General features: G+C 38.0%; 4 protein-coding genes, 2 long non-coding RNA genes and 1 pseudogene across 42 annotated transcripts; 3 read left to right on the forward strand and 4 right to left on the reverse strand.

Moving 5' to 3' along the window:
- Positions 1 to 3981: 3981 nt before the first annotated feature.
- Positions 3982 to 5515, forward strand: LOC113291689. Its single transcript, XM_026541190.1, has 3 exons — positions 3982 to 4416; positions 4583 to 4906; positions 5054 to 5515. Exons 1-3 carry the CDS (start codon positions 3982 to 3984, stop codon positions 5513 to 5515), a joined length of 1221 nt encoding a protein of 406 aa, XP_026396975.1.
- Positions 5516 to 29110: 23595 nt separating this feature from the next.
- LOC113289838 lies at positions 29111 to 37951 on the reverse strand. 34 transcript variants are annotated; one of them, XM_026539257.1, is made up of 14 exons: positions 37760 to 37951; positions 36309 to 36386; positions 35581 to 36019; positions 34857 to 34967; positions 34313 to 34436; positions 33327 to 33795; positions 32336 to 33077; positions 32195 to 32237; positions 32039 to 32101; positions 31820 to 31895; positions 31085 to 31173; positions 30257 to 30888; positions 29745 to 29866; positions 29111 to 29533 (listed from the first exon to the last, which is right to left on the reverse strand). In XM_026539257.1, exons 6-9 carry the CDS (start codon positions 33669 to 33671, stop codon positions 32047 to 32049), a joined length of 1185 nt encoding a protein of 394 aa, XP_026395042.1. In that variant the 5' UTR covers positions 33672 to 33795; positions 34313 to 34436; positions 34857 to 34967; positions 35581 to 36019; positions 36309 to 36386; positions 37760 to 37951; the 3' UTR covers positions 29111 to 29533; positions 29745 to 29866; positions 30257 to 30888; positions 31085 to 31173; positions 31820 to 31895; positions 32039 to 32046. The 34 variants fall into 34 exon arrangements, with proteins under 34 accessions (XP_026395042.1, XP_026395041.1, XP_026395046.1 ...); XM_026539256.1 differs by having other exon boundaries at positions 32035 to 32101; XM_026539261.1 differs by having other exon boundaries at positions 32035 to 32101; positions 32195 to 32264.
- A 19821-nt stretch (positions 37952 to 57772) lies between these two features.
- On the reverse strand, positions 57773 to 59236 carry LOC113291690. The gene has a single exon (XM_026541191.1). It carries the CDS (start codon positions 59234 to 59236, stop codon positions 57773 to 57775), a length of 1464 nt encoding a protein of 487 aa, XP_026396976.1.
- Positions 59237 to 61372: 2136 nt separating this feature from the next.
- LOC113289842 lies at positions 61373 to 64814 on the reverse strand. Of its 3 annotated transcripts, none has more exons than XR_003331142.1 (7): positions 64566 to 64814; positions 63213 to 64149; positions 62891 to 63058; positions 62706 to 62801; positions 62497 to 62616; positions 62228 to 62377; positions 61373 to 61995 (listed from the first exon to the last, which is right to left on the reverse strand). It is a non-coding gene; the product is annotated as an uncharacterized LOC113289842 (long non-coding RNA). The 3 variants fall into 3 exon arrangements; XR_003331143.1 differs by having other exon boundaries at positions 61374 to 61995; positions 62231 to 62377; XR_003331141.1 differs by lacking the exon at positions 61373 to 61995 and having other exon boundaries at positions 62002 to 62377.
- Positions 64815 to 66677: 1863 nt separating this feature from the next.
- On the forward strand, positions 66678 to 67112 carry LOC113291691 (high mobility group nucleosome-binding domain-containing protein 5-like). The gene has a single exon (XM_026541192.1). It carries the CDS (start codon positions 66678 to 66680, stop codon positions 67110 to 67112), a length of 435 nt encoding a protein of 144 aa, XP_026396977.1.
- Positions 67113 to 89664: 22552 nt separating this feature from the next.
- LOC113292155 lies at positions 89665 to 89764 on the reverse strand (annotated as a pseudogene).
- Positions 89765 to 110816: 21052 nt separating this feature from the next.
- LOC113289843 lies at positions 110817 to 113317 on the forward strand. 2 transcript variants are annotated; one of them, XR_003331145.1, is made up of 5 exons: positions 110822 to 110932; positions 111346 to 111420; positions 111802 to 112016; positions 112672 to 112804; positions 112976 to 113317. It is a non-coding gene; the product is annotated as an uncharacterized LOC113289843 (long non-coding RNA). The 2 variants fall into 2 exon arrangements; XR_003331144.1 differs by having other exon boundaries at positions 110817 to 111420; positions 112976 to 113295.
- Positions 113318 to 144179: the final 30862 nt, after the last annotated feature.

Raw genomic sequence — 144179 nt, forward strand, 5'->3', positions numbered from 1 at the left:
TTTCTTTCTTCAAGTAAGAGTCTAAATACCATCGATTTCCCCGTTGTAGTTAATATTTCTTCTACCTAGTCTGCCCAGTTTTTCCGCAAAAAAAAAAAAAAAAAGATTCTTTAAGAGGTTTTTTCCCCCGTAAATTTTGCTTATCATAAACATTATGGTAGCAGTTTCTTGTAGAGTATGGATGGAAATCAAAAAATGATATGAATAAGTAAGAGTATGCAACGATCATGCTGCATGCATCTCTTAAACCCCTGCATAAAGGGAATTATAGTTTTTTCTTAATTTATAATCGTCTAGATCATTTCGATAAAGGTATAAATTGGGTCAGGCTGAGCATCCTGTCCCGTTTCCAAATACAGTCCAGGCCAGACGGATCTCATAAATAGCTACCTAAAAAGTTCGCCAGACCAGGTAAAACCACTTATTTTGAGGAATTAATCCTTTCGTAACCTATTTTATTAACCAGGCCAGGCAGGCCAAATAGGCGACGAGATTTTTATGCTTTTAAAATTCTATAATAACTGATTTCATTCCCGTTTGGAATTTAAAGATTGAATGAACTATATTTTAAAACAATCTTCTGAATGAAAATGGAAATAAAAATAATAAATATATTTTAATCCAAAACATAATATAATCACATGACAATTTACTCCCAAGAAAAAATAATTTTCTTAGGAAAATTCAAATGAATACATGACCACGTTGTTTGACAGGTAGCAGGCCAAGCTATTAAATTTTATAAAATCCCGACCCCGCTCTCTTAAGCTAACCATACCAAGATATTAAATTTTATAAAACTCCGAGCCCGTCCACTTAAACTAACCAGACCAGGTCAGACAACCTATCGCGGGTTATAACAGGATTTTGGATCATACATGTATAGGAAGGATCTGGTGAGGATAGTATTTTCGGGTATCATCTACATCCCTACATTCGGATACAAAATTTTCTCTTAGAACTCCAAACAAATCGAACACGCACCGGATACGTTGTCATTTTTATGTATCATTCTTGGCTCTAGCCTCCCTAAAATTCTTATACTCCCTAAATAGTCTATATTTTTCGAAATATTTGCTCTTTAATCCTTTAATTTATTGCATTTAGCCCTCCTATTTATAGAATTATTATATATGGATGCACCCATTTTATATATTTTTTAGCCCTGCCTTGCCACTTCTTGACCTTTTTTTTTTTGATAAGTCAAAAATTGTATTAATAGATAAAAAGTTTACAAGAAATAGTTTACAAGAAAAGAGGTCACAACAACCCCAAAAACTTGAAAACTATTTGAATATATAATAAGCAACATTTGGATATTGAACTGAAATTAGAAAAGGAGGTCTTCCATCGTAGTGCATTCCAACCTCATTATCAAGATAGCATCCTCTCTTAGCCATTGTATCGGCAGCTAATTTAGCTTCTCTATAGGTATGAATAAATCTGATTAAATCATAACTTCTACAAACATCTATCCACCTTTGTCTTGAAAACCAAGGTAAATTAGAATTTTTTAAAGTCTCCACCACACTATAAGAATCTGAACGAATGCATACATTCTGTATTCCCCATCTTGACGCCCATTCCAGCCGCACAATAATACCATATAATTCAGCTAAATAATTTGTTGTAACTCCCAAACCAATAGACATAGCCCCAATGACATTGCAAGAGTAGTCTCGCGCTACCACCCCTGCACCAGCTCTACCAGGATTTCCCCTTGCCGCACCATCACAACAAAGTTGAATTTCATCAAGTTCTGGAGGATGCCAAAAACATTCCACCGGATGATGCATTTTCACCTTCCTATGACGCACCCTGAAGTAGTCCAAAAGAACAATGTCTTATGAAGTATTCTTCATGTAGCTTTTAAGACGCCCTGAATAATCCTGAATAAGCTTCAAAACACGTTTAAAAAAATGCTCCAGTTCGGCTTCAAATGTTCAAACACTCCCTTATTCCTCAACGCCCGGAGTTCAGATTTTATCACCAAATTTGCAATGAGCCATAGATAACGCACCATTTGGCTTCTTCATTTAGATGCCTTAACTGAAAGCACAAGATTCACGTTAGATTGCAAATTAAAAATCCCGAAAATCCAATTCCAGGCTCTAGCTGCAGTCATACATCACATGATCCAGCGTCTCTTCATCATTCCCGCATATGCTACATTTGCTGGTTAGTTGAATTTTAAACCTTTCGTTAAGAAGATCATAAGTAGCACAAGCACGCCTGATAAATTTCCAGTTCTGAGCATCCAGAACTGGGTGCACCTCTTTTCTCCAGATTTAAGACATCCCCTCCAGAATTGGATACTTTTGCCGGATAAGTTCTTTAGTTGAACTGACGCTAAAATCACCTTTGAAGTCAGGCATCCAAAACCTGCTATCCTTCCCTCCAGTCGGTGTTTGCAATTGATTGACATCAACTCCAGCAGCAGCCAAGCGCTCCAAATGAATACCAGGAAAAACCCAATGATCACCGCTCCAAAAATCTCCAAGCATAATGGTTCTATCCAGGGTTTGGTCATTGAGAATTTATGCAAGACACACATCAGTACACCAAATATCATAATAAAGAGCAGTGTTCCTACCATCTCCTAAAAGAAATCTAGTGTTATTCTCCACAAGCTGATACACCCATCGAATGCCTGGCAAAACAGTGGATTTAACTCCATAATTCTTGATGCAACCATTTTTTCCAAAGAACTTTGGTCTAAGAAAACCCGCCCATTTCTTTTTAGAATTACGAATTTTCCACCACAACTTCATAATAAGTGCCTTGTTCATTGTAGCCATGCGAGTTAAGATTAAGCCCCTCTCCTTAAAAGGGCAACAGACTTTATCAAACGCCACCACCACAACACGACTAATATTAGAATCACCCGACCAAATAAAGTTCTGAATTTCCCTTTCACATTGTAAAATGAATTTTCGAGGCCATTTGTGGACTGCCATGTTGTAAATAGAGTAGCTAGCTATAACATATTTAAGAAGAACGATACGGTCATGAAAAGAAAGTAATCTCCCTTTCCATCCAGCAAGTTAGGCTTTAATTCTCTCAATCACATTACAAATGTGATGATATCTCACCGTGCTAGGCATGATTTGAATCCCCAAGTAACGATCAGGAAACGTGGCCACACTCATTCCCAAGAAATCAGCAAGGTAAGTTCTCTTACTCAAAGAGCCTCCTCCATAATAAATATTGCTTTTTTGCCGACAAACGGTCTGACCTGAAGCAGCTTGATATTTACCCAAAAAATCTATCAGGTTATGCACACTTTTAAGATTTCCTTTGCAAAAAATCATAATATCACTACTGCTGCTTTAACCATATAGTCACCACCCTTGCCAAATAAGAAATCTCTAATTTGGAGCACCTTGATCGTCTCACATTAACGGATTGGCCAAAATAACAAACTAACAACTTCACTATTGCACAAACTAACGGGAGGTTTAGTGTCCAATTCAAACGCGCAACTTATGTTATTATCACATCAATAATCGGTTTACTTTAGGAGTATGTTGGATAGATTACCAGGAACATCACTGTAACACACTTTTTCCTATAATAGGAACCTTAATATATTTTCATGAACTCCTTATATACACAATTATAATATGATATCAATGAATCCCGCCAATGGCTAAGGGTCAATGACTAGCTGATGGGGAAAGGAATTCTCATTTTTTTCATAAGAATGCATCTTACAATCAATGAATGAACTCTATCCACTATTTGCTCATTGATGGTACCATGTGTCATGACAAGGATTTGATAAATGAAGAAGCTAAGAATTTTTCCATGAATTTGTTCACTGAAGATGTTAGAATTAGGCCAAGTTTTGATGGTTTGGAGATTCCTTCTTTGAGTGTGCAACATGCCATCTTATTAGAAAAACCATTTGAAGTGGAAGAAGTAAAGAAAGTAATATGAGGTTTTGGTACTAACAAGTCTCCTGGACCTGATGGATTCACAATGGAGTTCTTTAAAGCTGTCTGGGACATTATTAAAGAAGATTTAATGTTAGTCATTAAGGAGTTTGAGCATTCTGGTACATTAGATTGGAGACTGAATTGTACCAACATCATTTTAATTCCCAAGTGTGAGGGTGATGTTAACATGAATGATTTCAGGCCTATAAGCCTAGTTGGAGGTGTTTACAAAATCATCATTAAATTGTTGGCAGATAGATTAAAAGTAGTGCTACCTACTATAATTTCTGATTTTCAAGGAGCATTTGTAGATAATAGGCAAATCACAGATGGCAATCTTATTACTTCTGAGATTATTGATTCAAGAGAGAGAGATAATAATCCAGGTTTGGTTGTGAAGGTTGACTTCCAGAAGGCTTTTGACAGCATTAATTGGGGGTGTTTGGATTATGCTTTATCAAGATTTGGTTTTGGAACTGTGTGGAGGAGATGAATCAAATGGGTGGTGCATGAAACTAGATTCTCAATGACTATAAATTGCAAGGCTTCACCTTTATTCAGAAGTGGAAAGGGGGTTAAGCAGGGAGATCCTATTTCCCCTTTTTTGTTCATTATTGTTGTGTAAGTTATCTTTATTGATCAAGAAAGCTGCCACTTTGGATTTAATCTCTGGTTTCAGGCCTGCTCATGATGCTGCTGCTGTGAATCATTTACAGTTTGCAGATGATCTTATTTTCTTCTTAGAGGATAAGGTGGAACAGATTGTTAATTTGAAGAATATTTTGTTAGCTTTTGAGCTAATTTCAGGTATGAAGGTGAATTTCAAAAAAAGTGCAATTGTTGCGGTGGGTCCTGCTCAGTCTGCAGCTGATAGTGCTATCAGTTTTGGGTGTCAGCTTGCTGCTTTTCCTATGAAGTATCTTGGTATACCCTTGGGAAGTAAATCCAAATCAGTGGGAGTATGGGAGGTAATCTTATAAAGATTCCAGAAAAAGCTCAGTTCATGGCAAAGAAAATACTTATCAAAAGGTGGTAGGTTAATGCTGATTCAAAGTGTGCTTTCAAGCTTACCAGTTTATTATGTATCTTTGTTTCAATTGTCTGTTTCTGTGGAGAAAAAGATGGATAAGATAATGAGATATTTCTTGTGGGGATCTTCAAACAAGAAAACTAAAAAGAGTTGGGTTGGTTGGAGGAATGTAAATCTACCAAAAGAGGGAGGTGGTGTTGGTATTAAAAAGTTAAGACTGATGAACAAAGCATTACATGCTAAATGGGTTTGGAGATATGGAGTTGAAGATAAGGCTCTTTGGAGGAATATAATGAATCAGAAGTTTGGAGGTAATCCTAAAGCTTTTTTTCCAAACTCAACTACAAATGTAGTTGGAAAAAGATTATGGACTAGAATTCTAAAGAGTAGTTCTCATGTTTTAAACAGTACTGCTTTACATATTAATAGTGGTGACAAATGCTTGTTTTGGAAGGATCAGTGGGCAAATGGTTATTCTTTGAAAAACTTATTTCCCGCTCTTTACAAAATCAGCAGATCAAAAGATGCTACTCTACAAGATTTATAAGCAGGTGAGGCTGGTTGGAATCTGAATTTTTGCAGGGCATTAAAGGACAATGAGATTGATGAGGTGGCTTAGTTAATTCCCATTCTTCCTAACTTAAACCTTGACAGTGGAGAAGATCAATGAAGTTGGCAGTTGGGAGATAATTTTTCTGTGGAAAATTGTTATAAATCTCTTGAAGTTGATGGCCTTATATCCTTCCCTACAGAAGTTTATGGAATCCAAAAATTCCACAGAAGGTAGTATTTTTTGTTTGGTGCCTATGCTATGAAGCTGCTCCTACAGCAGATCAATTGAGGGGTTCTATTGGGGTGAATGGTTGCTTGTTGTGTAAAAAGGATGCAGAGTCTAATCATCATTTATTTCTTCATTGTCAAACTGCAAGATCATCCTGGTTGTACTTCTTAAAAGGATACAATCTTCAATGGGTTTTCCAACAGTCTTTAAGGCAAACCATGTGGGAATGGAATAGAAGCAAATGCGCTAATCTGTCAAGGAGGGGAAATTATGGGATTTAATTCCCTTTGCAATCTGGTGGGCTATTTGGATTGAAAGGAACAATACAGTGTTCAATGGAAAGTACAAAACACTGGAAGAAATCATTGACAGTGTCAAACTTTTTATGTATAATTGGTCTGTGGGAACTAACTTGTTTCAGGGTATCACTCTTGATTTAGTCTTGAGTAATTGGGATGCTGCTTTAGGACCATTGTAAAATAACAGCTCTACTATAAGTGAGCTTGTACTCTTTTTTCTTGTCCAGTGCACCATCCCTTAATGGTGTAAATGGGTTTTTTAATCTACTGCCCTTTTTGAGTCAAAAAAAAAAATCCCGCCAATGGGAATGCATAAAATTATCAATGAAAAATCAAAGACGTAGACCCTACGGTAAAAGAAAACCAATGTCCACACCTCAACCGTGAGTCAACATATTCGGATTTTGAGGGGATCATATTGCACAAAGAACAAAATGGATGAGCTCTTTTCATATTTTTTCTTATTATAATTTGTTTTATCATGTGTTACAACGACACGTAGGGTTGTCAACGGCACTTAACGTAACGGATATTGGCTCTGCCGCTGCCGTTGCTATTAAAATTAGCGGATATCCGATATCCGTTAAGTTCCGACGGAAATATGAAATTCAAAACCATTACCGTTACATTGTACTTACCAGATAACGAATATTTTCCGGTACCATCCGGTATGTCACAGGACAAACACAAAACAGGTTTAAAACACAGAACAATTACACATAACAACTTTTATGTCCAAGAAAACAAGTTCTAAATCCATGCCACACAAAAAGAGCATACAGATGTTCATGTTCTAAACCAAATTACATGTTCAGAATCTTCAAATGTTCTGGAAAAAGAAAAAAACCATGTTTTTGCAAAAGAAAAGACAAAGGATTAACGGAACTCCATCTCCATTTGTTGCAGCAACTGCAAATGCATTCCTTTATCTCCAGATTCTCCACTGACAACTGCATTTGCAAATGAATTCCTCCTTACTCCTTAGTTCTGAACTTATGCATTTGGAAAGGAAAATCAAAAGTGTTAGACAGTTAAGCAATTTAAGCTGGCAATGTCAGTGCAATAAGCCAATAAATATAAAATCAAATAAAAGATTAAGATGTAAGGAAACTTACCAGTAACACAACTATCACTGTCACTGAGAGTGAGATCTGGCTGCAATCACCCAAACATAGCAATGCTTCAACAAGGTCTGGAGCTAATGAACTCCTGTGAGATGTGAGAACCCTGCCACCAATACTGAACATAGATTCTGATGCTACACTTGTTACTGGAACTGCCAATACATGTCTTGCAATCCTTGAGAGAGTTGGGTACTTAGGAGCATGATTCTTCCACCAACTTAAGATATCAAACCTCATTTCTTCAGTGGCTGTGCCTTTAGGAATAACTGGTTCTGCTAAGTATGTCTCCAATTCTGACTTCTCAACCTCAAACATATTATTTTCCATAATAAAATCATCATAACCAAATCATATGATGTTGTTGTACCTGCAGAGATCTCAATTCTAGCTGAATGCATTCCAGTATCAAAATAATTTGGAGATGTAGTGTTGGTTTCATAAGCACAGAAAAGAGCATTGAGTTCAAGATCAAATATGTGATAGTGACTTTGATAGTTTTCCACACCATATACTCTCTTCATAACAAACTCCACCCATTTAGCCTTGTACCTAGGATCTAAAACAACCCCAATGCCCATCAAAGTGTTACTTTCTTTCCAGTAGCCATTAAATTTCATCCTCATATTCTTGGCCATGTATTTGATATACTCATGCTCACTTGATTCCCAGATCTTAATGCACCTATTAACTTCTTGCACCCCATTATAATACAAATTTGTTGTGGGATACTTAATCCCAGCAAATTTGGTTGAAATGACATCAAATAATTCCAAACATTCACTTATATGTACTCCTTGTTGCCACTCCTTAGAAGTTGGTAGTATCTTGAATTCATTGTCCAAATCAGCTATCCTAACAAAAGCTTGTCTCAAAAAAATTGCATCCTTTAGCATCTTAAAGGTGGAGTTCCACCTGGTATCCACATCTAAACCCACAAACCTTGAAGCAGGAAGCTTAACTTGGGCAATAGCACATTCAAATCTCTCTTTTCTAGCCTGACTTGACTTGACATATTTTACACACTCATTCCACACCCTACAATCAAGTGAAATGCATGATTACTACACCTCATTTGGAACATATCCCCATTAAGAACTAAACAATCTTTACTATCAAGCCATTCTTCAGATTTTTCATCATAACATTGTTGGAGCTAGCATTGTCAGCAGCTACAACAAAAAGCTTATTGTCTATGTTCCAATCTAGACATACTGATCTCACTATAGATGCTAGAACTTCTCCAGAATATGGTGATGACACTAAAGTATATCCTAGTATTTTCTTAATCAATTTCCACTCATCATCTATGTAATGCATTGTCACACAGCAATAACCATCCTTTGTATGCTTACATGACCACATATCTGTTTTTAAACTACACTTAGATGTAATTGTGTCAAATTGTTCTTTTAATTGCAGTTTGAACTCAATTCTTAGTGTTAGAGCATTGCTCGGAAGAACTCGCATGTGTTGTTATCTCAAGCATGTTTGTCAATGTTAGTGATCAAAACTATAAGTCTTGATTTCTAGTCTATTATAGCTAAGGTCTCGGACTAGGATAGAAAGTGTAGTTGAGCTCAAGAACTCCATGGAAATCATCATATAAGACGAAGAACTACTCAAGGAACTAGTGTAAATTCATCGACTAAAAGGTATATGGAGACTTGAACTTATCTATCACTCAAAAGTCTATTTATCTCCTATATTGAGACAAGAGTAGTTTTGCTATATAGACTTTGATTATACACATTTGGTATTTCGATCCGAGTTTATCTCGTGTATCTATTTCTCGAATTATGTGTTGGTAAGCTTTCGCTTTAGCCAAATTCATCTTTACCTAGTGACGAAAGTCATGTTATGTTTCAATCACTTTGAAAATTGCTCTGACGAAAAATGGTTTGTGAATAACAACTATATAACGTCGTCTGAGAATGTTTCAATGATTGAAATGAGAGTTTAGATTATATAACCATTGGCGGATATAAGCATTGTTGTGGTAACACATATATGTATAATAGTCCTTATTCCTTGAACCGAAGTTTGCGAACTTTGTTGATCAAGAGAACCGGAATAGTGGCTTGAGCTAAGTCCACGAACTGGCGGAAGTTCTCGACCCGAGAAAATCTGCTGGAGTTTGTGAACTCTTTCCGGGAACTTAAGTCCGCGATCCCAGTCTGCGAACTTAAGTTGGTTATATCTAAAAACGATTGTTCTTGAACTCATGTTTATATAAACTAAGGAATGATTTTGCAAACCGTGGCTATAAAGTTCACGAACCGATTCGAGTGAATCAAATCGTTTTTGCTTCGATTGTGTCTTGTGTAGTTACATAAGATCTAAGCAATTGAACAACTCTCAAACTATTTCATTTGAGTCATTTGAACTATTTATGGTGAAAAAGAATATGGTTGATATGAAATTTCTCATATGGCTAACCATTTGGTTAACTTTTGTTGATCCAACAAATGTACAAGTTTGGGTACGGTCACAAAAACCTAAAACGTGCATTTCATTTGTGTGTAACAAGCTAAGTTTTTGATCCAACGACGGTTGAAAGATATTAGTTTGAATCTAATCAGGTTTTCATCTAACGATGAATATTGAATGCTTTGTTACCAAGCTAACATTGATTGTAAACCCCGATTTGAAATACTATATAAGGGAGAACTCTAGCAACTGGGAAACCTAATCCCCACACTTAACGTGTGATACTAGTTGTGCTAATCTAAAGTCGATTTTCCTTCAACCTTTGGTTTCTTCTTCTAAACCAGGTTAACGAATTAAAGATTTCATTGGGATTGTGAAGCCAGACCGATACTACTTTCTCGAATTTGTGTGATCTAATCTTGCCATCTTCTATTGTACGAGTCCAATTGAAAGAATTGGCTTGAGATTATATCTCTTATATGGAAAGATAAAAAGTAATCACAAACATCTTCGTCTCATCGTTTGTGATTCCATAATATCTTATTTCGCCGCGTCGATTAAGATTATTGTGAGGTGATTGATAATACTAGGCTGTTCTTCGGGAATATAAGTCCAGGTTATAAATTGGTTCATGTTCACCTTGATTTATCAAAAGACGGAATAAAAATCGTAGATATATTCGTGGGAGACGAATTTATCTATTATCGTGGACTTTTCTGTGTGATACAAATTTGTTTATTAAAGTCTTCAACTTTGGGTTGTAGCAACTCTTAGTTGTGGGTGATATCATCTAAGGGAATCAAGTGCGTATTATCATGTTGGGATCAGAGACGTAGGAGCATAACTGTACCTTGGATAAGTGTGAGATTGATTGGGGTTCAACTACAGTCCAGATCGAAGTTAGTTTGGAGTTGGCTAGTGTCTCTGGCGGCTTAATACAGTGTGTGTTCAATCTGGACTAGGTCCCGGTGTTTTTCTGCATTTACGATTTCCTCGTTAACAAAATTCTGGTGTCTGTGTTATTTCTATTCCGCATTATATTTTGTTATATAATTGAAATATCACAGGTTGTGCGTTGTTCAATCAATTAGAATATCCGACCTTTTAGTTGTTGATTTAAATTGATTGACACTTGGATATTGGTCTTTGGTACCATCCAAGTTATCTCTCTAGTATTTGATAAAGACTCGCATATTTCTATTTGCTTGAGTATATATCAAATCGAGAGATTGAGATATAAACTCTTTGATATACTTTTTTATCTAGATTGAGTCTTACTGTCTAGTTGATTCCCTAGAAATTATATTGGAGTTTGTCCATATAGATTGCTAAGTGAAATATTGGGTGTGGTTGTTGTACCTCCGCTTTTTCAATTGGTATCAGAGCACTCTAAACCTAATAAGTTTGTGTTTGTTTGTTTCTTAAAAATTATCCCATGGGAAATTTCTTTGGAAAACTTGCTCTTGGCATCTGTAACGCACGCCAGAAGTCCTTAAAAATTTCTCAAGGATTATTATGGTTAAAACCTCCGGGTTCACATGATAATCTCATTTCATCTAAAAAGGAAAATTTAGATGATGAGAATCAATATAAAGGAAAAAATAAAAAGAAGGAAATATTAAGGAAACGTTTGTCACGCTCAAGGATATGGACCCTCACTAGATTCACTCTTGATCTCTTTGAGGAATACTGTCGTAATGGATCAATTTGACAAAGATCTATTCATAGCGTTTGAAGGCGTTTTTAAATTCTTAGAAAAACTTCTGTTAAGCCTAAGAATCAATCCGAAAAAGGTTTTGTACATGTTAAACCATGGAATAATATTGTACATCCTGGGAATCGGAAGAATCTTCCTTCTAGCCAGATCAAACAAAGGATAGACAGCTCTAACTGCCCTGATTATCATCATTACATTGATTACATCCCGGGAACTGTTCACACATATCAACCTAAAATGTTGCATAAGAATTCCTCTGCACATTATGCCTCTTGGTAACAAGCCTGGCACTACCCCGTTTGTATATATCTTGGAATGAGGCAAGAAATGGTTTGAGTTGTGTACAGTTTTTTTATTCTCTTTTAGAGTATCAAATAAAGCTTTCTATTGCACCCATCGTCTATCATAAATTGTGTTGTCACGGGATGCATAACCTTTGATGTGCAAAAATCTAAGAAAACCCAACTTTCCTTTTGTGGGTCGCGGTTCACAAACGGGTCCGAGCCCATTAATGATCTTATAAAGAGAAGTTCGCGCACCCTCTTCTTCATCCTGTCAGTCCGCGTACGTGAACCTCTAGGTTTTTTGTGCTTCCTCCATTGAAGTTTCTTTGGAGAAATTAAAAGAAAGGGTGTTCAACATTCACTCCAAGTTAGTAAGTTCCTCTTGTTCCTTTCAATTTCTTAGATCTAATTATGAAGTCTAAGGGACCAAAAAGAAGTTCCAAAAGCTCAAATACCTCTAGCATGGATTTACCTTGTGACCAAAATTCTCTTAGGATTAGGTTTGTAGATGATTCTTGTGCTAGAATTTTTGAAAAGATTTCATCTAAAGGTTTTATCCTAGTAAAGAAATTGGATCTATCTAGTGGGCATGAAGAGGATTTAGTTTGCTTCAAAAAATTCAATCTTGGAAACATCTTTGATGGTCTTGGTCAAGGATTTGATTCTCTCACAAGAATTTTCTATGCCAACATTCATGATGTTGATCTTAATAATATGGAATGATTTCTTGTTGATAGAGAATTAATTTCGAAGATTACCAACATTCCGTTGGGAAACGTGCGTCTTCCTAGACCAAGTGATGAATGACCATCATGAGATGATATCTCTCTTGGGCTTTGCGATAAGTGATGTGATTTTTAATTGTCGTTGTAGTAAATAGGATTCGAACTCTAAGATTTGTGAAGACTAAATTTAAAGGTTTAACAAAATAATAAAAGAGAGCTACTGGGACTAGGATTCCACCGAATTCATGTCATAAGGCTCAATTATTCATTCTCAACAATTATCGCTCAATAAAAATAACATCGACTCTTATTTTGCCAAAGTAGATTCTCAAAATATTAGTTCTAAATCGTAAGCATGGGACATCAAACATTTAAGCAAGCATGACCCATCAAATAAAATAATAACTAATTAATTCAAATCATAATTCTATTTTAAATAGTGCAAAAGTCATATAGAAATAAAATAAATTTACCCATCTATGAAATTCGGCTTCCTCCGTCATCCCAGTGTTGGGGTTTAGCTCATTAGGTTGGAAACACGCTCAAAAATATAATTCATAGCTCAAAAGGTGTTTTTACTGAAGAAGAGTAATAATATAGTGAATCTGCAACGCTGTATTGGCGTTACAGAGTCACTGTTACAATAAATTGTTGCAAATTCAAAACAAGCGTGCCAAACTGACTGTTACGAGTACTGTTAATAAACGACAGTTCTCTGCGACTGTCTGTAGGCGTCAAATGTTCTTCTTCTTCTTCTTCTCTGCAGCAGCAGAGAAATCTGCTCTGCAACCCTCTGTTCTTCTCCCCAACTCTCGATGCCCATCTATGACTCCAGTAAACTCATTATATAGTCTCAGCAGCACCCAATATCTCTTGTTCAATGCGCAAATATTCTCTCTTTACTCCATTATTCTCCACGGGAATATTTTCCATTATTATCACGCGATTCTGAGTTGTTTGATTCATCCCAAAACCCCCCATTAGATAGCCGCAAATATTAAAAGAATATCCTTCGTAACTTCCTATTATAACTCAGAGAATCAAATCACTTAAACCCGAAAATATCTTCTTTTGACTTCTCTGCCACATCATGGAGATTTTATTCTCCTTCCCTTTTCTGTTACGTGTATATGAGCTGTTGAACTATCTTCAGGATAATAACAAATCAAAACAGAATATCTTCTTTCCATTTCCTTCCATATAACTCCCAAATATAACAGAACACCCGAGTTATTCTCTCTTCCCTGTCTAACGATAATCAACAGATTTCCTCCCTTTTTAACGTGAAACAATCAATTACCAACCCTGTTTTGACCTAACAGGGAGATAAGAATCCAAAATCGAGAGAATATCTGACCAAAACTCGTGGAAATCAATTCCAGAAATGTATGCAGCTTAACACCATTTTCCCGCCAAAAATAATTACTTAAACTGTGAAGAAGAAGGTGTCCCCTATCCAGAGTAGGGTTGCCTATAACAGTGGGGTTCTTGGGGTGCAAATAGAAGTTGGAGTGCCCCTTAGAAATGAGGTGTCCCTTAGTAATTAAGGTGCCCCTTAACCAACAGTGAGAGTCCGCTTAACAAATGCCCTCCGGGGGTGCATTTAACAACTTTTCGAGCTGATTCTTCTAAAAATGTTTATTGCCAAAAAAAACACCTACACACAAGTTTAATAGTGATAAAATGAGTTCCAGCTAATGTATTTATGAGTGAAAATGTGTCACACTTGCGTGTTCATCAATAAGAAGGTGACTTGGAATCAAGGAAAGTTTCCTACTAATGATCTTAATATTTCTTTAATGACTTTTGGAAAACTTGGTATCTCCAAGTTGTGTCCCTCCACAATTGAGAATTTTTGGTGGATTCATGAGTTTACGGAATTGATATATTTCCTTGAATCGGGTGTTCAAAGTCTCGATATTTGTGGTTTTATCATTTTTCAAATGAATTCGATGACTTCACCCATCAAGATGTTAGGTTACCCTTGCTTGATTGGTAAAATTTTACGTGATCGTGGTTTTGATTCAATTGGCAACTCTCTTGGGGTTCCCAAACCGGTTCGTCCCTGTACTTCAGACGCATAAGGAAGAATGTGTGCAAAAGACAAAGAGATGCTTCCCTTAACAATTGTGACCCTACCACCTTGAATCTTCCTCAAAAAATTCACAAGGGTATGTGTAAGGTCAATTCAAGGATGGAGTGTGTCCAAGAACAATTGTCATTAGTTGCAACGAAGTTTCCCGAGCTCAAGGAAGAATTGAACACAATCCAAGCATATTGGAGTATCTCCGATGAAGAAGAGAATGAGTAAATGGTGTTTTTGTTTGCCTAGTAAATCTTCTATTTTATTGTTTCTTTTAGAAGAGTAACTATAGTTTGGAATAGCCATTATTGTGATTACACATAGCTATGTCCAACGTTTTCATCTTCATGTTTTTAGATTTATTGGTTTAAATTCTAAATTAGTTTGGAAAATGATTTTTGCAGTATTAATCTTTATGGTTTTATATACTGCAATTCTTATGGGATATGTATGTTTACGTAAGTCGATATGCATGTATTGATAAAAGAATGAATAGACTTTTGACAAATACAAAAGTTAAGCCTATAATGTCATTATTTGATGGAAGATAGGATGAACTTTTGTTTACAAGGATTATGTCTGTTGTATGTCATTGTGCAAATGGTGATGGAAAATAGAATGAGTCATTGCTTATTCCACGGTATTAGGTCGATCTCCGATCCACAATTTTTGTGCATATACTGTGTTGTTCCATAAGGTGTATTATATTGAGCACTATCGACTGAGTTGATTATTTTATTATGATTAGCTTAGTTGTTGCTCCGTGAGGTACTTTATGTCGAGCATTTTCAACTAAATTAATCATCTTGTTTGGTTATTTAGTTGTTGCTCCGTAAGTTTTCTTATGTCGAGCATGACCAATTAAATTGATTACTTTTGTGATTAGTTTTGTTGTGTATTCCGATTAGATTAATTATGGATTCTCTTGTGATTAATCTAATTGAGTATTTTTTGAGGCTCCGTAAGTTCACTTATGTTGAGCATTTCTGATTAAATTAATCATGGGTTCTCTTGTGGTTAATTTAATTGAGTTTTTTGATCCAAATTCATACTTGTATGTGATTTGTTATGTCCAAAGAAATCCTTCTTTTCTTTTGAAATTAAGGTCGCTCTTTTTGTTCTTTCGGGAATGACATATAATGGGGGAGAGTTCTTAATTGAACTTGTGCTTAATTGCCAAATCTTTGTGGGGAGTGCGGCTGTGGAATATTATAGGGGTTATCTTGTATCTTTAAACTCCTTGATGAATGCATTTAGATTTGGCTTTATGATTGCATCTAAACAAGATGATATATGCTTACTTTTGGTCATGAAACATCTCTTTCGGAAATTTCATTAGGATTCCGTTCTTGTACCTTTGCCAATTTTATTGAAAAAAAGGGGGAGAGAATTATATGTAGTTTACACTACAAATACATATGGTTTTCGTATCATTATGTAAAGGGGAGTGGTTTCCATATGAGATGGAGTATTGACTAAGGGGGAGTGACACATGTCACCATAGTATTGTTGTTGAAGTTGTGATACAATTGAACTTTGACGTTGTTAATACCGGAATTCTCGTTGGGTTCTACCCGTCCTAGTATACCAAAATGACCTCACTTTTCTTAGAATAGTATGTGAGAGTGTTTTCCTTTCCATTATACATTGTCCTCCCTTATATAGACTTTCCAAAAGCCCCTTCTTTTTATGACATCTTGCCATGTGTCCTAAACCCCCTTAATTACTACTAATGCCATCCTTTTTTCTAATATGACCTCCTTCTTCCTTGTTAATTCCTTCATTATCCCTTCCATCTCATGGACACTCCATTGGTCGACTTTGTCCCTAGTCCCCATGTTCCATGTGTAGCCTTTCCCTTCTTTGGGGCACCCTAGCCTGGTTAAAGGGGATTATTTTTCATGTATCAACATTAATCCTCTGACTATGAGGTTAGTCGTAAGATAACCTTATAGTCATTATCCATCTCTCCACCATTTTCATGTTAGTGGGCGACGTTATAACTTCTCCTTACACGACCATTCTTAACTTTTATTGATTAGCGTGCTTACTGGTATAACTGCCACCTTTGCGCCTCCAAGCTCCCTATAAATAGGGGTTCTATTTTACCTTCCTCATTTCACTTATTTTACTACTTACCTCTTTCTTCAGACATTACACTCGCGGCTACGCCATGTCTAGCAGTTCTTCCAACGACGACTCTGCGAGCGGGTCCGACGAATCCGAGGAGACAATGAGTAATGGCCAACAAGAGAACGAGTATTCAGGAGAACAAGAAATTCTCCTATCTTCTCCCGCTGATGGAAAAGCTTACACACTCGCGAAATTTGTCGGGACTCCTCAACTAAAACGTGCGCTGAAGCTAAAGGAATATCGTGGGAATAGACGCGTGATACCCTTGAATGATAACCTCATCCCTCGTCTCCTGAATCCTCCGGTATTGCCTTATCCGAATGATCCAGGATGGCTCATGTATCCGGAGTCGGAAAGTACAGCTACCTTTCCGTTAAAAAGAGTTCCTCGCGTGGCTATCCATCGCGGTGACTACGAGCTTCCGGATATCGACACTCGTTCTGTATCAAAGACTACTTCGATTTGGCCACATTGGGCGGATTATATCCGCGCTAATCCCGATCACGAGGCCAAACTTCGCCAAGCTAAAATAAATGAGGCCATAAATTCTTCTCTTCAGCGGGAAGTGGAGAGGTGTACGCGCGACGCAACGTGACTCTTTTGTCGCTGCACTCCTCCCATTCATACTCTCCTTACATCCTGGGGGGAGGCCACTGTGGTTTTGGAGGACGTCGTCGCGCTTACTGGCTTACCTTTTCACGGATCACATTCTTACGATGAGGCGGCCGTTTATGAAGCGCTGACTCCAGACGACCGAAGTTTATGGGGTTATTTGTTAGATTGTAAGGATGCTTCTCGAGTCGAATTGGTGCGGAAGGACAAGGCACCAACCCAAAAAGGGAAGACAAAGAAAGTTGTTACCACATGAGGTATGACTATCAGTACCAGTAAATCAGGCTCGTCGTCTGCTGCCAAAGGGAAAGCTGTTGAGAGTAAGAAAAGAAAGACTCCCTCGGTTCCTCCCTCAGGAAAGCGTCTACTTAACAGTTCGCTCCGTTCTTACGAGTCAATTCATGGCCCCAACACTCTAGTCGCTGCCTTTGATTCCGAGTGGATCACCAAGGATCACAAACGCGCGATTTTTCCCCTTTTGCTTCGAATCTGGCCCCCACGATTAGTAGATGGAAAGGTGTTGCCCCCGGAGCGTAAAGAATCCAATCCCCGAGCGGAACTGGCCGCCTTCATTCTTCTTTGGCTTTGTCGCGATGTGTTCGAATATAGCCCCCAGGAGACCATAAAGAATGAATTGATCCCGATGGAGGTGTTTTTGTCCCGCGGGGTTTCCTTCCCTCTCGCTCCCATGTTCCTGGGGGGTTTTCACCGGTACTTAGACTTGTCTTGCCAGGATCTCCAAATGGTTGGCTCCGCACACAAGATCGAGACTTTCATCCCTGCCAGTTTCATGCTCGCGTGGTCTTGGGAACATATTCTCCCATATGCTCTCGATCCTCATAAGTTAGAGGTCCTCCGCGAAGAAGAAGTCAAGCGAGATGACGGTTCGGTGGAAAGGGTTCCAGTCGTATATAGCTATCCTCGTATGGCTCTTTGGCGCAAGAAGGGGAAGGTACCCAAAGGTGACATAGCGCAGTTCTTGGACGTGGCCAAGGATTTTAAATCATTTCCTTACCATGATGGTCGGTCTGGTCCAGCTCACTATGAATTTACTTCGCCTTTTGACGCGGACCTGGATTCGACCTAGTTTCTGTCCGAATTGGATTTTGATTCGGTGATGGCGGTGTTGCATGGATATCTTCCTGGTTTCCATGCTAGTAAATTCATAGCCATGTCTTACAATCCCGACCGTACAGCTCGTCAAGTTGGTTTTGATCAGGGGGTTCCTCGTAGGTTCCCACCTCCAGAGAGTACTGATACTTCAGATATCATAGCTAGTTTCAACCACTATGTCTTCAAAGAGCCAGTGCGCCTGGATGATAGGGGAATTTACTTCTCGTTCAAACATCCCCTTCAAGATCGACCCTCCGGAGTTACTGAGGGTGCTCATGATTGTCAGCTTTTGATACGGTGCCGGGCTTTGAACTTTCCGCTACGGGAGCCAGTTCCCTCCAAAGAGTTGTCTTACGAGGATCTTAAAGCATTGCATGCGTCGGGAAGGATTAAACTTTATGATGCCGTGGCAATGGCGCATCGTCTTCCTCCAGGTACCAAACGCCGCTCCTTGGAACCTGTCCTGACTTCTTGGGATCCTCCGGAGGGCTGTGATCCTATTCGTCCGAGGAAAGAGACGAAATTTTCGAGCCGAAAGCCTCCTCGTCTGAATGTATCCAAACCATCTTCGAGTCCTCTGGAAACTCAGGTATTGATGGATCATTTCGTTCTTACTTAGCGTGTAGTTTTCTTTTGTCTCTCTCTCCTCTCTCTCTCTCTCTCTTTTGAAACCGACTCAGGCGTTGATGGGCCATCGGCTCGACCATGTTCCCAGGATGCGCCGCTTTCTACTCGCGTGGGGTGGAAGGCCCCTTCATATATGATAGAAAAGTATTTGAACATGCCTGAGCATGAATGGACCGAGAAGAGTCTTGCCAAGAAGGCCAAGCGTGAAACGGCCAAATTTTTAGATCCTCCTCTGCGCCCTTGTTCTTCTGCTAACGTTTCCCCTTTACAATATGGGAAGCCTTTGCACAGGAGCGCGTCACAGCCCCCTCAGGACATCGTTAGAAGTCCCGCTCCTTCTTTTGATTATCAATTGCATAACCTGGGGATCAGCTTGTCCGAGGGTGGTGGATGGGTTTCGTCACGTCTTAAAGTGATATCTGTCTGCCCTCCTCGGGGGTAGACTGTTCGTGCTCGAGGTGAGATCCATGTGTCTGCTAATGTTGTTTTGGAGTCGATGAGCCCATATGGATCTAACCGATCAGTGGTTGGTGGGTCCTCATCCCACGTGGCGGTTCCCACTGGTGGTTTCCAAGGTGACCAAATTACTCTGTCCTGTATCCATGAATGTTTCTACCTCTTTCCTCTCCTTGTTTTGCTATAAATCATCGAGTTTTACTCATTATGTTTCTCACTTTTTGGATTTTCAGGCACACCTGGCGGTTCAGGCTCGTCATCTGGCTCTTCGGCGTCTCACGACAAAGATATTGATACCGCTCAACACCGAGTCGTGTCTAAGGTTAGAGGAGAGGGCTAAAGATTTTTACTTTTTTTTTTATGAACCCACGTGTTTATTAATAACTGGCTCTATTATCATACTATGGCTAGTAATCGGAAAGGAGGGAGCAAACCCGAGGCCCCTGGAATTGATGTCGGCCGACGCGTAGTCGTCAGCAGTGATATTGGATCCAAGCGCCCTCGTAAAGATGAAAGTGGATTTCAGGCGAATGTGCAGCCACCCGATGTCCAAGCAGAAGTCCCTCATGCCGATACAGGTGTGGAGCTTCAATTACCCATGGTGGTGGAGGCCGCTGCGGCTGGGGTCGACCCTACCACTCATATTTTGGTTTATGGGTTCTGGGTTCCGTCCACTTTTGCCGCTGCGTACAAAGATATTGTCTAGCGCACTTGTGGCCATATGATCAGGGTCGGGCTATTGGATATGAGGACGCTGTGCTACATGAACAAAAATATGTTGGAGGTCTCCTACGAGCTTACTAAAGTGGGAGATGGTCCTATTCCTGCAACAACGATTAGTGGCTGGGAAGCGTCCGTGCATGCAGCCACCAACTTGAAGTTTCCGATAGGTTGGCTGGAGGCGTTGCTAGTGCAAGTAAAGAATCATAAAGACCCCCGCGTTCAACTTACCACACGGGTAACCAAGCTCGAGGGAGAATTGGAGAAGTGTTCTGGGTGAGCAAGCAGAGGAAAGAGGCACTGGACCAGCTTCTTATCCAGGTGGGAATGGCGAGCGTTGAGTTACTCCGTGCGGAGGCTGCAGAGAAAGGCGCCCGCGATTCTCTCGAGCAGGCGCAACAGGATCTATCCTCCCTTCAATCAATCTGATCACTTCCTACCTTTTTTTTATCTTATATAAACAATTTCATCTTTTCCGGTCAACCTAGTTTGATCCGAGTTTGTGTTATTCTCTCTCTTTTCTTTCTTCTCTCTCCTTTTTTTATTGATTTATGATGCTTTTTTAAGTTGATGGTGGTTGGATCTTATGATTGTGCATGCTTCTTTTCTGTTATGTTGTTTGTTGTTTTGAGAATTTCGAGCCATAACTGGTTGTCGTCTGTCTATTTCTGAGCGGGTTTTTCCTCGCTCGCACGGGTGTGCTTTAGCCCTTGCATCGGTTTCCGCGTTATTCGATATTTTGATATTCCTGGTGAATTAAGGTGCTTGCTTCTTCTGGGGAGGTAGGTAGATGTTGTCGGTTTCTTGGGTAGTGATCGTGGGCAAGACGCGCACAGTATATCGTGATCAAGAGAAAATGCTAGCTGCTGCTCGCAAATCAAAGGTTCCCAATGAGATAAAGATGTTCGTTGAATTGGCTGGTAAGGTCGATTATGCCTTAGCTACTGTTTTTGATCAGCGTGAGGGAGCGCTCCTAACGGTGAAGTCCATAGGTGCAGGCTTCGCACGTTACTACCAGATGAATGAGTGACGGATGACTTTGGCCTTGTACTCTGGTATCTATTATATAAGGTGTATTTCACTTCGATGGGAGCTGGGAGGGTGGTGTGTGTGTGTTAAATGCGCCTATCCTTCCCTCTATTTTTCTTTGAGCGAGGTGTATGTGTTGAACGCGCCTACTTCCCCCCTATATTTTTCTTCAACAGGGCACTGGGAGGCCGCGATGTATGTGTTTGAACGCGCATGCTTCCCCTTATTTTCCTCAACAGGGAACTGGAAGGGCGGTGCGTGTGTATTTGACGCGCCTATTCAGCCTTTGTTTTTCCTCAAAAGGGGACTGAGACGGCGAGGTGTATGTGTTGAACGCGCCTACTCCCCCTGATTTCGTGGATCAGCTTGCGGTGTGGGTGGGCGGGGCATGATATGAATGTGCTTACTATTTTTCCTCCCCCTTGTCCACTGGTCGCGTCGTTATTTCTCAGTTGAGAAGGCGTGATTGGCGTTCATACTATCTTTCATAAATCAATCTGACGCGGTTGGCGTTCCTGCAAGTTTTTAGTCAATTGGGCGCTATCTGCCTCGTGCTTTAGTAAAATTTCCAGTCTATCGGGTGCCATTGGCGTTCCCACAACTTTAACAAATCGATCAAACGTAATTAACGTTCCGCAATCTTTTGTTAATCGATCGGGTGCCATCGGCTTTCCCGTAACCTTTTGTCAATCGTTCGGACGTCATTAACGTTCCGCGACCTTTTGTCAGTCGATCGGGCGCCATCGGCTTTCCCGCAACCTTTTGTCAGTCGATCGGACGTCATTAACGTTCCACAACCTTTTTTCAGACGATCGGCCGTCATTAACGTTCCACAACCTTTTGTCAGTCGATCGGACGTCATTAATGTTCCGCAACCTTTTTTCAGTCGATCGGACGTCATTAACGTTCCGCAACCTTTTTTCAGTCGATCAGACGTCATTAACATTCCGCGACCTTTTGTCGGCCGATCAGACGTCATTAACGTTCCGCGAACTTTCTTTTTGTCAACTTAGAGAGATTTTTGTTGCAATTGTTTATAAGGGAAAGACATTAAAAATTATTATTATTATTATTTTACCCGTTGTTTGCTATCGCGCTTTTACATTTATATCATCGGTTTCCTCCATTCTTAGTGACGCGGGAAAGGGCTCGCTCGATCATTTGTCTTGCGGCCTCGAGCCCTCCAGACTCGTGTTTTCTTTCAAATATGTTTCTTATCGCGAGACATTCCACTGTCGGATGTCCCATTCTCCTATGATAGTGGCAATACCCTACAAACGTCCTTGTTAATTTTATTGACATCCACCACCGTCGGTGGTAACTGAACCTCACCCTCGGCTACCCATTGGTTGCGGAGCCGAACAATATGTTCTCTTCCATATGGTAATAGAGGAGGGGATGATCTTGGATCCCTTCTAATCCATATGTTTATCCTTTGGGTGAGGTACCCTCCTTGTTGTCGGCTTCCGCTTCCCTCTTTGTTATTAGACTTGTAGGGGATTAAGGATGTGGTACTTACAGTATGAGACCAGCTAACATCTGTGGGTAACTCTCCTACGCAGTCAGCGATTCTTTCAGCAGATTCCTCCAGTTCGACGAAGGTTTGAAATCTAAAGTTGATCAGACTCCCTTTGAAGGACTCAATCATTCCTTGTACACATATTTCTACGACTGCTTATTCACTAATGTCTTCATGACAGTCTAGTACCATCCGTCGAAACCTTGCTACATATATCCCTATTTCTTCACATGTTCTTTGTTCGCTTCTGCTCAGGTCTATGGACGTAACTTTCCGCTTGGATGAATAGAATTTTCCCATAAACATCGAGTACATAATGGGCCAAGAATCTACGCTTTCTTCCTTTAAGTTATCGTACCAAGTAAAGGTTGTTCCTGCCAGTGATTTGGGTAATTCCCTCAAACACAGTTTCTCGTTGGAGATTCTATCGTTCATGTCCGAGAGGAAACGGCTGATATGTTCTCGCGCATTTCCCTGTCCATCATAAGTCTTAAACTTGGGAGAAACATAGCCCTAGGGGTACTGATATTCCCGGATACTTGAAGGATATGGGTTGTTTGTTTGCTGGTGCTTATCTTGTTTCGTGATATGATACCTATGCTCCAGGTACTCCGCCATTTCCTCTTGTGTGATTATTGCAGCCTTGATATTCTGATGTTTTTCCGCTTCGGTTGCTTCCCTAGGGGCGCTTTGGCCTGCAATCACAGCTTGTGCTATCCATTCCTCCAATGCCTGTCTCTTTTGCAATCTCTCTTCTAATTATTTTTGAATGTTTTGCATGCCCGGGGTCACAGGTTTGGATTGTCGAATCATTTGTACATCTTCCTTGCCCGTAGTGTGTTGGTGAGCGTCTTCAGATCGCTTTTCTGCGCTCTGATGCGGTGTTTCCTCCTGCTATCCTCTTCCTCTATGATGACTTCGTCGAGGTCAACAGGGCAGTTAGCTGATTAATTTCCTGCCGCGTCAGGATTAATGTTATTCGGTTGCATCATGGTGGACTAGGTACGAGCCTCCGGGTGTGGTAGCCAAATGTTAATACCGGAATTCTCCTTGGGTTCTACCCGTCCTAGTGTACCAAGATGACCTTAGTTTTCTTAGAATAGTATGAGAGAGAGTTGTCCTTTCCATTGTACCTTGTCCTCCCTTATATAGACTTTCCAAAAGCCCCTTCTTTTTATGACATCTTGCCATGTGTCCTAAACCCCCTTAATTACTATTGATGCCACCCTTTTTCTAATATAACCTCCTTCTTCCTTGTTAATTCCTTCATTATCCCTTTCATCTCATGGATACTTCACCGGTGGACTTTGGCCCTAGTCCCCAAGTCCTCGTGTTCCATGTGTAGCCTTTCCCTTCTTTGGGGCACCCTAGCCTGGTTAAAGGGGAGTTATTTTTCATGTATCAACAAACGCTGTGTAATGATACTATGACACTGTATAACAATGTTTGAGAACTCTTGTTTTCTCGTTGTTATAGCTACGGATTTTCAACAACGATGATGTTCAACTTAACAACCTTTGGGATCATTGGAGTACTTGGAAGTGACGAAGATTTCGAGTAATGTTGAAGATTAGACATGTGGAATAGGAGCTACAAAAGTTAATTCATTTATTTTTTGTATTCCATATGTATTGATAGTTTTTCCACTAAAAATGACAAATGGGGAGATTGTTAGAGCATTTCTTGGTCGAACTCGCATGCGTTGTTATCTCAAGCATGTTTGTCAATGTTAGTGATCAAAACTATAAATCTTGATTTCTAGTCTACTATAGCTAAGGTCTCGGACTAGGATAGAAAGTGTAGTTGAGCTCAAGAACTCTATGGAAATCATCATACAAGACGAAGAAATACTCAAGGAACTGGTGGAACTTCGTCGACTAAAAGGTATGTGGAGACTTGAACTTATCTATCACTCAAAAGTCTATTTATCTCCTATCTTGAGACAAAAGTCATTTTGCTATATCGACTTTGATTATACACATTTGGTATTTTGAGCCGAGTTTATCTCTTCTATCTGTTTCTCGAAATATGTGTTGGTAAGCTTCCACTTTAGCCAAATTCATCTTTACTTAGTGACGAAAGTCATGTTATGTTTCAATCACTTTGAAAATTGCTCTGACGAAAAATGGTTTGTGAATAACAACTATATAACATCCTCTGAGAATGTTTCAATGATTGAAATGAGAGTTTAGATTATATAACCATTGGCGGATATAAGCATTGTTGTGGTAACACATATATGTATAAGTCCTTATTCCTTGAACCGAAGTTTGCGAATTTTGTTGATAAGGAGAACCGGAATAGTGGCGTGAGCTAAGTCCACGAACTGGCGGAAGTTCTCGACCCGAGAAAATCTGCTGGAGTTTGTGAACTATTTCCGGGAACTTAAGTCTGCGAACCCAGTCTGCGAACTTGATTTGGTTATATATAAATATGATTGTTCTTGAACTCATGTTTATATAAACTAAGGAATGCTTTTGCAAACCGTGACTATAAAGTTCATGAACCGATTCGAGTGAATCAAATCGTTTTTGCTTCGATTGTGTCTTGTGTAATTACATAAGATCTAAGCAATTGAACAACTCTCTAACTAGTTCATTTGAGTCATTTGAACTAGCTATGGTGAAGAAGAATATGGTTGATATGAAATTGCTCATATGGCTAACCATTTGGTTAACTATTGTTGAACGAACAAATGTACAAGTTTGGGTACGGTTACACAAACCTAAAACGTGCATTTCATTTGTGTGTAACAGGCTAAGTTTTCGATTCAACGGAGGTTGAAAGATATTAGCTTGAATCTAATCAGGTTTTCATCTAACGATGAATATTGAATGCTTTGTTACCAAGCTAACATTGATTCCAAACCCTGATTTGAAAGACTATATAAGGGAGAACTCTAGCAACTGGGAAACCTAATCCTCACACTTTACGTGTGATACTAGTTGTGCTAAGCTAGAGTCGATTCTGCTTTAACCTTTGTTTTTTTCTTCTAAATCAGGTTAACAACTTAAAGACTCCATTGGGATTTTGAAGCCATACCGATACTACTTTCTCGTAGCTGTGTGATCTGATATTGCCATTTTCTATCGTACAAGTTCAATTGAAAGAATTGGCTTGAGATTATATCTCCGATAGGGCAAGATAAAAAGTAATCACAAACATCTTCGTCTCATCGTTTGTGATTCCACATTATCTTCTTTCGTCGCGTCGATTAAGATTATTGTGGGATGATTGATAATACTAGGATGTTCTTCGGGAATGTAAGTCTGGGTTATCAATTGGTTAATGTTCACCTTGATTTATCAAAAGACGGAACAAAACTCGTACGTATATTCGTGAGAGACGGATTTATCTATTACCGTAGACTTTTCTGTGTGATACAGATTTTTTTATTAAAGTCTTCGACTTTGGGTCGTAGCAACTCTTAGTTGTGGGTGAGATCAGCTAAGGGAATCAAGTGCGTAGTTACCTGCTGGGATCAGAGACGTAGGAGCATAACTGTACCTTTGATCAGTGTGAGATTGATTGGGGTTCAACTACAGTCCAGATCGAAGTTAGTTTGGAGTAGGCTAGTGTCTCTAGCGTCTTAATACAGTGTGTGTTCAATCTGAACTAGGCCCCGGGTTTTTCTGCATTTGTGGTTTCCTCGTTAACAAAATTCTGGTGTCTGTGTTATTTCTGTTCCGCATTATATTTTGTTATGTAATTGAAATATCACAGGTTGTCCGTTGTTCAATCAATTAGAATATCCGACCTTTTAGTTGTTGATTTAAATTGATTGACACTTGGATATTGGTCTTTGGTACCATCCAAGTTATTTCTCTAGTATTTGATAACGACTCGCAGATTTCTATTTGCTTGAGTATATTTCAAAACGAGAGATTGAGATATAAACTCTTTGATATACTTTTTATCAAGATTGAGTCTGACTGTCTAGTTGATTCTCTAGAAAGTATACTAGAGTTTGTCCATGCAGATTGTTAAGTGAAATATTGGGTGTGGTTGTTGTACCCCCGCTTTTTCACTTAGTTTCATGATATCTTCCCTAACTGTATTCCTAGTTTAAAGCTTAGCAACAGGATTTAAAGACTTCACAAACTCAACAAAATATGGATGCTCAACTATAGTGATTGGATAACCATACTTAGCAATCATCTTGGAAACAAGTATCCTAGTAGCCTCAGGATCATACTTCCAATTAGCTAACTTAGTTTGTGCGTTACCTGTTTTGATTGTAGTAATCTTTCTTTTTCCTTTCTTGTTCTCGGGCTTTTCTTTGCAGGTTTTAGCATGGTAATGCAAGCGGCTAGTTCCTTGGTTACTGGGTGCAGCCATTCTCCTCTTACAATGTTTGCATTCATCTATAAGTATCCCAATCTCCTTACCTTTTACCATCTTCTTTCCAATTAACCTTTCAAAATCATTCCATGCATCAGACCTTACTGCACGTAATTTTTTCTTTTCTCCAGCTATAATTGGACACTTTGATTCTCTTCGTGTCCAACTTGCGGGGGGTTAGAATATATCGAGGTGATCAAGCTCAAGATGAAGTCAAAGATCAAGATGAAGTGACCAAGACTCAACTCATATGTCAAAGGTCAAAATGAGTAATTGAGACTCAAGCTACTAGAAGATCGACGGAGATCAAGCAATACAGAAGATTGAAGGAGATCGAGCTAAGTTTACATGAATGAAAGATTTTGTGTAATTTAGCTTGTATTCTATATAGGAAAATAACTAATTATTTTCCTGTATTTTCTATATTCTAGTTAATTAAAATATGTTATAGTTAATTAAGATATTTTCTCAAGAATAAGATAATATCTTAATTAATTAATTCTTTATATATTCACTCCATAAATAAAGAGTGTCATTGTAATTGTAAATCATCCCAGTGACATCAAAACTGGTGATCAATAATATTTCAACCTTCGGGGTTTTGTTCGTGGACGTTGGTCGAGTTGACCGAACCACGTTAAATCTTTGTCTCATGTCCTGATTTCTCTTTGATTCATGATCCCTCGATACTCATAATTTATTAGGGTGCACTTCAACTTCTCCTTTACCGTGCACAACTGGGACACTGTTTTTGGTTGATTTTTTAGTTTTCTCTCTTGTCTACCTTTGCTAGGCTTTCTATATTCTTCCTTTTTCTAATAAAAATCTTTCTTCTCATCAAAAAAAAACATCAAAAAATAAAATAAAAAATTATTGATCAATTAAAGAATAGGTAACCCAAACCATGTTTGGCCATAAGCATAAAGAGAAGAACAGATCTTCACAAAGGCAATATGATGAGATACAATACAGCATGCATGTTGAACATAGTTATTGGACAATCCAAATTCCAAGAGCGCAAATATACAGTACCGGTTATACATAACTATGCAAGCGCAACTTTGGAAATTTGATTTTTGTACCCACATCTTTGATTTCTATCAAGTTACAATTAACGGTGGATTCACAGGAAACCTTGCTTAAATTCCAACTAAATACTGAAATCAATTACAGCACCATACAACACAATGCAGGGTCAATTAGCAAGTATGCTCAACATTGACAAAACAAAATTAGTGTTGTATTGAGGACAAACTAAATATCAAGATACATATTTAAAAGGAGAATTTCAAGAGCACTACCTCATACGGAGGCTTCCTGGTGCTAATGTACCTCATACGGAGGCTGCCTGGTGCTAATGTATAGCATTAAGCTCGCTAACAATAAAAATCACGCGATATTTAACAATGATTTCACCTTCTCACAAAGTTGCATTCTTAAGTTGATATCACCAAAATCTCGATCAAAAAGTTGCATTCTTAACATCTAGATGTAACATTATCGAAGGTCTGAAGTTAGTTACGACTTTAGTAGAAAACAAAGTTTGTTTGTAAAATAGAACAACCTATGAGTTACCCTATTTTCCGGTACACAAATAACTACATACTAGCCCGTGCTACGTACCGGGTATTTTTCTTTTTTAAATTTGATGTGTGCGTGACGAAGTCCCTCCCCGTGGCGATGAATTTTTGATTTAGTGTGTACACGGCTTTGCCCCGCCTCATGGCGATGTATTTTTTATTTTATCGTCTATTTCTAGTATGAAAAAGATGGTTAAAATGGAAGTTTGAAGATATCAGAGTATTACATTAAACATTAGCTAAGTTCACTGCATTACCTGTTTTGGTTAATTTATTCACAATCTTTACAACCGTAATGTACAGATAAGAGTTAAAAATTGTGCAAGGAGATTATAACAAATGAGTTTGCAGATAGCACACATCAGTGCTGATATTTTTACTAATGACACTATTCTGCAAACCACCAGCGGACATTTATTGGCTTTTCTTTCACTTTGCTCAAAACACCATTCTGCACACCACTTAGCAGATCATTCACTCGGAGGGCTATTAGTTGTTTTGGTTGTTGGCTCTTCTTTCTCGTCCTGATGGTGGGTCCATGACATAAGCCTAGCCTATATTCTGTCACATCGTTTTTTTTTTAAACAAAGAAGCAACCATATATTAAACAGAAATATTTCTTACATCATGACTTATGTAAGGAATTAACATTGCTGGTGGGAGTAACCACCATTCTCCACATAAATTGTACTTACGAGCTGCCTTAGCTATTGCATCTGCAACCTTATTACAAGCTCTGTACACAAAGGAACAAGACCACACAGGATTAATGTTACATATATCTACACATTTTCTCAGTAAAGGCAAACTTTGCCAATGACAAAGAGTAGTTTGCTGATGTAAGAAAGAACAGATTGCAAGATTGTCAGTCTCATAAACAACATGAGGCCAACCATTTGTTGATGCCAGTTGCATAGCGTCCAACATAGCCCAGGCTTCTGCTTGTTGGACATTGCTAGCTCTCCTTAATGCTCCCCTTCCCATGACATATGCTCCTGCAGAGTTCCGAATTATAATTCCAATACCAGCCAATAGGGAACTAGAATTGTAAGAAGCATCATCCAATTATGATGTAAGACATTATAAATGTGAGGATGATTATAATTAGAAGGAGGGCTGCCTAAATGATGTTGTGCAATGTATGCGTTAACTTGATAGACGACAGAGTTATGATTTGGGGTGATGTTGCTAAAAACAACTCTGCACCTGAGTTTCCAAATGAGATGAATAATGCACATGGCTAAGTGAATAATCTGAGGAGTCTTCTGGATGTTGAAGAAGGAATCTTTTAACTGCCAAGTCTAAATCCAAGATAAGACAGTAGAGTGCTGCAAAATAGAGAGAAACTGGTGAGGGAAATAATACTTCCATATTTCCTTAGAGAACGGGCAATGAAGCAACATATGATCCAGGTCTTCTATCTGATTTAAATTGCAAAGCACACAGTTAGAATCAGCATTATGCATATGATTAAAGATTCTTGCTTTAACTGGAACAACATTGTGGATTACTTTCCATAGAAAAATTTAAAACTTGTAAAACTTCCAGAAAGTTAACCAAAACTGTTGAGATAATCCCATAGAGTTGTCTTTCACTAAATCCTTGTCACAAAGCATTTTTTAAGTTGAGGCTGTTGTAAAAATACCAAAACTTGTAAAAGGCCATATTAATTTATCCTCTTGATCTAACTGAATAGGAATAGTTAATATGGAGTTCACCTGATCAAGTGTAAAAAGTTGATGATGAAACGGCACATTCCATTGCTCAATATTGGTGTCAATAAGCTCAGAAACCCGCTGATAGTTGCAAGTATTTAGATCACTCCAATCTTGTAATGTAGAACTCAAAGAAGGAATCCAGTTAGAGGTCCAGATGTTAATACTTGAACCATTACCTATTTGCCATTTAGCATTTTTCAATACAATCTCTAGCCAAATACAGATACTCTGCCATATCCAATTCGAATTAGAATTTTCAGGTGGTGGAAAAAATTGCAAGTCATTATGAGGAAAATGTTCGCTTTTCAACAATTTCGCCCACAAAGCATCTTGGTTGTGTAATAATTGCCAGGCCAGTTTTGCAAGAAATACTAAGTTTTGTAATTACTTAAATTTTTAAGGCCTAATCCACCAAATCTTTTAGGTAAACATACCTTACTCCAAGAGATGAACTTTTGAGAATGAGGATTGCTGTAATTGTTCCACCAATAATTCCGCTGAATTCTGTCCATTTGTTGGATGGTAGCTTCAGGTAATTTGAATACCTGCATCTGGTAAATGCCCATGGTGCTGAGAACAGAATTCACTTGCGTAGTTCTTCCAGCTTGATTAACAATTTTACTTTGCCAACCCTGCAACTTATTATACATGTTATCAGTTATACCTTGACAGTTCTTATGTCTAGATCTGTGCAGCTTAAGAGGTATACCCCAAATATTTGTCTCCTAGTCCCATAACTTTCATACCAAGAATACTAGTTATACAAGACTTATGAGCATTAGAAGTATGTTTACCAAAAAACAAAGTTGATTTCTGCATATTTATAACCTGGTCTGAAGCTTGCCCAAAAATGTGAAGCAAATGTTAAAGATCTCTCATCTGAGAAGAATCAGCTTGAAAAAATAACAAACAGTCATCTGCAAAAAACAGATGATTGAATGAAGGACAGTGACGATTAATTTTAATTCCTAAAAGATGACCAGAATCAATATTAAGCTCCAGAAGACGAGAGAAAGCTTCCATGATGAAAAGAAACAAATATGGAGACTGTGGGTCTCCTTGACGAATACCCCGAATCGGAGAAAAAGTCGAAGAAGGACTGCCATTAATCAGAATAGAGATATTTGAAGTAGAAATGCATTGCTCAATTAAAGTAATCCAGTCAGCATGAAAACCCAGTTGGCGAAAAATAGAAAGCAAGAACGACCATTCTATCCTGTCGAAAGCTTTCGACATATCTAACTTTAATCCAACTAAAGCCTTGTGAATCTTCTTAGTTTTCATATTATGCAATATCTCATGAGAAATAATAATTTTGTCATGGATATGTCTTCCAGAGACAAAAGCAGTTTGAGTAGGGGATATAAGGTCAGGGAGAAGAGGTTTAAATCGGTTAACCAAAAATTTTGAAATAATTTTATAGCTAACATTACATAGACTGATTGGTCTATAATCAGCTGGGGTTTTCAGGTTTTGAATTTTAGGAACTAGTACTTGATAGGTATGATTGATGGCTTTAAGCATATGTTTATGAGTGAAAAAGTGTTGAACCATGGAAATTACCTCTGAGCCGACAATATCCCAGCATTGTTGATAAAAAGCCGCTTGAAACCCATCATTACCCGGAGAAGCTCAAGGCCTGATTTGAAACACAACATCTTTAATTTCTTGAGCATCAAGAATCTGGATAAGACTGTTGTTCTGAATTTATGAAATAGAAGGTGTAAAATGCTGCAGAATCTCATTATTAATCTGAGGTTTAGAAGAAGTAGAGATACTTGCAAAATGATTCAAAAAGATAGCTTCAATATCACTTCTGTTGTCATACCGAATTCCCAAAGGACCCTGAATAGCATTAATATTTGATCTTTTTTTTATTATAATTAGCTAATGAATGGAAATAAGATGTGTTTCTATCAGCCTCAATAAATTTATCACCTGCTTTTTGCATGAAGAACTCCTTCTGAATTGAAAGCCATTGCTGCAAGGATGAACTTAACCGTTTAACCTGAGGATGAGAAGAAGGCAAATTATTGTCATAGCAACGTTGAATATGATTTTGAATGTTTTGAAGATTACTTTCGATGTTGCCAAAGGACATTCTCTTCCACAATTGCAGCTGAGTTCTAGTAAGTTTTAGCTTACTAGAAAACTGAAAGGATGGAGACCCCGAATATTGTTGATGCCAACTTCGAGAAATAGCATCAGTACATGAATCCAGTTGAAACCAACACTTGTAGAGCTTAAAAGGAGAACTTTTACTATCAGTAGGAACCGTATGGAGCAAAATTGGGCAGTGATCCGAAGCAATAGGAATTAAGTGTTGAAGACGAGCAGTTGTATAATGATTGATCCATTGACTATTCACTAAATCCCTATCTAGACGAGCAGAGACATGTTCATCTCCACTACGATGATTCGACCAAGTAATGTCAGCTCCTGAGTAACCTAAGTCAATGAGACCTAATTGTTGAACATAATTCCTAACATGTCTAGCATGATGAGGATGAGTGACTCTTGAACTATGGGTTTCTGAATCATGCATATTGAAATTTAAATCCCCCCAAAGAATCCAAGGAAGATCAAAATATGAATGCATATCAATCAAATACTGCCACTGATTAGAATTCTCTATAGCCTCATGAGCACCATACATAAAAGTTATCAAAAAATCCACATTATTATCATGGGCATGGACAATAGCATGTATAGAGTCAGAGGTTGTGTGCATGATTTCAATGTCTACTCCATTTTTCCAGGCAAGAGAGATACCACCAGAAAGACCCAAAGAAGGATCAAACCAATAGTTAGGGTACCTAGTCTGAGAGAGATAAAATTTCATGTTATTACTTTGAGCTTTGGTTTCAGATACGAAAAAAATATCCGGGTCATTGTTTGTCAAGCAAAAACGAAGATAGTCAAGGGTATGGGGATTACCTATACCCAGACAATTTCAGGCAAGAATTTTCATGGAAAGAAAAAAAGAGCAGCGAGGAAGAAAATGACAAATATAAAATAAAAGAAAAAATAGGCTAAAAATGAACAAACAAGGATAAGTTTTGACAATCACCTGTTGCCATGCATCGGTATGATTCTGAGCATCGTAAGCTTTAGCTGAAGCAATGTCCCATACATTAACCATGCTTGAAGTAGAGTTATCATCTTCAACAGAGGCAGTATCATCAGCTTGAGTAGTAACAATATTATCATTCAAATCAGCAGCCGGAGAATGAGGTGCATACGTTATAACCAAATTGGGAGTGCTTCTAAATCTTTTCTTAACACCACTAGTACTAGCACCATCACCAGTCAGGGTAGAAGACGGTCTCAAAGAAGAAGCTGGCTGGTCTTGATTGTTGTATGAAGAATAAGCACCGGCATCAGAATCTGTAGCCGAGAAGATTGAAATACGCATTCCATCAAAAGGTCGAGGTTGTTCTTGTTCAATGGAAAGCGTAATCTGTTACGCCTCTGAGATCCATGTTGTAAAAACAGTTGCGCTTCTTCCTGGGGATTTCGTTGAGGAGGCAAAATTGGCTCTGCAAAACCAAACCCATGAACAGTGTCTTCCATTTCATGTTGAATATGAGTCATATCATAACAATCGATTTCTCCATGATTAGGAACCTTACATTCAGGACAAAGGCGATACGACCGTTTCTCATAAAAAAAACCTATCCATCTAGTAACACCAGCAGCATTAGCAATAGTAATACCAGTAATCAGAGGAGTATTAAAATTTATGAAAACAAGAGCTCTATACTTAGATGAGGTAGGAGGATTTACACTATCAGGCTCAACTACTCTTATTTCTCCAACAATATTACCAAACATTCTTAAAATATCAGCATAGGTGAACTAAGGCAGAAGATATTTATATTCCAACCAGAAAGGAGAGATCGTAAAGTCTAGAAGATGATAATCCATAGTGGGATTCCAATCCTTTAAAACAATCAGATGGCCATCAAAATTCCAGGCACCACCAAATAAAATTGTATCTTTGTCTCCAGATAGTCTAAATTTGATAACAAAGATATTTGGTTCTAAAGAACGCACCTGAACAAACCATTGATGGTGTCTTCTGAGATGAGGCCAAATAAATTTCGCTGCACGTTCTGCATCCTGCCAAGACATAATTCCCGGAGCATAAAGCTTACCAGCAAGACTAAACTGCCAATCCCTAACACCAGCTAAGATAGCAGTATTAGAATGCATAATCACCCTTCTTCTAACAGGTTCTTCACTAATCGAAACATTTTCCATTTGTTGCGCAATATTATTCATTGCAGGACGAGCCATAGTAGTGAAGAAATAGAAGTTAAAATTAGAACAAAAAAGGGAATGAAGAAAAAAGATGGGTATGATGTGGTTTTTATAAGTAGAAACTGTAGGAGGTGTCAAGATGTAAAGTAGATAAGTATGGGTGATAGAATTTATAAATTGAGAAACAAGATAAAAAAGTTACAGGGATCAAAGTTGTTGTTAGACTATGGATAGCATCAGAAGCAGTTTTCGATAAAGGCAATTTGAGAAACCCAAAATACTGAATCCCAATCAGATAACTATGGATATAAGAGATAATGATGAACAACTTACACACCATTGTAAAAAAAACGCCAACTTTGATACTGCCAACTGTATAGAAACCCAGATGAATGATGGGACATTTCTGCAACACCCATGCGTGCAACAGGTAAAGGAAGAAATTAATCTGCCATTAAAGAAAAAACAAATCAGGTAGAACCAGAAATTGACATATAGAGAAGAAAAATAAGAGATGGAAAATTAAGGCATCAAAAACCAAGAGAATCTGACAATAAATTGAAAAAGAAAGAAAAATTAATACACAGGAAGATTGAGATAAAACTTAAAAACTAAAGATTGAGAAGAGTTAAGACAGATCGGATAAAAATTAAGAAAGAGAAAATTGGGTTGACTAATTTTGACTAGGGATTTGACTTTCACTTGACCATATCTCCCAGAAAGGAAAAAGAAACTCCGAATTTTCCACATTGTTTTACTTCAACCTGAAATTATGTGGAGTAATGAGAAAGCAAAAGTAAGTCTAGGTAGTTTGTCACTTGGAAAAGAGTAGTTCTCCACGCACTACGCTTACTTAGTTCGCTACCCTGACAATAGACTGAACTATATAAAAATATACAGATACTGACAAAGCAAAACAGAAAGTATAATGACTTTAAAAACTGCTATTTACTTGAGTTGTTTTCTACAGTATGAAAGGTTGCGCACAACTCAATTGACCCGGATGATAGGTCGGACAATGAACAACTTAAAATCCTAATATCAGTTAAATCAGAAATTACTTTTGAGTTCCAAAACAACGAGGATACACGTGAACACAAAATGGTGTATATGCATGTCTCCCGATGATAGGTCGGACAATGAAGCCTGTGTGCCATGCCATTGCTCCATGAAAAATACTTTAAGCAAGAAGTGTGCAACATGCATTGTCTGCTGGGGCATTGATAGGAACGTCGTGGATCATATAATTAAGTAGGACCTGTAAGACAATTCAAATCCTGTAGAAAGAAACTGAGGCTGGAAATCTCCACGCCAATCAATATACTTGAGATTTATGACCAACTTATCTTATTTTTCTTTGGTTATCCTTGAAGGATAAAAAATCAAGTAGAATCAGCCTTTGCATATTTAGAGTTCGCTCAACATTTGAGTCTAAGAACCATACTCACAGAAAAGCACATGGCAGCATAAAAGTAAGTCTAGGTAGTGATATTTGATTTTCTGCAAAATCCAAAGTGAAATTAAGGGTCATACAATATTCAACTTATCAATTTGGAAATCGGAATTAAATACTAACTGAAAGATAATCATCTAGCATAGATTTCAAAAGTGTGACTAACATCTTGGAGTAACCCATATAATTAAACATACAGTTTGTCACTTGGAAAAAAGTAGTTCTCCACGCACTACGCTTGCTTAGTTCGCTACGAAGCAAAAAAGAAAGTATAATGACTTTAAAAACTGCTATTTACAGTAGAAAAGGTTGCGCACAACTCGTAAAATGACATACCAAGAGTTATAGGTGCCTTCATAAAGATAGCCTCGTAGTACGAGGAAGATCTCGGAACAGTGTGGAGTAACTTCATACCTGCATCAATTATTAAATAATAAGAACTTATTAGATAAGTAGTTGATCATCCATACTAAAACCAAGCATAAGCCCGCCAAAAAATGATCCCCACAAAAGTCTTTTCACAACACTGTCTAAAATCATTGCCTCTTATAATAGGTTATGATAGATATAAAAAGATTAGTGTGTTAAACAACACTATTTTCGTTTTAAGGAACTTGAACAGGTGACACGGATCGTTTTAAGGATAACTTGTCCAAGTAATAATATGTTAAGCACGTGATTATGATAGGGAGTAAGAGGTGACGGAACAAAAAAATGAGTGTCATCTCACCATAGACATCTGAGGTTTTAAGAAGTTTACAGGAATCAAGCTTTTGCATACAAATGAAGGTTCTTAAAACCATGAATAAAACATCCCAAGCCTCTAATCTACCCATTCTGTTTACCTCTTCTATTTCGATGTTTACTATTAAGAGAGTTACTGTGGAAGCTGGTGAAATAAAATCCAAGTAAAATCATCAACAGCACAATTTGGCATATATATGTACTGAAGTCACTTAGTAAGAATGAAATTACCAAAAGAAAAGTTCTGATTTTGCAAATTTTTGCAAATTTGTACATTCCATATCAACAATTACAAAATTTGAATGGTACACCTCCAGGCACAACCATACGAACTTATGACTGATGCTGACTCCAAAAAAAAAAAGGAGTGTTCTACTGTCTACCATCGTCCTTAGTAGAATTTTTTTTTGAAGAAACCTAAATCCAAACCTCAGAAAGTAAAACCTTAAAAAACAATGAACTGAAATGATATAAGATGCACAAAACAACAAAAGCAGTGTAATCCAGTATAGATTGCAACCCAACGTTGATGATTTTTGATCCTAAACAAACTGGTTAACTAAGAAATTGATAAACGCACACACAACTTAGTTTGCGTTTTCGTCGCATGAAAATAAGATGTCCTAACAGTAAAATATATGGCGATAACTAGCTAGATGTAAACGAAACTGTGATGAGTTCAGGCGAGATGCAACATGGCAATGAAGAAAAAAGCAGTTCTCTGGTCTATGTTGTCTCCCTTTACCACAAAAACCCATCATGAATTCAGCCATAGCATTCACATCAAATAAACCAAACCTCACATAATCAAAAGAAAAATAAAACAAATAAATTTCAGTACGTAATCGTATTGTTGCACATCGGAGAAACGATAAGGAAAATCGAAGAAAAAGAAACACAGACAAAAATAAAATCTTTTTGAGTTTATGTTGATCAAAGGATATCATGATTTATGCGAAAACTCTGTAATTGAATAATTTTACTTTATGAATTGCATATATAAACAAAAGCGATTTCCTTTCCAACACAATTTCCATACTTACACCATAACGCAATTTCCTTAATTAAAATCTGAATCACCAATTAAGCGATTTCCTTTCCAATATGATTTCCATACTTATACCATATCACAATTTCCTTAATCAAGTGATCTCCTTTGTGACATGATTTCCTTAATTAAATGGAAACAAAGAGCTTTACGTTTTTGTTTTTTTTTAACGATATCTCAAAGATATCACAACACTTTGATTCACTTTGACTTTACACTTTGACGTGGTAAATAAGGATGACTGGATACTAAAACTCGTGAAGCAAAATTACTCCCTCCAGCACTTGACTCCAAAGTTATTTTTAGATAAGCATATTATTAAACCACACCGTACTACTGGATTTTTTACTCATCCAACTCCAAATAAAATTTCAAACAACTACTAAAAAATTAAAAATAAGAAATCAAATTTTGTTGTTAAGAAACTAAAGTCATCACAAAACTACCTGATTACCCATCAACTTGTCGGAGACAAATGAGTATTTAATAAAAATGATTTTGGCTTTGGTGTGGTTTGATCTAATGACCTAAAAGTAACTGTAATGGTGCGATCAAAACCAAAGACCAAAAAAAAAAACGATCAAATTTGAGTTTAGTCCGTGGTGTTACATTAGGGTGGAAGAGTAAATTTGGTCGAGCACACATAATGTTCGTTTGGTGAAAAATATACATCAGGATCACTTTATACATCCGCCCCATCAGCCATCAGGATCACTTTATACATGCGCCTCACTGAGACGTAACTTATATGTACGCCTCACTACACGGACGGAAGATATACGTCCGCTTCAACTCTAGCATAACTTAAAAGCTCTCCTATTAACAAACGTACATTATACGTTCGCTCGACTATATTTGGTTTTGATCTTGGTCCCAGACTAATTTGGTTTTGGTCCAGCTTTTACCCTTTAGTCCGTCCCATTGTGTCTCGTTTCTGGACCATATTTATGGGTTTGATCGTCCACTGTGGTTGCTCTAAGGGTTTAAGGATACTCACTCATTTTTGAGTGAGTGAAATGAAACCTTTAGTCCCGCATTGTCGAAAACTAAAGAGGTGCTCCACTATATAACCATATTCTTATGGGTATATTGTAAAACAATGTGGGTGGAGCGGGTAGGGCAAAAAATACATGTTTCGACCCATGCATATGCGCGCATACCATACATCAAGTTCCTCTTCTACTCGGATTTATTTTTGGCGAGTTTTCTTTAGGAAATTAATTCCAAAAATATTTTTAAGAGTTTTATTTATGGGTAAATTCCTTTTACGTGTTTTACTTGTTTTTGAAGAAAACCAAAACCTAACTTGATTTCCAAGCATCCCTTCCAATAAATACAACTCGAAATTCTGTTTTCAAAAATATACAAGAAGCGACCATCTTTCTGTCTTCTTTTCTTCATCTTCTTTCTTTTGTTTGTGCGGCGTTTTACTTCCATCCCCGTTGCTGAGTTCAAGAATGGGTAACTTGCGTTGTGCTAACTCAAGTTATACCGGGCAGTCTTATCCTGGACACATCTTCGCTGTGACGGGTTTCGCATTACTCATCTCGAGTATACCCGCGAACTAATGTGTTAAGGACAACTTGTTGAACCTGTGATTCTGCCATCATTAAGTAGTTTCGGTAGAGTTGTTTCGATTCAGTTTTATATATCTAACGTGTTGTTATTTGTTGCAAGATCCCAAAAATCTTAACACATTAGTATTCCTTGCAACTATGTCAACAATGGAAACAAAGATCAACATTGAAAGACCACAGAAGTTAACGGAAAGGATTTCAAGAGATGAAAATCCAAGATGTTGTTTTTCCTGAGCAATCATGATTTGGACGCAGTACTGCAGGGTCCTCTTGATGTTTTGATGAATAAAGAGGATAATACTGATGATGTTAAAGTGTATTATACAAGGGGTGACTATATGGGTAAAAATAATATCATGAATGGTTTGGAAGATGAGATGTATGATTTTTACAATGCTAAAGATAACTTGACTGCTTATGATTTGTGGACTTCGTTAGAAGCAAAGTATCAAGCTGAGACTGCAGGAAGCAAGAAATTTCTGGTAGCAAAGTTTATGGAGTTCAAGATGACGAATGATAAGTCTGTTGTTGATCAATTCCTCGAACTTCAGCAAATCATTAACGAGATTCTCGCTGAAGGTATGGTCATTGGTGAGACTTCCAAGTGTCTGCGGTGATTTAGAAGTTACCATCTTCTTGGTCGGAGTACAAGAAAAAGCTGAGACATGACATGGGGGAGATCAACACGGTTGAATTGGGAAAGAAGATTCAAGTGGAAGAGATGTTGTGCACCAAAGATAAGAACGTGTCATCTGCAAGGGACATGGATAACAAGGCTCATATGTCTGAACACAAGCCATCCAAAGCTGGAAAAGGTGACAAAAATAATTGCAACTCGAAGCATGGACCTAACGGGAAATGTACGTTTCGTAAACCAGAAACTAGCATTATTAAAATTAAGGGTCCTTGTTAGGTGTGTGGAAATACTGGTCATATGGAAGTTCACTGTAGACAACGTAAGGATAAGAAGAATAATGCTAACTTGGTTGAGAAGAGCAAAGACGAGTTTTCTGTTGTGGTGTCTGAAGTTAATTTGGTGACCAATGTGATGGATTGGTGGGTAGACTCTGGAGCTACCAAGCATGTTTGTGGGAACATAGACATGTTTACCTCCTACCAGAGGGTAGGGGAAGGCGACAAACTCTATATGGGTAACTCATCTGCATCAGAGGTTGCAGGAAAAGGAAAGGTCGGTCTGAAGCTCACATCTGGAAAGACTCTCACATTGAATGAATTTCTTCATGTTCCAGACATCTGCAAAAATCTTGTTTCTTCTTTTGTTTTAGATGATAAGGGTTTTAAAGTTACAATTGAGTCTGGAAAACTTATAGTAACTAAGGACAATGATTATGTGGGTAAGGGTTATAAGACTTGGGGTCTATATAAACTTAATCTAACCTATCCTGAATTGAAATTGAATGATTCTTCGGCTTACATGTGTGTGTCATTGAACGTTTGGCATGGTAGACTTGGTCATGTAAATTATAAATCAATGCATAAATTGGCTAGCGTAGGCTGCATATCCAAATTCACTTTAGATAAAAATCATAAGTGTGAGATTTGTGTAGAATCTAAGCATGTTAAGAAATCATTCAATAAGAATTTCCAGAGAAACTCTAAACCCTTAGACTTAATCTACTCAGACCTAGTTGATATGAAGTCAGTTCAAACAAGAGGTAGTAAGAAATGGTTTATTACTTTTATAGATGAATGTACGAGGTACTTCCATGTTTACTTACTTAGAGGGAAGGACGATGCCTTTAAAGCCTTTAAGATATATAAACGTGAAGATAATTGAATACTACCATTAAAACTATTAAGTCTTATCATGGTGGTGAGTATGAAATTCCTGTAGGAGATTTCTGCGAAGAACATGGCATAATACATGAGACCACAACCCCTTATTCACCTCAATCCAATGGTGTAACTGAAAGTAAGAACCGTACCCTTAAGGACATGATGAATTCCATGTTGATTAGTTCAGGATTACCTTCGAACTTGTGGGGGGGAGGCTATTCTCTCATCCAATTACATCCTGAACAGAGTACCCTTTAAAGGATCAGATAAAACTGTATATGAGTTATGGAAAGGTAGACAACCATCTTATGATTACTTCAAAGTGTAGGGTTGCTTAGCAAAGGTGGGAATCCCTCCTCCTAAGAAAAATAAGATAGGACCCAAAACCGTTGATTGTGTTTATATAGGCTATCCTGAGCATAGTAGTGCTTATAGGTTTATGGTTGTGAGTTCTGAATTTTCTGACATAGGGTTGAATACTATTATGGAGTTTAGGGATGCTTAGTTTTTTTGAGAATGTTTTTCCTTTAAAACGTGGCTCTCGTAAGAGATGTATTGATGATACCCTGGACGTGCCTTCAACTAGCCATTCATTACCTTTAGAGGAAGATGAACCAGAAGTAGAACCTAGAAGAGGTAAAAGGTCTAAAACTAAGAAAACTGATCCTGGTTGCATTACATACCTAGCCGAGTCTGATCCTCAGACTTATAGAGAAGCCATGACTTGTCTTGAAGCTCCATGGTGGAAAGAAGCTTCCATTAGTGAAATGGATTCCATTCGAGAAAACGGTACTTTTGAACTTGTAGATTTACCTCCAGGGTCTAAGGCCATAGGTTGTAAATTTATTTTCAAAAGAAAACGTAAGATAGATGAAATTGTTGAAAAATACAAGGCTAGGTTGGTAGCTAAAGGCTACAGAAAAATAGAAGGTATAGATTTCTTCGAAACCTATTCGCCAGTGAGTAGAATTAGCTCCATTAGGATGTTAATTGCTATAGCTTCCGTCCATAATCTAGAGATACATCAAATGGATGTAAAGACAACATTTCTTAATGGTGAGTTAGATGAATAAATTTATATGAAACAACTTGAGGGCTTTGTAGTAAAAGGTTGTGAAAAGAAAGTTTGTAAACCGATTAAATCTTTGTATGGGTTGAAACAAGCACCTAAACAGTGGCATGAGAAATTTGACTATGTGATGATTTCTAGTGGTTTTAAAATTAATGAATCTGATAAGTGTGTTTATACTAAACTTTTCAAGGATGCATGTGTGATTGTATGCTTGTATGTTGATGAAATGCTTATACTAGGTACAAACATGGATGTTATTAATTCCACTAATAAATTGTTGAATGAGAACTTTGACATGAAAGACTTAGGACCATCTGATGTCATATTAGGGATGAAGATTAGAAAAACTTCTAATGGCTATAGTCTGAGTCAATCTCATTATGTTGAATCAATACTTAAGAAATATAATCAGTTTGACTGTCAACCTGCTTGTACTCAGTATGATTCTTCTTGTCATCTCAAGAAGAACAAGGGTGTAGAAGTTAACCAACTTGAATACTCGAGATTCAGATGAAGTATGATGTATTTGATGAATTGTACGAGACCAGAAATTGCTTATGATGTGAGTAGGTTAAGCAGGTATACTTGTAATCCAGGGCAGATGCATTGGGATGCACTTATTAGAGTGTTGAGGTACTTAAAGTTCACAATGACCTTTTGTTTGAATTAGGAAGGATACCCTGCCATCCTTGAGGGATTTTGCGATGCAAACTGGATAGCAGACTCAGAGGATTCTAAGTATATGAGTGGACATGTATTCACTCAGCAGGTGCGTCTGTATCTTGGAAGAGTTCCAAACAGACATGTATAGCTCGTTCCGCTATGGAGTCGAAGTTTATTGCGTTAGATAAAGCAGGAGAGGAGGCCGAATAGCTAAGAAACTTTTTAGAAGATATTCCTCTCTGGCATAGGCCTGTGCCAGCTATATCTATACATTGTGACAACAGATTTGCAATAGGTAAAGCTAAGAATAGCTTCTACAATGGAAAGTCTATTTATATGCGTAGAATACATGATTCTTTGAAAATACTAATCTCAGCTGGCGTTATTTCCATAGATTGGACAAGGTCCAGGGAGAATATCGTGGACCCTTTGACGAAAGGTCTGTCCAAGGAGATAGTAAAGCATCGAGGGGGATGGGGCTTAGGCTCAATAATTAAACTTGTCATGAAGGATACTCAACCTTGCTGATTGGAGATTCCAAGATCAAGGTTTCGAATGAGACAACTAATTTATGGTAAGTAAAGGTAAACACTATCAGAGAATTTCATTCTCTGTCCCTTCCCTATGGTGTTGATGTGATAGTGTGACTGCATGTGGAGGATGACTTTTAAATAAGTCTTAATGAGTTCCATACTTTCAATTTATGATTGAAGTGGGGTGTAGCAGTAAACATTCTTGATGGAACTCACCTATATGAATGTGGAAGTGGGGCCGCTTCCTATCAGAGTTGAGCCGATTCTCTAGAGCATTCTGAGAAACAGGATATGTTCGGGGCCAAATTGGACAAAACGGTACGAACTTAGCAATGCCAGGTGAATATCATGTGTGGTTGTTGTAGTGAATACCCCAAATGCTATCAGTTCAAGACTAGGTTCACTGTTTAGCAAGTAGTTCCGGTAACTTCTCACTAAGTAAGGTTTCAAGACCTCATGGACACCTTTGCCTAAATGGTATTTTCCTTACTCTGATTTTTTCGTTTTCCGAGATTTCATTCATGTGGGGGATTGTTGGAGAAAAATGAGTATTTAATAAAAATGATTTTTTTCTTGGTGTGGTTTGATCTAGTGACTTAAGGGTCTAAGGATACTCACTCATTTTTGAGTGAATGAAATGAAACCTTTAGTCCCACATTGTCGAAAACTAAAGAGGTGCTCCACTATATAACCATATTCTTATGGATATATTGTAAAACAATGTGGGTGGAGCGGGTCGGGAGAAAAATATATGTTTCGACCCATGCATATGCGCGTATACCATACACCAAGTTCCCCTTCTACTCGGATTTATTTTTGGCGAGTTTTCTTTAGGAAATTAATTCCAAAAATATTTTTAAGAGTTTTATTTATGGGTAAATTCCTTTTACGTGTTTTACTTATTTTTGAAGAAAACCAAAACCTAACTTGATTTCCAAGCATCTATTCCTATAAATACAACTCGAAATTATGTTTTCAAAAATATACAAGAAGCGACCATCTTTCTGTCTTCTTTTCTTCATCTTCTTTCTTTTGTTTTTGCGGCGTTTTACTTCCATCCGTGTTGCTGAGTTCAAGAGTGGGTAACTTGCGTTGTGCTCACTCAAGTTATATCGGGCAGTCTTATCCTGGACACATCTTCTCTGTGAGGGGTTTAGCATTACTCATCTCGAGTATACCCGCGAACTAATGTGTTAAGGACAACTTGTTGAACCTATGATTCTGCCCTCATTAAGTAGTTTCCGTAGAGTTGTTCCGATTCAGTTTTATATATTTAACGTGTTGTTATTTGTTGCAAGATCCCAACATACCTAAGTCAAAATTAAAAATCTGAAAAACGAAATGATGAACATGTTTTGGATAAAAGAGCTTACTGTCCGTGACAGGGTGCAATGCAAAGCTAGTGCTTTCCTGGCCATCTTCCCATCTGGTTCATTCATTATGCTGAACTCCATGCATCCCCACTACCATCAATACATATTAGTCAAAGAAAAATGACAACAGGATTGGGATATTGTAAAAATAGAGAAACCGTCTTAATCATAGCAATAGAGAGATTAAAAAAGAATCCCGCATTAAAGCATGTTGTTCATGCATATTAGTTTCAAACAAAATTGCAAGGAAATTAACAGGATTAGAATGCTAATTGTACGGCCATTTACTTTCCATGTCTTGAACACCATATTCTACAAATATGAGGAAAATTTGAACAGTGGATTAAGAAACCATACCTGAAACTCATAATCTTCCTAATTTTAATAAATGAGGAAGTCACTAATAAATCTCTTTTAAGATCAACAACCTTCAATATATTTTGGGAGTGAGAAATGGATGAGGTTTGTTGATACCTGCAAAATATGTAACCAAACAAATGAGTATCCAAGTTAGTACAAAAATCAATTTACCCATACCAAATGATATTGTTTCATATATAAGCATATATAATGTTGATCTCATCTTTCCTCCACTGCCTCCGTGGTAAAAAGATGCTTAATTTTATGCCCACATATCTGAACAACAACACAACCTTAAACTATAAACTCAAATTCCACAAGAAAATGACGGAGACTAACTTTATTTCATACGATCCTTATTTGTCACCTAATAACACGATAAGATTTTTAAGGCGATCTAAAGTCTGATGTAAGCACATATGTTTAGAACTCTCAGACTCTAAAGACTTGGCAGCTACTCTTAGACACTAAAGAGTAAACAAATAAACGCCGACTAAATCCAGCTACATGTGCCATCTATCCCTTGGTGTCGCATTTGTTAACTTGAAACTTAAACACAGGCCGATGCGTCAACTAATACTTCAACACAGTCTGATGTGTCAACTAATACCATAGTGTCTCGTACTAACTATCACGTACAAAGAAGTTTCCACAGAACAAAAACCAAAGCAATACAGATCAATAGGTGTTCTCAGTGCAAAATAAAAACCCTTTGTTCCGAAGTTAAGTAACAAATTCATTGTAGAAAACTAAACTGATAGCAGCCGGGATATCAAATCTAAGAAATGTCAATAAAATGGAAACTATTATAAATAAAATGTGAATTACCTATTGATAGGCATGGAATCTAACACCCCTTCTTATTTAAAAAAACACAATTTATGATTTAGGGGAAGGCTTAAAGGAATAGTTCTAGACAACATATTTTCTGGCACGTACCTGCAACCATCAGAATTAAGAACTAACTTAAACCTCAGAACTTAAAATCATCCAAGCCAATATTTTTCAATCGTGACAAATGCAAAGAACCCGGATATTTATATATTTGCAATACTTTTACATCTGAGAACTTAAAATTCTTCCGATTTTCGTAGCTTCGTGAAATAAGAAGGCGTGTCCTCTATCAAGAGGTTGTTTTCAACATGGCTACAAAATTGATTTACCTTCTGATTTAGTTCCATTTGAAATTAAACAACAAAAATACTAAAACATTGGCTTTACATGACCCTTCAATTACATGCAGTAAAATCGGGTGTTGGGCGTGTATTTTTTTTATTTTTTTTATGACACTTTCCACGGGCTAATCCCAAAAACAAAAAAACTAAGCAGAAACAAAGCAAAATCAAAACAAAAAAATCACTAAAACTAGTTTCTCATCTTCTTCCTCCTCTGATAGACTTGTTGCAACTTAGCAGCTTCAAGGATTTCTCTGAAATCTGTGGTGAACTCATCCCGACGAATTTCAACCCAGGGACTCCCCAGATAAAGCCCAACTAGATGATCATCTGCCCTATTGGTTTCTTTGTAACAGAAACGAACTCTCCACTTAACACAACTTTCCTTTAGTCGTTTAACTCTCCTCCAAATTTGCATAGCATTACAAGGTGGCTCTGACTTCTGATTGGTAAGAAAATTATAAACAGTCATAGAATCAATAGCAAGGTGCACTTTTAACTGATTTTTCTTAATAGAAAGCTTTAACCTCGGTTCAACTCCCTGTAACTCATAAGAAAGAATAGAAATAATTGGACTTTCACCGCTGGCAGCACCAATAACATCAACTGTATGGTCTCTAATTATAGCTCCAAAACCTCCTGCAGAATCAGATTTAACTCCATCTGTAACATAACTTCATCTGCTTCAGGGTACAACTAAGTGCAGGAAATAAACTCAAGAAGGACAAATATACAGTCTACATTCCATCTCAGCATGAATCTTCTGGCAGTAGGGTTGTCAGCCTCCTCTTGAGTAGAAGCCATCAGCTTAAATCTTACATCTTGGATAATTAGAGTACTGACTTGATCTTAGGAGCCATACAAAGCCCTGAACACTCTATTATTCTTTTGTTTCCAAATGTGATAGACAAAACTATTCAAAGCTATTTTTTTAATCTTAGTAATATAACTGTTACCAGTAAACTGAAGAGAACACCATCTTATCTCATCATCCCAATTAGCTGCTTGATCTTTAATAATTCTCATCTTCAGAAGAAGACCACTCCATATACCAGCAGAAAAGATGCAATCATGAAATAGGTGGTTTTCAGTTTCCTCAACATGACCACAGAGAATGCATGAAGCATCAGTAATGACACCCCACTGGAAAGCTACTTCTAGTTTTTAATCTGCTATGCAGAGCAAGCCAAGTCATAAATGAATGTCTAGGAATATGATTCTTAAACCAAACAAGATTATTCCAAAAAGGGGTAGGGAGATGATCTGATATAGCAATATAAGTAGCTTTTATAGAAAACTGACAGGTGGTGCTAGGTTTCCAGTAGATTTGATCCTTCTCCATTGGATTGAATTCACACAGGGAAATCTGTTTAATCACTTCTTGAACTTCCTCTTCCATAAAGTCAGGGAATGACCAATGACCATTTGAAATAAAATCTGCCACTTTAGACTCATCATTAGCACCCAAAGTTGATAAAACATTTGAATCCATCCAATCAATAAGTCTCCCTTTAGAATGTCAATTCTCAAATAAGAAGTTAGTATCAGCTCCATCATCTAGAAGAACTCTTATATGATTTTTGGACAATTCTCTATGTTCTAAAATTCTTCTCCAACACCAGGAGGAGTCTTGAGGAATGGGCATAGTCCAAAAATCTTTTCTTTTAATTAGATTACTCTTACCCCAGTTAGTCCAAATAGTTTCCTTACCAGATACAAGATCCCAAATATGTCTTAGATTAGCTGCTATATTGGTGTTTTGAAGATCTTTAATCCCTAATCCTCCTTCATCATAAGAATGACAAATATGGCTCCAACCTATAAGATTATAGCTTTTCCTTAACTCTGGTCCAGCCCAGAAGAATCTTTTAAACTTAGTATTTAACTCTTTAAGAACTCTCTTTGGCAGAACAAAAAAAGAAAACCAAAAGAATAACATACCACTTAACACAACTTTGATAAGCAGATCTCTCCCAGGATAAGCAAGAGAAATTGACTTCCATGAATAGATTCTCTCATCCACCCTTTCAAGAAGAGTCATATTGTAACGCCCCCAAAGCTAGCAGCTGACTAATCCAAGAGATTAATTAAATACAGAGGCACTAAGAATCTAAATCATATACTTAAGCATTCAATAAGAAATCTGTTACAAAACTTAACCCATAAACTATCCCCACTTTAAAATATATATACAGAACTTCTTTCAAATGATACATATACAATAGTCATTTGGTTTAAAAATAGAACATATGACATAGTAAACATAACTGAAGTCAACCAACTAACGGACTCAACTCTTCGAAGCTTTCGCTACACAACTCTGATCTGTCTCTGAAACTGAAAGTGGGAATGGGTGAACACATCATCCCTAGAAGGGGTTCCCAGCAGGAATAACATTTAACTTCAAGTAATCATGGCAAGATTTGGAAAACAATAATGTTTTCCCAAACATTAAAAAAGTGACCAAGTCACTGAAATAAACAAAGATGTATATAGACAAACTCCTTCTTCAAACAATGTATAATATTCGTGCTAACCACACTCAATATCTATTGATATCACCAAGACCATGATGACCCACTCTAAGCAATAAAAGCTGAATTCATGTAGGTATAAATGTGAAGGAGCGTATTCTATATACCACAAGTGGAAATTCTCATTTCCCATAACAATTCATATTGACAACAAAACATTACAAGTCCTTTCCAAACCATGGAAAGATTAACATAAACAACAGAATTATCGTAATGCAATTTAAACAAAGCATGGAATGCACAACTAGACAATGCATGAATTTGATAAACATAAATAATTGTAAAAGAAAACATCAATGGTTACAAAAGAGTCAAATGTATTCCCACCTCTTTGGATGACAAGCCACGCCTACCTCGAGATCCACGATCCACTGGTTCGTCCTTTGAATCGATCGTTGTTAATATCGACTAATTGTTAATCACACAAGAAGTCTAAGAATCTAGACAAAAGTCACACAATAATTATACAAGTCTTTATAATTATTCAAGGCCCATTTAAGGTTCTACATCTTTTATTTATCTATCTTTAGCATAGCTAAGGTTTAATAATTGATTTGGATAGGTTCTATAGTCCATTAGATAAGTCTTGTGAACATCTATAACTTTGTAGAAGAATCCAAAGGTTAATTCAGACCACAAGAGGTCCAAAAAGTCTAATTAAGAAAACTGGCCCTAAGCCCAATCCACTACTCCGGCCCATTAATCTAAGGCCTGGTCCAAATGGGTCTATTAACGGTCACTGACGATCAAATGGGACAACTAACAGTCAACATCAAGATAAAGTACAGGGTCAAATAGTCAAAATCTAAATCGGTCAATTGGGTCGACTCAGGTCAGGACAAGGTAACTCGGTGAGTCAAAACCGATTCAATTCAGTCAGAGCATCGAGTCAGCTAAACTAACTCAGTCAGACATCTAGCAAGCCTAAATCTCAAGAATAAGAGTTCATTCAGTTTCACGAAGTCAGATTCTATCCAAATTGATCATTACATAAATATCAACTCTAACAGAAATCAAGAATTCAATACACAACTGGAATTTAAGCTTTACCTGCAAATGCAGTGCTAAGCCATACTCTTCATACATACATAATTCATCAGATGCAGCAACTTTGTAGACTACTTCAGCTAAACTCTATTCAACACTATCACTTCTATCATACATCACTGACAGAACTAACCTATACAGCTGCACAATAAGACAATGCCACTTGCAGTTCCGATTACATAAACCTCCACCCCAAACATCTAATTCTCAACCTCCAATATTCTCATTTCAGTTTCGCCACCATTACCATTCAACCATTCAACATTTGTTAAATCAACAACCCCAACAGAATCTCAACTCCACCTCCATCTCAATCCATACAATTTATTAACGAACACAACTTCATTATCATTAATCCACTAACACAAACAGCACTATGACTATCTGCAATGTCAACTGGAACTTTACCAATAACTTCTTGTAATTTATCACAGCTAAGGCCACAACCTCAACATCATTCCATACCCATCTTGTCTTGTATCTCCTTGCAGCTTCAACATCACAGACAATACTAACACCATTAACAGTTCCACTTAACTCACACCAAAACAATCTGCATCCACACCACTAACTTTTACATTTCAAACATATATTCCTCAACTGTAATACAATGCATATACCTACTCTATAATCTACAATTCTATTACAGATTCACAAAATCACTTCAATCTTAACTCCATAAACACCATACACCAAAAATCAAACAAGAATAGTCTTACAAGAACAGTTACCTCGAATGATTTCCTTTACAGCAACTGAAAACAATTCCTTCTCTGCTTCTATCAACTTAGAACACCATCTCAATCCACCACGACCACATCAACAGTTCGAACGTCATCATCTCTTATGAGACTGAATTTGTCTTCTCGAATCAATACCGCTACATCAGATCGACTAACCCGTCTCTAGTTTCTTCTTAATCACCACCTAACTCGATTTCCAATTCAATTTACAGAAAACCCTAACTCATAAATTGGGGAAGAACATGAGGAACCCTAAATGTTAAATTCAATCCATCTTCACTGCTAACACAAATCTACTTCAATCAATATTCTAATTCACGTGAAACCCATCTCTAATCACTTCTTTAGATCTTCAATTTCATCTTCTCATCCTCTTCTGCAATTCTCATGAAACCCTAATTATCTTCAATATCGAATTCAAACTCAAAACCTCACTACAACTTCAATTAAATAACATCCCATATGTTCATTACCCTTCATCAACACTATATCAATATCAAATCCACACAAATCCTAACTTCAGAAACCCTATCTTCATCAATTCATCGACATCACAGCTTCAGAACATCGACTAACATCAACACCACCATCGAACCTTCTTTAGTGATAAACTAATGACACCGTCGATCGATTCTCTCAAATCTATTCCTCAGAATCGCCGGAGGAGGAAACAGAAGAAGAGAAGAGAAGGAGAGAAGAAAGAAGAAAGAATGAAGAATGAAGAGTAAAGAAGAAAAGAGGAGAGATCGAGTTTATCTTCTCGATCCGGTCTAGATAAGACCAAAGGAAGTTTATGGAACACCTGTTGAATTGATAAGGGAAGTCCCAGTCTGTCTAATGGCAAAAAGACTTTTTTGCGCTTCTCACTAATCTGATGATTCATTCTTCTTCTGATATCCGAATGACACGTTCGAGTAGTCCATTTCACCTAACTTTTCGAGACCTATCCAACGGCACTAGTTTCGTATTATAATCGTTGTTAGATTAATTTCTAATAATTAGAATTATATTACCTAATCGAGTTATTAGCGGCTAATTCGCCTCTTGACTAGTCTAATAGCGTTGACGAGCTTGAGGGTCTTTACATATACAATCCATGTAAGAAAGCTTGGTAGATAAAAGCGGAACTCCAAGGTACCTAACTGGAAGCTCTCACACTGAACAATTCAATATTTGAATAATTTGCTGCAAGATGTCATCAGGTACAGCAGAACAGTACAAAGATGTTTTCTGGTTGTTAACCTATAGTCATGTGCAATCACTAAATTCATCCAAAGCTATCTTGAGGCTAGAAGATGCAGCAGTAGAACCTTTGAAGAAAAATAGAACATCATCAGCAAAACAAAGATGGGTCAACTTTGTTAATTTACACCTTGGATGAAAGCCACAATTTTGAATTTGAACTTGAACTTGATGAAGTAGAGTTGTACTCATAATTTCCATAGCTAAATAGGGAAACCTTGCCTCAAACCTCTCTTGGCCCCAAAAAATTCATAAGGAGATCCATTAATTAAAATAGAAAATTTAGCAGTTTTGATACAAAAGGAAATCCAATGAATGAAAACTTCAGGAAAACCAAGTTGTTGTAGCATGAAAATAATAGCTCCCATTTGACTGTATCATAAGCCTTCCTTAAATCAATTTTAAGGGGGCATCTAGGGGTACCTTTGGATCTATGATAGTTTCTTACCAGTTCATGAGCCACCATAATATTATCTTGAATAGATCTCTCTGAGATAAAAGCTGACTGGTTTTGACTAATAATTCCTCCCAAAATTTTCTTCATTCTCAGAGATAAGATCTTAGTAATACACTTATAGATGACATTACAACAAGAAATTGGTCTGAAATCAGAAATAGTTGAAGGATTTTTCTTTTTAGCAATCAAAGTAATGAAAGTACAGTTAATTTCTTTTAACAATTTAGATTTATGGAAAAAAATTATGTACTGCAGCAACAAATTCATCACCCACAATGGCCCAACTTGTTTTAATGAAGTGGCTTGAGAAACATCAGGGCCAGGAGCCTTACTAGATCAAATAGAATGCAAAGCAGCTACAACCTCTTCTCTAATCACTGGTTTTACATCATCTTGCTGAATACAACATCAATTCTAAGTCTAGATAAAGAAATAAAGTTATCCTCTTCATTAATATCACTTCCAAACAAATCAGAATAATAAGTTATACATTCCTTAGCAATGTCCTTATCCTCTTCTAACTTCAAATTCCCACTATTACAAAGAGATAAGATGTTATTCTTTGATCTTCTAACTTTAAGAGAGTTACAAAAAAAAAAAAAGAATTAGAATCACCCAAGTCCAGCCGTTTAATCCTAGACTGTTGTTTAACAGCAGATTCTTCATATTTAGCTAGCTTAACATGTTCAGCAACATATTTCTTTCTCTTCTAGCCAGATTAGAATCTAAAGGATGAGTTTGAAGCAAAAGTTGGACAGTATCAATTTTATCTTTAGCTTCAAGCACTTGTTCAGACATGTTCTTAAATCTTGCTTTCTTCCACTGAATAATAACATGCTTGACATTTTTTAATTTTGTAACAAAAACTATCATTGGGTTACCCCTAACATTTATATTCCATGCACCTCTCACCACATTCATAAAATCTTTTTCTTCAGATAGAAAGTTATAGAATCTAAAAGGAGGAGGGTCATGCTTTCTTTGATCAAAGATAGAAACAACACAAGGAGAATGGTATTAAATACCTGGTAGCAAGAAATCAGCTTTAGATAACTGAAATTATTGGATCCACTGCAAATTGACCATACCCCTGTCCAAATTTGGTCTAACGACTGCACCATCTAGCTGACAATTAGCCCAAGTATAGAAGCAACCAGAGAACTGAAGGTCAAATATCTTTGAGAGCTGAACACATCTTGGGAAATCTTGATAATGAATAGGCATAACAGGAGAGCCACCCAATTTATCAGAAGGATAAAGTAAGGAGTTAAAATCACCCAACAGGATCCAAGGCCTAGTATTTATTGAAGCAAAATCTATAATTGAATCCCAAAGAGAGTTTCTGGTAATATAATAATTGTCCCCATACACAAAGGTAACAACAAGAGTTATCATATGAGAGAAAATCACTTCCAAGAAAATAGCCTGAGGAGAAGAACTAAGTAAAGTGACTTGAAGCAATCTAGGATCCCAAGCAATCCAGATTCTACCAAAATTATTACTACTATCATTATCTAAATAACTCCAATAGGGGTTAATGTTATTCCTAATTCTCAATTTATTATAGGGGTGCACATGGGTTTCCATAATACCAATCATGGATAATTTATTCTTCTTTATTAAATTTTTAACTTCTAACTGCTTAAGAGGATCATTTAGACCTCTGATGTTCCAACCTTCAATGTTGAACATCATATAATATTTGTAGGGAGAGTGATAAAACCTCTAGCAGATTTCTTTAAATATGCAATCTTTGGTAAAAGAGTACTAGCAGGCTGGGAAGAAGTACCTTTCTTTTGGAAATGAGCCCTTGAGCCTGACCCAGAACTTATTGATGACTGTTCTTTGGACTTCATTTGAGCTTCTTGCAATAAGGCTTGAAAATTTTCTTTATTGTTTGCAGGTGCCAACTCAGAAGAATTATCCATACACTGATCCAGAATCATGAAAGAATTAGAGTTTAATTGATTCTCATTGCTAACTTCAACTACTTCCACCTCCTGCAACACTGTATCAATAGAAACAACTTCACTAGGAGTAGTAACAGGATTAACCACTTCATGATTTCCCTTTCTTGATTTTGAAATCCATCCTTCTTCATCCACTGAAGTAACAATCTTCGTAGGAACCCATTTTTGAACCAAATTCTGCACAGGTTTCTCTTGCTTAGGACAATGAGAGAGGACATGACCAAAAACCGCACATTATGTACCCTTTGGAGGTTTCCAAGAGTACTCCACCTTAATTTCAACAATATCCTTTCTCCAAGAGTAAAAAGTAAATGAATCTAGAAATTCACACTCTACATTCACTTCTACACAAATTCTGGCATAACTCATTCTTGTTTTGTTTAAAATTTGAGTATCCATCATAAGAGGTTTACCCAAAAAAACTTGCAATCATACTCAATCCATTATTGTTCCACATGAATAATGGGATATTTCGAAAATTGATCCACACAGGGAGAGACCTCAACTCAGCAATTTCTTGCTCAACCTTCATAGACCAAGGCTTGACTATAAACAATCGATTAGATATAGACATTGCTCCCAATTCTAAAGCCTTAATTCTATCCTCAGGAAATTAAAAACCAAAAATAAACATACTCTCCCCATGGAGAGTCATTTGAATATTATCTTTGGGTTTCCAGGAACGATGAACAACATTACGAACCCAATTGAAAGGTAACCTTCTTCCTACAAAAGCACCAATAACCTTGTCTTCACATTGACGAATAACCTCTTCAAATACCTCATAAGGAATGTCCATGGTTTTCTTTCCACCAACTACTGGATACGAATAAAACTCCATATCTACTGAAGACGTTTCTTCCTTCTTCTTATCAAACAAAGATAACCAGCTTCCTCGAGATGTTACTGAACCAGATGACGGAAAAGTTTCAAATCCAGGAGGAATAACTGGATCTACACCACCAGAAAAATTCAAAGCAGGAATACCCTCCATGAGAGGATCCTCTAGCGGTTTGGAGGAAGCTACTAGAGGTGGAATCACCTAGAAGATGATGGCATCTCACCAGAGGAGACGCAGAAACCCTAACCCAATCGCCTGGAAATCGTCTTTGACTAAAGTCAGCGCTCGACGACCCTCCAATTAAAAAGTCAATATCTTTGTTTTAGGGTGTTGGACGTGTAACTTAAAACATATTATAATCTTACAACTAAACTAATTCTTGCAACTTTGTTGAGCTTCCACCGAACACTCCTTGTCGATTCAATAAAACAGTTAAAACAACAGTACCTCGTAAAGTTGATTTGATGCACAAAGATCGCTTACAACTAACATTAATCTCCGTAATCTCTGTAACAAACATAAAAATAAAGTTGAATTGATTATTTCCTTCCTCAATTTTTTCTTGGATCAACTTTACATGATCCTTTCCCACCATTGCATCATCTGAGTCCCCATATGTGAAAAAACAATTAGTCGAATGGAATAACAACTTAAGCACTCCACCCTATGGACGGAAGTAAACACTCCACCCTATGGCCAGAAGAACGATTTAGCTTACATAATGAAAAAGTCAAAAACTCAACAATGATGCTGAAGAGGAAAAATAAAACAGCTTTCAAACCAAACGATTAAATTAGAAAATTGATAATCGCAGCCACAAAAGCATACCAACATCTCAACTAAAGATTATGTAATGTCAGGAAACACACACGACTATAAACAATGCAAGATCAACTTAATAGGATGTCGTCCCTTATATTTTAAACAATGTAACGACCCAGCAGTATACACGACTAATTTAATTGAACACTAAATAATCATCTTCACTCCTTATAAACGTGCACATAACAGTTGTCAAAGTTCACAGACCCAAAAAAAAAAAAAAACACCAGCTTAACTGCTTGAGAGAAAAAATTAGTCCAGGACTGTCTAGGGGTTGCAATATTTGATGACGGGAGAGAAAGCAATTGAAACAAACACTCAAATAAAACAAAAGAAAAAAAAACACCGGTAACAAAACAAATGTGGTAACAATGGCAATACAAACTATCATGAAAACAAACAAATAGCAGAATTCCTAGGATGCAAATTAAGAACTTGTAACTGTATCATGAAAGCTAATCTCAAAAATCAATTCCAAAAATTTTCGTAAGAGTAAAGCACTACTCACATCCTGGATAATAAGATGAAACTCAAGACTCCATATATATGTCCATTTTTTTGCTTTCAAATTTCACAGCCTCCTGAACTGTGTTATCCGGTTTGAGATTTCTGCGAAACGATAATATAGTCTGAATCCTGGTGTACAAATACAGATTCAATTTTAAATCAAAAAAGGAATACAGTGGAGTAGTAGACATTCAAATCAAAAAAGGAATACAATGGAGCAGCAGACAAACCTTGAAGTTGCATGTGACCGTAACTGAAGTTACAAACCTAGCTAGTAGCCTTGTATTGTTTTTGTACCCTCGTAGCTTGATCATCGAGATATTCCTTCGGATCTTTCTCTAAAATAGACATAAGGTTATTTTTATTTTATTTTGAAGCGTGAAATATATAAAATAGGCATAAAATGTAAATAAATCAACCGTGTTTTCTAATTTAGACACCCGAATACCCGATCTTTGAGCACAAAGAAAACTACCATAAAATAGAGAGCGAGAGCACCTACGTATTTCCCACGTAAAAATCTTATTTCCGTTCTTAAAATTCACGAAAATCTTCTATTTTCTTCTATTTTTTTTGAAGATATTTTCGTTTTAAGAATATATGGACTTTTTCCTTTTCCCAAAGATTTTCCGTAATTAAAAAATGTTACTAGTATCTTTTCGTTTTTCTTTTGCCTAATCCGAAGGTCCAGATTTTATTAAAATAATGTAAACACGGTATAAGAATTATGCAAGCTATCGCTCGATTTGGAGCATCAGATCGAATCAATTCCATTAAAAATTAACGGTCACGAAATACAAGGGACTAACTTTGATTTTGGCCAATTAGGAGCGAGGGTCCCGTTGACCGAACAATGGGAGGGGAGGTTAGTGCAACTCTCGACGTGGTGTGAGAAATGTGATTGGGTGTTCAGGTTATTGATTGATTGATAAAACGTAAGAAAAGGAAATAACTACGCTCCCAGTAGCACGGATTTCTTACTAGAGCATACACGAAACCTCTCGTATCTATATATCGAAGAAGAAAAATAATATCTGCAATTCCATATTTTACTTGCACAAGCTTTACAAAGCATAAAAACTCTGCCAGAAAAGAATTTTCTTTCCCAGGAGAGAAATTCACTTACCAGGCAAGAGGATCATATATTAAGACTCTAGGGAGTATGTGGTAATTAAAAAAGAACAAATAGCACAGGTTTCGTACAAGTAAATATCTATTACTATATTGTATGTGCTTGTAAGGGAATGTATGCAAGTCTAAGTTGTACACTGACATGTATAAATGTCAGGTCAGTGTTACACTCCTTGAGCTTCCAAAAGTGCATTAAAATCCTCTCTGGCCTTTCGTAGGCGAGGTGTGATGCAGGTAGATGGTGCATTGTTAGACGACGACGTAGAAAACCTAACATGGCGAGTAGATGGTGATTCTTGAGAGAGCCGTGGTTGATCTCGTCTGGACGAACTGTTCTTTAACACCCCCTTGATTTCTCTTTCGAAAACGAAGGCAGTGTTAACTGGTCCATCTGCATCGTTGGCGGAATTTCTTATCAACTCTAACGGAAGATCGAAATAATGTGAAGAATCTGCTTCATCTCGATCATCATTTATCATACCAGCTGATGACCAAGACCCACACTCAAATTTCTCCAAAGAAACCGTTCTTGATATAATAACATGTTGTTTTGGTGCTACCGGCGCCTGCTGGGCTTGAACAGGCTGAACTTCTTCAGCTCCTTGCCCTTGATGAGAATAATCTTCCTCGTCCTGTTTTCTTGGTCTAACTTGCTTTCCCTTACCAAATCCTGGCAAGTACAAGCACGACAATGAACCACATTTAAACTCGTCATCGCCGTATCGGTATTTTCCTGATGCAGCTTTACCTTTCTTGCTTCTAATTCTTCTAATCGTTTTGATTACATCATCTTCTTCAAATTCTTCATAATAATCTGCCATATTACTATTAGTGTCATCATCTTCGAGATAGGACTGTTGCTCGTTTCTATGTTCATTCACTTTCTTAGACCAAATATCAAAATCGACGGATGGTGCAGACCTTCTACCTTCACCTAAAGACTTGCTTCTAGCTATATAAGAGCCACTATCATCAGTTGCAGCAAACGGAGAAACAGCAGCTGAACGTTGGCGTCCTAAATAGTTGATCGCAGGTGGAAGAGGAGGAGGCGGCGGTAGGTGGTTTTGGCTGTTTCTCCATTTTTTGATGTTCTTCATTAGAGAAGGCGGGCCACATAGAGGTGACGATGACGGAGAACTTGGAAGACTACAACTCAAAAATCTGTTAATTGATTTGGACGGAGATATTGCTGGAGGAGGTACTGGTGGTGGATACTTGCAATTTGCAGAATCTATTCGACTGACAGCAACTGGAGAAGCTGGTGGTTTCATCATGGATGGATTAAGACTAACAAGAGCGTCAGCATCTGGAGGTTTAACAAAAGATAAATTACGAGTAACAACATATTCTCCTCCTCTTCCAGTAGTCGACAGCAGGGATTGTTTGATAGAAATGGGATCAACAGATATTTCTTTGTCAGCCACGGATCGACGTGGACTGATATTTTGATGATCAATGTTGTTAAACAAAGGGTTTAGATGTTTGGTAGATGCTGAACGTAAACAATCAATGCTAATGCATAAATCTTCTTCCTCGTCATCTACAAATTCGAATAGTAACCCTCCATCTTCAGTACAAGGATTCATCATCGATGGTTCTTTGGCACTGGCAGTTGCCACTAGAGACATCTTTCCGATGATCGAGAGTTATGAAATAGTAATAGCTAGCTGTGAAAAGAAGCAGCTAGCTGAAGGTGTATATATTGAAACAAGAAGAAGAAACGTAATATTTAGAGGACGTGGGTGCCATGATTTATTCTTAGTGTTGTCCATGATCTCTATTTCTTCTTCTATCTTTGTTGTAAATCTTAAAAATAAGCAAAGAAGTGTGTTCTTCTTGTCCTGGAGGGAGAAATTTTTTGATGTGGGCAGTTTTGCCACTTGTCATGTTTAATTAACTGACTTTAGTTAGTTATTTTTTTTAAGCAAGGGTACTCTAGGAATTCATAACCAATTAAGCGGGATCAGAAAAATTAAGATCCAAAAAGTATCAATTTTATTCGGCTGGTATTGTAGGATTTGTTACGATCAACTGAAGAACAGCAAGAGCTCCAGTAGTTTATGCATAAGAGGACCATGATAATAACTCATAGATTTCTTAAGATTTGCATTCCCTACAGCTACACCGGGACGACGACACATGCCATTAAAAACGTAAGTGATTTTTATATTACAGACGCTATTGTTTCTTTCATTATCCTATTTTGAGTTTACAGTTTGCATTCTGCTATTAGGGTTACTGATGATCAGATTTTGGATGAACATGAGGTTTTTGATATCGGGTTTGTTTCTTATAGTCGCGTATTATTTTTGGTTTGTGATCAAAATCCGTAAGAAGGTTCGAAATTTGATTTTTCGAACTTGAAATTGTGGAGTAGAAATCACAAACGCATTTGATTTTTAAGAAAAAAGTTCAAAATTGATTTGAGTTTTTAGAAGAATCAGATAAATACGGAAACAAGATTAAGATTGCATATTTATTTCCCTAATCAGATAATTACGAGATGCTACATTTCCTTGAACACCCTTGTTCTATAAAGATTAATTAGTTAAGTAACTTAATGACAAATGGTTGTTTTTTATTGGTCCCATGACCCCATCCAAAAATGCCCCATCAAAAATTTTCTCTCTTGGAGGCGCTTTAGTTTTTTTTTAATACCAGAAGTGAAAACATATGTCAGGGGCGCTTAACCCAAGAGTCCCTTAAACACCGGGGCTTAACCCAATTGGTCAGGAGTCTGATTCTCAAATAGGAAGTCAGCAGTTCGGGTCTCCGCTCAAACTTAAATTATACTAACTTTAACATGAATTTAAGAGGACCGAATTTACTCAGTGGGAAATAAACCGGTGGCTAAGCTGCCAGGGACAGGACGGACCTGCCTAGCAAAAAAAAAACAAGAAAAAAAAATGTCATCACTACAAACGTGACCCCAAGACCGAACTACTGAATCGGTTAAAATGATACAATTTCACAATTATGTGAGTTTGTGATTTGTTTTCAACAGGGTCACTTAAAATCGAGTTGCGCGGTCCATCGATTTCCTCTCGAAGCTTCACACACCACATCCGACCACCATGTCATTGTTTTATCTTTTTAGAAACTTAGAATACAGAATCACATATATGTTTTACTCGTGCTCGCACGGCCCTAAAGAGCTCAAGAGTTTACTTGTTTCCAATATTCTTTTCAACAAGAGTGGACTTGCTGTTCTATTTAGTAGTTAGTTGGAAGCAACCAAGTGGGAGAAAATCCTCACAGTATTTTAATGGGTTAATCTGATCTGTGTCCCCAATTCTCTCCAACAGACACGACTCTAGGCAAGTACAAGGAAAGGTTGAACTCATCAAAATAAAAATGACATGATTCATCATCCCATCCCATCCCATCCCTAGTAGTTGGATATTTTAAAAAAGTTGTTGTAAAAGTGCTGAAAGAAACTTGTAAAGAATAAAATAATACCATATGATCGCTACCACGGTGGAACGACCGATCGAAAAAATTGATGCAAATCTAAATTTTATACTCACAATTTAGTTCCGTCATTATGGCACGAAGTCGGACTCGTAAATTTTGTAAAGCGGAATTGTAAAGCAAAGATATCATATTTCTTTGTAAAGAAATTTCTAAAATTGTATACGGTTGAAAAGTTAAATTGAATTTAGTTGAAAACTGTTCAGAGATGTAGAATACAATTCTGGCGGAAACTTAACTGAAAATGTGACTCGAAAAGTATACATCCCTTTGCGATTCTTCAAATAATTGGTACCCACTCTATGATTCAATGAAACTTTAAGTTCCACACTTCAATCTCCGACACCCGGTATACACAACTGCTTAGCAGGTGTTTGACAGAATTCCTGAACCAGTCATGTAGTAAAACTGGATCCTAAACACAACTCCATCCCTGCGTACTATTCCTGACAAACGCAATCTAATTCTACCGAAATAGGATTCACATCAAAAGAAATCAATCATCAGAAGTAAACTATAGATCATTGTTAACTTGACTGACATTGCACGAGTAACGAAGAAAATCTGCATTGTGATATCATTCTCACAAAGTGCAGCACGAAACTTGAAGTTCTAACCATATGGAAATTCTCTAATTATAGGTGTAGAATGTTAGAAACTTTCGGCAACAAGCAAATGTAACTAACATGAAAGCTACAGACGCGTATTAGAAATGCATTTGAAATTTGTAAACAATGAGAGTAATCTTTAATCTTCACACTGAAAAATGACACCAACTAACATCAATCCCTCATTAACAAAGAAGCAATGAATTTTAACTGAACCTGTTATTTGCAATGGAATTTATGTGGTAGTCGAGTGCATGAGCAAATACTCTTCGACATCTAGGAACAAGGTTTGTTTCCTGGCCAACAATCTGCTCAAAAACAAAGAAACCAAGGCAATGTTTGAAAACAACATTCAAGCTGTATTTCTCTAACAAAAAGAGGAATGAGATTGAAGATTTAAAAAACAAATCAATCTTGAATTCCTCCTGAGAATTTAGGGAATTTCATGACTTGAAAAAACTAGAGTAAATGTGTAATGGATTATCTAATAGACTATAGTTTTGTCACTTAATACAAACAAAATATTGGGCAGATTACAACTACCACTGGTAAATGTAAAGAAGGAATTCCTCCAGGTGGAAATACAAAGTCAGATCCAGCTCCAATTTTTCCAGGAATTCCTCCATTTGATTTTGCCCCTGAAGTGTCTAAGTTCACCTCAGCTACGTTCTTTATCTTCTTTTCTTGAACCTAACTCCAAAACCATAAGAGCTTAAAATTAGTGCCATGTTCCACAGCTTCCAATAATCTAAAGCAACACCGCACAAGACCAAAATGTCCAAATATATATATATATATAGCTCAAGCACCTTCCAATATTTCACTGTTTTGTCATTTGTTGAAAGAAGGAAAAGAGCACCATTGGATGTTTGACACCACCGTACTTTATTGATTTTCTCATATATTTCCAAACTTTTCAAGTAATCAAACTGGCAGAAAGAAGAAGAAAGATTTCAGTATAAAACAGACCATCGCTGCAGTTATCCACAAACAATATCAAAATCCATGTCTTTAGTACCTCAAGCTCATGACTCTGAAACTCAGTCTTGTAACGGGATTTTGGATGCCTGGCGATGGAATAATCCGTTTTTTCCAGCTCCTTGCGGAAGGTAAACTGCATAGAGGAATTTTCACTTAAGCTCATCAAGCAGCAATCATGAACATAAGAAACCAAGCAAGTGACAGGATATAATACACACTTACATCTTTCCCATCTGTTTTCTCAAACAAAACCACTTGTCCTCCTCGATCACCAGTTACAAGGTAAACTGCATAGAGCAAGTGACAGGATTTAATACACACTTACATCTTTCCCATCTGTTTTCTCAAACAAAACCACTTGTCCTCCTCGATCACCAGTTACAAGGTAAACTGCATAGAGGAAGGTGTTTTCTATTTACATATACTCGACAAGACACATAAAATCTGAATTATCAAAAGTCAAATTGCCAACTTATAATGAATTCAATGTTCAATATCCTAGTGGTTCTCAATTTTGTGTCACAAACAAGCAAATTATGCATACCTTAACTTCCTGGTAGAGCTTCTTTTCCCATGCCAAGAGTCGCTCCAATGTGGAAAAGTGACTCTTCGGACCTTGTTCCGCAAGCACGCTTGTATCCAATTGATACTTAATCTCCAAAGGAGGTTTTGATGTGAAACCCCAATCAATCTTAACCGAAATAAATTTAATTTTCATTCAAAAACAAAACTACTAACTTGCTCTTCAATTGGCAGAAACTCCGGTCCTACTGGGCACGGCTGATTTCAAGCAGATCTGAGACAGGCTCACCAGTAACAACAGCTTTCTCAAAATACTCTTTGATACAAGCAGCAATTTCAGCAAGATCTTTATGTATTACCATAAGCAGCAATTTCAGCAAGATAAAACTGTAATTCAACAAAACCCATCTCCATCCTCTTCTTGTTGGTTTCAAGTTTCAACACAGAAATATCAAATTTAGGGACCCTAGGTCTCAATTTCATTAAAGCCACCATGATGGATTGAGCTCCTCTAACAAATGAACCCACCATGGATATCTTTCAATCTCTCTCGCTCACACAGCAAATTGAGAAATGAATATGAAAAAGTAGGAGCTAAATAGACACCCTTTTTATGCACCATGCTGCACAATAATGATTGTTATCCATGCCAGGGTATGGGTGTTGTCAACTTGTGAGTTTATGTGGATGCTTCATAAACACAGAAATGGTCCATAAAAAGTAGTGCTCAAAAATGTGTGCCATGCGATGGGAGGAGGATATGGATATCAATGATTTAAGCTAGAAACCGTTTTGCTCTGACATCATGATCTGCTTGGAGTTTAGCTACAGGGAATTGCAAGTTACTAAGCTGTAACCATTTTTGCTGTTTTGTCTTCTTTTTAACCGGGAAAAGCTGCTATAATCCGTCACATAGCTACACGATATCCAGGCGTTCCATAAACTGTAATGTTTCATCTCTGGCAAAGTTGGCTCATAACATTGTCATAAACTAAATAAACAAAAATCAATCTTCATTTATGGCGAATAATACAGATCAAAGTACAACCTCAAACATACATACTACTCCGAATGATCATTTAATTTACACAACCTACCACTGAATCAAAACTTTACATGGACAATAAACACACGCAACCTAGCTCCAAATCGAAACTATACATGGACACAATACACATGTTTCTGGGCGGATCAACTTTCAGCAGTATATTATTCCACACTTCTTAAGATTATGTGGAACTCAATGGTACAAAGAGCCCAAAACTTAACCACATACGATTCCTACAACTTCGATTTAAACACACCCATGAAATAAATCATCAATTCATACTCAATTTCAAATTAAAAGAAAATCAAATAAGAAACCCTAAATTACCTTTGATTCTGAATGAAATTGACTCCACGATAACAATTCAATTGACTCCACTCCACGATAACAAATCCCTTTCATTCTTCATCCATAGCAACTCAAAACACCTATCAATTCAATAAAATCTCAAGGCCTAATATGAAAAACCTAATGCAGGATCGACCTCCTCTTATTTCAATCTCGAAGCCTCCAATTAATCTCCGGTTGATAAAGATTGTTGTTCTCAGAATAAATCGAGAAGAAGAAGAAGAAGAAAGAAAGAAAGAAAGAAAGAAAGAAAGAAAGGGAAAAAAAAGAAGGAAAAAAAAATGAAAACTTGAGGTGGTTGGGTTCGACCCTCTAACCTCTACTCATTTTTTACCAAAACACCCTCAAAAATTAACATATTTTCACCTTCTGTGTCCTTTTTTTCAGTCTGCCAGATTTACTCACCCTTCAGTTTCTGTTTTATTTACGCCAATTTCAGAGGTGATTGAAAATGTGGTCCTTTCGTCGTTGATTGAAAATTGAAATCCGTTCCGGACACCAAATGGTCCAAATCCAATCTTTTTCTTCAGATTGGAAATAAAGTCATGTGCCACATTGACACAAAGTCACTATATATAGAGTTCTCCTTCGCTTCATTCGGTCGACCTAATAATAGGCAAACCAAGACTGAACCGGCTAAAGAAGAAGAACAGTATCTGCCTATCAAGAAACTTTTGGCGTCGTTAGTACATTGTCGGTGTGTGTTATGTTTTGGGTCAATTAATTAAATGCCTCTATTACAGAGGCCCAACACAAATACCCTTTCCCATAATAATAATACCCTCTCTTTAAAAATCTGGATTGGTAGATTATTAAAATGTCCCTGCATACAATAAAGATTATAACGTGACGCCGCAACAGCATTCACTCCTATAGCCGTTACATCGCACGATCTCTCTCTCTCCTTCTTCATCTCTTCTCTCTCGTTCTGTAACTGCAGAAGAAAAAAAAATTGAATCCAAAAATCAAAAGAGAAATCGTAAAATCGAAACTGAATAAACCGTCATAGTATATAAATCTAAGTAAATGATTTCATTGTAATCAGTTTCATTTTCAACAATCAAAAAATCAGAGAACAAAAATGATTGAAAAGTAGAGTTTACTGATTTTGAAGATTCAAACAGCAAATTCAAAGAGTTAAAATACGATTCTCATCTTCTACTTACTGTTTGGGTGAAGATTTTTGTTTCGATGATGGTTTTAAAGATTTTGATTTTGATTTCTTACGGTTTTGAAATCAGATTTAGTTTGGTGAAGAAAAAAAAGTTGTTGCATGTACGATTTATGAAGAATTACTGCTACTAATATGTTTGAATTGATTTGGTATCTCATTAATAATGTATCTAATTGAATGATTTTGATTTTAGGTTAGTTGGAGTTGATTTTGTATCTGTTTTCATAAGAAAGAGATTATCACCAGTTGCAGTTTCAGACGAAAGAGGTTAGAAATGATTTCTTCAATTGTTGATGTTGTTCATGTTGATGGTGTTCTTTCATCAATTGTTGATGTTGGTGATGCTGTTGATGGGGTCAATATGTTAACAATAAAAATTGACAACAAAATGTAATTATGATTGTGTGTTGATGCTATTGATGCTAATGATAAACCATAGATGTGGTCAACAATAGGTGTTGATACCATAAAATTGTTGATACTATAGATATAATGTTATGTTGTTGATGTTGTCCATGTTGTTGGTGCTAATGATAGACCATTTGAAAACTATAGTCAACAATAGATGTTGATACCATCATAATTGACCCTATCTATGGTGTAAAATCCTCACATCAACTTGTTGAATGCTTGAAACTAGAGATATAATGCTAGTTCAGTTTAGGTTTTGGTTTTAATACTTATGTTATATAGATGACTTCCATTGTTGATAACATAAGTATCAACAACAGTAGTTGATCACATAAAAACGGAATCAACAATAGGAGTTGATCCCATTTAATGGTATCAACAACAAGAGTTGATCTCATTAGATAGGATCAAAAACAGATGTTGATCCATTTTTACTAGCTGTTCAACTGTTGTTGTGATTATTGAATGCATAAGATAGCTGAATACATTAATGCTGTTTGAAATAAATGAAAGGAGTGAGAAGATCACCAAGGGTAAGTCCGAAGAGTATAAAAGAAGATGATTCACAACAGATTGATAAAGATGTAGACCCAAAAAGGAAGAGAGGGAACAAGAAGTTGTTGCTTGAAGAACGGCAACAGGTTGAAAAAAGAAGAAAGAGCAGAAATGAAGAACCAGAAGCAGATTCAGAAGAAGACGAATCGCAACAAGAGAGTCAAAAAGTGAGATCAACAAAAAGAAAGAGGGAGACCAAGAAGAAGAATGAACAAATACAGGAAGCAACGACAAAGAAGAAGAAAAAAAATGAACAAGAAGCAGTACATAAAGGGAAGAAAAAGCTGGTAGTTGATGATGATTCAGAGGATGAAGAAGTAGAATCCGAATCAGAATCAGAAGAACAAAAAGTAGTTGCAGATGGCAAAACGGAGGAAGAAGATTAAAGTAAAACTAAATGAATTATATATTATTTTTGATTTGAGTTGTATGCTACAATATAGTTAAGTTCATTTCTGTATTAAATATAAAAATAAATGAATGAGTTACATGTATGCAGGTCGAAATAGGAAGAACGAAACCAAGTTCAAATCATGTCTGATGTCGTTGGTGGAAATGTATAAATTTCTATACAACCTGTTTGAAGTAGGAGATCCCAAAAATAAGAAGAAGACAATCAATGGGAAAGCACTACGTTCTGGGACTTCATCAGCCCATTCTACACAGCAGACGTGATCGATATAACAAATGATAAGTGGTTAACCAAAATCGTCCTTGCAATACATCTACTTATTGGAGCATTCGATAAGGAAACAAACAAGTTCAGGTTTGGAAAAAACAAAACTGCTTATGAGTGTTCACTAGAACCAAGAGATTTTGCAATAATCTTTAAGATAAGAAGGGTCATCGAGAGTGAAGAGTTGAAGAAGTTGTTGAATAAAAAGAATGATCTTGTAATCACTACATGGTTAAAGAACAAGTTCAGACAAGGGGAATATGAAGATACCAGTGGTAAAATAACGAAGGCTGAAACTGAGCGCAAACTAAAAGATGTCGCTAACGATGAGTCTGACCCACGGCATTTTGTGAGACTTTTTGCTATGTGTCTGTGCACAGTTGTTTTCTTCACAGATGCTGGTGAAACAGGAATTGCAAAGAATTGGCTTCCTCATATTTTGAACATGGACAAAGTCTCATGGCCAGATCACATAGTACAGTATTTGCTTAAATACATTGGAAAGCAGAAAGGAAAGAATGGAAGTGTTCCTGGCTGCACCACTCTACTGCCGGTAAAAAAAAAAAGAAGTTCATTTAATATAATGTTTATTTTTGAACATATGAAAATGTATAATGTATGTCAAACTAACCTCATTGATTCTCTGTATGCAGTATTGGTTCGGCGAACATACAGAAAAGTTCGTCGCAAAGAGGTCAAATTTTGAAAGCGCAACTCCAAGATTCCTGAGATGGAGCCAACATGCAATATGCAAACAACTGGTAAAATAATTTGGAGATAAAGTTGACAATAGCATAGACATGACTTGGTTCACCCATAAGGTAAAATATTCATTGACTCAATTTATATTTCAAATAGATTTCAGTTTTTATCATGTCAGCAAAAGGAAGTTGATACCAGTTTAGGGAGTCAACAAACAAAGTTTGTATATCAACAAATTGAAGTTGATACATTTGTATGTATACTGATTAGACAATAACTGATAATCTACTATAGAAAAATAATGATTATGCACACTTATTGAATCTATGTATTTAAAATTAAAGTTGGTTCAAATTATGATTAAGAAAACAAGTGTGATTTCATGTGTGATTATAAATGAATACTGAGTTGCATTCTGAAATGTATTACAGATTTTGTGTATCAACAATAGAAATTGATACAATTTTATGGAGTCAACAACCAATGTTTACACAGTAACTTAAATGTACCACATTTTGTTTGTGTCAACAATGGAAGTTGATACCAATGAATGGAATCAACAATAGATTTTGTGTATCAACAATAGATTTTCTGTATCAACAATAAAAGTTGATACAATTGAATGGAGTCAACAACCAATGTTTACACAGTAGCCTAATGTACCACATTCTGTTTGTGTCAACAATGGAAGTTGACATCATATATGAAATGTACTCCAGTTATATATTGCTGCAATTTCATATATTATGGTAAAAAATTGAGAAAAAAAATATTAATGACAAAAAAAATATTTTGCTAACTGTATTTTTATGTCGATTTGCAGGTTCATGAAGATTTTGTTGATCCGGTGACAGATGAAGAGATGTATTTGATTGATCTGTCAGCACCAGCACGACAGTTGGAAATAGAGAGGCAAAGGAATGAGGATCTGACAGAGGAAAACATTAATCTTGAATTTGACAAGCAGGAGATAACATATCAAAGGAGGGGACAAGCAAAGACATCAATGAGCAACATAATATTCATGAAGAAACTTATTGACAACACCAAGACAAGATGCAGTTGAAGCCTGAAGATGAAGCGAGACTTAAAGAAATTGCTGAAGAAGTGAAGCAATGGGAAGAAAAGGAGAAAAATCTCCATAGAGCAAGAGCAAGATCAGAGAGTACTCAAGAGGAAATCAAGAGAGCAGTCAAGGATATGCTTGAGACTGAATTAACTCCAGTGGAGAATAAAGGTGAAGAACCATCTGGATAGGAGACTGAAGCTGAGTTGGAAGCTGTTAGAAATGAAGAACCATCTGAAAAACAGAATGAAGCTGACTTGAATGTAGAAGAAGAACAAGAATCAAGTCAACTGGCACTGTCACTTTCAGATGCAGGTGAAACTGATTTGAAGAAAAGCTTTAAGAAGGGTTATCAGAGTGGATTGAAGGTCAATGTAGATGTAGACCCAAATTTATTGTCAATCTGGAGGATGGGATTCGATTTAGCAAAAGAAGAAAGAAGAAGACAAGAGGAATAGAATCTTCAGATTGTTAATGTGGTTGCAGATACTGGTAACTCAGATGAGGAAGTGAATCTATAGATTGCTAATGTAATTGCAGATATTAGTAAATCAGCTCAACAGTTATAAGAGGAGAATGAAGTAAAGGAAGGAGAAAGGAGTACAGACACGCAGGAAGCGGAGATGGTGGGAGATATACTTGTTTATTCAACTCCTCCACTTAAGGCTATACTTCCAGAGAGATCAGGTTATGTCCCTACAAGACCATTCACTAACTCAGTTGGAGAAGTACTCAATTTATGTTCTGCACAATTTGAAAATGTATGCAAGTATGATTATGCTCTGCAAAATGCAATGTTAATTAAACAAGTTTAAGTTTAGGTTCTTTCACTATGACAAATGAACACTATAACATATGAAATTCTGTTGTATAGAAACTAGAGATATAATGCTAGTTTTGTTTTTGGTTTTAATGCAAATGTTATATAGATCAACAACAGTAGTTGATCAAATAAAAATGGAATCAACAAGAGGAGTTGATACCATTTGATGGTATCAACAACAGTAGTTGATCCAATCAGATAGGATCAACAATAGATGTTGATACCTTTTTACTAACAATATAAGAATCAACAACAATTGTTGATCCCATAAAACAATGAGTCAACAATAATATGTTGATACTCTTTACATAAGACTCTTGCCTGTTAATCTAATCGGATTATTTCCATGCAGGTACTACCCCAACCTTCCCAAGTTTTGGTGCTATCGCTGCCGGAATATTTACTCTTACTCCTCCAGAAAAGATGGAAGATGCTCCGACTCAACAAACAGAATATACTCCTACACAGAAAACAGAAGAGGGTGATTCTGAAACTCCAGATGATGATAATATGTTGGAAGACCTTAAAGTTATATTCAAATTAGATGAAATTGATGGACCAATTGAAGACGAAGACACCATCCAAGATGATGATGATTCTGAAGCGATGCAAAGGCAAAGGAATCAGTCTGAAGGTACTGGAAGAGCAAGGAGGTATAACACAAGGTCATCAAGGAATGCGCCTGATAAATACACACCTGATAATAAAGTGAGGAAGAGGACCAGAGGAGGAAAAGGAAAGAAGAAAGTGGGAGGTTTTGAAGAAGAACCGATAGTAATCGACCTTGATGATTAAGTTGATGTGACGCCACCTGAGCCAAAACCACTGAAGAAGCCAGAAAACCTCAACCTCTGGAAATCCTGCACCATGGCGGAACAACATGTCCTTCGTCCGTTCTTTGAGCAAGAAAAACAATGGTACGTAACTCTGTAACAAATTTCCTGTTTATTTATAGGTATAAACAGTGAAAGTTGATCCCATGCAATATCTGCGAAAAAAACGATTGTAAAATCCAAGTTGCAGCTAGAATTTTCTAATATGTAATGCTTCAACAAATAATATGTTATATTATGTCAGGGATTAACATAATCTTTCCATATGCAGTACCAGAGCATGTACCTTTTATTTCAACAATGTACTGGAAGAGATCGTCTATCGAAGGCATCTCCAATATCTAATGGATAACCAGAACATTAACAGTGAGATTGCTGACTACTACACCAACATGCTGCAATCAAAGATGCAAAATCCATCTAAGCCGGCATACTATGGGAAGAGGCTCTTAATTCTGTCTACAAATTATTTTGTAAGTCACGAAAACTCTTAACCTGTCTTTTGAATAACTTGTTACATAAACTTATTTAGTTCTACATTATCGTAGTTGAAACCTTATTTAGGTGAGATGAAACAATTTAGTGTACTAGGGATGGTTCAAGTATACATGATGCATAAATGAATGAATTATTGTTTTCATCTGTCAAAAACAAACTAAATGCCAAGAAAATGATGCAACAAATAATGAGGTGTGAAGTAGCAAGCAAAGATGCAAATAAAGTGGAAACAAGTGGGATTCCAGATAAGTTGAAGAAAAATTACCCAGTGGATGAAAATGACGCAATGTTGTTGATACCGATCTGTCTACAAGACCCGGATCAGAAACCCTTCCATTGGGTGCTTCTTACATTGATAGGTGGAAGGTGGTTGATCTTCAACACCATTTATCACTACAGTACAATGTCATGGTCCAAACATTGACTCCAGTCCTAAACCAAATGGGTATAAAAGATGTTGAGACAGGTGAACCAGTAACTACAATTTTAGACTATTACACGGTACCAAAGCAACAGGGTTTGGACTGCGCAATGCACGTATGATTGGTCATGAAGTGCTTGGTGAAGTATGGAGACTGCTGGGATCTAGATGGTAAGAAGATCCAATACCATGAGAACATAAACAGGAAGAGAGTGAAGATTGTTGTCTGGATGTTAGCTGAATTCGGTTCATGGAAACCAACTTTGGAAGAAGGTAAGCAAGTTCAAGAACTCACAGACTCAGTCGAAGAGGTACTCAACATACAAGATTCTGTTGAACCATTACAAGGTAAGCAAGTTCAAGAACTTACAGACTCAGTCGAAGAGGTACTCAACATACAAGATTCTGTTAAACCAATTGAAGGTAAGCAAGTTCAAGAACTTACAGACTCAGTCGAAGAGGTACTCAACCTACAAGATTCTGTTGAACCATTAGATTAGTGAAAACACACTTAGGTGTAGTTTAACATATGCTGGTAAGTAATTTAGTTGCTCTGTGTAGGTCTGCTAATTTATTTAAATTGTTAGTTTGAAAAGACATCTTTTAGTTACTGTAAATATATGTCTGAAAATATGTTTATGTTCTTAAACAATTTGGGGATGTGTTTAGTACTAGTTTGTTATGAATTAATATTACTAATAGTTATGAAAGTGATTATCAAGTGAATGAATGGTTTGGTTATGAAAGTGAATGAATGTTGGTAGTACAGATTGCAGGTATGCTCAGCTAATGGAGTTAACTTATAAATACAGATAAAACCATGATTTGTTTTCATTTTTATTGAGAATCAACAATGGGAGTTGATCCATTTTTGGAATCAACAATGGAAGTTGGTCCCAAAAATCAATGGGTCAAAAAAATAATTGATGAATAACTGATTGGTTTCACATAAAGTGAATGAATGGTGGTAATAAAGATGCAGGTACGCAGAGATCATGGAGTTAACTTGTATATATACAGATAAAACTATGCAACTTTTTATCATGAATGTTGGTAGTAAAAATTGCAGGTATGCACTTCACATCTGTTTATTTACGAAATGTTTGGTGAAGCGTGGGCACTGCTTTGATCCAAATGGTAGTAGCATTAAATACCATGAGAAGATAAACAGGAAGAGAGTGAAGATTGCTGCTAGAATTTTAGCTGAACTTAGTGCATGGAAACTAACTTTGGTAATTACAGGTATGCACAACTTGTATATACAAATAAAACCATGCAATTTTTTTTCTTTTTATTGGGCATCAACAATGAAAGTTGATACATGAATATGATCAACAATGGTTTGTTGATACTGCTTACATAACCATTCTCTTTTTATTGGGCATCAACAATGGAAGTTGGTACATGATTATGATAAACAATGGTTTGTTGATACGGTTTACATAACCATTCTCTTTTTATTAGGCATAAACAATGGAAGTTGATACATGAATATGGTCAGCAATGATTTGTTGATACTATTTACATAACCGTTCTTTTTTTTATTGCATCAACAATGGAAGTTGATACATGAATATGATCAACAATGATTTGTTGATACTGTTTACATAATACTTTTTCCCTGTAAAAACCAGTAAGCCTGGAACCTGCAAACATATATACACTGACAAGAATAACATTCATAAACAAAAGAGAATGTATATCATTAAAAACAGAACAAATCCAAACAAGCAAAATAGGAAAAACAATAAAAAGAGCTAACATCCATGTTAATCATCCATAAAGTAGCATAAAAAAGTAAAAAAAAAAAAAGTTCAGAAAAAGAGGGAAATTTCAGAACAACATCCTCCTCAAGAAGTTGATCATTCTGGAGTTAGACTCCTTGCGAAAAACGGGTGCATGAGGAGCCAAAGGAGCTCTGCGACATCTACGACGGTTGTGGAAGGCAAGTCTTCCACACTGACTACACTTCCTCTTCTTGCGAACTTTCTCTCGACATCCCATATACCTTGAAGTAGTTGGCCTTCCAGCTGACTCACGCCCGCCATTGGGAGGCAAAACATAACCTTCCTCATTGATTTTAGGCGGCCTCTCACTGCCGGGAATACGATAGATAGGACGAGCATACATACCTCTATAATACTCGGTGGTATAATATGGTATGATGTACTTGTAAGGTTCATCTGGCCCAATCTGCAACATCGCTTTCATCGAATGGGTGCAAGGGAAACTATGCTTCTGCCACCAATTGCAAGTGCAAGTCTTAGCATACAAGTCGACTAAGTGCTTTCCAGTAGGAGAAATGACCTCAAAAACTTTAACACTTGATCTCTGGAACTTGTAAAAACGGTAATCAGTCACCCTCTTGTTGAGCCTAGCTTGCATCCGGGGAGTAAGCTTTCCAGTCCACTTACCAGACTCCACCTTCCTCTTGTAGTTCTGCTTCATTACATATGCACGAATAGAATCAAGAAGCTCAAGTGCTGGAAGCCGCTTATCATGCTTACTCACACTGTTAAAACTTTCAGCAATGTTTGATGTGTTCTCACCAAACCTTTCTCCTAGAAACGCATGAGCAGCCCAGTTCTGGAATGGAATCTTTATCATCCAACCAATAACTGAATCCAACTTCAGATTGCTCATAGTCTTGGCAGCAGCATAAAACTTCTCCTTTGTTAACACAGTGTAGCACTCTTCAAAAAGCTTCACAACAGTTTTCCTACTCTTTCCCTTTGGAACAGGAACATTACCTTTCATGTGGTACAAACAGAAATAATGGAAAACTTTTGGAAAGACAAGAGGGACATGCTTCAAAAGGCCAGCTCCACGGTCTGATAATACCCTTCAAATTGGTTAAGAACCATTCCCAACTGGCACAATTTTCACAGGGAACTATTCCAAATGCAACTGGATAGATCTCTACAACAGACAAATAAAGACCAAAAATTCACAAAGTGACCAATAAAACTGAAATACATGAACAACTTATGGGGTGAACAACAAATATTATGTATCATGGAATCAACAAGTGAGATTGTGGAATCAACAACTAACTTATGGGATATCAACAACACATATTAGGGGATCAACAAAGTGAGATTATGGTATCAAAAACTAACTTATGGGATCAACAACTGAAATTATAATATCAACAACACATATTAGGGGATCAACAAGTGAAACTATGGTATGAACAACTAACTTATGGGATCAACAACTGCAATTATAAGATCAACAAGACATATTAGGGGATCAACAAGTGAAACTATGGTATGAACAACTAACTTATGGGATCAACAACTAAAATTATAAGATCAACAACACATATTAGGAGATCAACAAGTGAAACTATGGTATCAACAACTAACTTATGGGATCAACAACTGAAATTATAAGATCAACAACACATACTAGGGTATCAACAAGTGAAACTATGGGATAAACAACAAAAGTTTTGGAAGTTATGCAATCAACAGAAACACTTAATAATTAAAAAATAGAAAAAAGATTAAAAAACATACCTTGGTTACCAGTTTTTCCACAAGCAACCATAAGACCGCCCTTAAACTTTCCAGTGAGGAAATTACAATTAATAAACAACATCGGACGACAATACTTATTGAAACCAGTAATAGAAGCTTCAAAAGCAACAAAAAACCTCTGGAACTGCTTCGTTTCACCATCATACTCAAACTTGACGACGCTACCAGGATTATAACGTTTAATTGAATATTTATACTAAAGAAGGTCTGAATAAGACTTGATGTCATCACCCCAAAGAAACTCTTTAGTGAACTTTAAACCATGGTATGCCTGACTATACGTGAGATCAATACCATATTCCAGATGGAGCAGATCTTGGACATCAGCTGCAGTCTTCTTCTTCTTTGATGCTCGAAATTCATCTACATCCTGACTTTTGCGGGATTAGAAGAAGCTAAATCACATGAATGCTCTCCTTGAAACTTCTTGCACCGAAATACACCTTTAGTATTGGCAACGAGAGATGCGTGAAACCTCCAGCTACAACTTTGACTTTCCTTGTTAATACACCGGACAGTGTAACGTTTCTTGTCACTCTTACGTACATCAAGTTTGTAACCACTATGATATTCGTACTTCTTAATACTATCACGACAAACAATTTTACTCTCAAAAACCTGCCCTACTCCAGTTAAGATGTTGTCTCGGGCATCTGATTTCTTGGGGACCCTTTTGACCAAAGATGAATCATCTGTCAAATCTTCTACAATAGCCACATCGTTGTTTGAAACACCACTTGATGATGATGAAGAAGGAGCAACAGAAGAAGAATATGGAACAGAATCAACAACAATTTTAAACTGGATGTCAAACTTCACCACATCGATACCTTTGGAGATGCAGTAGTGAATGAAAAACCTCAACTCCAAATTGTGATTGATCACATGTGATTTTCCATCTATAGCGTAACCAAAAAGTATGAGGTCTTCAGGGACATAAGGCCAGTATTGTTTCACCACACTAATCATCTCGCGAACAGTAGTTGACTCCGAAACAACATGTGATACGGTCAAATTGGATAAAATGAACTCTGCAACAACCATCTTTGGCCTGCAACAAACATAACAGATCAACAAAAATAAATTTGATACAACAAAACTGCATCAACAGTGAAAGTTCATACAACAAAACTGCATCAACAACCAGTATTGATACAATAAAAAATCCATCAACAAAACATAATCAAAAATTTATCCAGTAATTTGCATCAATAATGAAAGTTGATCCAACAAAAAAGCATCATAAAACCAATGTTGATATAAATAAAAGAGTCATCAACAAACATAATCAAAAATTTATCCAGGTTATTTGCATCAACAAATGAAAATTAATTCAACAAAACTGTATCAACAATGAAAAAGATATGTCAACAACAGCATGAACAACATCATAAAATGTTACTTCACATCACATTAGCATGCAATCAGTGCAAATGTGAACTTGCAACATGAAATACTACATAAACATACATGCTCCATGTTAAGAAAAATCACTGCAAACAATAAGAAAAAGCATAAACCTAAACTAAGGTACAAATTCATTACGTCGCGCATCACTCGGGGGTTGCGCCCCCTCATGAAAGTTATATTCACTGTCGAATGTTAGATAGTAGACTAAGATATGTAAACTGAGTTTGTCAACACTAAATTGTAACTTCTAATTAATAACACTAACATCTAAGTAAGTTAAAATTATACCAAAACTGATTCATCTACACTCAGAATTCTAAAAAATAATTCTTCAAGACTCAGTATTATCCAAATAATAGCACTAATAATTCATCCACATAAATGCAAAAGTACATTAAAATAATAGAACATAAAAAGATCAACAAAACTCATGAATTATAAAACTAACATTGAATCATGAACAAATGTAAGTAAAAAAACATAAATTCAAAAAACAAAAACCGGAGATTGCAGATTGAAGAATTGAATAATACTTGTTTCAGAGATGAATAACAATTTCGAATTCAAATAATATGCAAATGAACCAATCAATCCAATAGAATCAATCACAGAGAATTAAGCTTCCAAAAACTCGTTCTCTGCAACATAAAAAACACAAAAACTGAATTTAGAAACTACAAATGGAACATGCAAACATAATATAAATTTCTACTCATCTTCAATAACTAATCACCGTTACCAATTTGTTGCAGAAAAACAGATCGAGAAATTTCGATTGAATCTGTTGTTGATGAAGAAACTCAATTCAGATCTCAGATTTAACTGATCAAAATATTAAATCACTGAAAATAGATTTAGTAGAAGAAGGAGATGATGAATGAGATGAAGGAAAAACTTCTCGTGATTAAAAACCTAGAATTCATAGATAAGTTTTCGATTTTTTTTTCTGAGCTGATGAACTGATTTACTATCTCTCTGGAACTGATTCTCTCTGTAAATCAATCAAAATAGGTTTATTAGAAGAGGAAGAGGATGAATTAGCTGAAGGAACCGATTGAAAACCTAGATTTGTTAGATTTTTTTTCGAATTTCTGAGCTGAAGAACTGAATCTCTCTCTCTCGATCAGATTTTCTCTCTCTCTCCAGATCTATTTCTTTCCGTTGATAACTGTATTTCGGAATTAGAGTAATAATTATATGAAGGGTATAATTATAATCTCATAAATTCTTTAATGGACCCCTGATGGGCTTTGGATGGAGAGGGGTATATTTATTGTGTGACAAGGGCAATTGTGAAGCCCGTGAAAAAGGAAGGCATTTATATAATTCTCACTTATGTTTTTTACTTTGATTTCTCGAGGCACAAATCTCATCTGCAAGTTCAGCGCCATTTCAAACCCCTTGACCTTCCTTACTAGAGAGGTGCAGGTATTTAGAAGGTTACACTCAGAATTAGTCCAAGGACAGGAATCTTATAGAACTGGTGAGGAAAACTAGAAATATGGGATGACGTGCCTCTTGTGATATCATCACATATTCAAAATATGTCAGGGCTTCTATTGTATTGCTCAAGGAGACTCAAGCGCAAGTACGTACTTTAACTAAATAGTAATTCAATTTGGGACTTCAGAAGACATGATAACAAGAGCCAGGGCAGAAGGTCGACCCAAATGGACACCGGAAAAAGGTGGAGGTGAAGATGGTGGTGTAGAAATATGGGTTTATGGTTTTGTATCTGATACAAATGTATCGAGATTTACTGCATTGATATGTTTATATACTCGGTTACATTAGTGAAGAGATAATTTTTACAACAGAAATATGCAAAAGAATAGGTGTAGCTAAGACTAAACTAATGTGCTGAAGAATAAGCAAAGTATATGAGTTATAGCAGAAGAATAGAATGGCTAAGTTATGGTACAACAGTCTTATAAACGTAACAATATATACGTGTGAAGTTTAATACCCCCCCTTGTTGAGGGGTGATTTTAGGTTTGAGGTTCTACCTGTCCTAGCCAACCAAATGACCTCACTTTACCTAGAATAGTGAGAGAGAGTTGTTTTTCCATTGTACCTTGTCCTTCCTTATATAGACTTTCCAAAAGCCCCTTCCTTTTATGACATCATGCCATGTGTCCTAAACTTCTTTAATTACTTCTAATGCCACTCCTTCCTTAATATAACCTCTTTCTTATTTACTAATTCCTTTCCTATCCTTCCTTTGAATGGGTACTTTCTTGTTGTACTAGGGCTTAGTCCCCAAGTCCCTACATTTCCTCCTTGGCATAGCCGCCCATTTAGGGGCACCCCCAACCCGTTAATGGGTTTCATTTTTCATGTATCAACATTAGTCCCCTGACTATTGGGTCAATTGTTAAATGACCCAATAGTCATAAAAAGTCTTTTTTGGGCGCCCCCACCTTTCGCAAGCAGTTAAGATGAGGATCCCTTTTTCCCCATTGATTCCATGATCATGGGCGACGTTTAACCTTTCATCGTGCCGATTTCGGTTTTTGTAGGTTGCCATTATCTCTTCATAACTGCCACGTTCAGTCCCTGGGGTTCTCTCTATATATAGGGGTGTTAGTTTGTTTCTCCTTCATTCTTCTTTTTTTTCCACCCTCTTGAACATATCCATACACTCGCAGTTCCACGAGTAGTGCGTCTGAAGAATCTAGTGAATCTGAAGGGACTATGAACGAGGGCTCTGAGGAGACCGAGTACTCGGAGCAGGATGAAATCTATTTACCTCCTCCAACGGATGGTAGATCTTATACAATGGCGGAGTTTACAAGCGGGCCAGATCTGAAACGTGTGTTGAGGCTGAGGGAGCTCCACGGAGGTAAGCGCGTTTTTCCTCTCGACGATGTCTTGGTTCCTCGCCTTCTAAATCCTCCTGTATTGCCTTATCCTTCTGCCCATGGATGGCTTATGCAACCCGAGTCAGAGATTATGGATGCTTTTGCGTTTAAAACGGTGCCACATAATAGATATTCATCGTGGCGACTATGATCTTCCCCTCATTGATATCCGGTCCAAGTCTAAGACTCATTCGGTGTGGTCGCATTGGGCATCCCATATACGCTCCAATCCTGATCACGCGGCTGCCCTTTGTAGAGCGGAAATTGACGAAGCTATAAACTCGTCTCTTAAGAGGAAAGTGAATAGATGCATACGTGATATAACACGGCTTTTTTGTCGTTGGGTTCCCCCTGTTCATACTCTTTTTACAGCATGTGGAGAAGAAACTATCGTTCTAGAGGATGTAGTCTCCCTTACAGGGATTCCAATCCACGGTAGTCATTCGTATGACGAAGCGGCTGTCTATGGAGCGCTGAATGACGAGGACAAAAGGTTGTGTACTTACTTGTTGAAATGTAAAGAAGATTCCCGTCATAAATTGGTGCGGAAAGACCAGGTGTTGCCGAAGCAAAGTGAGGGAAAGAAATTTGCTGCTCAGACAAGAAATGGGAATTCTCACCTGTTGTGAAGGGGAAGGCTAAGTGGGTTGAAGATAAGAAGGTTCCTTCGACGCGCCCAACAGGCGAGCGACTACCATCTGGCTCTATCCTGCATATGAGGCGATTCATGGCTTGTCAGCTCCTTCAACAGAGGCTGGTTCTGAATGGGTTACTAAAACCAATCTCCGCGCTTCCTTTCTTCTTTGGTTGAAGTATTGGGCTCCGCAGATAGTTGATGGAAAAGTTCTCCCCTCCAAGCGAAAATAGAAAAATCCCCGCGTGGATTTGGTCGCTTTTATTTTATTTTGGCTCTGTCATGATGTGTTTGAATAAAGTCCCCAGGATACCATTAAGGTGTGAACTCGTGCCGATGGCGGTGTTGCTGTCTCGCTGCGTCTCTTTCCCGCTTGTACCGATGTTCTTAGGCGGCTTGTATCGCCATATAGACTTGTTCTGTCAGGACCTTCAGACAGTAGGTTCGTCTCACAAGATTGAGACTTATATCCCGGCTTCCTTCATGCAAGCATGGTATTGGGAGCATGTTCCTCCATGTGCGCCTGATCCTAATGAGCTAGCGATTCACCGTGAGGAGGATGTTAGGCTAGATGATGGTTCGGTCAAGAGGGTTCCCGTTATCTACGGCTATCCTCGGATGGCCCTTTGGAATATTAAAGGGAAAATACCCAAGGGTGATGTTGGAAAGCACTTGGACGTGGCCAAGGACTTTGTACCGTTTCCTTACCAAGACGTTCGATCAGGCCCAACGCATTATGATTTCATTGCGCCTTTTGACACAGATTTAGACTTGATGAAGCTGCTAACAGAGACGGATTCTGATTCGGAGATAGCTGTGTTTCCTGGTTATCTCCCTGGTTTCTACGCTGTAAAGTTCATCGCCGTGTCTTATAACCCTTATCATGCAGCTCGGCAGGTTGGGTTTGAAAAAGGAGTTCCCCATAGGTTTCCTCCTTCGGAAAACTCTGATATTGGGGATGTCATGGATAGTTTTGATCGTTTTGTCTTTAAGGGGGCGACACGTCTATCTGATCCGGGGACCAACTTTTCGTTCAAGCAGCCTATCTCCGCGCGCCCCTTAGCGGTTAATGAAAGGGCTCACGAGTACCATCTCCTCCCTGTGACCTGTCTGTTCAAGATCTTCTGATACTCCATGCATCTGTCCGAATTAAGCTTGATGATGTTGTAGCTGATGAGCACCGCCTTTTTCCAGCTTTTGATGGGGAAAAACGATTTGCTGGTTTTTTAGGGAACGAAGGGACGATCGAGCGATTGAAGACTCCTCAACCGAGCAAACTGCCTAACCTCAAACAGATGCACTGCATTTTAAGTTCGAGTGATCAATCTGTAGGACTCCGGCCTAAACCAATTCAATGGCCGTTCCAGAGTCAATTCTGTCACAAAGAGGGAAGAGGGTTGATCTGTAGGAGGAAAGCTAAGAATTGTGTGAGATCAATGATAATATGCGAATGTGTTATGGGTTTCTGCAAATGATGAATAAGTTTGAGTGATTAAAAGAGTGTTGGTCACACGATGATTTCTTGGTTAAACGATGGATTGTCTGTTTAATATATCTCATGGATTTTCTGGGTGCTTTCGTACTTCTTTTCAATCATGGACTCAGAGACTTATTTATATTGCCGGAAAGTGTAAACACATTGATCTCCAGTAAGTATGACGGTTGCTCGAGTGAAAGGGTAGGAAAGTGGGAAATCTTGGTTTCACTAGTCCCTCGTACGTGAGAGGGTTGGTTGATTGTCCACCCACTACTTTTCTAACTCCCTAAACTGCTTGCACGACTTACTCACATTTCTCATCGTGAACACACGTGTTGTTGGCCACCAGACCAAAACCCTAATTGATATCCCCCATGTGATGTGATTGATTGTCTCACTAATGTGGATTTGACTAGTCAGTCGCTTGATTTGATTAGACGATGGGTCTAAGTTTGTTCAGTGGAGCATGACAGTCGGATGCTCTATGATTCATGGATCGAGCGTCTGCTAGGACACAGTTCTCGAATGAATGATGATAGTTTGAGCAAATATTTCTCCAGCAATTGATCGATAAATTGAATATTAGTATATGAATAGAGCGTCTGAGAAAGTATTTCTCACTCGATGAATTACTGAATATTGATAGTTGGATCAATATTTGAGCAATTGAGCGAGTATTGCTCGTTCAGTGAATTACTGAATATTGATAGTTGGATCAGTATTCAAGTAATTGATCAAGTATTGCTATGAGTTACTGAATATTGGTAGTTGGATCAATATTCGAGCAGATGAGCAAGTATTGCTCATTCGATGGATTATTGGTAGTGTGACCAAATAATAATTAATTAAAATATTGGCAGGGTCGAATATTATATAATTAATTTAGATGTTGATTGCCGGATCAATCATAAAATTATTAGTGTTTGAACTGCTCAGAATTGTGATTCAGCAAGCGTTTGTTCGAAACCCTAATTTTCGATCAATTGTTCTTCAATTGATGAATTATTGAAAATAGGATATTGAGTAAAGGAGGGACTGACCACATGGGATGATGGAAGACCATGTGGTGTCCAAGTGCTCGAGTGAGCGTGCTTTAGGGTCCTTTGATGACCGGTTGGTGAAAGAATGATCAAATGCTAGTGTTGATCATTTATTAGAATAGTGCTCGAGCGAGCGTTAGGTGGTAAAACCTAATTGTGGAGAGGTGAGGGACCAACCAAGAGGGCATGGGTCCGGACTTTGGTGATCGTGGGACCAACTGCCAATCGTTTGAGCGAGTCCCAGTCAGTTGGAGAGAGTTTGGACCCAATATGAGCGATTGCTAGCAAATTAGGTCAAAATTGTGAGAATGTGTGGGACCGGCTCCTTGCAGGCCTTAGGGTCGGCATTGGCCGGTCAAGGAAGCATGCATGCGTCACCACGGTGTCCATGTCTCAGTCCTGAGAGTTTTGGTATATTCTGACGATCGTTCGAGCAATATTTTGAATCCTCAGAAGAGTTTGATTTTGACTGAAACTCTTAATGAGCAAGAAGAAATTTGCTCATGTGACAGATAATTTGAAAATATTAAAATAATAATATATAGTTTTGATGTGGGAAGCCTGTAGTCGGTCGTGTGACCGTTTGACCTTTTGGCTTTTCCATGGTTTGAGCAATATTTGAGAAAATATTGAAAATTAGGGTTTGCGGTCAAACGATGGAGTTCCATGAGATGATGGAAATAATAATATGTGAAAATAAGGAACTGTGCGGTGTGGGACATGCCAAGGCTAGGGCATGGCCGACCGGCTAGGTGTCCCGGTCCCGTGACACATTTTCCCTATTTTTGTTCGATGAAAGCCTGGAAACCTAAGAGTTTCTCACAAACGAGGGAGTTTGCTAAAGTGAGGGAAACCCTGTGAGATGAGGAAAAAAATAACATAAAAGTAAATAAAATAAAAAGGGGGACCGGCCATGGCATGACCGGCCGGTGGGCCCGGTGCCACGCCTTAGCTTATTTTATTAATTATTTTATTATTTCCATGGATCGCTCGTTCGTCCATACTTCGATTGTTTGTGTGTTTGGGCGCTCGTTTGTGTATTATTTGTCAAGTACACTTGCACGATTTTCTCGGGACTTACTCGATGTTGGCTCAGAAGCGCGATTGTGGAGTGTTTATTACTAACTCATGAAATTCTGCTGGGAATGATTCATGAAACAGAGTAATAAAATGAGTTGATCATCTATTACTAATCCATGAAATCCAGTCGGGTAATTCAGGGAACGGTAATGAGATAAAGTGATTATATATTATTAATCCATGGCAGCTGGGGATCAGCCTTGGAACAGAGTAATAAGATAGAATAGATTATCTTCTAGGTATTCAGTCGGTGAATGTCATGGTAGAATTAATCTATTGTAGAATCGAGATATGAGATAGTTGAAGAATCATACTCATTCTGAAATGTGCATAGTCAGGGAAAAACGTGCAGCGTTGTTAATGTCCTGAAGGTGTTTTCCCACTCAACAAACAATTATGTACGTAGAGCCGCCTGAATCTATACACGGTCTCTCTACATAGTCAGGGAACAACGAATGAGTGTTGTCGACGTCCTGAAGGCGTTTTGCCCTCTCAACAAACAATTATGTATGGAGGACCGCCCAATCGTTCTTCTATGTAGAGGAAGGTCTCTCTATGTAGTCAGGGAACAACGAGTGTCACCGACGTCCTGAAGGCGTTTTTCCCTCTCAACAAACAATTATGTATGGAGGACCGCCCAATCTTTCTTCTACATAGAGAGGCACGATGAAATGCATAGCATCGAACGCTCAGCAAGTGGGAGGCCCTTCGAGAAACATATTCATCGTTGCTCTGAGAGGTACTCGATCAAAGATCATGAAAACGGTTCACGGATCGTAAAAACACAGATCGTCACATGCGTTCCTGAAGCCGAGTCAGAAACATGCAGTATTATGATTTTACGATTTTAGCCCTTGGTGAAAATCCACCATCAACATTAAGTCCCCTGCTTAGTGAGGGACAGTCATGTTCCGCAGTAAGCATTAGATGGTGATTTTCCAGTTAAACGAGATAAGTAGTCGGACTTAGTCGTACAAAGGCGTTTTCAGAATTCCTGATTTGCTCCAATGATGTCATGTACGAGCAAACCATAGGTAAGGATGATAGAGTGTCGTTCCATGGTCACGGAGATACGAGGCACTGCTGATTTGGACGGTCAAACGTCTAGTTTTGGTCGGTTTAGCGTTTGCGGGCCCATTCCCAAAAAAGGAAACAAATGTTTTTTAGGTTTTGGAAATAAAATATATATAAAAGGGAAGAGACCCTAATTATTTTGTTTTCTTTAAGCTAACCGACCACCTTCTCTTCATCTCACGCCCGTGAGAGAGAAAAAAATATTGACGCTCACCGGCACCGACCATCACTCTACCGCCGGCAGAATTCCGGTCGGCGCCGACCAAGGTAAGCCGAAACCCTTTTTTTGGTGTTGTTAGTTTTTTCATGAGTTGTTCAAAACAAAATTCCATGTGCATGCATGCGTACGTTCTATGGAAATTTATTTTAGAAAACAATAGTTAGTCTGTCTGTCGGTTTAGGGATCGAACGATAATCCGTAGTATGATAAAGACACGTATATATTTTGAAAATAGACCTGGTCCAGTAGCAAATTTTTTTTATGAACTTTCATGAAAACCAAAATTTTATTTTCAAAGCATGAATATTTATTGGGAACGTATGCTCGTTCGCTAGATAAAGTAGTACACAATAATCCCTATCATTAGAGAATTTTTTAAAATAGAAATGTGTCTAATAAAATTTTGTTCGTAAACTTTCATGAAAACAAAATTTATGTTGGAATATGTGGACTTATGTAGGATTTAAAAAGATCCACTTTGACGAATAAACGCTCGTTTGAGCGAAAAAGATTTTTTTTTTATTTACGCGAGTTATTAGCTCACGATTTTTTTTTTCGAAAAAAAGGTGCGTGAGTTATCTACTCACAAAACAAAATTTTGTTTACGTGATTTGCACACATTTATTATTTTATGACTCAAAATTTATGTAAACTCAAATCTGGATTTCCAGTAATTGTTAGATGTAAATAATTTTTGGTAAAATGTTAGTTGTGTGGGTTTTGTGATTTATTAGTGTATGCACAAAACCAATGAATGTTCACCTAGTGGAGGGTTAAAATATGTGGATAGTTCATATTACAGGAGCTTCTTGAATTACTCGTAGTTTTATGAAAATCATGTTATGATTTCAACTAATGAATTTTATTCGTCTCTGCAGGTTTCAAGAGATGAACAAATTCTGAGGATTTTGCGTTGTAATCACTATATCTAGTGAAACTATAAACAGGTAAGAGCTAAAGTGTTACCATTTTTGTAGATGTGCATTTTCATTCCATGATCCGTTGTTTTGTTGAATAATGCGTTGAAATAAAATATGGCATGCTCAGAAAATTTTGCAAAGATGACTGATTCTCATGATGGCACCTCCAAAGACGATGCTCCCAGGGATGATGCTTCCAGGGACGATGATTCCAGGGATGATGTTTCCACAGACACAACTTCATATAATGGTGCTTCTGTAGATGGGACTTCTATTGACGAAGAAGAAGAAGAAGAAGAAGAGGAAAGAGTTGGACCAAAGAACATTCCAAACGTTGTTGATGAATTTTTTATGGTCTAATATATGCCTAAGAAACGTCCCCCAGGTCCGGCGTTTCGTCTTCTTATAGATCCCATGGACATTACCCAGAGAAAATTGGTGTCTCCTCGAGCAATTATTCGATTCTGTATTGACGGGAGACATTATGCCGGCTCACATATAGACTTTGATAGACACATTTTTGTGTCCGATTTGTCTCGATTCTATATATTGTTGGGGCTCATTTTTGTACTTATTATGGTGTTTTATTTATTTGTAGGTATTTTTGGCTAATAAACATTTTTGGAAAAAATTGGCTCGAAAAGTTGTCAAAAAGCACCCGGAGGACATTTTCTATTCGGACTCTCACTTTGGATAAGGGGTAGGCATCCCATTTCCAGGCATCTGCTAATCGCACCCCTACTCTGGATAAGGGGCAACCATCTTCAACATTCAAAAAACCAGAAAATTGGCGGGAAAATAGTGCAGTTAAAGAACTGTTTTGGTGATCGTGATTTGGAGGAGTTTGAGGTCGATTAAACCTCTGATTTTCATAGGATAGACTCCTTATGGGTCTAGGAATCTGATATGGGTGTTTAAATTGATTATAATGGGCTCAAACGACGGATTTTCTCACAACAAGAAAATATGGAAAGTCACGTGTGTGACCTGTTTTAGGGAATTTTAGAGTGATTAAAACGCTGTAAACCTTCCCAAAGATTTGTATCTATCTAAGGAAGAGTTTAGAATAAAAAGGAAAGCTCAGAAACACGTAGAAATCCTAAAACAAGAAATTGTCGCAACTTGGCTGTGAAGAGAAGGAAAGAGATTTTGGAAGATTTGGGAGAGATATAATCGGTATTTTTGATATAAATAGATGTCTTGGGTCATATATAAGAGGTGTCAAGAGTTTGGGAACCTAAGGAGAGCCAGAGAAGAAGAAATCAGAGCTTTACCAAACTCTGTTTCTGCTGCTGCTGCTGTTGAAGAAGAAGAACAACTGAAGAACATTGACCCTCGTTAGACAGTCGCAGAAAAGTTTCGCTGTTTAACAGCTGAAGACATTAAGCTGTTCAGGGCAGTCTTATTTCAGGGCAGTCTTAAATCAGCGATAAAGCAACAGTTTTTCTGTAACAGTTCCATTGTAACAACTGTTTTGCAACACCAATACACTGTTGCAAACAATTTGTGTTATTACTTTTCACTCTTTTAATCATCTTTTGATCAACAAACACATATTTTGAGATCATGATTAATATGAGGAGCTAAACCCATTGCTGAGGCGATAGAGGAAGCTATTTTTCCAACAAAAAGTGGTATATTCTCTTTTATCTTCTTATTTGCAATAATTATATGATTATTTTCCTTGAAATATTATTGAATATGATTTTTATTTGAGTGATTGTGATTTATTTTGATGGAGTATGCTCAGTTTTAAGACTTTCGATGCTTCATACTTGGTATTTACAATTATTACTTTTGAAAATCTACTTGTTGCAATATTTTAGAATCAAATTAAACAAGAAAATTGCATAAATATAAGTATTGGTTTAATCACTTTGAACTTGGGAAATAGTGGAATCTTAGCCTCAGTGTTTCTTTTAGTATTGATATCATCTTTGATTGAGTTTGCTATAATTTTTAGTGAGTTTTCTATTTTAATATTAGGACTTAAGTCTAATTAATATCCTTCACAAGTCTGAGAATCGAACCACTTTTACCACTATCTACAAATCACATCAATTTTTGGCGCCGCCGAGGCGGACTTGTTTTTAGGATTTTAGATTTATTTTTTTATTTATTTTTTTGTCTTTTTTTATGTTTTTGGGTATTTATCTTGTGTCTACAGGTTCTGGATCATAAAGAAATTGAGCCAAGGAGTTTGGTGATTTCATAAAGACTTGGAGCTAAAGATTAAAGCAAAAAGAACAGAAAAGAAGACAATTTTATTTTAGACAATTTTAGTTTAGGGTTTGTTTATTTTATTTAAAAAAAAATTGTATTAGGGTTTATTATTTTTGTAATTTTTTTTTTTGGACTTTTGGACTTTGGGACATTATTTTTTTTATTACCCTACGGAAAGGTACTTTAAATATAAACTGTTTGCAGAGAAGGAGGACAATTACGATATTGTCTCTGCACCTTGGGTTCGTACACTAGACATCGGAGTCAGTGGCCCGAGTCGACTACAACCGATTCATCCTCCGTCTGGAACGGGAGGTAAGATTCTAAACACTCGCGAATCCCCTGTCAGCGAGTTACTGGACTCCTTCGTATGCATATATGTTGAGGACTGAATACGGATATTTATTTTTCTAGTAAAGGGCAAGGGCTGGCCATAAAAGATAAGGGTTCGGATTTCATCACCGTTCTCTTCTTGCCCGCTTTAGGAACACGTAACCTACGCGAACCTAAGCCTAAAATTTTGACTAGAACGAGACCGATAGGGTAACGAGCTTAACAGGAAAGTCATTCGAAAAATATTGGTTACTCTTTTAAGCATACTTCGAAGTTCTTGACGGTTTCTGTAAGTTGAATGTGTGACTGCGCCGCCTTGTAATACCGGTGAAGCCTTGGGTATCAAAGCTCCACCGAGCTTCCCTCGCCTCTATTCAACTTACGTTAACTCGGATTGATTCCAGAGGGGTTTGCTTAAATTGTAACGAATTCCCGTTTGAAGGATTGGAAGATGGTCTAGAAACAATCTAAGTGGAGCCATCATGCTTTTTGTTTGCTAGAAATAAATAGGTTTGATTTGGTTGAGTCGGCCTTGATCTGTGTTTGCCTATCCTTCCAATTTAGAAAATTCTATTGTATGCCTGAACGTAAAAGAGACGCACTAGGTAGATTTGTTAAAGAGAAACCTAGTAGTTCGAAGCGTCTCGATTACCTTAATCTAGAAAGTCCGGCTTTTGAAGAGTCTGTTTTTGAACGTTCTTTGACTGAGGAAAGAATCCCTGTTGCTCCGATAGCGCTAGAAATGGCAACTTAGAAAGCTTTGTTGAATCCAACTAGGACTACCCGTCCTTCGTGTATTAAGTTAGATGAAACGGAGGCACCCTATGAACTGAAACCTGGGACCTTACAGATGCTCCTAATCTTTTTAGGGAAAGAAAATGAAAACCCTTATTACCATGTTAGGGATTTTGAGGAAATTTGTAGTACTCTAAGAATTAGAGGCTTAGATGATGATGCTTTGAAACTTAGGTTATTCCCATTTCCCTAAAAGATAAGGCCAAGTCGTGGATGTATAGTTTGGACTCCGAGTCAATTGAGACATATGAACAACTTACATCTGCGTTTTTCAATAAGTTTTTCCCTAGGCACAAAACATCGTCTATTAGGACGCAAATATGCACATTTTCACAACAAGAGGGAGAATCTTTATATAGGTATTTGGAAAGGTTCAATGATTTATTATCCCAGTGTCCTCATCATGGTTTAGAAAAGGTTAGGCTAGTTCAGATCCTTTATGAGGGTTTAGATTATTCCACAACGACCATGGTTGAGTCTCTATGCACTGGTGGATTTGAAAACCAAACTGTTGATGCGGCGATGGAAATTTTTAATGAAATCGCCGAAAAAACCCAGCAATGGGAAAATAATAGGGCACCCCAGAAAACAATTCTTTTAAGTAGAGGAAACGTTAATAGGGTAGAAGGAGGCTATGAATCAGATGCCAAAATTGCTGCTATAGCAAAAAGGTTAGAAGTCTTAGAAGTGGGCCAGACTAGTGGTAGAGTGGAGCCTTTTTGGGAAGGTCGGAATATTGAAGAGCAAGCCAATGCTCTTTATAATAACACTAGATTTGATAACCGTCAAAAGATTGACCCATATTAAGAAACCTATAATCCTGGTTGGAGAAACCATCTGAACCTTTCCTGTTCTAAGGGCCAAAGTCAAGGTCAGTTTAGTAATTCTAATGCTCCCCCAGGTTTTGGCTATACTAAGAATCCTTCATGACTAGCTCATTTTCAGAATCAGTCAGATAAGAAAATCCTAAGTTTAGAGGAATCTCTCGCCTTGTTAACTCAGCAAACTGCAAAATTCCAGTTATCCGTAGAACAGAGTCTACAAGCTAGTAACAGGATAGGACAAGAAAATAGTCAGGCTATTTCCGAGTTAAAAACCCAGGTTGGTCTGATAAGTGATTCTTTGAGAGAAAAAGGTAAGTTTCCTAGTCAAACACAACCCAACCCTAGAGGAGTTCATGAATTAGGTGCAAAACCATCGAATCAATTGAATGCTGTTAGAACCCTTAGAAGTGGTAGAGTTGTAGACAATAAGGTAACCATGCCCGATAGTGAACATACTGTAGTTCACCCCTCAGGATCTCACCTCTCAGGACCAGTAGCTGAAGAGACTGATAAAGTTTCTAATGATGTGAATTCGGTTCCTGAAAGGTCTGATTTTAGGCCTAGAGCCCCATTTCCTCAGCTATTAGTACCAACAGAGAAGCAATCGAACTTCAATGACATAGTGAAGCTTTTTAAGAAAGTTACCATAAACCTTCCCTTATTAGATGCAATTAAATTCTTGCTTATGCCAAGTTCCTTAAGGATATGTGTACGCGAAAGCGCAAACTTAACGTCCATAAGAAAGCCTTTTTAGCTAGTCACGTAAGTTCAATCATTCAGAACACCACAACTCCAAAGTACAAAGACCCAGGTTCTCCTACCATTGCTTGCACAATAGGTAACTTTCGGGTAGAAAAAGTTTACTTGACTTAGGAGCCAGTGTGAACTTACTGCCATTCGATGTATACTTACAGCTAGGACTTGGTGAAATGAAATCTACTCAGATGACACTGTAGTTAGCTGATAGGTCTGTTAAAATCCCTCGAGGTGTTATCGAGGATGTTCTTATTGAGGTCGACAAGTTTATTTATCCAGTGGATTTCGTGGTCCTAGATACCCAACCTGTCCCTGACCCAGAGAACCAGATACCTGTGATTTTAGGTCGCCCATTTTTAGCTACGTCTAATGCGATCATTAACTGTCGAAATGGTGTGATGAGTTTATCTTTTGGTAATATGACTATGGAGATGAACATTTTTAATGTCAGTAAGCAACCTCATGAGCTAGATGACACATGTGTTGAGGAGGTGAACATGATAGAAGCCTTAGTTCAGGAGTCATTACCAAACATCTTGTCTGAAGACCCATTAGAAAGTTGTCTATCCCATTTTTTGATTTTGACGACGATAGCACTATTGAACAGGTGAATGCTCTATTAGATTCTACCCCTGTGTTAGACACTGATAGATGGAAAGCTAGGTTCGAACCGTTACCAGTTTCTGAGACTACCCTAATTCCTTCTTTAGAAGAGCCCCCAAAGTTGGACCTTAAACCACTACCCGATACTCTAAAGTATGTGTTTTTAGGCCCATCTGAGACTTTACCTGTGATTGTAGCTTCCAATTTGGATAGTGATCAGGAAAGTAGGCTAGTAAATGTACTTCAAGACAATAAGGAAGCTTTAGGGTGGACTATAGCAGACATTAAGGGTATAAGTCCTACTGTGTGTATGCATCAGATTCATTTAGAGGAAGACTCCAAACCTTCTAGGGAGATGCAACGTCGACTGAACCCTAACATGAAAGAGGTAGTTCGAAAAGAGGTGCTTAAGTTGTTAGATGCGGGTATTATTTACCCAATTTCAGACAGTAAGTGGGTCAGCCCTGTTCAGGTTGTCCCCAAGAAATCAGGTATCACTGTAGTCCAGAATGATAATAATGAATTAATCCCAACCCGAGTGACCACGGGATGGCGTGTGTGTATTGACTATAGGAAATTGAACAAGGTCACAAGGAAGGATCACTTTCCCCTTCCTTTTATCGACCAAATGCTAGAGCGATTAGCTGGACATAGTCACTATTGCTTCTTAGATGGCTACTCCGGTTATAATCAGATCGTTATTGCCCCAGAAGACCAAGAGAAAACCACTTTTACCTGTCCCTTTGGTACCTTTGCGTATAGACGCATGCCTTTCGGGCTATGTAATGCCCCTGCAACTTTTCAGCGTTGTATGATGAGCATATTTTCTGATATGGTAGAACGGTTCTTAGAGGTCTTTATGGATGATTTTTCAGTGTTTGGTTCATCTTTCGATGAGTGCTTGCATCATTTGACATTAGTGTTGACTAGGTGTAAGGAAAAAAATTTAGTGCTTAATTGGGAAAAATGCCATTTCATGGTTAAATCAGGAATTGTATTAGGGCACATCGTCTCTTCAAAGGGTATAGAGGTAGACAAAGCCAAAGTTGACCTTATTAAGACTTTACAGGTCCCAAAAACCGTAAAAGATATTAGGTCATTCCTAGGGCATGCAGGTTTTTACCGTCGATTCATTAAGGATTTTAGCTTGATTTCTAGACCTCTTTGCAATTTGCTTGCAAAAGATGTTAAGTTTGTCTTTGATGATGCTTGTTTAGAGGCTTTTGAGAAGCTTAAAACTTTACTCACTACTGCCCCGATAGTCCAGGCACCTAACTGGAACCTACCCTTTGAGATTATGTGTGATTCTTCAGATTATGCTATAGGCGTCGTTTTAGGACAACGAGAAAACAAATTACTTCATGTGATTTATTATGCTAGCAAAACTCTGAATGATGCCCAAATGAACTACACAACTACCGAGAAGGAACTTTTAGCCATCGTGTTTGCCTTGGATAAGTTTAGGTCCTACCTATTAGGTTCTAAGATCATAATCTATACAGATCATGCTGCTTTGAAATACCTTTTATCTAAGAAGGATACCAAACCTAGATTGATTAGATGGATCCTATTGTTACAGGAATTTTCCCCAGACATTAGAGACAAAAGGGTGCAGAAAATGTAGTAGCAGACACTTGTCTAGGCTAGTTGTTAGTTCCCCTAGTGATTCCCTTCCTATAAGGGATAGCTTTCCTGATGAACAATTGTTCTCTGTTTCCCAATCACCTTGGTATGCAAATATAGTGAATTATCTTGTTACTGGTCGAACCCCTCAACATTGGGGTAAGCAAGATCGTTCTAGGTTTTTAGCCGAGGTTAAGCATTTCTTTTGGGACGATCCTTATCTGTTTAAGTATTGTCCGGACCAGATTATTAGGAGATGTGTATCTGAGAGTGACCAGTCTAGTATTATCTCCTTTTGTCATGAACATGCATGTGGGGGTCATTTTAGTGCTAAGAAGACTGCTGCTAAGATTTTGCAGTGTGGATTTTACTGGCCTTCGTTGTTTAAAGATTCCCATAGTCATTGTGTTTCTTGTGAGCGTTGCCAGAAGTTAGGAACCATTTCCCGTAGAAATATGATGCCTTTGAACCCTATTTTAGTGATTGAGGTCTTTGATGTGTGGGGCATTGATTTTATGGGTCCATTTCCTATTTCGTTTGGTTATCTTTACATACTTGTCGCTGTAGACTATGTGTCTAAGTGGGTTGAGGCGGTTCCGTGTAAACGAATGACCACAGGGTCGTAGTCCAGTTTTTGAAAGAGAATATACTTACACGTTTTGGTACGCCGCGAGCTATAATTAGTGATGGAGGTTCACACTTTTGTAATAGACCGTTTTTTTTAATGAAACAATACGGTATTACCCATAAAGTAGCAACCCCATATCACCCTCAGACTAGTGGTCAGGTAGAGGTTTCCAATAGGGAAATTAAACGTATTCTAGAGAAAACAGTTAATCCAAATAGGAAAGACTGGTCGTCGAGGCTTACTGATGCCTTATGGGCTTACCGTACTGCGTTTAAGACACCCATTGGAATGTCACCTTATCGTTTAGAAGGCATGTCACCTGCCTGTTGAGTTAGAGCATCGAGCCTATTGGGCTATTAAGAACTTAAACTTTTCACTTGACAAGGCAGGAGCTCAAAGAAAGCTCCAGCTCAATGAGTTGGACGAGATTCGTAGAGATGCATACGATAGTGCTAAGGAGTATAAGAACAAAATGAAACTTGTGCATGATAGGAATATTTTACGAAAGTCATTTTCTCCAGGTCAAAAAGTTCTTCTGTATGACACTCGTTTGCATCTATTCCCCGGGAAGTTGCGCTCTCGGTGGACCGGTCCTTTTGTGGTCCGTACTGTTTTTCCTCATGGCGTGTTGAGATTGAGACACCAGATGGTAGTAGTTCTTCGAAGGTTAACGGTCAGCGATTGAAGCCCTTTTTAGAGCCTTTTCCTACAGGTGATGTTGAGGAGGTCCCTCTGGAGGACCCTGTTTACCTTGATTGACCATCGAGGCGATTTTGTATGTTGTATAATATTTTTGTAGGTTTTTGGTTACACTTCACCCAGGTACTATCTTTCCGACTTCTCTCTTTACTATTTCCTCATGTTACTTATATTTTTGGTACTGTTCTTTGATTAGAAACATTGAGGACAATGTTAGATTTAAGTTTGGGGGTGGGGTAGAACTTTTTGTTACCTTTTCGTTGCAATAATAAACTCCAGAGCCTAGAAATTTATCCCTATTAAGGATGGCACTAACCAATCTAAGTGGATGGAAGCATTTTGGTTGTAGGAGTTGAGGAACCAATCTGACTAGATGGCAACATCTAAAGAGTCTATTCATAAAAGCACAGAGCTCAGGTGTTAGAAATAACATGATAGTTTCACCATATCTCGTTGAGTCCTTTTCACTTCTGTTTTTATTTTGTTTTGTTTTTAAACTATGTTTCTCTAAGTGATTAGGTGGGGCTCACGATTCAAGTTGTTACCAATGCTAGGGTGAATTAGAGTGATTGAGATACAAAAAAAAAAAAAAAAAAAAGAAAAAAAGACCAGACCATCACCAACTGGAATAAATTCAATAAAGTCGACCACTGGAACCCTTGTATATGCCAGTTGTGTTGACCTAGAGTTAGGATTATCAATCACTGGTTCCCTTGTATATGCCAGTGTGTTGATATTAGTCAGACTAGTATCTCAGTCCATTAGGATAGGTTCATTTTGGCGGAGGCCTTCATACAGATATAAGAAACACCGTTCACCTAGTAAACATCAAAACCATATATGTTTTTCTATATCCATCTTCTTGATCTATCCATGTGATTAGTTTTGACTCCGGATATTGATGTCCATAGTGGAACTATCTGAGTAGAGCTCTGTCACTTCATATGAATTTTAGTATGCTTGAGTGGAAACTCGTGTACAACAATTGGAATTTCGCATCAGGGTACTTCCTCCTGTAGTCAATAAGTATGCCAACCAAGGAGATTCTTTAGTGCCTTCCAAGGTTCTGTGTAGATAGCTAGGGTCTGGAGTAAAAAGGTTTTGTGGGTATACCTCTGGTAAGCCCTTCGGAGACAACACTCCTCCACTAGGGACACCTAGGGGTTTAAAGGCTTATTGCATACGCTAAATGCAATCGACGATGCCTGCGACGGTGAGTTAGGATTTTATTTCTATTTTATTTTTGCTCGAGGACTAGTAAATAATAGGTTTGGGGGTATTTGATAGACACGTTTTTGTGTCCGATTTGTCTCGATTTTATATATTGTTAGGGCTCATTTTTGTACTTATTATGGTGTTTTATTTATTTATAGGTATTTTTGGCTAATAAACATATTTGGAAAAAATTGGCTCGAAAAGTTGTCGGAAAGCACCCGGAGGACATTTGCTATTCAAACTCTCACTTTGGATAAGGGGTAACCTAGTTACTAAGGGGAATCCCATTTCCAGGCATCTTCTAATCGCACACCTACTCTGGATAAGGGGCAACCATCTTCAACATTCAAAAACCAGAAAATTGGCGGGAAAATAGTGCAGTTAAAGAACAGTTTTGGCGATCGTGATTTGGAGGAGTTTGAGGTCGATTAAACCTCTGATTTTCATAGGATAGACTCCTTATGGGTCTAGGAATCTGATATGGGTGTTTAAATCGATTAGAATGGGCTCAAACGACGGATTTTTCTCACAACAAGAAAATATGGAAAGTCACGTGTGTGACCTGTTTTAGGGAATTTTAGAGTGATTAAAACGCTGTAAACCTTCCCAGAGATTTGTATCTATCTAAGGAAGAGTTTAGAATAAAAAGGAAAGCTCGGAAACGCGTAGAAATCCTAAAACAAGAAATTTTCGCAACTTGGCCGTGAAGAGAAGGAAAGAGATTTTGGAAGATTTGGGAGAGATTTAATCGGTATTTTTGATATAAATAGATGTCTTGGGTCATATAGAAGAGGTGTCGAGAGTTTGGGAACCTAAGGAGAGCCATAGAAGAAGAAATCAGAGCTTTACCAAACTCTGTTTCTGCTGCTGTTGTTGTTGAAGAAGAAGAACAGCTGAAGAACATTGACCCTCGGTAGACAGTCGCAGAAAAGTGTCGCTGTTTAACAGCTGAAGACATTAAGCTGTTCAGGTCAGTCTTATTTCAGGGCAGTCTTAAATCAGCGACAAAGCAACAGTTTTTCTGTAACAGTTCCATTGTAACAGCTGTTTTGCAACACCAATACACTGTTGCAAACAGTCTGTGTTATTACTTTTCACTATTTTAATCATCTTTTGAGCAACAAACACATATTTTGAGATCATGATTAATATGAGGCGCTAAACCCCATTGCTGAGGCGATAGAGGAAGCTATTTTTCCAACAAAAAGTGGTATATTCTATTTTATCTTTTTATTTGCAATAATTATATGATTATTTGCCTTGAAATATTATTGAATATGTTTTTTATTTGAGTGATTGTGATCTATTTTGATGGACTATGCTCAGTTTTAAGACTTTTGATGCTTCATACTTGGTATTTACAATTATTACTTTTGAAAATCTACTTGTTGCAATATTTTAGAATCAAATTAAACAAGAAAATTGCATAAATATAAGTATTGGTTTAATCACTTTGAACTTGGAAAATAGTGGAATCTTAGCCTCAGTGTTTCTTTTAGTATTGATATCATCTTTGATTGAGTTTGCTATAATTTTTAGTGAGTTTTCTATTTTAATATTAGGATTTAAGTCTAATTAATATCCTTCACAAGTCTGAGAATCGAACCACTTTTACCACTATCTACAAATCACATCAGACTTCAAGCTTTCTCGTAAACCTTTGACAGACTTTTATGGATGGGCGAGGCATATGCTGGGGCATAGTCATGTGAGAGCTGTGTTGGACCGTGCACAGGTGACACGAACTATCCAAGCAGATGGAGAATTGCGTGTTTACCATGATATGAGATGTATAGTACCTCTGCTCGCTCGTTGGTGTGTTCCTACTCATACTTTCATACGTAGATGGGGAGAATTCACCATTAATCTAGAGGATGTGGTTTCTTTAATGAATCTTCCAGTCACGGGTAATTTCCCAGCAGCACTTTCAACAAACGAGAAGGTGATATCTGATATCTTGACAGCTAAGATGCACGACATTAACAAATCATCCAACAAAACTTGTTATGCCTAATGGTTGAAGGAGTGGTGGCCGAGAGATAGAACTCCTGAGATACATGTGGATGGTATGTTAAGCATTGCTGCTTTCTTGTGTCTGTGGTTATCCAGAGATGTGTTTGAAGATATTGGAAATTTTCTGAAACCATTTGTGATCCCTTTTGCCATCAAGATGGCTCAGGGTGAGAAACTTCCCGTTGGTAGTCTGTTTCTGGGTTCACTATTCTCCAACTTAGATTCCTTGGTTGTGGATTCCAGCATTTCCAATGGTTTTATGAAAATTGAAACGTATGCCAACACAATGTTTTTCCAAGATTTGTTGTGGAAGCGCTTTGAAAAATATGCGCTGATTCCCCGTAGCATCTTGCAAGGACCGAACACTGACATCCGTTATATTCTTTCTGAGAGGGATAATGCTAGAATTATGCGCTGGTCTACCAAAAAGCGTTGGAAAAATATACGCCTCACCAGTGTCTTAAACGAAGAGTGTGAGTTTAATTTTCGTCCCTGGGTGTCGGCTCCTCTGTTCATCTCACAGCTGATCACTTTTAACAATAATGAAGCGAATGTCATTCTGGAGTCTGGTGCAACCTGAGTGATGGTGAGAGATCCTTCATACTGAGTTGTACTCCTGGTTACTTAGTATCAGTAATGCACGAGGAATATTTGGCGGAGGAATATAATATTGACAGAGCTTCTCGGTAGATTGGTCTTGATCAGTGTGTCCCAGATGTCCGAAAAGAAAATCCATTAGTCGATCAACTCAAAGCTTCTTTGGATTGCACACATCTGAATGGGCGTGAATATATGTACCCTTGCCCTACCTGGGCCGTCTATCCAACTCCGGGCTATGTAGACTTCTGGAGACTGCAACTTGATCGTTTGTTTGATTTTATAATGGCTCCTCAAACTCCGGCACAAGACCTCCTGCTGTTGAGATAGTTTCTGAGCGACCAGGGTTGAAGCATCTTTCCAGCGGCGATAAACGAAAAGTACTTCCTGGATGTTCATGGGTAAGAATTCTTCTTGTAATTCTTATGGTGGTATATCGATCATCCCTTGACTACTCCGTTGATTTTACCACAGGATGCTCGTGTAGTGAAAGCCCGAGTTGATACAAACTTTACTGAAATTGAAGATAGTTTTCGAGGCGGGAACCTCGAAGAAAGACTTACAGGATGGTGTCGAATAGTGTGCAGTCCCCAGCCGCTTCTGTGGTGAGTTATTAGCACTTTTCCCGTAAATCCTTTTCTTCATCCGTGTGATTAGGATCACAACAAACATTTGTTAAATTTCAGAATTTTTCTCCATCAATTATTGACGGTCTTAAATTTTTTTCATGGGCGAACGATTCAGGGATCCAGCGCGGATGAGGAAGTTGATGTATGTACCCCTTTTCATGCAGACGATCATGGCATTTCCTTGAATAAATTAATAATTTTTGTTAATGTTTGCAGGAGGAAATCATTGTGGATAAGAAACCTGTTGACGAAGAACATTCTTCTTTGGGGAATGGAGAGACGGAGAATCCTCAAAATCTACAACGGACTGGAGGTAGTAATGCCATTAATGGTGATTTCAACATTGTTGAGCCTCCAAATGACTTAGAGACTCCCCAAGTAAGTGTTTACCCTGTAATTTCTTCATAGAAGTTTGAAATTGTTGACTTGTGAATGAATGAATGATAATCCATGTGAGTATATGAGAATTTTTGCCGAAATACGTCACCAGAAAATTTCAGGCTCCAGTCTTTCAGTAAAAACGCTGTAGAATCTTCGTCCGATGTCGGATTTTCGCCGTCTACCCATGTTTTTTCATGCCCAGAAAATTTCCAAGCTTTTCTAAAATATATTTTTGAGTTTTGAGCATGTTTAGGGCCTGAAATGGGCGAAACAGTAAACTTCCAAGAGACTTCCAGAACTTTTTCAGATTGCGTGTGGTGTAATGTTTTGGCCACATCTCTCTGCTCGTTCATCTAATTATTATGAAATTTTGATATGTTGTAGAGAAAATCCATATAAAGAGAATGGTACATGAATCAACCTTAGATTCCTCACCAATTTATCCCAGTTCATCTTCTTATACAGGGAAGTGTAAAATATTCTCAGACAAACTTGTTGAAAAACGTGTTTAATGACTTCCACGTTATTTGTTCATGTCTCGAATGCATAGTAAAGAACTTAGATAATGTTGGTTCACTTACATGTTGAATTTTATGATTTCTTCTTCAATTCCATGCTTGGAAAGTCTAACTTGTATCCTTGTTATATTAGATGGAAAATGGTGGAATTGAGCATAATGAGACCCACAATGATGATTCGAGCAAACTTGAGACTATTGATGATGTGGAAACCACCTATTAACCTCAAGGCCATGAAACTCTCGTTGTTGAAACTGTTGAAGTGACTGGAACTCCAATTATGGTTGTTTCAGAGATGGAAGAGACCGGTCCAAGAGTGGAAGAAGCTGCTCCAGCTGTTGAGGAAACCGCTGCTATGACTGTTGAAGTTGCTCCAGTGATTGAGAATCGCATAATAGTGCACGAGTATACTATTGCAGGGATTGTTTGTGATCCTCCATTTGGTGAGTTACTCCCATATCACACATCAGTCGGTGGATTTAGCGTTTCCATTGGGTACACTGATATGTATGAGAAGTTGTGGAAGATGTATGGTCACATTGCCGTTGAAAGAGACCCCAAGCTCCATTACTTCTTGACGATGCAGGTAGGAAATATCTTGCGCGTCATGGATGATATATGAACCAGGGCCAGAAGTATTGTTACTCAAGATGTACTCTTTGATTGGGAGTACAACTTGAAGAAATATGAAGAACTTGGTTTCAACTTGAAGTGTCTCCGTGAAAAGATTGACACCATCAAGGATGCAGTTGAGAACAATATACCTTTTACCAGTGATGCTGTGGTGGAGAAAAGGGCCGAGATTGCTGAGTTGACTGAGAAGATGGAGTTGGATAAGGCGGTCTTGCAAGTCTTGGAGAATGCAGAGAAGCAGAAATCTTACTTTTCCGGTTTCCTTTAGTTTCCTTTTCCATAATCTCTTGAACCTTGAACTTCTGAGAGATGTGAGGCTTTAGTTTTTGGTTTTGATGTTTGATTGGTTTTTGAATACACGTTGATTGAGGATTTCCTTTTGGATTTGATAGAGATTTTTCTTTAAATAAAAGAACTTTTATAAATTGCTGAATTCAAATACTGGATGCAAGTATTGCAAACTTTTTGGAGGAATTGAAAATACAGGTAAAGAAAATCCTAAAAAGCATTGGGTGTCTCGAACAGTCGCACGTGTCTTGAGCGAATGACACCCCAATACGCCGAATGCCTCATGCATCAAAGGCTTTGAGCCAATTCCCCTGTATAACTGGTATGGTCCTCCCATCTGTGTTGATCATCTTGTAGTATCCTCCAACTATGGATTTAGCGACCATAAAAGGTCCTTCCCAATTTGAGCTTCTTGCAGAATGAAGATTGCGCTTAATTGATTTGAGAACCAAATCCCCATCATGAAATTTGTTTGGCTTCATGGTTCTCGCCCTAAAGATCTTTTGCTGATTCGGCATTCCTCTGATGATGGGGTTCCATGGTCGTGCGGTCGGAATTTCCTGACTTTGTGGCACATATGGACACTCGCACAAGGGAGAGTACACATGGTATTGCTTGTTGAACTCAGCTATTATCCTAGCAACAAATGTAATCAGTAGAATGCTGAATTTGGAGAGTTTATGCGTCTAACCACTTGGTGAAGTATTGCCGAGGAGAAATCAATCACCCATAGCGTTTGGTGAGTGCTGAGTTATTAGAAGCATTGAATCCCAGGACCAGGGTAGCATATTTGATAATTGATAATATGGAAGCATGAGGAGGAATAAGACTTGCCTGAGTGCGAAACCTTTTGATGAAAGTATGTGCATATTCTTCAGGTTTTTGCTTTAGTTCCATCAAGGCCTTGACTTTCTCCAGATACTCAAATAATGGAGTATCCTCTGCTTCTTCTGAATCAGAGCTTTCTTCAATAGAGAAATGTGCAATTGAAGGCGTTGGATTTACCTTTTCAGCATGAATCCATGTTCGTCCAAGGATCATATCATACCTTGGGTCCTCCCTAATTATGTGACATTTGGTTTCTGCCCAGGTCGAGCCAGTTTTTATCTTGAGAATGATGTAACCATAAGCATCTCTGGAGACTCCTTCATGATCTATGACTGAGACTGGAGCATGAGTAGCTTCTTGTCGGGTGATGCCTGCAGATCTGAGAGTTTTCAAAGGGATGATATTGATATCAATGCCAACATCGACCAGCGCTCGCTTGAATTCATTTCCTTTCAGGTGCACTGTGGTAAGAAATCCCCAATCGTACATCTCTTTGTTAGACCGGAGGCTCAGGGAGCGTCTCTAGAATTGAAAGTCGTTTCCCGGACACTATATGGTTCAAATCTGGAAACATGTCCATCCTTTGAGCCTTTGACAGATAAAGCAGTTCGCAGGCATGCTCGATCAATGATTGAACTGCTTCTTTCACTGGTGGTTCAGAGAATGTGAAGGTTCTGATTGGGAGAGGATTCTTTTGTACTCCTTCAGTCCCCAATTCTCCTGAATCGGTTTTTCTTTGAATATGCGCTTCAAAGTCCTGCAATCACTGGTTGAATGACTGACAAATCTGTGGAAACGACAGTAACGCGGATTTTCCACTTCTTCTTCTGTTGGCTCTCGTCTGACGGGAGGTAGTTTGATCGCACCGTCTTGAAGCCAAACTTCCAATAACTCGATCACCTCTTCAATGGGAAAAGGGAAATCTGGCTCTTCTTGGTCGTTCTGTTGACGCTGAGCCAGTGGTTGCGCATTTCTAGCTTGGTTGTCCTTCCTTGGTGCTTTCGTAGGATGGGACGCCAGAGGAGCATTCTTATGCTGATGTACATAGGATTTCCTCTTGCTTCCTTCAGCAACATTCGTGGAGGGTTGAACATTGTATTGTTTATTGATTAGCCGCCTAGTGTTGAGTCGAGCGTCTTGCGGCTCCTCAGTTTTGAAAGTCTTTGTTCTTTCTATCAAGGCTGGAGTAATAGTTGCTGATGCTTGGCTGCTTCATAGAGTTATGAGAAAACCAGAGATTTTCCAACAAGGCTCTGTAGACAGGGATCATCCCATTTATGCACAAGTCCACAAATTATTGTTCAGTAACATTAGGATCATGACAATCTAAGGCTTGAATTTTGAACCTCTTCACATATTCTTTCGGGTGTTCAGTGTTTTTCTGAGCCATTCTCCCTAAGTCAGAAAGAGTGATCTGATCCGAGACAAAGAAGTATTTTCTGTAGAAAGCATTAACCATTTCTCCTCAATTAGCAATGATCCTTGGTGAAATGTTGTTGTACCATGTGTATGCTCGTCCTGTAAGAGATTTTGAGAATTATTTCAGATGAACGACATGGTTGTGCTCATGCTCGCCTAGAGCTTCCAAGAACCGGGAGATATGATCTCAAGCATTTCCTGTCCCATTGTAAAACATGAATGTTGGAGAAGCGTATCCTTTTGGGAGAGGGATTCTTTGCATAGAAACAGGGTATGGAGGTTGATGACGATGGACAGATGGTGCATTGCCTTTCCCACGATCCTCCATAAAGCGTTCCAGATCTTCACGAGTGACAAAACCGGCAGGCTCCTTTGTTGGTGGGTTTTCAGCTTTGCGGATTTCATCATCATCAACTACTACGTGGACTGGAACAACTCTAGGATCAACTGTTTCTTTGGCCTTCCCTTTCTCCTGAGTCTTTTCTGCCATCTTGTGAGTGAGAGTTTTGAGGTAGTTGCACAGATCCTTCTGTGTTGCATTCATGTTAGTCTGATTTTTGGCGAGAGTCTCTTGCACCTTCATGAGATCAGCTATTGTAGGTGGGTTTTCTATGATTTCATCGGGAGATTGGAAGAAGAGAGGATTGTATCCAACATTGGTTTGCGGAAGAGTGGTATCGCCAGTGCGGTTGTTGGAAACATGAGTAGTTTCTAGAGTACCACCATTGTTGCTAGTGCTAACGTTGTTTGGGTAGGATTTGTAACTGAACCTGACCTAAGATCAACCATTTTTTGAAAGTTTAAGATTTCAACCAAGAGATTAATCTCCCACTGTGGTCGCCAATCTGTTGATGGAGAAAAACGATTTGCTGATTTTTTTAGGGAACTAAGAGATGATCGAGCGATCGAAGACTCCTCAACCGAGCAAACTACCTAACCTCAAATGGATGCATTGCACGGGAGTGCTTTTAAGTTCGAGAGATCAATCTGTAGGACTCCGACCTAAACCAAATCAATGGTCGTTCCAGAGTAAATTCGGTCACAAAGAGGGAAGAGGGTTGATTTGTAGGAGGGAAGCTGAGAATTGTGTGAGATCAATGATAATCTATGAATGTGTTGTGGGTTTCTGCAAATGATGAATAAGTTTAAGTGATTGAAAGAGTATTGGTCACACGATGATTTCTTGGTTAGATGATGGATTGTCTGTTCAATATATCTTGTGGATTTTCTGGGTGTTTTCATACTTCTTTTCAATCAAGGACTCAGAGACTTATTTATATTTCCGGAAAGTGTAAACACATTGATCTCCAGTAAGTGTGACGGTTGATCGAGTGAAATAGTGGGAAAGTGGGAAATCATGGTTTCACCAGTTTCTCGTACGTGAGAGGGTTGGTTGATTGTCCACCCACTACTTTGCGAACTCCCTCAACTGCTTGCAAGACTTACTCACATTTCTCATCGTGAACACACGTGTTGTAAGCCGCCAGACCAAAACCCTAATTAATATCCCCCATGTGACGTGATTGATTGTCTCATGAACATGGATTTGACTAGTCAGTAGTTTGACTTGATTAAACGATGAGTCTATGTTTGTTCAGTGGAGCATGACAGTCGGATGCTCTCTGACTCATGGATCGAGCGTCTGCTAGGACACAATTCTCGAATGAATGCTGATAGTATGAGCAAATATTGCTCCAGCAATTGGTCGATATATTGAATATTAGTATATGAATCGAGCGTCTGAGAAAGTATTGCTCACTCGATGAATTACTGAATATTGATAGCTGGATCAATATTTGAGCAATTGAGCGAGTATTGCTCGTTCAGTGAATTACTGAATATTGATAGTTGGATCAATATTCAAGTAATTGAGAAAGTATTGTTGTGAGTTACTGAATATTGGTAGTTGGATCAATATTCGAGCAGATGAGCAAGTATTGCTCATTCGATGGATTATTGGTAGTGCGACCAAATAATAATTAACTAAAATATTGGCAGGGCCGAATATTATATAATTAATTTAGATGTTGATTGTTGGATCAATCATAAAATTATTACCGTTTGAACTGCTCAGAATTGTGATTCAGCGAGCGTTTGTTCGAAACCCTAATTTTCGATCAATTGTTCGTCAATTAATGAATTACTGAAAATAGGTTATTGAGTAAAAGAGGGAACGAACACATGGGATGATGGAAGACCATGTGGTATCCAAGTGCTCGATTGAACTTTCTCCAGGGTCCTTTGCTGACCGGCTGGTGAAAGAATGATCAAATGCTAGTGTTGATCATTTATTATAATAGTGCTCGAGCAAGCGTTAGCTGGTAAAACCTAATTGTGGAGAGGTGAGGGACCGACCAAGAGAGCATGGGGTCGGCCCTTGGTGGTCGTGGGACCAGCTGCCAGTCGTTTGAGCGAGTCCCAGTCAGTTGGAGAGAGTTTGGACCCAATATGAGCGATTGCTAGAAAATTAGGTCAAAATTGTGAGAATGTGTGGGACCGGCTCCTTGCAAGCCTTAGGGACGGCCTTGGTCGGTCAAGGCAGCATGCCCGCGTCACCACGGTGTCCGTGTATCAGTCCTGAGAGTTTTGATATTTTTCTGACGAACGTTCGAGCAATATTTTGAATTTTCAGAAAAGTTTGATCTTGACTTAAACTCTCGATTTTGCTCGAATGAGCAAGAAGAACTTTGCTCACGTGACAGATAATTTGAAAATATTCAAATAAAAATATTTTAATTTTGACGTGGGAAGCCTGTGGTCGGTCGTGTGACCGTTTGACCTTTTGGATTTTCCATGGTTTGAGCAATATTTGAGAAAATATTGAAAATTAGAGTTGTCCATCAAACGATGGAGTTCCATGAGATGATGGAAATAATAATATGTGAAAATAAGGAATTGTGAGGTGTGGGACCGGCCAAGGCTAGGGCATGGCCGTCCGGCTAGGTGGCCCTGTCCCGTGTTACCTTTTCTCTATTTTTGTTCGATGAAAGCCTGGAAACCCAAGAGTTTCTCACAAACGAGGGAGTTTGCTCAAGTGAGGGAAACCCTATGAGATGAGGAAAAAAATAAAATAAAAGTAAATAAAATAAAAAGGGGGACCAACCATGGCATGACCGGCCGGCCGATGGGCCCGATCCCACGCCTTAGCTTAATTTATTAATTATTTTATTATTTTCATGGATCGCTCGTTCGTCCATACTTCGGTCGTTCGTGTGCTTGGGCGCTCGTTTGTGCATTATTGATCAAGTACACTTGCACAATTTTCTCGGGACTTACTCAATGGTGGCTTAGAATCCCGGTTGTGGAGTATTTATTACTAATTCATGAAATTCTGCTGGGAACGATTCATGAAATGGAGTAATAAAATGAGTTGAGCATCTATTACTAATCCAAGAAATCCAGTCGGGGAATTCAGGGAACAGAGTAATGAGATAAAGTGATTATCTATTACTAATCCATGGGAGCAGCCGGGGATCAGCCTTGAAACGGAGTAATAAGATAAAATTGATTATCTTCTAGGAATTTAGTCGGTGAATGTCATGGTAGAATTAATTTATTGTAGAATCGAGATATGAGATAGTTGAAGCATCATACTCGTTCTGAAAGGTGCATAGTCAGGGAACAACGTGCAGCGTTGTTAACGTCCTGAAGGCGTTTTACCCTCTCAATAAAGAATTATGTATGGAGAGCTGCCTGAATCTATACACGGTCTCTCTACATAGTCAGGGAACATCGAATGAGTGTCACAGACATCCTGAAGGCATTTTTCCCTCTCAACAAACAATTATGTGTGGGGACCGCCCAATCGTTCTTCTATGTAGAGGCATGTATCTCTATGTAGTCAGGGAACAACAAGTGTCACCGACGTCGTGAAGGCGTTTTTCCCTCTCAACAAACAATTATGTATGGAGGACCTCCCAATGGCCCCAATCTTTCTTCTACATAGAGAGGCAGGATGAAATGCATAACATCGAATGCTCAGAAAGTAGGAGGCCCTTCGAGAAACATATTCATCGTGGCTCTGAGAGGTACTCGATCAGAGATCGTGAAAACGGTTCACGGATCGTAAAAACACAAATCGTCACATGCATTCCTGAAGCCGAGTCAGAAACATGTAGTATCATGATTTTACGATTTTAACCCTTGCTGAAATTCCACCATCAACACCAGCCAATAAAGGTCACCCTCTGGAACCTCTGGTGACTTCTTGGGCTCCTCCGGAGGGTCATGATCCCGCGAAGCCAAAGAAGGAGTCCAAATCATTTTCCGATCGTAAGCCTCCTTGGATAGAAGTAAAGCCGCCTGCTAACCCTTTGGCGTCGCAGGTACTTACTTTTCTTTTTTATTTTTACACTCTTGTTGTTTATTGTCGCCCTTTTATTTTTTAATTATAAATGCCGGAATTACTCTCAGGAAGTCTCTCATCCTAGTCGCTTGGGGTGGAAAGCCCCTTCTTATGTGATGGAAGAGTATTTGAATATGCCTGAGAGTGACTGGACTGATAGGAGCCTTGCAAAGAAGGCTAGACGAGAGGCAGCTAAATCGTCTGCTCCGCGCCATTGTTCTTCTGCTAGGGCCTCTCGCTTACAGCCTCGACAGGACCGTCGGAGAAGCGCGTCACAGCCTCCCAAGGGTGTGAGCAGCAGTCCCACTCCCTCATTTGTAGATCAATTAAGGGACCATGGGGTCGAACTTCCTAGGGGCTCTGGTTGGGTGTCTCCTCGTCTTCACGTATGGTCAGTTCATCCTCTTCGGGCTGAAACTGCCCGTGTTAGGGGCGAACCTCTGGTGTCTCCAAGTGCCGTTCTGTAATCAATGAGCCCGTCTGGGTCTAGCCGATCAGTTTTTGGTGGGTCCTCATCCCACATGGCACTAACCGTTAATGATGCTACAGGTAACTTCCTATTTAATACATGTCTTCGTATTTATCACTCTTCCTTCTTTCTCCTCTCTCTTCCCCCTCCCCTTTTTTTATAAATCTAAATTGTTTTTCGCAATTGTACTCATCTCTCGTTCTATGTTACATGACTAGGAACCTTTTGGAGGTCGCTGAACAACTTACACACATATGGGATGATCCTATTGACGCTGCAACGATGCGTTTCTGGGAAGCTGTTGTGCAGTCCGCGCTCAATGTTCAGTTCCCCATAACTTGGTTAAAAGAACTGTTGGCAAAGGTGAAAGGTCTTCATGACCCTCGTGGCTGGCTTGTAGGTCAAATTTCCAAACTAGAGGAAGAGCTGGGACGGTGTTCTGAGGCGACTGCCAGTAAGAAGAAGGTGTTGGATCAATTGCTTGCTGATGTTGCGGTAGCCAACGACGAGGTGCTTCGAGCCGAAAACGCGGAGGCGACAGTTCGCGCGGAGCTTGAGGAAAAGCGTCAGGAATTGTCTAAGCTTTAGCTTGTTTGAAACGCTTCCCTTGTATTATCTTTCCTTTTGTCTTCCTTTGGATGGGTTACTTTTATCTTCTGAACTTGTTGTTCGTTTTATTCATTACTGTTGTTTTGGATATCCGCGTGGTGGTTGTTAATTATTGGTTTGATTTTGATATTTTTTATTACTCTTTTCTTCATAATTCTCTTCTTTTGTGGATGCATGAGGTAGGTGGGCGTTGATCACACGCACCTATTTCTCTTAGGGTTGTTGGTCGACTACACCTATTTCCCCCCCTCCTATGTTTTTTTTTTGAGAAGTATGGGGTGGACGGGCGTTAGTGAAACACACCTATTCCCCCTCTTTTTATTGAGAGTATCGGCTAGGGTGGGCGTTAGTGAAACGCGCCTAATCCCTTCTTATTTTTCATGAGAAATGCGCTTATCCGTCAATCATTAGGTGTCTTCGGCATTCCCGTGATTTTGTAGATTCACTAGTTAATCAGGCGTCCTTGGTTGACCTGACTCTTTTATAGATTTGTCAGTTAGTTAGGCGCCCTTGGCTGACCTGAGAGCTATTGTAGATTTGTCAGTATATCAGGCACCCTTGGCTAACCTGAGATCTTTTTTAGATTTGTCAGCCAATTAGGCTCCCTTGGCTGACCTGAGACCTTTTGTAGATTTGTCAGTCAATCAGGCGCTCTTGGCTAACCTGAGATATTTTGTAGATTTTTCAACCAATCAGGCGCCCTTGGCTATCCTGAGACCTTTTGTAGATTTGTCAGTCAATCAGGCGCCCTTGGCTGACCTGAGACCTTTTGTAGATTTGTCAGCAAATCAGGCAACCTTGGCTAATCTGAGACCTTTTGTATATTTGGAAGGCAATCAGGCGCCCTTGGCTGACCTGAGACCTTTTGTATATTTGTCAGTCAATCAGGCACCCTTGGCTGACCCGAGACGTTTTGTAGATTTGTCAGTCAATCAGGCACCCTTGGATGACCCGAGACGTTTTGTAGATTAGTCAGTCAATGAGGCGCCCTTGGATGACCGGAGACCTTTTGTAGATTTGGCAGTTGATCAGGCGCCCTTGGTTGACCTGAGACCTTTTGTAGATTTGTCAGTCGATCAGGCGCCCTTGGCTGACCTGAGATCTTTTGTAGATTTGTCAGTCGATCAGGCGCCCTTGGATGACCTGAGACCTTTTGTAGATTTTTCAGTCGATCAGGCGCTCTTGGATGACCTGAGATCTTTTGTAGATTTGTCAGTCAATCAGGCGCCCTTGGCTGACCTGAGACCTTTTGTAGATTTTCAGTCGATCAGGCGCCTTGGATGACCTGAGACCTTTTGTAGATTGTCAGTCGATCAGGCGCCCTTGGCTGACCTGAGACCTTTTGTAGATTTGTCAGTCGATCAGGCGCCCTTGGCTGACCTGAGACCTTTTGTAGATTTTTCAGTCGATCAGGCGCCCTTGGTTGACCTGAGACCTTTTGTAGATTTGTCAGTCGATCATGAGCCCTTGGCTGACCTGAGACCTTTTGTAGATTTGGCAGTCGATCAGGCGCCTTTGGCTGACCTGAGACCTTTTGTAGATTTGTCAGTCGATCAGGCGCCCCTGGCTGACCTGAGACCTTTTGTATATTTGGCAGTCGATCAGGCGCCTTTGGCTGACCTGAGACCTTTTGTAGATTTGTTAGTCGATCAGGCGTCCCTGGCTGACCTGAGACCTTTTGTAGATTTGTCAGTCAATCAGGCGCCCTTGGCTGACCTGAGACCTTCTTTAAATTTCAGTCAATCAGGCACCCTTGGCTGACCTGAGACCTTCTTTAAATTTCAGTCAATCAGGCACCCTTGGCTGACCTGAGACCTTTTGTATTGCCCGCGCGTTGAGACAGTGAAAGTTGTTCTTACCATAAAAATAGGTTGTTTACAATTTTGGTATTATCACTCACATCCTTTCTCTCCTCCTCTCTTTCACATCAGTGGCGAAGGAAAGGGTCATGCTCGATTGTTTGCTTAGTTGCCCCGAGCTCCCCAAAGGCGCGCTTGCGTTCAAATATACTTCTCATACCGAGACATTCTTCTGTTGGGTGTCCTAATCTTCGATGATAATGGCAGTACCTGGCAGAGTTCTGATCCATCTTGCTGACGTCTACTATTGTCAGGGAAAATTCTCCTCCGGTAATCCATTTATTTAGCAGTTCGACCGCGCTCCTTGCTGCAGGGGAGAGGAGGCGGTGGCTTGGAATCGCGCCTAATCCACTACGCCAAGTTTGAGAATCTTTGATAGAGGGGTTTCAGGCCATTTGATAAGAAATCCCCGTCGTATCATTTTTGACAGACCTTTGCTATCAAACTCGTATTACATTCATGGGCCCCGGCTGGACTTCTATTACTGACGGGTCAATATGAAAACTTAGCCATAATTTCATTTCCTCTTCTTTTCTTCCCCAATTTTTTCTCTTTTTTCTTTTCGCTCCGCAGTTCAACGAAGGAGCAATCACTCTTCTCCATCAACTAATCAATTGAAGATTACATCAATGAAAGATAAGTGTAATGCATTCTTTTCATTTTGATTTGATCGCAACTCTTGATTTCTCGATTTCAAAATGAAAAATTACGGCTCAGAAAAACCTAAATTTTCTTATTTCAATTCGAATTTCTGTTTTTATTTATAATCAGATCTCGGATCCGCTACAATCTGATTATTATCTTCGTTTAAATCACAAACTTTGTAAAAAATTCAACTAATTTGTCGCAATTTGTTCCCTGGTTAATCTCTGCAATTCGATTTGTATCCTTATTCTCGATTTAAAATGACATTTAAGATTTGTAATCAGCATGTATTACCCTTCAAAATAGAAGTTGTTGACCTAATTCACAGGCTTTTTTCTTTTTTTTCTTTTTGGTATAATTCAAGTGAAAATTATACTTGTTAATGATGACTTGATGGTTTCGTATATTAGGTTGCATGTATTGATTATTTGGGATTTGAATTCGATACATAGTTAATTACTTAGAAGCTGCTTACTTAGGTGCAGGTAATTATTTCATTTCCTTACTCTTCCTGTGTTTGTTGTTTCGTTTAATCTACTCTCCATGTTTTTCCAATATGTTTCTTATATGGGTAGTGTATCAGGAAAATGTTATGGGTAGTGTATCAGGAAAATGTTATGGGTAGTGTATCAGATGAACATTTTACACTACTTGTATTTGTTAATGGAACATTTTACACTACTTACATGTTGTTTCTTACATTTGTATCAGGAAAATGTTATGGGTCGTGTATCAGATGAACATTTTATACTACTTGCATTTGTTAATGGAACATTTTCTTGATTAAGACCTCAAGTTTTAGCATGACATATAGATGTACTTCTCGTTATGTTGTAATTTTTAACGTAGTGCTCACTTACCTGTAGGCTTGGATGGTTTATCTACGCCAAAATGATATTCTGGGTGGAAATGTTCGTTACTATCTTAACTTGGCCCCCACTAGTATATACCTGAATCATCTCACCGAGCTTCAAGTCTTTGTAACATATTAATTGAATGCCAGACCTTTACTATGCCATGAATGACTGGAAGCATCTTCAAGTCGGATTATAGATTCTGGGTTCATGTAACAACCTTTGAGGTTTGAAAAATATATATTCTCTTTAGATTTTGGTTTGATGAATGTAGTTTCTTCAAATGTTTTTGTTGATGCTTGGAAGGATAATGGTGGAGACTGGTATGCACCGTCTTACACATATTTTGTGAGTTTATTATCTTAGGCTTAGTGTAATGTGTATCCTTAAGATTAAGTTGCTTCATACTACCTCGGTCCCACTATTAGATGACCTATTTAGTTTAAAATTCTGTCTTAGTTGACCTATTTCATTAAACAAGGGAATATTTCTAAAATTATCCTTTTGATTGATTATCGTTAGTATAAGAAATGTATATAGTTTGATATTCATGTTTATACTCGTTACGTAGGTGTTTTAAAATGCTTTCCACTGATACAAAGTTTACGAAAATCCATGGTATAGTTTGAGAGATAAATCATTTCTAAATTTTACAAATTATTATCCATAAGGGTATAATTGTAAAAAATACTTAAATATACTCCTTTCCATTCCTTGCCTTAAGAATTGTGCAAACTTGAACTAGGTCATCTAATAGTGGGACGGAGGGAGTATTTGCTTTCTTAGCAAATTTTTATACTATATATATTTGCTTCCTAAACTTCACAATTTCTTTATTTCTGTTTTTGTTTGTCTGAAGTTGGAGCTTACCCAAATGTGCAGAATTTATTTGGAGAACTCGGTAATAGTGATCGACTGCAATGGAGGGAAAATTCCACGATGTTTGCAATGCCTAGATAGCCATGGGAATTCAGCCACTTTGATTTCTCGGATGTTCTTTCTGCACCCTTAATTGGTATTTATCCTTCGCAATCCGTAAATTATCATGTTATTTACATTTGTTATTCAGAAGTTTAGGGCCTCCTGGAGTGATTTTTGTAGACTAGTGAAAGAATCTGTACAGAATGTTTGCCCAGGGTTAGTCATTTCGTAACAAGGACCTATTTTGTTTCGTTGTTGCTTGCAGCTTCTAGATATGACGGTTACTTCAGAGGTCTGCAAAAGAATAAAAGACGCTGAGCAGTCTACAGCAGAGATTGCTATCAAGAACGTATATGTTTTTTTTTTTTTTTTTTTTTTTTTTTTTTTTTTTTTTTTTTTTTTTTTTTTTTTATGTTTTTATTGAATGATTACTATAATCGCAAAGATTGTTTTGTAATTTTTTTTTCTGTTTGTGATATTATGCATCTTGGTATCCAGACAACGAAAAATGATCCGACTGTAAAAGAACTAAGTGATGAATTAGTAAGTAAAACTGATTTGTAGCACGAAATCTTTTACGCCAAAGAAATATAGTTCTTTCTTTCCACTCCCTACTTTTACTTTTTGTCTACCTGTAGTCCTTATATTATTCATAGGCGAAGAAAGCTTTCTTTCGTGTGTGTTGATCCAGGCAATTGATGGAAAGATAAGAGAACTCTCGAACTGTCACAATATCTATCTAGGATTGACTTTCAAAAGGTATTGAGTGATTCTTAACTTGGTTATTGTTAAATGTTTTTTCATATCTGTTAATTACTAAGTCGATCTCATCTCGCTATATATGTGCTTCATCTCATCTCGCTATATATGTGCTTCACTACTTCTGAATGGTTCTTCGTAATCTGTTTTCCTACTACTGTTCGACATATTCACTTTTTATAGAAATTTTATGTCATTTTCCCAATCAGTGCACGTATATTGATAAATGGTCCTCTCTGTAACGGCTATAACCGTGTTTAAAAAGGGTAGACATTTTTCTTTAATAGATGGACAGTATCGTGTTGTAGTGATGATGTTGTATTTGTCTCATCAATATGATTTTCTTTCAGAAGATGGCATTCCGAAAAGAATAAGTCAAAATCGAGGATATTCCTGGCATTTCTGGTTTGTGCTTTTGCTCTCTCAAAAGCTTAATCTGGTGTTTTTATGATTGATGCCATTTTCTGGTTTGAGGCGGAAGGGGTTGGTAATAGATTCAAATCTTAATGGCTTGTTCACATTTTTTCATACTTATTCTGTGAAGTTTCACAGGGGCAAGGAAATGTTTGGTTGTAGTCTTTCAACTGAGGCTACATGCTATGGTTTGGTAACTTTTCTTTCTGATAAGTTTTTTTTTTTCTTGAGAACATTATTTTGAAGTCACACAGATCTTTGACTTAAAATTATATCTTCTCCTATTCTAGATTCTTTTTGCTGAATTTTTAATATATCTCTCCAGGTGTACTTTGCTTAGCTTATACTTGCAGAAATCAATAAAAAACTTAAAAGGGCTAAGCTTTAGCAATAAACCCATTCCTGCTGTTTTGGAGGAAGAGAAAATGAGTCTAAAAGCAGACTTGAAAAAGTTCGATAGTAGCACAAAACAACTTGACTCAATGTTGAAGTCAAAAAAAGTTCTTCGTGACACTTGAGGATTGGGCTACAAAGGTAAACAAACTTTGAATGCTAAACATGAGACAAAGTTTATAAAGCCTAAAGACTCTGCTGAAGAGATTGTTCCAAAAGTTGCCACAAAAGATTGCTCTTCCATAAAAGAAAAATTTGTAGTACCTTCATCTTCAGCAAAAAAATGGAAAACGTAAATTCCGTCGAACTCCAAGGTACCACTAAACAACATGATTTGTGTGTTGTTAAGCATTGCTTTTATTGTGGAAATAAAGGACACCTGAAAAGGGGTTGTAGATTCCATAAAAGGAATGAGAAAACCATAGATGCACGAGTTTGTGTGTTGTTAAGCATTGTTTTTATTGTGGAAATAAAGGACACCTGAAAAGGGGTTGCAGATTCCATAAAAGGAATGAGAAAACCATAGATGCACGAGTTTCCCTGGCCGAACTCAATAATACCCGTCGTGGTAAATCAGGTCATCATTGTCCTAAAAAAGAGCAAAAGAATCATTGTAATGATAGTTCAAAGTTTACTTATCAGGCTTCTACAAAGTTTTCTCACAGAAGGAGAGATAACTTTGTAAAGACCAGATCTGATGTTCCAAATTGGAGAAAGGCTAGAGCTGCAAAAGACCCGCCCATCATACCCAAACGCGCACCTACCCGCTAAACCCGTGGGTTTTTAATCCGAACCCGCCCGTTGTGGGTGCGGGGTTGGTTATGAAAATAAAAACCCGTTGTCTATGAGTGCAAGGTTGGTTTTAGCTAATACCTGTCCGGAAAATCCGTTAAATATACACCATTGATAAAACTAATCCTAGCCGTCCGTTATCAAAACCCTAGTGTATGACTTTATGCGAATCATTTGTTTACTTTATGGAAGACAAAACATGTAACAATCAGTGGATGTATCATATGTTCAGGAAGATTTAGGAAAATGTTTTTAGGTGGAAAGATAGTTCTTGATAATCACGACCCAGAAATTTGTCACATCCCAATTTCTGTAGATTGCTTGTGTAGTGGCACGAATACATAAGCTTTCGCTCAAAAATGTTCACGCACGACATGCACAAGCACAAGTAATCTTCTAAATTATGTAAAGAAGAACTGGAAGAACTGTACTAGTAATCACTTGAATCCAGTTCCAGGAAATCCAATCTGACAAGTCGATTAGGTTCTTTCTCTCAGTTGTTTTTTGAGGCAAGAATGGTGTCCAGCGTCCAATGTCCACTATCATATGGATCCAAATGTGTCTCAATAATTTAAGTTGTTTTTTGAGGCAAGAATGGTGTCCAGCGTCCAATGTCCACTATCATATGGATCCAAATGTGTCTCAATAATTTAGGCACGTGATTACGATAGAATATTCCAAATTATGCTAATCAAACGGTTATTAAGAACTTAAGTAAATAGTTTATTTATTTAAACTTTAAAACATGTGTGTGAATGATTATTGAATATATAGCGGGTGTAAACCCAAATTCGTCCAACCCGTAGCGGGTGGGTAACAAAATCCACCCGCTGTTTGTGAGTGCAGGGTTGGTTATGAAAATAAAAACCCGCTGTTTGTGGGTGCGAGGTTGGTTATGAAAATAAAAACCCGTAGTCTGTGGGTGCGAGGTTGGTTTTAGCTAATACCCGCCCATGTGCATCCCTAAGAAAGGCCAACTCTCAGAGTTTTCAACATTTCAGTTACCCTAATATTTCTTCAAGAAATTCATCTTGGATTTCAGGAGGAAATAATAGGAAGAACAAAACTGCTCCTGTAAAACCCGTTTCTAAATGGAGTCCAAAGTCTTCTCTAAAGACAACCAGGAAAGTATCAAAATTCAGTCACAATGATGACACTCGAACGATAAGTTTCAATACTCATGACATTCAAAATATTGTGCTAAACGTTCTTGATCAAATGAATGTAGCTCCACGTTATCATCGTTATATGAGATAATTAGGTCTCATATCGGTTACCTTTTTATGATTTTGTGACTTTTGATTTGGCGAATTTCATATCTAACCTTTTGGGTTGCTTAATCAAATAATCATAAAAGGATGATGACATTTAATCCCATATGTGAGTCACGATTACTATTATCAATTTATTTCTAATAAGTTGTGTATATAGTATGCATATGAGTGTTTGGTATTAGCTTATTACTATTGGCACGTAATAGTTAAAAACCATTTCAACCGTTCTCTGGTAAAGGTTTCTTTTGTTGTTCTTATGTCCTTGCAAAAGAATGAGAAAACAATGAGAAAAAGAGGATGCGAAATTTAAGGTAACAAATTTGTTAGCTAATCATTTTCTTGATTAAGAAAAACATGATTTTATTGCATATTTTTTTGCATTTGCTTAACAAATTTGTGGTACTTCAATGTCTATGTTGATTCAATTGCTTCCGGTTAAGATAAATAATTATGCAAATTGATTTATTTGGTTTGTATGGATTATTTATGGATTAACAAAAATGTTTTCGGGATCATTTGTTTAGTCCAATGAATTCCGGACAAGAGAAAATAGAGTTAATTCTGATCTTTATTTTGGTCTTGTCAAAACAAGCGATTGTACTTGTACAATCGGTTTAGCAAAAGAACTAAGGTGCTTAGTCAATTTTGAATTTGCTAAACTATTAAGGAAAATTGCTTTGGGCAATTGTTTACTTGATAAACATATTAAAACCAAATTACTTATAGTTTCAGTTTTGATAAATGGTTATCTAAAATGGTGTGCCAAACCCTCGTGCTTAACTCTTATAGCTTTGCAAGTTTTTTTTCAATTGTAAGATCCTTTCGGTTTGTCCTTATTTGCTCGTACCTTGTCATTTTGTGACAAAAAGGGGGAGAAATATATGGAGAAAACAAGTGTTATTGAAAGTGATATTGTATTTGATTTGGTATCACTAAGGGAAAGGACATTTGTGATAAAACATTTTATATAACGAAAAGAGTGACAACACAGACTAAGGGGGAGTAACATATCATGTGATTGTAGTTATGAGGGACTACATGAAATAACAAAGACATGCGGATTGAAAATCTACCTATCTTACATTTAGGGGGAGTAGTATAGCTTTGTTATCATAATGTCAACATCGACATTTATTTTTGAATACATGCAGATTAGTATGAGTTATTTTTGTAATTCGTTTATCTCCATATGTAATTGAGTTTTGTCACTAAATTCACAAAGGGGGAGATTGTTAGATCACTACTCGGTTGAACCCACCAAGCGTTGGTATGTCAAGATTAGTTGTCATATTTAGTTCCAAAACTCGAGTCGCTAATATGTAAACTACAGTCAACTTCGATAGGTTAGACTAGAAATGATAGAAGTATTGTGCTCCAGTTACTCACAAAGATCTGAAGATGGAGTGAAGACAACAAATACATCTCCTTCAGCTTGAGGTTAGTAACTATGACTTGACTTGTTCCTCATCTATCTTGTGTCTTTCAAATCTTTTAGACTGAAAACATAACATGCAAAGTTATATTATTATGATCAAAGTGCTAAGGAATTTATTGAATTACGAAGTAAAATGTTTATCTTTTGAACTTCGTAAATATGACATCGACATAATATATTGGATACTATTATGACCATGTATATGGGTGTGAGTGAAGATTTCATCCTAGGAAACAATGTTTTTACATTGTTTAAAGGAAGTAAGTTCACAAACTCGTTTGTGGATCGAAAGGGAAATCGCTAGGCTTATTGGTATTGTTATTCATTGCAAATCTATTTTGAACTACCAATATGTTTGATGTGTAGAACCGATCATAAACTTGTTTATGTACTTGGTAAAACTATTCACGGATGCCTGACTTAATTTATTGGTATAACTTTTATTAGTAAAACCGATCTTAAGTAATCACTCAAGATGGTATGATCGATGTCTTGTAAATAGAAACTTTTATCTAGTGAAAGGGGAACCGATCCTAGTGAGAGGTGCAGGTAAATTTTCAAGAGAGGAATCGATCCTTGTAAGAGGTGCAACACATTGGGGAACGGATCCCATGCACATGTGCACCAAATTACAGGTATTTACCATAAATAAGGGGGAACCGATCCTATGAACATGTGCAACAAGGGGGAGCCGATCCTATGCGCATGTGCAACCGGCCTCAAGAATTCTCAACCTAATCTGAGCACGTTTTGTGTTTTTAACACAAAATTAATCCAAAAATAGATTTTTGAATTTTCTATTATTCTATGAAATATTAGAGATACCGAAAATATATTTCGTTAATGTGGATACGTGAATTATGTCAACATTAAGATTTGAGCATCTTATCTACAGGAATTATGAAAACCGAATTTTGCTATTTATTGCATATCTTGAGAATATTTTCGGTTTTGGAAATTCCTTGGTGTCCAAACTTCCTTGATTTATAAATACCTAGTTTTTATCTCTAGCAAACTATCCTAAGAGCCAGCAAAACTACCTCAGTTGTGTTGTTACTGGTGGAGCCGCCTATTGGAGAGGCGAGTACCTTAATTAGGAGAAATCTCTTACGACCGCTCGGTTTAAAGACTTCTGTGGTATCAAGAAGCTCTATTAGTACCATTGGCGAGAAACTAGAAGATTGCATTGTTATTTTAGTTTTCGATTATTGATTTGTTTGACTAACGGTTGTTGAATCTTTTGATTGCACCTAGTTTGTTTATTCTTGAGAACGTTCTATTCTGATATAAGACTAACTCAAACTAGATTAAAGATCAACGTTTCTACGGATCTAAGTCTTTCTAGATACATAAGATAGATTCATAGATTTGCCATTATTAACAGACTCCGTTTTGTGCGACAAATCAATAAGGAATCAAGTTTGTTGTTGCAGGTTGTTACTTTGAATATTAAATCGAAGATTGAAGACTTTGAAGATTTAAAGACTTGTGTTCTTGTGTTTTAATTTTGGTGTAACTTTCTGTGACTTGATTTTCCGGGATTAAAGAGGTTGTTTATTTTCAATAAACATAACCCTTTTTAAGATCAACAAGTAGATTGTGATTTTATCATAACCCTTGTAATCAAGACTGATTATTTTGGTAATCATTGTCTTGTTTGATCTTGTAACCGAGGAACTTCGAATCTGGTAACAGGTCTTAAAAATAGAAGATCCTTAACTGTGCTTATATCATATTGTGGTTATAAGGTGAGTTTTGTTACCAAACAGTTTATCCTTTACTGTTTGGAATACGATCCAAAGGAATCATGTCTTGAAAGATTGAACCATTAAGAAGATAGATTAGATTAAAGTCCTAAAGAGAACGCATGTTCTGCTAGGATATCTAATATCAAATATCTATTGAGAACTTCGGTTCTGCTAGATATTATCAAAACAAATATCTATAGAGAACTTCGGTTCTGCTAGATATTGTCAAAATAAGAATACTGCTGAAGCTGAGTAACTAGGATTTAAGTTTACTTAGTAGTGTCTACACGAAGTTGCAGGTTTACTTTTTGTAGCGTCTTAATTCAATTGAGTATTCAGAACTGGACTAGGTCCTGGGGTTTTCTGCACTTGCGGTTTCCTCGTTAACAAAATTCTGGTGTGTGTGCTTTAATTATAATTGTTTTTATATTATAATTAAAGTAAATACACTTGTACGTTAACTAGGCACTTGATATTTATCTTATAAGGTTTCGGTTATCAAGTGAACACTTTGTTGTTGTATTGTCTCGATTCCATATCCATAGACGATCACACAAAGTGTATTGGATCTCTCCACTTGACTTTGATATTCTCACTTTGTTAGGCCAGTTCGGACTAACTCTATTTCAAGTGGACACCGTGTTGAAATATTCCTTGAGTGATTGTATCTCCAAGAGGTTTATACACGGTAGAGATTAAATAAGTTGTGATCAAAGAAAAAGATTGTGGTGTATTTGGATACCCTCGTCTTTTCAATTGGTATCAGAGCAGGCAAACACGAAAAGATCTAACAATCCGTGTTTGGCGTGATCCAACCTATAAAGTTTTGAATCAAATGATAATTAATTCTGTTAACGTACCTCCAGGGTTTGATGGCTCAAACTATCTATGGTGGAAAATGAATATGCAGTTTTTTCTTCAAGCTCATGACTTTAACACTTGGGTTTTAGTTATTGATGGGTATGTACACCCAAAAGTACTAGACAACAACTCAACCACTGAGTTTATACTTAAGGAATTGAAAGAATTCAATACCGAAGAAAAATTGCTTTCGAAGCAAAATTCTTATGGATTAACCGCCATTATACATGTTGTAACTCGAGACATCTGTCATCATGTAACCAAGTGTAAAACATCAAAGGAGGCTTGGGATACTCTTAATATCGTATTTGAAGGGAATGCCTCTGAAAAAGAAACTAGGCTTCAAATCCTATCTTCTAGATGGGAAAATCTTCGTATGGATGAAGAAGATACTTTTGATGAGTTTGATCAAAAACTATCTAAAATAGTGAATGCCTCTTATTCTTTAGGAAAAACTATTTCACATAAAGATATTGTATGTAAAATTCTAAGGTCTTTACCACCAATATATGAATCTAAAAAGCATTCCATCATGGAAGCTAATGATCTTTCCACACTATCTAGAAGCGCTCTAGTTGGTAAAATAAAGATCTTTGACCTTGAATACCAATTCAAGAATGAAGAGGGTATTACCCTTAAAGCTGTAACCAAGACTTGTTCTTCGGATACAAAAATTGAAAATTGTAGTGTTGATACGGCTGGACGACAACTTAGAAAGGTATTAAGACAAAAGAAAATGAGTTCTTCGAAAGATGCATCTTGTCCTTCTCAAAAATCACAGAAATGTGTAGAGAATAGAGAAAAAAATGATAGTGATAGCTTTAATCGGAGGCTCTATCATTCATTGCTGATAGGAATCGACTAAGATGCTCTCGGGCATTTCCTTGTCCGTCATATGTCTTGAATTTCGGAGATGTGTAGTCTTCGGGGTATTGGTATTTTTGGATGCTCATCGGGTATGGGCTACTTACGTGACAGTGATTGTATTGTTTCACCGCATGATAATTCTGCTCCAAGTACTTCATCATTTCTTCTTGTGACATCGTTATTGCCTCATTGTCCTTGTACTCCTCGCCCTTCGTCTTTCCTCCGGGAATGTCTTGTCCTGCTATTACTGCTTGTGCGATCCAGTCTTCAAGCTCCTGCCTTCTGTGTGAGTGCTCTTCTAGTTCTTTTTTCATTTTTTGCAGAGTTGGTGACATGGGTTTTGGCGGTCGGGTTACTTGCGTGTCTTTTCCTTGTGTTGTTGTCGCCTCTCTGTTTTGGGACTCATATCCTGCTGGTCGTTTGATAACGACTTGGATCGGTATTTCTTCCTCGTTATCCTCCTCTATTGTCACTTCCTCCCAATTGATGGGTCGGTCAGTTACTTGATTCTCTGCTGTACCGGGATTAGCGCCTCCTTAGTGTATCATGATTAGCTAGGCACGAGCCTCCGGGTGTGGTCGCCAAATATTGAGGGGTGATTTTAGCTTTGAGGTTCTACCCGTCCTAGCCAACCAAATAACCTCACTTTACCTAGAATAGTAAGAGAGAGAGAGAGAGTTGTTTTTCCATTGTACCTTGTCCTTCCTTATATAGATTTTCCAAAAGCCCCTTCCTTTTATGACATCATGCCATGTGTCCTAAACTTCTTTAATTACTTCTAATGTCACTCCTTCCTTAATATAACCTCTTTTTTATTTACTAATTCCTTTCTTATCCTTCCTTTGAGTGGATACTTTCTTTTTGGACTTGGGATTAGTCCCCAAGTCCCTACATTTCCTCATTGGAATAGCCACCCATTTAGAGGCACCCCCAACCCGTTAAGGGGTTTCATTTTTCATGTATCAACACCCCTCAAGTTGGAGCATTAGAGCCTGAACGAACGCCCAACTTGCCACCTAGTCGACCAAATTGTGGAGCTCCCAGAGGTTTAGTGAAGACGTCTGCCAGCTGATCAAAAGATTGTAGGTGTTTTGGTAGAATCAATCCACTTAATAACTTTTCAGGAACAAAATAAAAGTCAATCTCAATGTGTTTCCTACGCTCGTAAAATATAGGATTTTGAGCAATATGAATTGCTGCTTGACTATCACAAGAAACACTGATAGGGAGAGTACATGAAAAATGCATGTCTTTTAAGAGATAAACTAACCATTGAAGCTCAGCGGTTAGATTTGCCAAAGCACGGTATTCAGCTTCATCAGAGGAACGAGCCACAATAGGTTGTTTATTGGATTTCCATGAAATTGGACTGTTACCTAAAGTAACAAAGTATCCAGTGGTAGAATGACGAGTCGCAGGGCAGCCAGCCCAATCAGAGTATGTGTAACCATGGATAGAAGGAGAACTGGATGAGGACATAAATATACCATGTCCAATTGTTCCCTTGAGATATTTCAAAATGCGATGAGCAACATCCATATGAGCGGATCTTGGTTGGTTGTTTTTCTTTTTCTTACAACTAGCTTTTCTCCCGTGCAATGCACGGGCCTGTTTCTTGTTTACGAAATATTATATTCATGTTTTAAAATTAATTTCGTTAAAAACAAAAGGGTATGTTAAAAAAGTAAAGAAAATTAATAAGAACATATCTTATGAACAGAGCGCTTGAATAACGGTAAAATTAGTAAATATACAGTGGATCATATTTTAAGAGATAGGTATTTAAAAAATAAAAGGATTGAAATATCAAGATAATATCAACTCATAATCTAATTGCAATTTGTGCCCGCGTACATATATATTTGATGAAAAAATTTGGGTGAATATGTGTACCTTCTTAGGATGATTCCATGTACTGCATGGAGATTTTTGAGTTAATATATCCATCTTGATGAAATATAAGATCATTGATTTTTTGAGTTATTTTCCACCGATTTCTAATTTCTATAATGATAGTATTTTTTTTCGTTATCATATTTATTATATATATTTTAGGCATCATGCGTATACATATTGTTCTTTTTTTTTCCTTATGCTATGTGTAGTTTTTTTTCTTTTTCCCTTTTGATCGATAAAGAAATAAATCAACTAATCAAAAGAGAGTATAAAAAGATTGTACCCGCAAAGAAGGAGAATGGAAATAGAGAAGGAGGTGACAAAATCAAGGTGTTGCTGGTGGTTTTTAGTTCAACGGCTAAAATCGTAAACCCTGTATTTAATGCACTGTCGTCCTGCAAAGGAACATAAGTCATTTAAAACCAATGAGTGCTTAAGCCTCTTCGCTCACATATGTATTGAGCAATTCAATATATCTGTATATATGAAATTTACTCAGAATGGTGCGTGCAACAACAATCCCAAAATATTCTGTGAATTTTATCTTCCACCAACATTATTCACTAATGCATGACTTGCCTAGTATTTTCCTACGCTATGTTCCCAGCCGAACTCTTAATATTGACATGACATGACATGACGATTAAATGTTCACTCTCAGCAGAGTAGCATGAATCTCCCGAAGTGTCAGTATTGAGATCTGCATGGAAGTACTCACACAGGCTGCATCACTCTCTGACAAAGAGACCAGCGTGTTTACACACCTTTTTAATTAAAATATAACGCGATTGAACGCGTTTAAATTCCTTAAGGAAAATATAGACTCTCCATATCAGTCTCAAAACGATCACGGCCGTACGTTTTGGCCAGTCGATTTATAAAACCTATCCGCCTCCTAATATGGTCGGACAAGCTCCATAATGTTCACCATCGGGCCCACTATCATCCCAACCGATCGGGATACTTTAGTTCACCCGCAGAACCCCTAGTCGTTAGCCAGAAGTTAGGGTGATCACGATGTTGAAAAGAAGCTCAACGAGCTAAGAACTACCATATCGATCTCAAACTCATCACATCCGTCAAACTTAGCCAGCCTAGTTGGATGGATTGGATGTTATTTCGAATGACCAATGAAGTGAAAATATGCTCACCGGAAACTCACCTCCATCCCTGGCCGGTCGAACTACTTACGATATGCTAACAACCACCAAAAACGTTAGCACGAAGACAGGCCAGCCGCGTGAACGAAAGGAGTCTTAATTGAATTAGGCTTCCTAGGTCGGTTTTAAATCAATCGTGACCAACCAACTTCGCCATCCTATTAGGAATGCCTAGATCGCATCTCGAACGATCAAAGAAGCGCCAATATGTTCATTGGCGGCCCAACCTTCTTCCCAGTCGATCGAATTGCCCATAGTAAGTCAATGACACATCAAACTATTCGATTGAATTAGGGAGGACGCGGCCGCTTTAAAACCCTAATTTGTGCTTGCGGCAGTATACAACTATCGCGAATCAATCACGACCACCCATCTTCGCCAGCCGAATCGAGTGGCTTAGATCTAATTTCAGATGGCCCAAGAGATGTCAGCGTGCACATCAGCGACTCATCTTTGCACATGGCCGATCGGCCTGTTCGAATCAGCACCCAACGCTTTGATTCGACTAGCTAAGACAGGGATGGCCGCACGGCTTCCAAACCCTAAATACGACAACGACAATATACAACTGTCGCAAATCATCTCGTCCATCCAACTTCGCCAGGCTAGTTGGATAGTGTAGATTTGTTTTCATAAATCTAACAAAGTAGCATCGTGATCACCGACCATCTCTTTCCCACAGGGAGCGGTCGACCAAGTGATAGCTCGCCTATAGGGTCCTCAAACAAACACCCAAAGAGGGTCGGCCGTGCTGCTTTTAAGACGCTTGATTCGTGACTGATTCGATCGAGCTCAAAAAAAACAATGCTTCTAGCACATCGATTATTTTCAGTTGCTTATTCGAAAGCGATGCTTCACATACATCGATTATAAGCAATGCTTTATAAATATCGGTTTTACAAATAATTTGTTATTTGACCTAAAAGCACTACGTGCTGCTTTCAGCAACGAGTCCCATGACTCGACCCACTTACTCGACACATCAAACATGTCACAAACTGGGGGATGCTAACTGGGGTATTGGTATGGCGGTTTACAGCTTGCGGAGTGCAACGCGCCCATTACGATAAAGTGTCAGGAAAGACAGACAGTTAACAGTAATAAGAGTAGTGGGTGAACGTGTGATCAGTCTTCCCTCATAATGGAAACACGATGATCATTACCTTCCGCACAACTCCACTTCTCCATTACTTAACTTCCTCCACTTCCTATGAGATCAGGGTGCGCTCAATGACTTGTATAAATAGGTTTTCAATCTATTTCGATAACAACAAGACAAGTGTTATCAACACAAGTAGCCAGAAAACATTTTTATGATACAATTCATAAAACAACCACACCTTCATAATTCAACACCCTGATCTCAAACACCTTCTCCGCTTCCCTCCCTAAGATCAACCCTTCTCCTTCACCTTGTGACCGAATTGAATCTGGAACAACCATTTCTTGGTTTAGGCCAGAATCTTACAGATTGATCTCTCGAATCTAAAAGTACTCCCTGCAGTGCATTTGTTTAGGGTTTGAATTCGTTTCTCATCAACAAACCCCAAATTTACCAAAAAATAGCAGAACCAGTTTTTACCTTCAAACAATTGGCGACCACAGTGGGAGATTAATTTCTCGGTTACAAGATCAATTTTCAAATTTCATTCCAATTTTTATAAAATTCAAGATGGTGGATCTTAGGTCTGGATCAGCGACAAATCCCAATGTTACTGGCGCTGACAACACCCATGGTGCCAACATTCCTGCCGGTGACACCACTGTACCGCCTACCAGCAGGATCAATGCGTCTCGTGGCACTACATCCTCAACCACCAACACCAACGGCGCAGGAAACATTCCCTTAGGCGTGACACCTCCAATCATTAGTGCTAGAGCCGTTGCCGCCACTCCCAATGTTTCTTCGAGCGTAACGCACCTGGTTGTTACTAGAGCTACTGTCACTCTCCCATCAGGACGAGAGACTGGAGGAGCCAGAGGAGGCCAACCCCCTATTACCATTTTCTATTTGATGGAAAGACAAGAAGTTCTCGCTAAGGCTCAGACGGACATGGCCATAACTCAAAGAGGTACTCACTTTCACGCTAACCGAACGACTACCACAAGATCCGCGTCATCCCGCGGAGCCAATAAAGAGTACTTTCAACACTTTTGGCGCAAGCACTTCAACAGAGCGTGCGTTCATGGATGAGGAAGTTCGTGTTTCTCCTAAGCGCCTAAGAGAAAGGAATCAGCCATCCAACTTCATCACACGTGAGGATCTGGAGATTTTTTTTTTGATAAGTCAAAAGTTGTATTAATAGATAACAAAATTTGCAAGAGTTATTTATAAGAAAAGAGGCAAAAGCCCCAAAAACTTATAAACTATTTGAATCTATAATAAGCAACATGAGTTTTTTCAACTGAAATCAAAAACAGAGTTCTTCCATCAAAATGAACTCCAACTTCATTGTCACGGAAACACCCTCTCTTTGCCATGGTATCCGCTGAAAAATTATCTTCTCGAAAAGTGTGGATAAATCTAATGGATTCATAGAAATGACTAACTGCTAACCACCTGGGTCTTGCGAACCAAGGTAAGTTGTTACCTTTAAACGCTTCCACTACACTAGCCGAGTACGATCTGATGCAAATGCGATAGAATCCCCATCTAGTAGCCCATTCCAGTCCCACTAAAATTCCATATAATTCAGCTAAGTAATTGGTCGTGATACCCATACCAATGTACATAGCACCAATGACGTTACATCTTGCATCCATAGCAACCACTCCAGCTTCGGCTACGCCTGGACTTCCTCTTGCTGCCCCATCGCAACACAATTGTAATTCATTGCAATGGGGAGGTTTCCAAAAACATTCCACCGGCTGAACAAACTTCACACTCCTATGCTTCACATGAAAATAATCCAGCAGAATAACATCTTCAGGACAGTTGCGCATGTGACCTTTGAGACGAATCGAATAGTCTTGAATAAGTTTCAAAACAGGCTTGAAGAAAACACTCTAGTTCGCTTGCTTTTGCTCGAAAACAACTTTGTTTCTAATGGCCCAGAGCTCCGATCGAATCACCAAGTTTGCCAGCAGCCACAGGTCTCGAATCATTCGACTCCTACTCCGAGCAGCCTTGTAAGAAACCAGAAGATTAATGTTAGCATTAATACCAAAAACAGACGAGATCCAGTTCCATGCACGAGCATCAAAACTGCACTGAAAAAGGACGTGTTCCAGAGTCTCTTCAGCAGCTCCACAAAGAGAGCACTTGTTTTCTAGTTGTATCTTGAATCTATCTCTGATGAGGTCATAAGTTGCACAAGCTTTTCGCAAGAACTTCCATTTTTGAGCAGCTAATGTGGGATGAATTTCTTTTCTCCAGATAAGTGACGCACCCTCCAGCATGCTATATCACTGTCGAATCAAATCTTTGGCTGAACTAACAGTGAAATCTCCTTTATATTCCGGCATCCAAATATGAGTATCCTCCTCTCCAACTGGATTTGGAAGCTGATTGACATCTACGTGAGGATCTGGAGCGTCTCCTCCAAAATCGAAGCAAGGAAAACTCGGTGGACATGCACCAAAATCAATCTTCGTATCCTCCTGATGTGCAAAGAGTTCCCCTTCCAAGAGGATACTCCTGTACTCAATTTTTTCTTTATGAAGGAACTGGTAATGCTCGTGAACACATCTCTCGTTTTCTGGAGTCATTAGAAGAGCACGAATACAATCATGTCCTCCGCATGAAAGAGTTCTCAAAGTCACTTACCGGGAGAGCGTACACCTGGTACAACAACATTACACCAAACCATCTATCCAATTGGATTCAAGCACTATGATTCAAATGTGACCGAACATCAATTATTAGAGTTATGCATTAATGGCATGGAACCTGTCTATCGCGCTTTACTGGAGAACTTGCGCTTCCAGGCGTTCTCTGAACTTCATGAAGCTGCTAAGCGGTTGGCTACAACAGCACCAGCCTTGCCGGAAGGAATCAGGCCCGCCAGGAATGAAGATACACGTGAGATTCGAGGAAACAGACGTCTCATCAAAAAACAATACAACACTCAAACCTATGTAAGCATAGTGAGTGTAGGAGGAAAGAGAAAAGATCCAGTTATAGAACAACAACTCAAACATGCAGCACAAGCGCATCAGACGGCCCCATCCCGTAAGGCCGCGACTAAAAACTCCTGCAAAAAAACAAGAAACTAGATATGCTTTTCTAAACTTCCCGTTCCCGATCGATGAAGTGATTGAACTCCCGGAAGTATGGATTCAACATGATGCCATCAAACTACCTTCTATCAGGCGCCCACCAACTCAGAAACAAATGGAGTACCAAATATTGTCGTTATCACAGATGCAGGAGAACTTCAATTAGGCACTGAGGGAGTTCGCAGAGACCCTCTTCCCATCAGGAGTTGCATAGTTCCTGGGGACTCCGTCCACGAAACCGTACATACCATGATGGAGCATTTATACAAACAACAATATGCGATTTTCCGCACACAGGGAATCAAAGAAGAGCTGCTTCACCAAAAAAAATAAAGAAGGGAGAATAAACTCGCATGAGTGATTTATTAAATCCCGTCAATATTCATGGTCGTGACCGACCAAGGTCCGTGCTCGTAGCTGCCGTTCATTCCTTTTAAGATCCATGGCCGTACCCACCACTTGTCATTGCCAAGGTTTGTGCCTGTAGTCATAACTCATTCCTGCCAAGAATATTGATCGTAACCATCCAAGCTCCAGCCAACTGGTTTTGTACATAGTCATCAAGACGGATGCAAAAGGGTGATACCCTCATCATGGTCAACCCATAGACCATACGTGATAGATACACGTGAACTGGGGACTGAGGCTCAGCGTGAAATTCCTTCGCCATCATTCAAGGAATTCTTCAACACAAGAGAGACGGTAAATCAAGAAGCATGTAATTTGCCAAGGAAAATCAAACTGAAGGTTGGTAGAATCCTTAACCATTATTGTTATCTCCTCTATTTCGAATTACCGGAAGAGAGCGTTGCATGCGTCGAGATGTTACAATAAAAACAGTATTCTTTCCCATGAGGAGAAAACACAACTTGCCGGCCAGCACTATTTCTGTGTCGTCTTCCCATCTGCCATATCGTATCGCCTCAGAAGAATGAGAAGAACTCATTTTTCGAAATCAAGGGTTAAGGGCTCCCTCATTGGATTTCTCTTCAGAACCCTCTTCAACACTCTCTCCAGAAGAAGCCGCTTCAACGCACGCTCCAGAAGCCGCTTCAACGCTCTCTCCGGAAGAAGCCGCTTCAACGCTCTCTTCAGAAGAAACCACTTCAACGCACGCTCCATAAGCCTCTTCAATGCACACTCTCTCCTGAAGCCGCTTCAACGCTCTCTCGAGAAGAAGACGCTTCAACGCTCTCTCTCCCGAAGCCGCATCAGCACTCTCTCCTGAAGCCACTTCAACGCTCTCTTCAGATGCCGAAGACGCTTCAACATCTTACTAAAAAATGCAATGGAAGTACGACTTTCAAGAGAAAATAAGCTCGGGATAATTACACTTGGGGACTGCCAGCACATGACGCCTTCACGTCCCTCAACCGGTTTATTTATAATATCAGCAATCATCACTGTTGAAGCTTTACGAGCCGCAGAAAATTCTCAACATGAAGACGTACATGTGCATCAAAGACTCCAAAGTACAAATCGGATATGTTTTCACGTGTCCAGCCATGCCATCGATTCTGAAGTGTAGATGGGGACTGCTCGCATCCCAATCCATACAACCATTCAAGATTCAGAACACGGTTCAAAAGATGTTGCTTGGAATGAAGTCCTTAAAGATTCGCGGCACATCGTCCATCCGTCTACTTACCTAGACGGCATGCCACAAATCTTTAAGAAGCATGTAGTCTGCAAGGGGAATGTCAAACAAAAGAATGGGAGAGATCAGATTGCAAAATCATGTACACAGGCTCTACTCTAACCTTACCAAGGTGCGCTACGTCTAAAGTTTCGAGCATGAATGAGGGATTATTATTCGATCAAGCCCTGGCTCCAGCCACATGAAACAAAGACTACTAAACATCAAATAAGTGTCATAAACGCCAGGGAAAATGGTACCTTCACTAGAGTCCTCTCCGGAGCTGCTTCAGCATCCTCTCCGGAAGCCGTTTCAACATCCCCTCGAGTCTCTTCAACATCCTCTTCAGCTGCTTCAACATCTTTTTCAGAAATTGCTTTAGCAGCCTTTTAAGGATATTCCTCATGATAGGGCTCGTCCACATCAGAGTTCAGGATTATGACGTCGTCATGAAAAGGGTATTCATGTTTATACAGGAATTCATGTTATTCTCCACCATCCTTCACTCTAGCCGGGAAGCAAACCTTTCAGCCCTAGCACTTGTTAGCTGAGATGCTTCTTCGCGCCTCCATATTTCCTCCATGCTAACCGAAGCCAGGAAATCTTGGACACACTCTCAAACGATACTCAGATGTACAAGGGACTTGGAATGCAGTTTGATATCCCAACCAACAGTATGGCTAATCTACCTGAAGCCAACCGACATCATGCTAGGGGAACACTTACCTGGACACCTCTTGAACGTGACATGTTCCAAGGACAGGCCGACCCATCTCTCCTGGTAACATCTAACTTTGTCTCATAAGTTTTACCTTTATTTGTCACCATTTAGTGCTTACCCCAACAATGTCACTGTTACGTACTAAACAGGGGACTTAATGTTGATGGTGGTTTTTAGTTCAAGGGCTAAAATTGTAAACCCTGTATTTAATGCACTGTCGTCCTGCAAAGGAACAAAAACCATTTAAAAGTAATGAGTGCTTAAGCCTCTTCTCTCACATATGTATTGAGCAATTCAATATATCCGTATATATGAAATTTACTCAGAATGGTGCGTGCAACAGCAATCCCAAAATATTCTGTGAATTTTATCTTCCACCAGCATTATTCACTAATGCATGACTTGCCTAGTATTTTCCTACGCTATGTTCCCAGCCGAACTCTCAATATTGACATGACATGACGATTAAATGTTCACTCTCAGCAGAGTAGCATGAATCTCCCGAAGTGTCAGTATTGAGATCTGCATGGAAGTACTCACACAGGCTGCATCACTTTCTGACAAAGATACCAGCGTGTTTACACACCTTTTTAATTAAAATATAACGCGATTGAATGTTGTTTAAATTCCTTAAGAAAAATATAGACTGTCCATATTAGTCTCAAAACGGTCACGGCTGTACATTTTGGCAAGTGATTTATAAAACCTAGCCGCCTCCTAACACGATCGGACAAGCTCCATAATGTTCACCATCGAGCCCACTCTCATCCCAACCGATCGGGATTCTTTATTTCACCCGCAACACCCCTAGTCATTATCCAGAATTTAGGGTGATCGCGCTGTTGAAAAGAAGCTCAACGAGCTAAGACCGACCATATCGATCTCAAACTCATCACATCCGTCAAACTTAGCCAGCCTGGTTGGATGGCTCAGTTGTTATTTCGAACGACCAATGAAGTGCAGATATGCTCACCAGTGACTCACCTACATCCCTGGCCGGTCGAACTACTTACGATATGTTAACAATCACCAAAAACGTTTTTACGAAGACAGGCCAGCCGCGTGAATGAAGTCTTAATCGAATTAGCTGCCTAGGTCGGCCTTAAATCAATCGTGACCAACCAACTTCTCCAGCCTAGTCGGACGTCCTAGATCACATCTGGAACGATCAAAGAAGCGCCGCTTTAAAACCTTAATTTGTGTTTGCGACAGCATACAACTATCGCAAATCAATCACGACCACCCATATTCTCCAGCCGAATCGAGTGGCTTAGATCTAATTTTAGATGGCCTATGACATGTCAGCGTGCACACCAGCGGCTCATCTTTTCACATGGCCGATCGGCCTGTTCGAATCAGCGCCCAACACTTTGATTCAACTAGCTAAAACAGGGATGGCCGCACGGCTTCCAAACCTTAAATACGACAACGACAATATACAACTGCCGCAAATCATCTCGTCTATCCAAATTCGCCAGCCTAGTTGGATAGTGTAGATTTGTTTTCAGAAATATAACAAAGTAGCATTGTGATCACCGGCCATCTCTTCCCCGCGGGGAGCGGTCGACCAAGTGATAGCTCACCCATAGGGTCCTCAAATGAACACCCAAAAAGGGCCGACCGTGCTGCTTTTAAGACGCTTGATTCGTGAATGATTCAATCGAGCTCAAAAAAATGATGCTTCTAGCACATCGATTATTTTCAACTGCTTATTCGAAATCGATGCTTCACATACATCGATTATAAGCAATGCTTTATAAATACCTGTTTAACAAATAATTTATTATTTGACCTAAAAGCACTACGTGCTGCTTTCAGCAACGAGTCCCACGACTCGACCCATTTACTCGAGACATCAAACATGTCACAAACTGGGGGATTCTAACTGGGGTATTGGTCTGGAGGTTTACATCGTGTGGCGTGCAATGCGCCCATTACGAGAAAGTGTCAGGAAAGACGAACGGTTAACAATAATAAGAGTAGTGGGTGAACGTGTGATCAGTCTTATAGATTGATCTCTCGAATCTAAAAGTACTCCCGTGCAATGCATTTGTTTAGGGTTTGAATTCTTTTCTCATCAACACGCCCCAAATTTACCAAAAAACAGCAGAACCAGTTTTTACCCTCAAACACAAGGTAACAGGAATGTAGGACACCTTTATATACCTATACTGGTAATACTAATTTAATTGTTTTTTAGCTTGGGTATGTATTCCCAACATATGAATTTTACAAAGCAATGTCTTGAAGCTAGGCCTGTCGTATCCTGCTAAATAATAATATCTCATCTCATAGAAAATGAGTCTTTCACTTTGTCATTTTTGTCTATTTTAGAAGCAAATTAGAGATGTACATGTCTAAATCACAGTAAGTATTCCTCCTGTATTATGTTGACTTTAAAAGAAAGAAAGATAATTATAATGGTAAAGTTTCTAAGCTTTTCAGGATATTTGCATATACAAAATCATATCGCATATTGCTATATTGACATAATTACTTTAGCCTTGGATCGGATGTGTAATATCATTTACCCTATGTAGGTACAGTTCTTAACTATCCGTAGTGTGCAAAAGATAAAAATGGTGTCTGCGCCAGAAGACCAACATCATTTACCATTTGTTTTCCTCTGTTGTATGTCCTGAACCCATTTGTTTGAAGATGCATAAATAATGCAATATTGGTTGCTAATTTATGCAAATGTGCAATCTTGCTCCTGCTGTAACGATTTATGCTTTTTGTTTGTTAAAAATTATCAGTCATAGTATGAGTATTTAATATCATCCTAATTCTCATGCGCAAAATTCCAAATGCATGGTTAGGTGATCGATCTTCATTAAAAGGGTGAGCCCGTTGTACTACTTTAGTGGAATGTATAGAATGTAAATATTTCTTTAGTGGATGTATATTCGATTTTGCTGGTGTACTGGACATGATATTGTTCAAAGGACCTGTAATAAGAAACTTATGGGGTATACTATTTCACATCAAGAGGAACAACATCGACCATGGAGACTGGTTGAAGGGTTCACAGTTAAATACTTGGTAGATCATTGAACCAAAGATGCGTGCAAGATATCATGGAAGATTTGCATGCCATTATACTGAAGAAATGTGCCCTGCATAACTTTCATTAACTGCATGGGTGGGCATTTTTGGAGCAGCACAATCAACTTTCTTTACTGCATACATAAATTAGTTAACATCTGCCGGACTTGGATGCCACAACTTACTCCATGAAAACATCCATCAAACTGCGTCGAGAGAAATCTCTTAGGTGATGGAAATAGGGGGGAAACGAATATACTATATCCTTCAAATTCAATGATTAACATGAAAAATGACATTAAAAAAAGAAATAAGGAAAAACCCTATGTTGGTAGGTCGGTCAAGGACTAGATTAGGAAATCTAGTTTGTTAAGGAAACCAAGTACTTGTGTCCTAAGTATAGAAGCTTAAGAGGTTTGTCTCTTAGAGCTAAGTTAGGAAACCATATACTTGTAGGAAAGTAATCCTTGTTAAGGAATGTGTCCACTCCTATTAATGTGTATAAATAGCCATAGAGAGAACTAGAGAAAATACACCAGAACTAGAAAGAGTTCTCTTCTTCTCTGCTTGAGCTTTGTATATTCCAACCTACACGGTGATATATAAAATTTATATTCCTTCCCGAGGATTCAACCTCGTTAAATACTTGTTCTTCTTGTGTGTGTGATTGTGTTCTTGGCGATATTGAGATACCTCGTAGTAGTGCAAATCTAAACACTTCCGCAGTCTTTGGCGCAACAATTGGTATCAGAGCAAGGAGACTCTCTTGGATACAGGTACTCGAATTATATTTGAAGTAAAGGTATTTTTCTGAAGATTTCTTGAGGTAATACAAATCTCAAAGGTTCTATTTTTATCTATATTTGGTTGTTTGTGAACAATGGTTGACGGGGACAAAGATCCGAAAAAATCCTTTAGGAGAACATTCGGATTCCACAAATAAAGATAAAGAAATAAAAGAAGAAATACTTCATTCACATAGATCACAACTCATGGCAGAAAAGTTTACAGGAACCAATAAATTTGGTTTATGGATAACGTACGTAATGGATGCTCTTGTTCATCTTGACCTAGAAGAAGCTCTAGAAGGTCAACCAGTGGAGATGTCTGAAAAGCAATGGAAAAAGATGAATAAATTATGTCTTGCTTCGATACGAGGGTGTTTAGCAACTACAGTAAGAGTTAATTATCAGCACGAGACTTCATCTAAGGATCTCTGGGAAAAGCTAGAGAAGGAATACCTTGTGAAGAACGTGGCCAATATGATACATCTTAAAAGGAATTTTTATCATTATAACATGAAGAAAGGTGCAACCCTAACCGAGCACCTAGATTCATATAATAAACTTCTTGTTGAGTTGGTTAACTACGATGAGATAATCGACGACGAGGAACAAGCTTTGTGTCTGATAAACTCTCTTCCTGAAAAGTATGAACCCATGATTAAAGCACTAATGCACGACAAATATAAGATAAAATACGCTGAGGTCAGTACAGAATTGCGTAGTGAGGAGTTCAGGAATATGGACCGTGAAGACCTTGCAAGTGAAGCTAGTAATGATGTGCTTCTTGCAAGAGGTCGTTCAACAAACATGAGAAGGAAGACTGGTGGTTAAGGTAAAGGTAGAGGACGTTCTAAGAGTAGAAATCGATTGCGGAAAGATTAGTGTGCTTGGTGCCATGACTTTGGTCATTGGTCTAAGGATTGTACCAAGCGTAAGGCGAGAGAAGGAGATAACGATAATACCGAGGTGAACATTGCTAAAGGTAATGAAGAATCAGATGATGCTTCTGATTTCTCGTTAAATGTGACACCATCATCTTGTGCTATTATAGATGGTACATGGGTATTAGATACTGGAGCAACATATCATATATGTCCATATCGGGACTGGTTCTCAAGTTTTGAAGAGCTTGATGGAGAAGTACGTATGGGAAAAAATCATACCTGCAGGGTGATTGGGATTGGTAATGTTCGTATCAAGATGCATAATGGTATGGTTAGAGAGCTGAAGGAGGTAAGATTTGTACCTGCCATAAAGAAGAATATGATTTCGCTCGGAACTTTAGAAGCTAAAGGCTATAAGATAGTCGCTGAAAATGGTGTTCTAAAGTTAATATCTGGATCTATGGTAATCATGAAGGGCACACGTCATCATAACTTGCATTACTTGATTGGGAGTACAACAACAGGGGATGTGTCTATTTCTTAATATATCGAGAGAGCATCTACCGAGAATACGAAGCTATGGCACATGAGACTTGCACATCCAAGTGAGAAGTCGTTGCATAGGTTGATTCAAAAAGACTTGTTGAAAGGTGTTATTACCTGCAAGTTAGAATTTTGTGAACATTGTGTTAATGGCAAGAAAGCAAGAACAAGCTTTGGCACAGCTATCCACAATACTAGTGGAGTTCTTGACTATGTTCACTCAGATGTTTGGGGTCCTTCCAAGAATGCATCATTGGGAGGGAAATATTGGTTTGTGTCGTTCATTGATGATTATTCTAGGTGCGTATGGGTGTACACCATGATGCATAAGGATGAAGTCCTAGAAATCTTTGCGAGGTGGAAAAAGGCAACTGAGACTCAAACTGGCAGAAAGATCAAAGTATTACCTTCGGACAATGGTGGAGAGTACAAGAGTGATATGTTCTTGCAAGTATGTCAGGATGAGGGGATAAAGAGGCACTTCACAGTTAAGAAGACACGGCAACAAAATGGGGTAGCTGAACGAATGAATCGTACTTTGCTGAAGAAGGTACGATGTATGTTATCTAATGCTGGATTAGGTAAAGCGTTTTGGGCTGAGGCAGTTACGTATGCGTGCTTCCTCATTAATAGGTTGCCATCAGCTGCATTAGAAGGTAAAACTCTGATGGAGAAGTGGTTTGGTAAACCATCTTATGATTATGAATCAATTCATATTTTTGGTTGTCCTGCGTGGTATCATGTTAGTGAAAACAAGCTTGATAGCCGTGTTGTAAAAGGAATCTTTGTGGGTATGAAGAGTGGAGTAAAAGGGTTCAAGATTTGGAATCCAGTTGAGAAGAAGATAGTCATGAGTAGAGATGTCACATTTGATGAGATATCTATGGTAAAGTCTTGGGGTTCTCGGCAGGTGGAGGACAGAAGCACCAGTACTAGTGAGCCTTTGCAGCAGGTGGAGATTGATGCAACTCCACAAATTCCAGTTAAGTCTGTATCTGTTCAGAATACTTCTGAAGACATTGGATCTGCAAGAGAGGTAACTACTGAAGTTCCAAATTATAGTGACACTGTTGAGGAAGAGGAACAAGAGTCAGTAGAAGATACAAAAGCTACGGTTATGGACACCATAGCAACCAGAAAACCGAGAAGATCAACCAGGAATCCTGGTTGGATGAATGATTACATTGCTTATGCATTACCAGTTGTTGAAGATGGTACTCCTACTTTCTATTTAGAAGTTGTACGCAGTGTAGAGTGAGAAGAATGGGAAGGTGCAATGCAGGACGAGATGGAGTCTCTTTACAAGAATGGCACATGGATTCTTATGAAGCTTCTGAATGGTAAGAAGGCCATAGAGTGCAACTGAGTATATGCTAAGAAAGAAGGATCTTCAGTGAATGAAGTACGCTACAACGCAAGGTTAGTTGCAAAAGGTTATGCCCAAAGAGAAGGGATTGACTACAATGAGGTGTTCTCTCCGGTGGTAAAACATTCATCAATCCGTATTTTTTTGTCCTTGGTAGCACAATATGATTTAGACCTAGTTCAGCTAGATGTTAAGACGGCGTTCTTACATGGTGATATAGAAGAGGAGATCTATATGACTCAGCCGAGTGGGTTCAAGGTTGCTGGAAAAGAAGATTGTGTATGCAAGCTGAAAAAAATAGTTGTATGGGCTGAAGCAGTCTCCAAGACAATGGTACACGCGATTTGACCAGTTTATGATAGGCCAAACATACACAAGAAGTCATTATGACCATTGTGTATACTTTAAGAAGCTATGTGATGGATCTTTCATATATTTGCTCTTGTATGTCGATGATATGATGATTGCATAGAATAAAAAGAAAGAGATCAATAATTTTAAGTACAAGTTTTCATCTGAGTTTGAGATGAAAGATCTGGGAGAGGCTAAGAAGATTCTTGGTATGGAGATTCAACGTGACAGAGAGAAGGGTAAAGTTTTTTTGTCTCAGAAGGCATATTTGAAGAAAGTGTTACAGAAGTTTGTTGTCTACGAAGGAACTAAATATATAAGTACTCCCTTTGCTGCTCATTTTAAGTTGAATGCTCGTATGTCTCCCACTACTGAAGAAGAGCGAAAGTATATGGCCCAAGTCCCATATGCTGAGGCTGTTGGTAGCTTGATGTATACGATGGTATGTACTAGGACGGACATTTCACATGCAGTTAGTATGGTCAGCCGTTATATGCATTGTCCTGGTAAGGGACATTGGCATGCTGTGAAATGGATTTTGAGGTATCTTTATGTTACAGTTGATGTTGGCTTGAAGTTTGTGAAGGATAGAAGTAACAATCAGTTGTGTGTTGGGTATGTGGATTATGACTATGCTGGTGATTTGGACAAGAGACGTTCAACTACAGGGTATGTATTTACCATAACAGGGCACCAGTAAGTTGGAGATCAATCTTGCAGTCTACTGTGGCGCTTTCAACTAAGGAGGCAGAATATATGGCAGTGACTGAGCCATTTAAGGAGGCTATATGGTTACATGGTTTACTATATGACTTAGGAGTTGTACAAGACCAACTACCTGTGCATTGTGATAGTCTAAGTGCAATTTATTTTTCTAAGAATCAAGTGCATCATGCTAGAACCAAACATATAGGCGTACGGTTTCACTTTGTGAGAGAAATTCTTGAAGAAGAAGACATTGCACTTGTGAAGATCGATACCAAAGACAATCCAACTGATATGTTGACTAAAGTAGTATCTGGGATCAAATTTCGACATTGTTCGAAATTGATCCACATCCTTCCGGTTTGGTGAAAGGCCCTTTTTTGGGTAGAGGTTCTTAGGAACCTGGTGGAGGTCTCCTAGCAAGGCCATTTGAGAGAACTACGGTCGGTTTGATTCCTATTGAGGATACGTAGGCATCCAGTGATGGTTCAATCGACGTTGGAAGATGGAGGTGATTTTATCTATTGATCGTATCATGCATGAATGCATGATCCGAGGTGGAGAATTGTTGGTAGGTTGGTCAAGGACTAGATTAGGAAATCTAGTTGGTTAAGGAAACCAAGTACTTGTGTCCTAAGTATAAAAGCTTAAGAGGTTTGCCTCTTAGAGCTAAGTTAGGAAATCATATACTTGTAGGAAAATAATCCTTGTTAAGGAATGTGCCCACTCCTACTGATGTGTATAAATATCCATAGAGAGAACTAGAGAAAATATACCAGAACTAGAAAGAGTTCTCTTCTTCTCTGCTTGAGCTTTGTATATTCCAACCTATACAGTGATATATAAAATTGCTATTTCTTCCCGAGGATTCAACCTCGTTAAATACTTGTTCTTCTTGTGTGTGGGATTGTGTTCTTGGCGATATTGAGATACCTCGTAGTAATGCAAATCTAAACGCTTCCGCAGGCTTTGGCGCAACACCCTACTAATACAAAAATATGGAAGATATGGCAATGATAACGATTGGATTAATGTATAAATCCAAACTTAACTTTTGCTAAAAATAAAAGTTTTAAGAATCTGTGTAGTGGTATTTATGTATTGGGATAAATTTTGAACCAACGGAGGGTAAAAATCAAAGAAAAAAGAATAAAAAAATAGAAAAAAAACAAATTATTTCATTACCATGCGGAGGTCTCCAATAACTGTTCAATAGCAGAACTCACAGGAAAAATCCAAAGAATATACAAAGACGAAAACAATGCAAGAGTTATTCGTATGGATTTAGAATTACTACGAATCTTCAAAACAACTAATATTATCCTCATGTTTCACCTCGTCTTCAACTTAATACAAATGCAAGCTCCCATTGGCGCAGCCATTAAAACGTAATTGATTATATTATACAAAAAAAATCAAAATAGATCAAACAATTAATTAATTGTACTGTACAAAAAAAAATCAAAATAGATCAGATAATTAAATCTCATGACTATTTTTGGTAATTTTTTAAAAAAAATCTAAACCTTTATTATTTTTGGTCACTTTTTTTTTATGGAATAAGCAATACTAAAAGAAATAATATCGAAATTTATTCATGATCATCGAGTGCATTTTGATTTTAATAAAATGTTTTGTTTAATATCATGTTCAAACACTCCATGATTTTGTATTAACGTTTTTTCTTTTTCTTTTTTTTTTTGCTTGCTATTGAACAGGATAACCAATCAATTATTTCACGGAAGAGGAAGCATGTTTCGTTCTACATGTAAGCATATGTAATTCTATGTATTTTTCTAAAATTTTAATCATTGATTTGAACTTGTTCAGTAGACTTTTTAATTTCACTGGAATTGTAATTGTAAATTGCAATTAGAGTTAGTTTAATTAACAATAGTATGGAATTGTAATTAAGATTAGTTTAATTTTAAGAAGTGTATTTGGACACTAGATATTTCTTTTTGAATTATTTTTTGATGAAATTGTGATGAAATTGTGATTTATTTAATTTAGTTAAGATTAATTTAATATTAAGAAGTGTATTTTGTGGTTTATTTTTAAAGTTTATGTCATATTTAGTTAATTATGATTAAATATATTCGATTTATTATTATGAAATTTCATAAGATTTAGATAAAATAATTTTGCCTATGACTGGCCGAAAAATATACTGCGAGACAAAAAATATTCTCTTAGATTATTTTTAGTTGAAATTTGATAACATTACAAAAAAAAAACGGTTGGGTCAAAATCAACCAAAAGGGAGAATTGACCAGAAGCAAAAACCAACCAGAAGCTCCGATGAATGAGAGCGCTCGAAAAAACTCTATTATTATATAAAGAATTTATGTATTTTTTTGGCCTGATCTACTTTTGTTGTTTGTATTGCAGGTCTCATTTAGGTATTTTTTTTGGCCTGATCTACTTTTGTTGTTTGTTTTGAAGGTCTCTTTAATCATGCACCTGCTGTAGCTAGGCATACGTCGAGAAATATCTAGGTATACACTCAATTCCTGCAGCTGTTGTTGTGATATAAAATATCATATTTATTTTTGCTTTGCAAGTCTTATTATTGTATGCTGTGCAGAATAATATCTCCTTTGCTGAGGTACTACTTATTGCAATCGATTTTGCTTCTTAGTTTTCTGTTTATCTCATGCGGCAGTTGCTTCTCTGGAATCTACTGCAAATCAGAGCAACAAGGACGTGAAGTTGATGATAATTCGAATTTTGTATTGGCAGTCAACTGGTGCATCCATGGCCGCTTACAGACTACCGAGATTCAAGGTATAGGCCAAATTTAATTATTTAATTGTTACTACAAACAAACTGCTACAAACAAGGCAGATTTGGTACCCTATACATTACAGTGCAATAGCATCATATTTTGGTGGCTCTATATTTTGAATATTCGTCTCGTGTAAAAAAGTTCTAAGAATGAAGTATTATGACTGACCAAAATACAACACAAAATCTTAAGTACTGCAACCAAACAACAAAGGTTTACTTTTGTTTTTTAGACGGATGGCACGATGCCTGGCTACAAGACAGGGTCTGCTGACTCTGCTCCTCAGTCCTCAGCTACGATGTTGTGCAGGAGTCAAGTCTCTTCTTGCTCGCCTTGCAGTTGCTCAGGCCACTCGTGACGTTAAACTTCTTGAAATTACTTGAAGAGCGTCTCTACCGGTATCCCTGAGAATTACTATATTTGGCGAAATCTATATTTGGAGTTCAATAACTCCAAACTTTAAACAATTTTATCATCTCTATTAAGAAATTATTTTGTTAATTAGTTGGTTGTTGAGCATCGCTATTTGGAAATTGCTAATTAGTTGGTGAATCTGTTAGGGTACCGACCCTAAACTCGTCATAAGTCCATGAGTAGAACTCAACTCGAAAACCGGTTGACTAAATGAGGGAACTCATTGACTTATAAACTACCAGTTAAGTCCCATCTAATCAATGTGGGATTAGGATCCCAACATCCCACCACGCTTCCAGACCCAACGTGCTCGTTGGCCCACTCTATCGACACCGACCCGAAGGTAGCCCTTTCTCTTATGGCGGCTTCACTCCCCTATCAGTATTCAATGCTGGTGACAACTACGCCCATACGTAGGTGTCCCAACACTTTAATCTAGCCTATAGGTCATCCCTTTTGTGGAGCGGGCATGGGTCGTGGTGGTTGACTCTGATACCAAATGTTAGGGTACCGATCCTAAACTCGTCATAATCTCATGGATAGAACTCAACTCGAAAACCGATTGACTAGATGAGAGAACCCATTGACTTATAAACTACCAGTTAAGTCCCATCTAATCAATGTGGGACTAGGATCCCAACAGAATCACTAAAAGCAACGTATTTGGTGCAGTAAGTAGAAGGGTTGATCGTACCATTTTTGATATGTTCTCTCTATCCAATGTTGGAAAACATAAGAACTCGAGTAGGAAGAGCTACTCTTCATTGCAAAAATTTATTACGTACCCTAAAATATTTTATAAGGTAAAAATGGGACTTGCGAAATATGAGGTGGAAAGTGCCTCTGCATTTGCCACGTGGCTTTGCGGAATCGAAGGGGAAAGTAACGTTGCGATACACTGTCTCGTTTCGCTAAGGAGAAGTTAATCCACCATGGTGCTTAAATGAAGCTACGTTTGTCGTGGATTATCTCGCTAAGCAGCCATCTCCCGCGTCATTGTTTGCAGCTAATCCTTCCGTATGAATAAGATGATGTTTTCGTGTGTAATCCTGCTATTTCTCCATTTCTCCATTCAAGTAAGGGCAAACTAAACTAATAAAATTTAACTGTGAATTTTAATAACGGGCACCTAGTTCAGCTGGTCATTCCCGTTTCCCAAAATTTCATGCGCTCCAGGAGGTATGAAGTTCGAGCTCCAATGATATAATATTACAGGAATTAACATGAAAGATAGAATTAGCTTACCCCCATTGTGACACAATCTCAGTTCTCCATCCGTTTCGGCTCTCTTGGTTAGATTATTCATGAGACTCGCTGGTAGGCTACCACGGTAACCTGTTCAATTAATGTAGTAGTACGTTGTTGGAACTTAGCTTGTTAGGCTTCCAACTAGTTAATGTAATACTCTTCATCTAATAATAACAAAAATGTAATATTTCAGGATTTTTGCATTTTTTGTCATCCGCTGGGTTAATTCTCTACAAGCATACCCAACACTTTTCCATACACTGCAGATTTAAATCTTAACAAATCCCGACAGGAAAAAGCACATTTAAGCTCTCGATTTTTACCTGCATGATTACGCGAAGTTAGTTTCTGCATTTTGGTGTAACTATGTCTGTACTTTAGTGTTAGTTTCTGATAATAAAAAACCGGAAGAAGAAAAAAAAAAACAACGGGCTGGCTGTTGATGGAAAATTCGGTTGGACGAATCAAGCCAATTGAACACTGAGCGAGAAGGCATATCAGGTTCATGCAGTCATCGATAATACTGCAAACAAATTTTGTAAAAATTATCGATTTTGAAGTACTATGACAAAATACATATTGGCATTAGGAACTTTAGCGCTAGGTGACAACATCAAATCTATTTGATTTGATTTTGGATTTGTAAGACATGCTAAGAAAGAAATGTAGAACATGAAATCTGATAAAGGATGAGCATTAAGGTACAAAATAGCCGGTACAATATAGCTTCGTGCAAATAGTACCAACTCCATTTCACATATGCAACAACCATAAGCTATAATATTGATGTATGACGAAAGCACAACAGCGAAAAATGAGAAACTCTATAGTGGGAAAAAGGTGTGGGGATTTCTCAGGAGACACGAGCAAGGTGAGGCCAGGTGAAATGTATAAATATATATGCTAACAAGTTCAGTAAATCCGCGCAACTGCGCGGGCTTGTTTATTATTATGATTCACCCAATTATTGCCTTCTCCTGACCTCTCTACTTTACACTTATAAGTAGCATCTTCTCAATCATTTTTCCTAATTGAAATTATTAATTGCTAATTAGATGTGATATTTAACTGTCCGCATATATATAGTCTCTGATGCATCTCTCTTGTTACCTTTGTGTAACAAAATCTGGTGGATTAAAAGGGAGTGCAAAGAAGACATGAGTCAC

This window comes from Papaver somniferum, chromosome 6 (assembly GCF_003573695.1).
Source record: "Papaver somniferum cultivar HN1 chromosome 6, ASM357369v1, whole genome shotgun sequence".
Lineage (NCBI taxonomy): Eukaryota > Viridiplantae > Streptophyta > Magnoliopsida > Ranunculales > Papaveraceae > Papaver > Papaver somniferum.

Coding starts and splice junctions, on each gene's coding strand:
- LOC113291689 (XM_026541190.1), top strand. CDS start 3,982: ATGGAGTTCTTTAAAGCTGTCTGGGACATTATTAAAGAAGATTTAATG. Junction 4,417..4,582: donor CAAGATTTGGTTTTGGAACT/GTGTGGAGGAGA, acceptor TTATTGATCAAG/AAAGCTGCCACTTTGGATTT. Junction 4,907..5,053: donor AATCAGTGGGAGTATGGGAG/GTAATCTTATAA, acceptor GTTTCTGTGGAG/AAAAAGATGGATAAGATAAT.
- LOC113289838 (XM_026539238.1), bottom strand. CDS start 33,671: ATGCGTATTTCAATCTTCTCGGCTACAGATTCTGATGCCGGTGCTTAT. Junction 33,078..33,326: donor ATACCGATGCATGGCAACAG/GTGATTGTCAAA, acceptor TATCTCTCTCAG/ACTAGGTACCCTAACTATTG. Junction 31,896..32,194: donor GTTCTTCATGCAAAAAGCAG/GTGATAAATTTA, acceptor GTTTCAAATCAG/GCCTTGAGCTTCTCCGGGTA.
- LOC113291690 (XM_026541191.1), bottom strand. CDS start 59,236: ATGTCTCTAGTGGCAACTGCCAGTGCCAAAGAACCATCGATGATGAAT.
- LOC113291691 (XM_026541192.1), top strand. CDS start 66,678: ATGAAAGGAGTGAGAAGATCACCAAGGGTAAGTCCGAAGAGTATAAAA.